This window comes from Haliotis asinina, chromosome 4 (assembly GCF_037392515.1).
Source record: "Haliotis asinina isolate JCU_RB_2024 chromosome 4, JCU_Hal_asi_v2, whole genome shotgun sequence".
NCBI lineage: Eukaryota > Metazoa > Mollusca > Gastropoda > Lepetellida > Haliotidae > Haliotis > Haliotis asinina.
Window position 1 is genome coordinate 53,918,401 of NC_090283.1, and position 139,168 is coordinate 54,057,568.

Sequence of the window (139,168 nt, forward strand, 5' to 3'; positions counted from 1 at the left end):
CTATCTATTTATTTATTTATTTATTTATTTATTTATTTATTTGTACTGGTTTCTGGATTCTTAAGCATTACAGTATGAAACGCTATCCGCCCAGGGTTATATTGCCCTGGTTTTAGTCAGCAGAATAAACTGGCAGCCTTAAGCTTCATTTAACCATCGATTGTAGTACGCTACATTACTGCAATATAACGGAGGTCAGTAACCTGTCGCTATACTGCTTTACCATGGCGGCTAGCGCTAGCTTCGTCATATCACGTCAGGCTGCAGACAGATGATATTAAACGGCCTTCCGTGTAATACCATTTATATTAAACGAGTTAAAGGTCTTGCACGTGATACTTCACTAAAGCGGTTTTAGTATTCTGTTCATTACTCTCCAACAAAATTTGTGAGAAACTGCCAACAGTGTGATGACTCTCAAGCAAAGTCTAGTACTATTGTGACAGAGATATTTGTATTACACTGCAGTATCTTGTACGGAAGAAAGATTATTACACGAGCAAGTGAGTCATGCGGGTTTCGTACAAGCATATGACACACTTGCTCGGGTGTATACATTTTATCCATGTTTCCTTTTGGTGCAGTAAAACAAGGTAACTCATGATCATTGTGGTGCCTCATTCATTGACGTCACGTTACGTTCAGTTTTTTTATGACGTCACAGAAGACTATATACGGACACAATGGTAACTAAGCAATAAGTGTATGGGCACATATGATATTTATGACGCTGGATATGGTTCACCATATAGGTAATATCATCGTTATCTTACCTCGCACATCAATGTCATTGTCGAGCGCTCTTTTTTTCAATGTACGCCGTGTACAAGCAAGGTGCATTGCAATACACCCCGCTGCCAATAGCAACTCATTCGGTATTTCGTGGTAGTTATCTGTTTATGTTGAATAACATTAAATGACGCATGATGCACGGAATTCACCCATGTTTTGCGAATGGAAATCGATGGAAGGGAGATAACTCTAAATCTGTTTTTCAGGTGTTGTGTGCAAAATCTAACGATGGCTACGAAAACATTTGACTCTGTTTCCAATATATAAATTTCGACAAAACGTTCAAATGTAGTCCCTGAGAATATTAAGAAGGGGAATTACATCGCGACGACTTTACTTAGACAATGCCTATGGAAAAAAAACCCAGCAAGATGCAAGATTCGAATCGTTTGATTTACACAGGTTGGGTGAAGTGTACGATCCGATACCCATGCTCCAAACAGTTCAGAATTAACATTGAGGTGTTGGGTAAGACAACGTCGTTGTTCATTGGTCCCTCGGGGGCCATGAGTTGACTATGCCGATCAAGGGACCTCTAATCAGCAACATCACAGTTCAGGGGCGGCCCGGATTAAGATTTCTGAGAAAGGAGGGTGTACACTCTTGACAAAGGGTAGAGGGTGTCACACTTTATTTACACCCATTTTCAAGAGAGTTTCAATGGTCGTTTAATAATCTTTCAGGACAAACTTCAGCCTGATCAGTCTGTGTTTAATACATTTAATCATTCTGCATGTCCGCCTTAGCATAATCTATAGCAGAAAGACATAATTTATCCTGTAATCAGACATCCAGCCGACACATTTGAAAGTCTTTGAAGGCTGTTGACATACAGGTGTGCATTTTGCAATGCCGATTTCCACACTCGGGAAAATCTGCATCCCATTCCCTTTAAAGTGGTGAATAAACTCACAAGAACTGTAGTTTGTACCTGTTTAACCCTAAAGCTTTTGGCCCACCAGCTGTAAATATACGGGTCTTTACCAGACAATCAAGTGATTGTTACAACAGGTGTTGATGTGTGACACAGCATCAGCAAGTCTGTCACCCGATCCTGTTCTGGCCCACATGGTTTCCATGCTAGATGATCCAAATAACGCATATAGAACTGCTTTAAAAAATGGAATATCTGCGGAATGCACCAACGTTATGATAGATTTTTTACAATGCCCTAACAATGCTATGACGTCATAAATTTATGATGTCACATCACTGCACTGTAAGTATTGTGTTCAGAGAGGTACATTTTTTATTGAAAACTAATGAGGCGCGACTTTCGATGAATCTCCCCCTCGTGTCTCCTACTATCAAATATAACAACACTCGTAGATAAAAGTAAAAATCTGTTAGTTTATCAATTAGTATTGATATAACAGATATCATCAAATACTTGGGTGAGATTCTCTTCATGTACATATCAACTTAGCAAGGTATTTGTTTAGTTATCTAGTTTGATCCTTCTTGAAAACCTGCTTTTGTGTCTCTGTGCAAGGTAAACTAACACTTACTGGCTTACGTACCTTAGCCTAAAGATAAGACGTTAAGAAAAGTACACGTTTCCGCCAATTAAGAGAACATGTTAGACACGATCGGAACTACAACTGTACGACTAATGACTCGTGAATATAAGGACGCCATTACGGTTGTCTTCACTGACGTCCGCGCCTTTCCAACGTGGTGTCTTGTTATGAAAGAGACGTATTTCCATTCAAACGCTTTGAGACAGCTAAGTCCGCAAGCACCCAGTGAAGTAGATTTTTCACGTAATCGGAGGTAACACGTCTGGCTGCCACGATAGGCCGTCTGTGGAGAAGGTCAGGCCATTTAGAGGTGAGGATATTTCGCTGCTGTCAGCGAATCACTCTGCTATGTTCAATTCATGACAATCAAATTTCATTTCTTTCAAATGATCCTCTTTAAGCCTCTAGCTGGGTCGATATCCCCATGGAGACTTACAACTTCGTGGACGAAATCCTCTTCTAAAGCTTCTTTCCTCTTACTATCTGTGTATTAATAATGCCGACAAATTGATAAATTTCAGCACGGTCTGTCCTGCAGCTAAATGGAAACACCGATTTGTCACGGAATTGGCAAATTCCCCTGTCGATGGCATTCCGGTAGGCAGGAGCTGCTGGTCTCTCGTTCTGTGCTGGGCTTCATGAAACGTTCGGACTACGGTGGGCAAAGTATTGCAGCACGATTAGACAACGCGAATTGTCCTGGTAAATAGCATGCTTTAATGTAACAAGGACGAGGTGGATCTGATAGTAGGCCGGTTTCGCTGACGGTTTATAATTGGTTGAAAGGGTTTCATCCAAACTGGCTCGTAAAGAACGATTACGGTATTCAACGCGTGTATTTGCGTGAGAATTCTTGTCAAATAGGGAGAGCTTCAAGGATTTGCATGGCACCTGTATAGCTGAGAGAGAGAGAGAGAGAGAGAGAGAGAGAGAGAGAGAGAGAGAGAGATAGAGAGAGAGAGAGAGAGAGAGAGAGAGAGAGAGAGAGAGAGAGAGAGAGAGAGTACCTCTGTCCTTTCCTATCCATGTTGTCCAGATATACCCTCTGTACCATTCTCTCTTTATTTTCCTAGAAAGGAGCCAATGAAGATCCGGGTTGGAGTTGATTTTCAGTAACCCATGCTTGTCGTAAGTGGCAACTAACAGGATTACCTGGCCAGACTCGTTGACTCTCTGAAACATTTCATCGGTACTTAATTGCCTTCATTAATGCTCGTGCTGTTGATCAATGGACTGTCTGGTCCAGCCTCGAGAGACTACGAACAGAAGACTTGAGTGCAATGAAAATACACAAACGTCAAATATTTTGGTAATTTGTAAGTATAGTGCATTATTCGTTTGATCGATCATATTTATGGTGAAGAGTGAAATGTGTGCTGAGATGGCTTTGAGTATCCCTTCCTTGGTAGCGAGCTGTCTAAGGCGCCAGGCTAGTAATCCAGCGAGTTTGGAGGTACCGGGACCGAGCCCACCTGTGACCGGGTGTAAAGAACCTTGGAGTCAACTTTGTGTGCAGACTCTTTCAGTGTTGTCACAACCCCTACTGTACAGTACACAAACCTGTGCACTTAAAAGAACCCAGGAATCCGTTGGTAGATTACCAGACAAATACCTAGTTGCGGGTACAGCAGTGGGCAGTAAACATGGACACAGTACTGTGACTATGTGTCCCAATCCAACCAGCTGTGAATGGGTACGTCGTAAGGATGGGAAAGCCACATTAACTCGGTGCGCCTAGTAGGCTATAAGAGTTGTATGATCCCCAGGGAGTTGAGATTGAAAATACGATTTGCTGTTGCGATGTTCATCCAATGAACGGGTGAAAAATAAAGCACCTAAGAGCAGTTAAACTGGTAAAATGGATATCGGCGCTATACAAATGTCCAGTATAATAATTTGGGTTTCCAAGTTAGATTCAACATGGGATGTAATATACTCCTCAAACAAGTAGGGGAGAGAATGCATCACCACATGGATTTCATTCAAAGCAAAGCTGTTCGTTCAGTTATCCCCCTTGTTAGGTGACTGGAGTATGACATGAAAATTTCAGGTTTACAATTTTCAGTCAGTAGTGTGTGACTTGAATCTGAAAACTCTGACCATGCACAGATGCAAGAGGATTATCGGAAAGAATGGTTTACAATGATTTATCGACCAACCTGAAAAACGTCACGATTCATAATGGCACTCAATGCACGTGCAGGAGGCTCCCACGTTATGCACGTGCTGCCCATGCATTGTGTTTGCGTGTGGTGATAGCGTGAAATGATGCTGCATATACAAGATGAATGTCATTGTAACGTTCCTCAATGGGTTTTCTTTCTACCAGACTTCAAAGTTCAGGTCCCCTTACTTTTTTTGAAGAGTATATATATCTTAAGGAAGCTCACCCGACCACCCCAAAAACAAATCCAAAACTGGTTGTATTCCTTTGAGCAGCTGAACTGGATATCGGTGCTTTAAAAAGATTACTACTCATTTACGTTCATGAATTTGTCGGGGCAGGAAAGCGTTGACCCAGTCAAGGAGCCATAACCAACAAGTAAAGAGTGAGTGAGTTGAGTTTTACGCCGCACTCAGCAATATTACAGCTATATGGCGGCGGTCTGTAAATAATCGAGTCTGGACCAGACAATCCAGTGATCAACAACATGAGCATCGATCTGCGCAATTGGGAACCGATGACATGCGTCAACCAAGTCAGCGAGCCTGACCACCCGATCCCGTTAGTCGCCTCTTACGACAAGCTGTGTCGCCTTTTATGGCAAGCATGGGTTGCTGAAGGCCTGTTCTACCATAAGTCATAGGCTTTCCAACAGTATCACCTGTCCAGTCGCCTATACAGAATAAAGATGTTGTATAAACATAAAAATAGTCCTCATTCTTCATACTGAAAATATATTTTATCAACTGCTGTCGAACGCTGAGCTCACCAGACACTCAGCAAACTCACGACCATTCACGAGTCACCCGAATTCAAGGGTAATGTGTAAAACAAACAAGCGATCATACCCCCAGCAAACATGTGCACATGTAAAGCAGGCGATCGCTTTTATTGTCATGGCAACAAGTGAGTGAGTGAAAAAACATTTACGCCGCTTTTAGCAATACTTCGGGAATATCACGACGGGGGACACCAGTAATGAGCTTCATGTTGCAGGCAAGTAAAGTGTAGTAAAGAATAAAATCACAATAAGGGTTCACCTAAGAAGTACATGAAGCTGACCGCTGTAATGTGGATGATACATCTGCAGACTCTGAGTGTCCTCATCACAAGGAGCAAGGTCCGGGGTAGAATAGGTCTACAGGAACCCATGTTTGCCACATAAGACGACTATGTGCTAAGAGCAACTAACGGGATCGGGTGGTCAGGCTCCTTGACTTCGTTGACACATGTCATCGGTTCCCTGTTGCGCAGACTGATTTTCATGCTGTTGATCACTGGATTGTCTGGTCCAGACTCGATTTTGTACAGACCGCCGCCATATAGCTGGAATATTGCTGAGTGCGGCGTAAAACTAAACTCACCCACTCACTAAATATTACATCATGTGATACGGGTCATTGTCCATAACAATAAGTGTTTTATCTTCTTCTTTTTTTTTTGGTTACTTACAGACCGCCATATAGCTGTAATGTTCCTAAACTGACTCACTCACTCACCAGTTGATAATTCTTGGGACGAGGAAAGTGCTTCAGATTGGTCTCAAGATTGATTGATTGACTGATTGCCCACATGGGGAATCGAACCCGGGTCTTCAGCGTGATGAGCGAACTGTTTAGCCCCGATTGTCCAAGACCGTGAAGACTAAGAAAGACTAATGGCCACCATGGCCGATCAGACGTCCAATCAGTGAGTGAGTGAGTCTACTTTTACGCCGCACTCCGAAATATTCCGAATGGTGTGGGACAGGCTCCGATACAACCGCCAAACAACCTCGGCACATGGAGTAGCCTATATTGGTCAGATTAAACTCGCTATCTCCTACACGTTATCGACGGGCGTGTGCTGGTGACGTGGTGATTGTGTGGGGCTGTTTTTCGTATGACGGCAAGTTGGATATAATTACAGAACCTGTGACGCTCGGGGTAAACGTTATCAACAGGAAGTACTAGGTACCCTGGCCATATTTTGATAAGCAACCCATTGTCTTTCGTCCGATATTTATGGATGACGACGCTGACAGGTGACAGGTAGAAATCGCCTATTTGCGTAGCAACGCCTACCATACAGACGGTGAACAAATCATCAAAACTCAACTCATATACACCAAAACAGAACAAAAATAACCAAAATAGGAAAATAAATAGGAAAATTTGAAAATACTTCCAAAACTGCAACAATTTCCTCTAAAACCGAAACAAACGCTCTGTAACAGAAAACTAATCGTTTGAACTGGAAACAAAACTCGCATTTCAGGCACAACAGCGCCCGAGAACAGTCGCCAAGAGTACAAAATGGCAGTCATAGCATCCCAAAACGGCAACCATAGCTTCCTGAAAAGTCATAAATTTGATTTTTGTTTTGTTTTGGTGTATATGAGTTCAGTTTTGATGATTTGCCTGAAAGGCCTGGTATCAGCGCTGTCGAAAACATCACCATGGCCCGCAAGGATCCTCCATCCTCCTACCTATTTCAATTAACGCGGACACTGCATGATGGCAGGCGGAGGATTTTGATGCAGACGCTTGAGGAGACGAGCAGATGTTATTCGTGCGAAAGATGGCTGTACCATGTACTGAAGTGGTCGCCAGGAGCGGTTTATTCATTTACAACAATCATCATTTAAGAACCACGTGATCATCATTTAGTTTAATCAAAGTCACAATACACTGTGATTAATTGAAATTAATTTGTTAACAAATTTCCAAAAATTGTTCCGATTTTTGTTTTGTTTTAATCGCAGTAGACTATGTAACAGTTACCATTTTGTTCAAAGCATAAACATGTTTGCATGGAGAAGTGGGAGGTGCTATTACGACGGTCTGTAGATTTTTCTTCCAGCTAATGCAGTGACTGACAGCATGAGCATCGAATTGCGCAGCTGAGATAGACTTACGAGGTCAGCGACCACCCGGTCAGGCTAATCAGCTCTTAAAACAATAATAGTCACCACTTAGAAGAATAGTCGCCACTTACGACAGGAATAGTCGACACTTACAAGAATAGTCGCTATATACTACATGAATATTGAGGGAGCGAGTTAGCGGAGCTTAGCGCTCCTTTTCAACAGTATTCCAGTTGTAGTAAACAGTGTGTGCCAGCTTAATGTGAATGGAAGTGATGCAGGTCCCAAACATTTACCACTTTGATAGACCTAACGACAAGGATAGCCGCCATTTACAACAAGAATAGTTATATCAGGACTAGTCTCCACTAACAACAAGAATGCTCACTCCTTTCGACAGGAATACTTACCACCTATGACAGGAATAGTCGCCACTTACAACAAGAATGCTCACTACTTTCGACAGGAATACTTACCAACTATGACAGGAATGGTCCCCACTTACAACAAGAATGCTCACTCCTTTCGACAGGAATACTTACCAACTATGACAGGAATGGTCCCCACTTACAACAAGAATGCTCACTCCTTTCGACAGGAATAGTTAGCAACTATGACAGGAATAGTCGCCACTTACAACAAGAATGCTCACTCCTTTCGACAGGAATAGTTACCAACTATGACAGGAATAGTGCCACTTAGAACAGGAATGCTCACTCCTTTCGACAGGAACAGTTAGCAACTATGACAGGAATAGTGCCACTTAGAACAAGAATGCTCACTACTTTCGACAGGAACAGTTAGCAACTATGACAGGAATAGTCGCCACTGGATTAGCCCACACTTAGTAATGTTGTCATTACTTACAGAGCCCAAACATTTACCACTTTGATGGACCTAACGAGCAAGGATATAGAGTAGACAGACCTTGAAACATACTCCGGGCAAAGGGGGATTTGAACCCACGATCACAGTATTCTTGTCCATGGGACGCAACTCTGCAAATCAAATCCCTGCACATCAGGGTGGTGCCACCATATCGCTGTATTCAGCGATGTCCAAAATGCCTATAAATAATACAGTCTGGACCAGGCAATACAGTGATTCATACTAACGCACTATGAATAACCTTCCATGTCGTCAGGGCAACCTGATACGCCGCCAGCTATGTTAGAGAGTCTGATCACCACATGGTTGTCCCTCTACTGACCAGGAACCAATTCCTAACCGAAAATCGTTCAGGTACCCAGCTTAAGCACCTAGCAACGGAATGTTGAGGACACGATCTAGCTCTGCGTCGGATGAAGAGTAGCAAGTGGTCTGCCGTGGGAACGTTGGCTGTACAATCAACAGGCCGACCAGCATTGCGCGCAAAGGATAACAACCTACAGGTCAGTCTGGTCACGGCAAGTCCTGGATCTAGATATCACCGTTATATGAGGTTGTTCAGGTGGACATTGTGATCCTGGTGCTTCGATACTGGCGGACATGGACTTTCTGATAGTCTCAAAAAATATTGTAACAAGTCACAGTATTTTTCTGGAAACCCCATAATCCAGAAACTCTCAGCACTGTGGCAAGTGTCTGACAAAGGACAAATTATACATGCAGGTTCATGAATGCATGCTAAAAATGAAAAAAATGAATAAATGTTTTTGTTAATTTGTTCATCTTTTTGTTAATCTGACAAATGCATCTCATTGCCTCCATCAAGTATTACACCACTAATATGTGTGCAGGTGAAAGGTTAAGGTGCGGAAAGGCAGGAAGGAAACCGCTTACACGCAGCATATTAGCACGTGGCCTCCTCGTGCTCGAGCTCAGCGGCCAGGTCCTCAACTGAAGATCTACTGCCACACCTCTATTCCTGGGAAGGTTTTGACGATTATATGAGGTTACCAAGCTCATACACTACGTCCAAAATGATTGTATAACGCGTTCTGTTTGGTTTAGATCTGGGTGTCATTCTACAAAACTGGTGCTAAGACTACCTACAGTCACCTTTGCGATGAGATGGTTTTGTTCACCGGCACCCTGGTCTTCAAGCAGACCAAGACGGTCTCCATGGCATTGTCTGTTTGTGCTATCACAGCTCGTGCCGGGTGGGGTCGAGTATTGCTGTTCATGAACACTGACGCGATCCAAGTGGATGTACGTCTGCGGAATCATTGTCTGTGTACTATCAAGCACAAACATGAGAAGGGATATGATCCTGTCTTTCTGGACGAGGCATGGGTGAACGCTTCCCATGCAGCTAGCCCAGTGAAGATAGAAAAGACACAAGGTGAAAGTTACCTGTTGGAGAGGGCGAGAGGCTTATTGTTCTTCACGCTTGATAAGCCAGTCAAGGTTTCTCCCTGGCAGCGATCTGATTGTCAGAGCTAAGGTCAAAGACAACAGGCACTATGAATGGTGATGGTTGAAAGAAGTGAAAACAGTTAGTCTCAGCTGTGCCTGAAAAAACAAAACAAAACAGAAAAAAAAGATAAAACACTTATTGTTATGGACAATGACCCATATCACATGATGTAATATTCAGTGAGTGGGTGACTTTAGTTTTACGCCGCACTCAGCAATATTCCAGCTATATGGCGGCGGTCTGTAAAAAAATCGAGTCTGGACCAGACATTCCACTGACCAACAACATGAGCACCGATCTGCGCAAATGGGAACCGATAACGTGTCAACCAAGTCAGCGAGCCTGACCACCCGATCCAGTTAGTCGTCTCTTGCGACAAGCATAGTCGCCTTTTATGGCAAGCATGGGTTGCTGAAGGCCTATTCTACCCCCGGGACCTTCACTAAACTCACTCACTCACTCACTCACTGATGACGAGATATAAAACATGAGAGACTACGTGATTGGTTGAGGTGACCCCTTTCAGTCAAGACGTTTGTCATCCCCTCGGTGTGAAGCGTGAACACAGAAAATAATTACATAATAGTTCTTAATCAACTTCTTGCTGTAGGCTCATTCATGTCATCGTATCGTATCGTAGATCGATGCTCATACTGTTAATCACTGGGTTGTCTGATCCTGACTCACTTATTTTCGGACCGCCGTTATGTAGCTCGAATATTGTTGACTACAGCCTTATACCACACACAATCAAAACTGGACCTCACATGATTTACGGTTGCCTCGTGGCACGGTCCCAGCTGGTCCTGGCTGTCCTCGAGTCCTGACAGGTATTCGGTAATCATCAACAATGCTTGGTGACTACCAGCTGCAGAGTAATACTTCCGAGTTTCCGACCGCCTCTCTCCGTCATGGCTTAATTAAATTTCGAAATTTGTAATCTATTCCCCATTAATCACATGCCTTCACACGTGAAGATCCGTGATAGAATTGATCTTCAGTAACCCATGCTTGTCATGAGATGCGACCAACGGGATCACGCGGTCATGCTCGCTGACACACATATAATTACAACCGCGTAGACCGATGCTCGTGATGACAATCACTCGATTGTCTGGTCCAGACTCGATTATTTTACTCGGATCGTCACGGGTCCTGAGTAGGTAGCTGGTGATTGGATTATCTGAGTGTCGATTCAGTGAAACCCTTGTCCTTAACCCGGGTGTTGAGGATCTAGGACGACGATCGGCAATCAATTGCGGAAATACGTTCAGCAATCGGCTAAGTGTGTCAGCATCGATTACAAGGCCCAGTGTAGTAGAGTCAGATGCAATGTGTGGGTCACAAAGTCCGGCTATCCTGAGGACATTGACCGCCTTGTTCATTTTCATGTAAATGACACAGAATCCTGTCTAAATCCCTTACAAGTGTAAACGGACCGTTCACTGTTGATAGCTGTAATCTACAGTAACTTGGGGACAGGTCATCTGTTGTGAGATGGGTACGTTATGGCGCATCAAGCCTTGGTGACCACAATTTATGACGTGGAGGATCATTACCCACATACTCAACCACCACACCCTCACCAACATCCACGCAGTCAGCTGTTATCACACTATTATAAACCTACAGTGACGTCACTCTATTGTTCTTGGGGGACACTTTTTTCGTAATATCCCTCAAATCTGATACATTCTTGCTTCCTTGGGCAATTACATGTATCTAAATAATGTTCCTTTGCCCCGGGTATTATCTTAAAACCGTCCCTCTGCTCCCGAACTTTGTTAATACATGTTTTGAAGATTGATACGACTTCGTCTTGCCATCTCTAAATATGATCATAAAACATGGTATTTTTTTGACAATTTCAAACATTTCTAATGTCGACACCCAGATTCGCACCCGCACGCGCACCCCTCCCCTTATACTAGCTTGACGGTTTTATAAAACAGACTACGAGGAATCGCTGTGAAGAATGAGATTTTTCTCGGTATGAACCGTGTGTTTCTCGCAAGACGGGTGGTGAGTGAAGGCAGAACACGTGCAGGGCGCAGGGCGCTCGTGCAAGGCGAGGCGTCGGTTGCGAGTCTCATCCAAGTTGATTTCATCAGTGAATACCAAATATTGAAATTATATCTTCGGTCTGTTTATAAGTTGGATATAACATGACCCGCGGGTATTTCTCAAGGGAAGCGTGCTTACTTAGGGGATAAACATCATGTGTTGGCCAATTTTCGGATGTTATTGAGTATTTGAAGCCCGAGCATATGTTTATCTCCTAAGTAAGCACGCTTCCCTTGAGAAATGCCCGCGGGTCATGTCATATCCCACACTTAAGAAATTAAAGATGTCCTCAGTTGGTTTAAAGATGACTATTTAATGATATCTGTACATTATAGGAGACATCTTCAACCAATTTCTGATATCCAACTTATAATCACTGACATGATATATTTTTGAGATATCATGAACATATACGGTTCTTGATATCTCCAAATATGTTTCAGATATCTATAAATACTTTCACTCATAATGGACATGTCTACACGAAATTAATTCAACATACCTTCAATTCACGTCAGGATATATTGCACTTACGTATACACAATTGTCATCCAAAAACACATTCCAGACATCGCCTAGGAATATCTAAAATTCAGTTAGAGATGTCTTCAGCGTTGGCTGTTGTTGACATCTAAATTCAGATTGATATTTTATCTTTGGTAAATCTTTTAATGATATCTCTAATTCAGTTCAAGATACCAGTACATTAGTTCTAAAACATATGATTGATTCCTTCGGGGATGGGGTTTTGGGTGGAGTGGGGTATCCTTTTCACCTTCACATTCCGTCAGTGATGCCGAATGTGGAAATGTCCACTAAACATTTCGCTTTTTCTGAGCTGATGTACTGTCCCCTGTCATGTTTATCTTCTATGGCCTGTTTACTTGCATGAAGTATGGCACTGATACGCTTGCTTGTCGTCATGGCTCTAGTCGGCAAAATGGCAGCAATGATAACAACGCGGAGTGGGTGATTTTTTGAAGAATTATACTGCCGATCAACCCTCTGATCATCTTGACAGCAATGATGGAATTACCCTGTGTGTATGTCCATATATGATCCGTGAAGATCCGAGCTAGACCTCGTCTTCATCAACTAAGACTAACGGGGTTGGTCAGGCACGCTGACATATGTCAGCGTGCTCCAGTTGCGTAGTTCAGCGTTCATGCTGTTGATCACTGGATTGTCTGTTTCACACGCGATTATTCACAGACCGCCGCAGTATAGCTTGAATATTACTGAGTGCACTTTGAACACAAATCAGTCAAACATATATGTACCACGGTCCGTTTCATTTAGATAGATGTCTTAACTTTTCCAGCCTTACGATGACGCTGTAAATAACAGGTACAACTGAGTGATTCGGGTGAAATAACGTATACAGCCAAGCAAACTAGTGATTGATATCACGAGCATCGATCAACGTAAGACGTGTCTACATACGGGCATAGATTAAGTTACAGGGCCCCGTTTCACAAACCTCTGGTAAGCCTAAGATCTCGTAACTTTTCTCGTAGCATCCGTAGCTCCCGTGTTTCAGTATAGGAGGCACAATGGCTACGAGAAAACTTACGAGATGTTAGGCTTACGAGAGTTTCGTGAAACGGGGCCCAGGACTGTAAATCAGCCTTATCTGAAAGTTGTGGCAAGTTGAAAGTAGTATCGAAAGGAAAGCGGCCTGAGTGCGAGCATTGCGTTACAACAGGACAAACACGTCATATACTTGTAAACATTTCTATTGCGAGATAGTTTAATTCAGATGTTATTCTTCCGACGAGTGAAGGATTAGGAACATTAAAAAGAAAAAGGTATTCAAGACGTGCTATGAGTAACGATTGATGTTCCAACCATAGATGCTATGATGACTATTTTCAATGGAATTTCAAAGTGTGATGTTGAGTGCGGCGTACAACTCACACACTCAAAGTGTGAGGATACAAATATTTATCCTGAAAACGAACACCATTTGACTTTTCAACTGGCCAAAGAGTAAATTACCTGAAAGAACATTTTACATATATTTTGATGGGTAGCTCGGTTGACGCTGGAAACTTCATGAAAAACATAACGTAAAACTAAGCATGCAACAAAATGTTTTAATGAAAGCTTCTACTTTATATTGTTGTTCTTGTGAACGTCTTTGAAGGCAGATAATGGTGTAAGGGAGATAATCGCGAAAGTCCAGACATGTCGGTAAACCTGCATCTGATAGGGCTGATAACGGAAAAATGTTGCTGGCCCCGTTAACATGTCACCAGCCCTGTATTAAAAATAGGAAACAGAGATCTGGTGTTAAAATAATGTAATTAATGAATTAGTTATGTTGAGGTGCAAAGCAAAATTAAAAATCAGAAATTTTATGCAATCCCGTATTTCTTTTTCTCTTTCTTGGTATATTATTCTGCTTTGTTTCTTTATCACTTGATTGATGACATTAGTGACTGAGCAAGTTTAGTATTACGCCACACTCAGCAATATTCCAGCTAAATGACGGCGGTCTGTAAATAATCGAGTCTGGACCAGACAATCCAGTGACCAACAGCATGAGCATTGATCTACAAAGCTGGAAACTGATGACACGTCAACAAAGTCAGAGAGTCTGACCATCCACAGTTGCCTTTTGTGGCAAGCATGGGTTGCTGAAGACCTATTCTACGCCAGATCTTCAAGGTTCTTTTCATGTAAGACATTTGAGAGATTGATTTAGACAGTCAGTGTCATACCTGGCACTCTTTATTTCCTCCCTACCATTTTCTTGCTAAATATGTCAGGTGCTAATCTACTTGTGAAATGTTTTATTAATTTATGCAACTTTAAGCAATAGCCCAACACACAACATCAAGACCAGAGTCACTGCCAGACACCGCCAGACACCGCCAAAAACACTGCCAGACACCATCAAAGACACTGCCAGAGACACTGTCAGACACTGTCAAAGACACTGCCACTGTCAAAGACACTGCCAGAGACATTGTCAGACACCATCAAAGACACTGCCAGACACCATCAAAGACACTGCCAGAGACACTGTCAGACACCATTAAAGACACTGCCAGACACTGTCAAAGACACTGCCAGACACCATCAAAGGCACTGCTAGAGACACTGTCCGACACCATCAAAGACACAGCCAGACACTGTCAAAGACACTGCCAGACACTGTCAAAGACACTGCCAGACACTGTCAAAGACACTGCCAGAGACACTGCACAGTGGGATTCACATATTGTATCCATGCGGGGAATTGAACTGGATCTTGGCATGGAGCACGATTGCTTTAACCACTGGTTGGTCCAACCAAACCTGATTGTGATGGCAGACACAAAACAAACAAGAGTTCATTGTATAACCATACATATTTATGTTTAAAAAATACATGATGGCATACATATCTAGAAGACATGAGACACTGTAGTCAAAACAGCAACAAGTTATTTAGCTAACCCAAAAATGTAATTTTGTGCAGCAATCAACAGTTTATAAGTCTTCACAGCAGTAGTCCAGTTCTGAAAGGGTCATGAAAAATGAGTTGATGAATTTAGACCCAATTTCGGCATAACATACATCAAATAATTCAGACCACCTGCCTGTGAGTAAAGCAGTTTATTGCATTACTCATATACTACTCAATAAAATAGGATCACCTCTGCCATTTGTTTGCAGTTTCAGGACACTGATAACAATTGTCCTTAAAGGGAGGTGACAATACATGAATCTTCAAGAAAAGTAGAGATAATTATGAAAATATGCTGTAGTTATGTGAATTTATGAAAATATGTGGACATATGTCATGTTTGGGATATACAGAGTCTTAATAAAGCCCAGGTTCTAGTTCATTTAATGGTTGAGTCCAATCTAGGATTCGAACCACACTCCACAAGGATCACATTACCCACACAAAAAGCACTTGGATCTTTCTTTACTGGGAAAATATAATCACAAATATAACATGTTCCATTTGACCACTTTATTAAAGACGTATTTTACTCATAAGCTATAGTTATGGGAGCTAAGTCAGTTTACACTTGTCAGAGGGGTACAGAAATTTCATACTCTATAACAAAAGTTGCAAGTCTTCCATTTTTGTGTTAACTGCATGGGTGGCTGAGTGGGTTCGATCAGGGAGACTATATTTAGACTATATGTTGTAGATTATCCCTGGTTAGATCGCTGACTTTGTGTGTTGGTCTTTAGGTGTCTTAATCTGTAAGCATGGCATGAATTCTGGGACTCAACCCCCAAAAGTACAAGGATCGGTAGCAGTTACTTTACAATAAAACTTAAATCCCAAATATAACCTAAATTCACCACTTTCTAAAAGGCATTGTGATTTCATATCTGCACATACCAATAAAATAGATGAATATACATTTGTATTTATATCAGACAGTTAATTCATAACAACTTGTACATTTGTACACAAGATAAACTTAGTAATGTATAACAAGATTATATGTGAAATATATAATCAAAATATATTCAAATTGGTATGTAAAATATTTACGGTTTACATACTATGGCAGATACACTTCTTGTCAGTGTGAATTTTCATGTCTGTACTATACTGTTGCACAACACTCAGCAAACAATCTGTGAGTTTCATGACAACGAGAGGAATAGTTTCATGGCTTAATGATTCACATATATTTCAAGAAAATGTCACAATTGAAACAAATCTGGTGTTCAAGCAGAAAAGCACTGTAAATCAACTTTCGTTTAACTTGGTTTAGGGCAGACCAATTTTATTTCTTGTTTTATGGATCCACCAGTTGAATTTTCTCCAGAATAAGGAACAAGAAACATAAATTAATTCTCCCTGCTGAAAAATTATAATCCTATAATGTGATGTGAGTGAAATACTCTTGAAATGAGGGTCAAACGTACACTCACTCAACTTATTTTTAGTTGATTTAAACAAGCCAAAAGAGTTAACATGGAAACTTAAATGGGGTGATTTTGAATTTTTTCTGTTTAGGTTTTCTTAGGACAGAAATCCGTACACAATAAATAAAATTGGTCTGGCATTACAACAGAATACGAAAATATTTGTATCCAAAATTAACCTTCTTGAAGCTAAAATTAATATAAGGTTCCAAACATTTAGCAGACAAATTGGGGAAACATCATAATGTGGAAAGTTTGATTTATCTTAAAGTCATAAATTAACACAAATTGGGACATTTGCAGGCCAAAGTGGGTGCTTTAAATATTTGCTGCAGAATGGCATCTGAATGTATTCCTCTGAGCAGGTCCGGCTAAACCCTGTGAAACTTCAAAAACAAATGTTTGACAGATCTATCTTCAGTGTTGTACCATCACTGACTTAAAGCAGTATAGTGACTGCTGGTCAATGATGAAAGAATCTGAACCAAAATGTAGCAATGACAGTACATTTAGGTGAATGTTATTCATTCCTTTCAAGACTTAAGGAGAAGAGGGTAAAAACTTAACACTGAGACTCTAGCCCGCCGACAGTGTAAGTTCCTTCAGATAGTCTAAATTTAGTAATTTACAAATTATTTCAGCAACGGTTTCTTACCTATTCCCAGACTAGTAAATGTTTAGTTTTTACCCTGGAGAATGAAAACATGCACCTTCAACCAGCACTAGAAACCGTCCATGACCACTGTACCCCAAAACCTAAAAACAATACAGTGTTGGTTTCAGTAGGAGGATGATCGTGGACATGAGTGACCGTGTATGTCCAATGACAAATATAGCAAGAATGGGACATTAAAAACGGAATGGAGATGTTAAGAATATAAATTTTTAAAATTCCATGGAATAGAAAGCCCCCAAGATATTTTAACAAAATGTCACATTTTAATAAGTTGGATTTGAATTAATATACATTAATATCTTTTATTAAATGATGTCTTCAAATCTTTGGGAGGGAAAGTTTCCTGTGTAATATCATGGAACGTTCTTCTAACATTTCCTCCTAAGATTTTGTGTAAACAGAAAATATATGTATCCAAAATGGTTGTAAAACCACATTTTTCAATTTTTTAATCCAAAATATACATACAACTGAAAAAACATTCAAGTAGACCAGGTTGCCATGACAGATTAACTATTCAACATGAGAAAAAAACGTGGTGTGATGGAGTATGTTGTTAAGCATAAAACATCATAGTAAACTTAATTTGATTCAAATGGATCGTAAAAGATAAACATAAAAGCATCATGAAAATCTGCTTCTGCAGCTGAGCCAAAATATTATAAAATTCATTTCTAGATCAAATGAAATAACAAAAACAATCAGTCAGAATTTGCAAACCATGAATTATGAAATGGTAGCTGAACCAGTGGTGCCATGTTTTCCTCTGAAACAGACATTCTGCGTTTGAAAGAGTTGTTTCTGCATTTTACATTTCAAGTTGGGACATTTTCTCCAAGTAAACATGATGCCAAAAAAAAACCCTGATACAGGTTGGAAATAACCCACTGCCCGATGTCCCAGTCCAGTCATTTCCCTGTCGGGCAAGCAAATTTGTATATCACACTGAGTCCAGAGTCCATCTGACCTTCCAATGTGAATAATGACGTTTATTTTGAAATCAACAAGAAAATTGGTATTGTGGTGTATTTCCACCTTTGTGTTAAAAGACCCAAAATATAGACAAATGAGTAAAGGCTCCACCTCCACAAGGTGTTCTATCTACTGATTTGTCACAACCACCTGTACGACCCTGGGTGTTCTTGAACATTTTTAAAGTGGTATACATTGCCAGAAACAAAGCCTACTACCAACTATGGCTTTGAGCAAGGGGCAGACAACCCTTGAAGACTGAGTATCAAGAAATACAAATGATGGTAAAGATATGAAAAGGGTACATGATACTTGCTATAAATTGCCTGATGATCATTCTGAAAAATAAAACAATTCCCACTGTTCACTACAAAGACATTTCTCACATTAATAAACAGACAAACCGGAATCCACTAGTAAAATATCTTAAGGTGCAAAGGATCAAACTACAGTCATATTTAATTTTACTTACTGCTGAAAATGATGCAAAAATTACTGCTAACATGAAGAATGAACTGACTGTAACAATGAATGTCTTGTAGGACTGGGAAGGGTCCAAAGCTTCTTTGCTGGTACCCCTCCCGTATTACCTTATGCTACCCAGATACCTGTCATGTTAAATGTCGACATCAAATTTGCAAGAAATGACGATGTATTCTTCAGCTCAGGGGCTAAAATGTTGAATTTATCAATACCTTACAATTTAATATATTCAAAATAAGTAAATGAAAATTATGTCTAAATCTTCAAACATATTATAACCTTTTAACCATGAAATAATAACATATTACACTGCTTAACCTATTAGTCACATGATTGGGGTCGGGGTACTGAGACTGGTACCCAGGTCAAACTCATTACCCACGGTATCCGGGTTACCCAGCCTAATGTATAGTGAACCTCAGCTGCTGCCTCCTGAAGTACGTTTCCCCATGCCTTCTGTGTTAGGACATTTCCTTTGGCTATTATAGATGATCTGCTGACTACTGAGATGCAGTGACATTTGTCAACCAAGTCAGTGAGCCCTACCACCCAATCATGTCAGTCACCTCTTACGACAAGCATGGGTTACTGAAGATTAGCACCAAGCCAGATCTCTTGGGGATGAAACGCAGTACTAGTAGAACCAGAGTATTTTGCCTTCGGTAATGCCGCTATGGAATCTAAGTTTTATTCATTCAGAACAGATTTAACAGATCTAATAGATCTAAGGGAGTGAATCTAAGTTTTATTCATTCAGAATAGATTTAACAGATCAAATAGATCTAAGGGAGTGAATCTAAGTTTTATTCATTCAGAACAGATTTAACAGATCTAATAAATCCAGGGGAATAGGTCTAGGAATTCTCTGTGAATGGGTTTTGTCGATTTCATTTCCACAATCAACAGATTCTTCTTCCTGCCTTACAAACTTAATCCCTGACTAAACACTGAGGTATCACTTGCCGAATATGAACATGATTGATAAACAGGATTTGAAAATTTGAAGGGCATTTAGAAGTGGAATGCCTAAGAAAAGCAAGTTTTGTGGGTGTCAACTTCTTTATTGTGAATAACACAACGTTTCAGAATGTATGCTTGCTCCTTCCTCATCTTATCTTCAAAATCAAGAAGTGCAATCCACAGAAATTTACAGACATGTTTTAACATCACAAAGGAAATTCATATTGCAAGTGGCTTTGAGGACACAAATATCACAATTCATCTGCATTAGAATATACCCTGACACCTACCCTGAAGTAGTTGTACAAACATCAAACAAAACTTCTACAATAAAAACATCCAATCTTTAAACCTACATACAACTACAAACATCTGGTATATGAATACTAACACATCCGATTCTGATCCTTGAGCAGGAAGGATGAAGGCACAAATTAAAAATATTTCACAAGCTTGTCTACATGCAGTTAAAACAAATATTATGCTATTTATTTTTATGTAAATACTTTTACTATGCTACTTGGAATGTCAACATATAGTGTAATAATATCTCATCAATATAGTACCTCTCTTAAGCATATGTATAATCTCAACTAAAAACACTTAGAAACAAAATAGTGAGTGATCATGAATGAGCGAGTGAGTGAGTGAATGAGTGAGTGAGTTTCTAGCCATGTTTAGCAATATTCCAGCAATATCTCAGTAGGACCACCAGAAATGGGCTTCACACACTGTACTCATGTGGGGAATCAAACCTGGGCCTTCGGTGTGACAAGTAAACGCTTTAACCACTCTGTTCCTCAACCAGAAAAAAAAATCCAGGAACACAATAGTAAAGTGAGGTGCCTGTCTCTTTGGTATTGGATTACATTGTTCAATGTGTTGACAAAAATGATTTTGAAAGACATGCTGGTCCCTTTGCCATTGTCATGACAATATTCTACTCCTGTTCAGGACATTATGTAAAAACATCCCTTACACCTGATCGTCAAATCAGTTGTACCACAATAAATTTCAATATATATAGTGAAACATCTTCACAATGAACAGTGTATCTAGGCTTCTGATAAGTGTAGTGGTATGCAAGAGAATCAGAGAAAACATGAGTTATCTCCCTTGAATTGTAACCCACGTGGAGTCAACACGGAAATTGTCCTCCACTCAACCCTTCTCTGTATCTTTAAGCAATCCCTATCTAGAAACAACACTACAATAAGTAATAAGTTCAAGGACACTATTACGTGGCATCATGAGAATTTGAATAATGATGTCATCACATTTGTTTGGGGATGAGAAGTCTTTTAAAAGTTCCTGACATCACCAACAATATCATGATTTACAGGGATATATATTACAGGAGAACAGAGACAGGCTCAGTGACTCATGATCATTTGCTATTTATGACTTAGCACATCTATCTGCATCTGAAGGAATCGTTGTCAGCACAGGTATAACACTAGAATGTCCCCAAAGTATGTTTCTGAATAGAGAAATGTACCATAAACAAGGTAAAAATACCAAAAGTACCCAGTACCCTTATCGGTGGACGAGCCCATATTCCGCAAACCCCAAAACCAAACTGTACGTAGTTGGATATTGTGCATTGTGAAATTTTCATTACTGTGTATGCTCATTTCTTATATGATGCAGTCAAATGTATCTAATACAACTATATGACAGCTAATATCAGGAAAACACCATAATATCGAATGGAATCGTTGTCTCTCTATTCTGACTTTGGTCAAGGTATGTTCTGTATACAGAAACACACCTGGGGTAGACATCTTCATTATCCATGCCAACAACGACCCTTCGACAACAATGGTGGAATGAGAGAATGAAAATTATTTTCACAAGCATGTGATACAGTGATATAACTTGGTATCTAGGCTTATATACTGGAACAGTAATATACTCCAAGCGACGTATACTGTTCAACAAAGTTTAGAATGACCTGATTCTTTCAAATAAATATAGTTATTGTCGTGCCATGACAAATCTTTAATATGAAGGAATCAGAGAAGAACTGTAGTGTATGTACAGCTTAAATCAGCATGACATTGTTCATAGATGGGGTAACTATGAAGAAAAACCTGTAGAAGTGATTTCACACCATGTAATTAAAGACAGGATGAAAGGTGAAGCAAATTGGAAAACTATCCCACCTTTACATTTGAAAATAATCTGAATTTCACAAAATAGTTTGAGCAACATTAGTAACACATGATATCTTTGGCATTACCCATTCTCATTAAAGTACAGATTCTTGTACCTTTGCTGGGTTGTATCCCATCTGGTATTCAAACTCACACCTTAAGAGTTGGGCAGCTAATTGCCAGCATGCATAGTCAGCCATCTAACCCACTCAGCCACCCTGGCTTCAACAAAAGTACTAGAATCTGTACAGAGAAAGTGTAATCCCTAATTCAGCATGCGTTACGTTTGACCCGTCACAAACGGCATTGTGTCGTCATAGTCTTTGCAGCAGTAGTATAGTCAGTATAAGCCGTGTACAAACTGACACGAAATCGCAGACAAATTTCAGAACATTGTTTGAAACACAATGCATACAAAAGAAACATATTATCTGCAAAATCATTTCTAAACAATTGTATTTTATCACAATAAGCAACATTCAAAACACCTGCCTTCTTGACGACTCAGGATGGGTTAATTTCATCACAGACTGCCAGATTCTCAAATTCACCTGCCGTCAGGTTAAAATTTAGACATGTATATGAGGATATTCATTATGTTTCAGGATAACAAATCATTATTAATTCACTCGTGAAAATAAATGATGAACTCCAACTGGATGATAAACTATGTCACTTGTCAAACCTAAATTATTGGCGGGCAGGTAAGTTCGGGTCAGGGTTGACAAGTTTTACACCCAACCAATCCTGTGGTCTGGCTGAAATTCTTGGGAGTTGCAATAAGTGAGCCTGATTTCTTCTGTGTGAAAGCCTTCGTAGCAGATGTAAGAGCTGCATGCGTAAGCCATACCAAATTGCTTCTCTTTAGCTTTTTCAAATGTTAAGAAAGTTCTGAAACTTGAGAGGGTGGGGTTTAAGGTTCAGAGGATGAGCGGGGAGGCGAGTGGAGAAGCAGGTCACAAGCACCAAAAATTTAAAAAGATCAAAATAAAATTTGACAAAATCTAACATTCCTTGTCCAAACACCAATATCAGGCAAACTATGAAAGACTTTTTTCAAAATTGGCTCATTTAATCTCATATCCCAAAAGAGAGAAAAAATTGAATGATCCATGCCAAAATTCATACCTTTTCTATGCATACATAATTGATTTCAAACTTTCTGGGTGTCTACAAATGAGTATTTTCCTCACTTTCTGGCTTGTCTTCTTTAACTTTTAACCTGTCTAAAAACATAACATGAAACATGTGAATAAAACATTATAGCAATGCTAACCAATGACAACACAATGGTTAGCAAAGCATTGTGAGGTGGTCACATGATATAAATCTCCAGTAGCCACCAGCACGGGATGATAAAGAGATTTCTTGTCTAAGTTTTATTTTCTTAAAAACTATATAAAAATTCTATAAAAAACATATGACACTTATAACAATATTAAATTTTTGATTTGTCAACAATATAATCACACCTTAACACTAAAAATTTTTTCAAAAGTGATTTTTGATTGGTAGTCTGAAGATGGCAACATAAAAATGGATTTCATCAGTGGACATTTTCGTTGAGGTAGAACAGTATGTATGATACATGTATATACTGACTGACCATAGGCTGACATACATATAATCAGTGTTTATGGTAGGAAAACAAACTCTGTATTCCTAAGACACACTACCTAAAGAATCTTGTGTGTGCAGACACCGCAAGTTTATGCCCGATTCAAAGGTGGCGAGGGTTGTCCAAGGTTCTACCTTAAAATTTTGAAATTCAAACATCATTTCCATGCATTTCAGAGCATGTTGTTATCATTTACAAGTCAAATTAGCTGAGAAAAACTTGATTTACTTTGTCGTGTCTTTGTTACGTGTTCTCAGTACACAATAAGCTTTGCGTGCAAAATGTGCAGATATCATACATGAAATGTAGGTATATTTTTTATTGGTTTAATGTGAACACTGATAACTGAACTCACTTTGTACACTAACATGAGAACCTCTTACTTTACAGCATAGACAGTGTGTTCAATATGTTCAACATATATTGCAAAAACGCCATTTGATATATGGGTATAAAAATATACAGGTAGATTACAATTGTGACACATATTTTATTTGTTTGTTGTTTAAAGCGACATTCAGCATGCTTAAGCTTTGAATGCCTGTCGCCTTATTCTCGAAACTACGTAGCCCTAAGAATTCTTAACTTTGATCGTAGCCAATGTTTTAAGAATGGACTTAAGAACTTCGCAGGGCTATGAACGTTTTGAGAATAACTAGCCTGGTCAGTAAATAATCGAGTCTGGTGTAGAACAGTCCAGGACTTGTTTAATGGGCATTCTAGAAGATGAGTCAAAAATGAAACATACACCTTTGTGGACTACAACTTCTTGTTTATTAAGTTGAGCGACATTTTGATGTAGATTCTTACATCGTTATCACTTTTAGCTTGATCTACATCGAAATGTCGCTCAACATCTGTGTCAATCTACATCGAAATGTTGCTCAACGTAATAAACAGAAAGATGTAATCCATGATGTTGACTGTTTAATTTTAGACAATCCAGTGATCAACAGCATGAGCATTGATCTACGCAACTGGGGTATGATGACATGTGTCAACCAAGTCAGCAAGCTTGACCAGCCAATCCCGATAGCCGCCTTGTAACACACAATTGTAACTGAATAATCTGTCCTCACCATGCAAAGAAATTTCTGCGTATATCAACACACCTAATAAATCTACAGTGATATGTGTTATCAACAACTTTTAATAGGACACGCTGCAGACAATTCTGTCAAAATTACCAAAAAAGTGCTTTTCTTTAAAATTATTTCGACAATTATCATATCACTCTCAATTAATCTTAAACCAATCAGCGGTGGATCCATACAGGGCAATCGAGGTCCCCTCTCCCGTCTGATTTTCCATGAGCAGCATTTCTTCTAACCATTGGACTTTACGATACATGTGCTCCATCCACCCATGTCCTCCCCACCACAAAATCTACAATGGCTGTATTGTATGTTGTTCAGAGTTACCTCCCTTGGCCCCTGAAACTCTATGATTGTGGGTTCAAATCCCTATTTTCCTGATTATGTTTCTCAGTTTGTTGTTACCATACCAATGCTTGGGGGTGTAACCAAAGAGGTCAATTTTCCAAGACCTTAATCACTTCAGATTTAGCCCTAACTGATCTGACCAGTTGTGGTATAGGTGGACAGTGATTATGACATCAACTCTCAATCTCTCCCTACAAGCTGTCGAAACATTTAATTAATTTATTTCTGAAACTGCGGAATAATCCTTTGACACAAATTTCAAAAACATAATAAATCATGAAAAAATGACATTTTCAACATTCTGCATATCTCATATATCCAGTTCATTCAAAGAAATTCCATTCCATTCTAACTTGATTGTGATAACATGAATTTCAAAAGTGTTTCTAAAACATGGGATCATCTTTCGAATGTAAATCTTTCACAAGAATTTCATTTGCAAAACCTTCTGCATAAACTTTTAAATCATCAGATATTTCATTCCACCTAGCTTTGAATATGATGACTAAATGATTTTAAGTAATGTATGGTACTAAACCATGGGATCGTCTTTTGAAGGTAAATCTTTCAAAGGAATTTCATCCATTGCCATCTGTCTCTCAACACCTGGAGCGTGCCTAGTTGGAGTGGATTTGGCACCTATCCCGCCCACACTATCTGCTCGTTGTAACAACGGCTTCTTCTCTGTTGCCTTACCAGCATCTTTTTCATCCTCCTCAAAAACAGCATCGAGGCTTGGGTCATCTCTGGGTGAGGGCAAATAAGGATTCACCACGCCCATACGCTGTGTGTTACCGAGGTCAATGGTCACAGCCCTGTGCTGGCCCTTATCTTCTTTGTCCTTTCGCTCTTCGCATGCCTGACCCTTGACCTCAGACCATGACACTGGTCTGTCAGTTATTGGGGATGATGGTGATGACGGTGCTGATGATTTCAGTCGTTGAAGGCGCCTGTTTTTCTCAGTCTTTCTCTGAATCTGATTGGCTATGCTTGACTTATGCTCTTCAGTCAAGTTCTTGTCGTAATTGCTGTGCAGCATCTGCAAGAGACATGCATTATACAGACTTTAGAAGCTTCCTTAATTCTCTGCATGCCGTTATCATTGTTATACATATATGTTTTTAAATTCTATTTTACAAAACAAGACACTGTAACTTGTTGATATCACATAAACTTGTTGCTTGTTATTTAGATTCATTATTTTGATTTTGTGTGGACCGGACAAACCAGTCATTGATATCACGGACAATTTCACAGCTGTTGGATCAAAGAGCCTGCCAGAAATATATGAATGGGGGTGGGGGTGGGGAGAAGAGAGTTGTTCGTTGTTTAGTGTCACAATTTTTTTCCAACACAATATGATTCAGTCTGGGCCTAGTGTATGAGGTGTTTGCTCATGGCACTGGTGACTTGGGTTCAGTTCCCGACTCAGGTACAATGAGTGAAGGCCATTTCTGGTGTCCCTTGATGTGATATTGATGGAATAATGCTAAAAGTGACATAAAAGCCCACTAAGTCACTCAGAGCAGTGTATGGGGGAAGTCTGAAGACCGTCAGTATTGCCCAAGAGACAATCCTAGTTTTACAGATTGAGACTGAAATGCAGCAGAGATGGTTTGGGTGATCTTGGCACAGTCAGGCTGGTAAAGCTCATCATCAGCTCAGGTCCAACCTCTACACGCAGCCCAGACAGCGAATGGGACTTCTCCCAGTGAAACACTGCCTAGTCGAACCCACCAAGAACTTTCCAGAGAATATGGAGGCTAACCAACACTGCAGCCTTCTGCATTACCCAGATTGTCAAAAGGGCACTCTCCTGATCTGCGCCAAGAGATCAGGAGGTACCCACTCAAGGGCACCGAGAACAATGGGGAGCCCGACGACAGTGTACTTAGGATGCAAGCGAGATATTTCAAAGGCGAGGTCTGCATATTTATCATGCTTTTCCTGAATCTTGCCATTCACATTGTCGTCAAAAGGGACAGAATATTCAATGATGATGATGATGATGATAATGATGATGATGATGATGATGATGGTGAAGAGATCCACCCAAAAGAAGTATGAGGTCGGACACCTCAGTGAGTGAGTGAGTGAGTGAGTTTAGTTTTACGCTGCACTCAACAATATTCCAGCGATATGGTGGCAGTCTGTCAATAATCGAGTCTGGACCAGACAATCCAGTCATCAACAACATGAGCATTGATCTGCGCAATTGGGAACCGATCACATGTGTCAACCAAGTCAGTGAGCCTGACAACTCTTACAACAAACATAGTCTCGGACACCTCAGCCAACACTTACCATCCTGCTGGTGTGGTGAGACAATAACAGATGACGGAGACTCTTTGCATCAAAATCTTTATCTTTGGATTTGTGTCTTCTTCTCACTGATGGCTCTGAAACAAACATGCAGAGATACAGGAATAAAGTTTACACTGGGTTGATGTACTACTGTTTGTAAGAATAAAGTTGAAGCTTTCCATATTGTAACAACTGCCAATGCTGGAACCTATCTAATCCCACACACTGCCGTAACATATGAACCGCCATTTCATAATGATATTATGATCACTAAGTCATTGTCCAATCCTGCACCTGTCTATTCTGCATTCTAGCACGACTTTTTCGGTCCCTAGAAGGCATTTTAATTGTAATTAACAATGTCTAACAGGCATGGGAATGAATCGTCTAATCAAGGACCCATAATCCAATACACTAATTAATCCTATTTACATACTAGATAATCAGGAAGAACTGATTGCATAGTGAATGAAATGCTCTAAGCTGGCACGAGCTGTCCAGTCATGGCCCTATAATCCAATACACTCAGATCAAAGATATTAAAAAGAGATAAAAAAAATATGATACTTTAACGATAATAACTTCTTTATTTATTATGAAGCAGCATTCTGGTATAGCTTCTTATACTGTTGTCAAGCAAGAATAAAAATACAGATAAAGAGACTGACTGGTGTAAATGGCAGCCATATTAGAAAATGGAGGTCACTGTCTAATCCGCCACCCTGTCTAAACCGGTATTCTATTTCGTGCTGGTTTAGATAGTTTTCACTGTATTAGATTACTTAAGAGTGGAGTTCCGATTAACTGAAATAATCGAAGATTGGTCGTAGTGACCAAATGACCAGCAGTTGCTCATGTTTTCTCATAATTGAACACAAACAATTTTGGAACGCTTGTTTGTTCTGACAATATTTTCCACAAGGTTGGTTTTGTCTGTTAAATTTCACTACCAGCTTGTTCCAAGTCAGGGTTGAATTCATCGTAGATTCCAGAAAATTTATGTTCCTAACATACTAGTCACCCTTTAAAGATGCTGCATTTGCAAATGCATTGTGTGCATTTTGCAAAAAAAGAACTACATGCTTTTTAAGTTTTGTGCATTAACAAACACAACCAGGACAATTTCATAAATCAAACTGACCATTATTTACGATGATTGATCAGTTGTAATGAACCAATCATCAATTAAGAGATTAAAATCAATTCCAAACACTATTATCTACACTTAATAATGCACTAAATGGGTAACGCTCTGATAGAGCGACTAAAGCGTGTATAATATTTCCCATGTAGCTTAAAGCCATTTGAAATTCCATTCCATTGTACCATTTGTATTCCTTCACTCTTACGTAAACCTGCTGTGAAAGGAGGTTTGTGAGACAAGACATGTACTCTGGACTGAAAGCCTTTAATACTGTAATAAAAAACTTGAATCTTAAAAATTAATCAAGGGTTTTTATGGAGTCATTGTGGGATAAGGTTCGTTCAACGGTCTTGAGATCTGGAAACAGCCTTGGGTGATGCATTATACCGGACTCAAGTACACAACAGCAACATGGTGTATGCAAGCGAAAGTCGTACATCATACACTCAAGTACTTCATCACAGACTCAAGTACATCACAGACTCAAGTACAGACTCAAGTACATCACAGATTCAAGTACATCACAGACTCAAGTACATCACAGACTCAAGTACATCACAGACTCAAGTACATCACAGACTCAAGTACACAGCAACATCATAATGCATGCAAGTGAAAGTCGTACATCACAGACTCAAGTACACAACAGCGTCGTAAGGTATGCAAGTGAAAGTCACACATCACACACTCAAATATCCCCGTGTTCGGGGTTTTCGACGATGTAAGACAAAACCGTAACTCTTATCTTAAATATCATTTAAAGTTTTGTTTTTGCTTATTTCACACAAAAATAACGTGTTCCCTACAAGAATAGTGTTGATGACATAGTATCAGCCAATTTGTAGCAGCTTGCGTCATCCAGGTATTTTGTACGTGTTTTCGGCGATGAGTCCTACTTTTACAGCCATGGAGTGTTTTGATCACGTGGCTTCCTGTTTAATACATAACCTATCAACAGCAGACGACTGATCTTGCTGGATTTCCCTCGCCATTTTTTGTTAAACAGGCAACTGATTCTGCATCTGAAGTGGTATTAGCGATCTTGGGTAAATATTATCGATGTTTATTTGCTCTTTACATAACTTAACTTCTGGATTTAAATTGTCAATATGTCTCATGACAGGAACTGAGCATCCGCCCTACCGATGAAACTGTTTTTGCACTCCAATCTCGCTCACACTTGCCCGATATAGCGCTAGCAATGCACTTGTCAAATTCACCAGAACATCGAATTCAGCTCGTTTTGGGATACATGACAGCATGGTAGTGTGTACAAGAGAAAGTCGTACATCACAGACTCAAGTACACGACAGAATCGTAGTGTATGCAAGTGAAAGTCGTACATCACAGACTCAAGTACACGACAGAATCGTAGTGTATGCAAGTGAATGTTGTACATCACAGACACAAGTACACAACAAAATCGTAGTGTATACAAGAGAAACTTGTACATCACAGACTCAAGTCTACGACAGCATCGTAGTGTATACAAGTGGAAGTCGTACATCACAGATTCAAGTACACGACAACATCAAAGTGTATACAAGCAGCTGTTGATACACGTCATGCTCATACATCAAGACACTACGTAGCTATGCTGACTACAAGTGAATGTTGTCAGTTTACCTGGCTCTGTAGCTACTGGCATCTTGACAGAATCATCATCTTCTTCCCCAATTCCAGCCTTCTGTCCAGCACCTGGCAGATACATACTGGTGTCGATGTGCGGACTGAAACAGACAGCAAATACACTTAACTTACCTGTCCCACTCCAATCACTCATCCTACCGGTTCTCATCCTATCACACATATCTTACCTGTCCTTATTCTATCACACATATCTTACCTGTCCTCATTCTATCACACATATCTTATCTGTCGTCATTCTATCACAGGCATCTTTACCTGTCGTCATTCTACCACACATATCTTAACTGTCCTCATTCTATCACACATATCTTTACCTGTCCTAATTCTATCACAGGCATCTTACCTGTCCTCATTCTATCACAGGTGTCTTACCTGTCCTCATTCTATCACACATATCTTACCTGTCCTAATTCTATCACAGGTATCTTACCTGTCCTCATCCTATCATACATATCTTACCTGTCCTCATCCTATCACATGTATATTACCTGTCCTCATTCTATCACAGGCATCTTACCTGTCCTAATCCTATTGCTTGTGTCTTACCTGTCATCATCCTATCACAGACATCTTACATGCCCTAATCCTATCACACGTATATTACTTGTCCTCCTATCACACTCATCTTACCTGTCCCCATCCTACAACATGTATGTTACCTGTGCTCCTATCACACTCATTTCACCTGTCCTCATCCTATCACAGGTATATTACCTGTCCTCCTTACTTCAGACGTATCTTACCAGCGCCAATCTTAATTACCAGTACTTAATTTTATTACATCCACAATATATTGAGGTATCACTAAGAAATAGTTTCTTACATATTTGCCTCTCCAGGTACCGACTTGACTCCACACATCCTCAAATACTTGAAATGCTCCCTGAAACAAAAATGTAAACATTTGTTTTTATATTCTCCCAGGAAAAATTCTCACCCAAATAGAAAGTTCCATATAAAAAAGGCCACAGGATAAAAAAATTAATTGACACAGGGTTAAGTCTGAATTTATGCATGTATGTGTATCACCTTGTATCATCTCAGAATGGGTGGTGGTGCATTGATGTATTGGTCAGTGTGTGTTCAAATACCAAAATTTGCCTCATTGTTAAAAAGAGCTAGTAAGCTTCATCTGATTTTGAACTTGCCCTGCCGCATCAAAGAATAGATGGATGTGCTTTTGATATCATGCATCTGAAACTAGCAGAGGACATTATCAAGAATATTGTAAGTTCTATTTCCGTTTCATTTTTATCATGTGTTATGTCCTTACTCTCTTGTTTTTATACAAAATAAATTTGTTTATGTTTTCATTTCTTTTATTATTCATGGACAAGATTCATTCAATTAAAATGAAAAACGACTTAGTTTTTAAGTACATGATGTATATCCTATGTATCAAGGTTTCAAGGCTATTATCAAACTTGCCAAAGGCCAAATACATATAAATGATATTTTCCCTCTTGCTTGGAAATTTTTTATCTGATTGCTTGGTTGCTTTGTTGTTTAACACCACATTCAGCAATATTCCAGCTATACGGTGGAGGTCTGTAAACAATCGAGTCTGGACCAGACAATCCAGTGATCAACTGCATAAGCTTCGATCTATGCCATTGGGATACGATAACATGTGAACAGCCAGTAAACCTGGACATCCGATCCAGTTAGTTGCTATTTACAACAAGCAGGGGTTGCTAAAGATCAAATCTAACCTAGATCTTCACAAGTCCTTTTTTCCTGGAGTCAGGCAAATCTGGAAAACTTACTGACTAGTCTCGTTTTGGTGAATTGTGCCTATCAGTGTCCATCTTTTCAAGTCAAAGAGCACCAGGGTCCGTTCCTAAAAGTGACTGTAGTGCTATGACACTCCTAAGTCTATGGTAAAGCATGGGAGTTAGGATGATCTTAGCGCTATGACACTCCTAAGTCTATGGTAAAGTATGGCAGTTAGGATGATCTTAGCGCTATGACACTCCTAAGTCTAAGGTAAAGTGTGGCAGTTAGGATCATCTTAGTGTTATGACACTCCTAAGTCTAAGGTAAAGTGTGGCAGTTAGGATCATCTTCGCGCTATGACACTCCTAAGTCTAAGGTAAAGTGTGGCAGTTAGGATCATCTTCGCGCTATGACACTCATAAGTCTATGGTAAAGTGTGGCAGTTAGGATCATCATAGTGTATGACACTCATAAGTCTAAGGTAAAGTGTGGCAGTTAGGATCATCTTAGCACTATGATCGATTTGTGGAATGGGGCCAAGATCTTACAGTAACTGTTGTTACCATACAACTGATAGCCAGACCTTGGAAATGAGCCATCATTTGCTTCATTGTACCAAGACACAACTTAAACTGTACATGGCCTTCAAACTGTCGTTTCACTTGCCAGACAGACAAGCAGACAGACAGACAAACAGACAGACTTTTTTCAGTAAACAGGCTCTCGCCCATAATACAATCAGATTGACATCGTGTTAAGTAGGTAAACAACTTCGCAGCTCTGTGTCCTGGAATAGTATGACAGCATCATTACTGCTTTGCAAAAGAATTACGACAGAATGATAAGTAAATGGTTCTCTAGTGAACTTTGTTATATATTTCTATTCAATTCCATTATATTGCCACTTTCGACAGCTGTACTAAAACGACCGCACCTAAACCTTGACATAGCAATTCTTAAGTGCATAGGGATATCAGAACACAGATATCTTTCAACATTTTAACAAAGTTTTGAACTCCTTGCAAAATACACATTTGGGAGATTACAGTAATTGATAAGAACCAAGAATGTTTAAATTACCACCTAGCCTTAGATTTGAATAAATACACAAAATATTCCACAGTTCCAATTTCTAGGCTTAGCCAACCATAGCCAAATCCATATTGAAACAGAATCTGTCTAATTTTGTTACATAGGTATTATATAGCCTAAGCTAAGGGTAGGCCCTACGGGAGTGTCCATTATGAAGAGTTCACCCACTTTAAGACAATCTTGTTGTAGAAAGCCTTCAGCTCTGTGTCGTTCCTCTGGGGCTCTATCTGGAGACATGGCCGGATGTAACGACTATCGAAATTTTCTAATTTTTCCTGAAAAAACATAGAAGCATTTATCACAATTTTCACTCTTGAAACCTCGTATATGTACATGTGCGTATTATCTACAACCAGTGTAGGAAATATGCCCTAAACCCAACCCGACTTCAAAATTTTACCAGCCCAAAGTGGATTTAACCACACCAGACCCCAAAAATTCCCTCGGATTTATGGAACATCTAAAATTTGCAAGAACTGTCAGACTGGTTAGCTGTAAATTTAAACTGTCCGTCAGAAATCTGGTCCATATTGGGTTGTCTGACGGACCTTATTTCATACACTGTTACAACTTATGTTGTATTTTTTTAGGTCTGTCATACTCTGATCGTGATTTCAAATTGCACATGTTGCTGGTAGAAGCAAGTTGCTGGGGTGACACATGTTGCTAGTAACACATATATTGCTGGTTCCACACCATACTGAGGGGAAAAAATAAGGGATCACATAAAAGTACCAGTGTTCCTTTATTTGTTTCCAGGTTTCTTCATAAGCTTTGTATTACACAACTTGTGAAGAAACCTAGAAAAAACATACAGGAACACTTGTGCTTTTATGTGATACCTTATTTTATTCCTTCAGCATATTTACTGGCACCACACATGTAGCTATGTGTGAAGCCCATTTTTGGTGTCCCCCAACATGTTATTGCTGGAATATTGATAAAAGGGGTGTAAAACGAAGCTCAGTCACCCTTTATCCTGTAATCTGAGAATTCAGGAAGGAATGTGACTTTTGATGACAGATATCATAGAGCCAATTTAATCTCACTTGTAACCTATACACATGTCTTTAGATAACATATTTTTTTCAGTGCAGGAATTATAACTCAAAACAGCACAAGCGGAAACACTGAAAACAGAGATGACAATGCAACATAAAAACAGGCTATACAACGCAAGGTAGATCACCATACAAGGTGCCATGGCAGGGCCTAGATTTTCGAAGCTCTCTTAGCGCTAAGATAGTCGCATGTGCCATACAATAACAGTAACTTACTACTATCTTAGCGCTAAGAGGGCTTCAAAAATCTTGGCCCAGGACTACAAGAACAGAAGTTTGGAATTAGTACTACTAATCCGCCCGTCAGTATGAACTCTACCTAATCAACAAATGAGTGAGTGACAGGGGTTCAAAAATTTTTTTAAAAGCCACTTGCCACAGGGCAAGTGACTTCAAGAAAGTAACTTGCCCTGACTAATTTTCCACTTTCCCTGATTTTTATGACATAATTGTGATGATATTGTGAAAGAATAAATCAACATGGTATTTGATGTTATTGTTTACTGTTTGGACGTCTTTTTTCTCTCTTTACAGGTAATAATTGGCACTGTTTTTATAGAGAACAGTCTCTGACTCTCATATTGTTGAAACGTAATTTAAATCAATACCAGTATGATTACTCTAAGGCTTTATGCATCTCTGGACTGGTGGCGGACTTGAAACAGTGTGGATATGGCAAAGATATGCCTGCTTGCTCGTGAAGACCATGCCCCTTGACATGTCTTGTACCTTTACAGCCTGTCGTCCACTCTTTGATTGCTGACCTGGGGTCGAAGTCTTTGAGGGACTTGGGCCCATGTGTCATAATTGTCAGGATATTGTTGAGGTTATCTTGACTGAGAACTGATCTGTGAGAGGATTTGACAAGATTCATAGATGAGAACAGCCTCTCACAAATTGCAGTGCAGGGGCTGATTGTAAACATAAGTTCAACAATTTTCAAGAAAACCTTGAAACACTGGGGTCTACTAAACAGCAGGTTTGAGTAGCAATCATACACTGTTTTTTTACAGTTCTTTAAGTATCCTTTAAGAGTGGTGAACTCTTCTTTGATTCTTGTCTTCTCCTCATCTGTGAATAGTGGATGGTAATGTTCAAGTAAGGCATCTATCTCCTCACACCCATACACTGAAAGACTGCACCTATCAGTGGGCCACTCTGTGTAGTCTAGTACTTTGAAGTATTTCAGTGGAGCTTGACTGAAACATTCAAACCTTTTGTCAATATATCTCACAATTCCATCAATGAGTGAATTGAAGAACATGTCCTGTTTGAAGTTTACATGTTTTGATTGTCCAATCAGTTGAATTACACCATCAAAAGTACCATCTTGGGGTGAGTAGAGATCCATGAAGGCTTTCAGGTTTTACCTGTACCTTTAGTTGGGTAAGTTTCAACATAACACCTTCAATTTCCTGGGACACTGTAGTGACAAGAAGGTCCTCCTTTTGGAACACAAGAGATACTTCAGTGAGTAAAGGGAGCACATCCAACAGAATAAACAAAGTCTTAATGAAAGTCACAGTTTTTATTTTTGCAAGCCAGCCCTTTGCTTTAGAGCTCTGTTCAGTTCGCCCAGTAGCAACAGTTTCAAAGTGTTGTATCACTGAATGAAGACTTGTCCTCAGAGCCCTTACAGCTCTCTCTTTGCTAGCCAACCATCTCACATTTTTCACATCACTCAAATGAACCAAATCTGTTTCAAAGATCTGAGAAATAGTTTTAAGTTCTCTTCTCATTTTGGGGCTATTATGGTAGAATTTAAATATCTGTTTCAATACCTCTTCAAAATTTTTCAATGGCAACAGGCCCTTTACTGCATCCAACACTGACAATTCCAGCTTGTGTGCTACACAATGAACAGGTACAACATAAGGAGCTTCTCGTGTGATCTTTCCTGCAACTCCAGAACGGTTACCCATCATAACAGATGCACCATCAAAGTTTGCAGACACTAGTTTGGGCCCCTCACAGTCATGTGATACAAGCTTTTCATAACTAATATCATTCATTTCAAGAGCAGTTTTTATTCCATCCAACACCCCATCAGCAGTAGCATGATCTAGAGTTACAACTGCAGCATGGAATGAAACTGGAACACCATGGCTTACATAACGAATAAACACAGTTTCCTGTTCAAGAATTGCCGAGTCAGTACTCCCATCACTAAGAATGGATACATAGTTTGCTTCATTAATATCTGATTGGAAGTCTTTTTTCAAACTATGTGAAATTGCTTGAATAAACTTGCTCGCACCATCAATGTTTCTGTAATTACGCCCTATGTCCACACCAACCCTGTCAAGCAAGTCTAAGTGCATTGCAAAATCACTTAGTGGTTTTCCTTTGCTGGCAATGAGAAATGCTGTCACAAACAGTTTCTCAATTTGATCGTAATTCTTCTTGTCCATGTTTTTAAAACACTTCAAAAGTTTCCCGTCTCTCTCTACTTTATCGCAGCTTGCCCCAACCTCCAAATCACCGGTTTCACCGCTATGAATATAATATGACAAACACTCGGCATGAACGGCTGAACTGTCATGGATTTTCAGATATTCTACTCTGAATTTTGAACACCCACTGACAAAAGTGTTCTTTACCCCATGTCTCGTGGATACAGACGGAAATCGCGCACAATATTCACAAGTCATAATGTCTTTTTCTTCGTTGTAAAGTAACCACGGCCATTTTGAACACCAAGACTTCTGAAACTGTCTACACCGTTTCTCGTCGTACTTTTTATCTTTAGATTGTTTGGTGCAAACCTCGGCTTCGGTGTCATCACCCAAGGCTTTCCTTTTCACCCCTGTGTCCGATTGTAAAAAACTGTCCATCAGTTTCTGTGACATGTTCTTTTTTCATAAAACATGAGGAGGCAGTCGTCTGCTATTCAGCCGCGGTCTGACAGTTCACTCAAACGTGCCTGCCGGCTCTCTTGTCAGTGATTGGTCAGTTATTTATAAAAATGCTCGCTTCGGTTTCCAATAGCTTTACTGCGAGGCCCCGATCGGGGAGGGATAAATAGCAAAGAAAGATAACTCTAGTTTATTATCATTGCGAAAGTTCCCTCATTTTGCTCTCGTATCGTCTCACATTTACCTGTTGGAACCGTAAGCATTGCAGTAATTATCAGGTAGCCCACGGGCAAGTAAGATATCATTATTTATACGCCCGAAATGAAATCTGCCTTGTCCCGGGCGTCGGGCGATGGGATTTTTGAACCCCTGGAGTGAGTTAAGTTTTACGCCGCTTTCAGCAATATTCCAGCTATATGGCGGCGCTCTGTAAATAATCCAGTCTGGACCAGACAATCAAGTGACCAACAACATGAGCATCGATCTGCACAATTGGGACCGATAACATGTGTCGACCAAGTCAGCGAGCCTGACCATATGATCCCGTTAGTTGTCTCTTACAACAAGCATAGTCGCCCTTTGTGTCAAGCATGCGTTGCTGAAGGCCTATTCTACCCCGGGACCTTCACGGGTGTATCAGCTAATCTTACAAGAAAACAAACAATGCATTTTCACCTTGAATGAATACTTTCCGTTGAATCCGATGATGTCTTCCACCCCTGCCATCAGGTGATCAATTATCTGGAACATCAGTTGAGGAAACTTGTTAAGGAGGGTCACAATAATTACCCACACCCAACGTCTGTTCTAAAATCAGTATAATATTTGTTTATGATAGCCAATAAAATATCAACCAGCAAAATAATGAGAAGATTCGCTGTGTTGAGGTGTGGTACTAGTCAAAAAGGCATTTAGATGCCGGTATGATGAACTTCTTGTAGTCAAAACGCAAATGTTTACTCATATGTCTGTTGTGGATACTTCAGTGTGTAAAATATATGTGGCGGCCATAACATGTGTGACCCATAAACCTTGTAATCCGAGGTTCAGCAAATGAGGCATTCCCCATCAAAAAGCTGATGAAACATTAGGATGAAAGACTAATGTCAGACCCAGTTTTCACCATTCTGTGACGACAAGGACCTGGGTAAATTATTTAGATCGATTGAAATATATTTTCTTGTACAGTGGAAGCTGTTGAAACAGGCATCTGTCAAATCTGGTATAAAATCTCAGTCCCGTGCGTGGCTTTTACATTTATCACCAGCCCTACAATCCGGTACATTGTCTAAACCGAATTATTTCTTCAGTCCCGATGAGCCACGGTTTAGATAGCTTCCACTGTAAAAGGGATAATGAAACAATTGTGGTTTCATTTCAGTTACAGGTTCCGTGTCACTGATGTGTAATTATCATTTGTCAGAATTCTACCTGTTGTCTGTTAGAATTATGATTCTGAGATGCCAACTCTGAAGTTTTTCCAATAGTATCTTCAACGATCAAAATTAGTAGTTTGAACTTAAAATTAGTAATCAACTAAATACTTAAACTGTGAGCAATTGGAAAATCCACATTTTAAAGTCAACAAAAAGCGTGGAAATCTTCACATTGAGACTTTATTAAACTGATGAAAATTTCAGACTTCTGACCTACAATTTTGCTATAATTATGTTTGCTACTTGCAGTGATCCCACTTTAAATGTGTTATTAAATTGATGAACAGGAGGTAAATGAACAACAGTTGTTACCATACAACTTACTTTGCCATATCATACCTTACCGGTAACTGAAATGGGAAAATGTGTTTAATTGATGAAAATTTATGTTTCTGTCTATATATCCATATGCTAATATTTCGTAGACTTTCTAGTGTAATTGTGTTGGCATAGTTTGTGGATAGAATTCATAGCGACTACGATTAAACTGTCATCTGGCGATTTTGTGGTCTGTGGGAGATCGTGGGAGAGATTTCCTTCATAATATCTCTTCTCCAGAATGACTTTCCACTAATTAAAGTTCGATTTTTATTCAGTAGGATTTTCTGCAAAATATCCCTGAGATCGTCACTTTCTGCAAAATGTTTCTAAGAGAGCATGACTTTCTGCAGAATATCCGAGAGAGCATCTCTTTCTACAGAATATTCCTAACAGAGCATGAGTTTCTGCAGAATATCCCTGCAAGAGCATCTCTTTCTGCAGAATATCCCTGCAAGAGCATGACTTTCTGCAGAATAGCCCTGAGACTGCAGACTTTCTGCAGAATCACCCTGAGATAGTGGGACTAATAGTATTTAGATCCACTTACATGGTTGCTGAGCTCCCGATACATGCTGAGCTGCTTCTCCGGAGCAAGTTTCACCTTGAACACTTCTACCAGAGGCTTCATGCTGATGCCCTGCGCAAGCACATCAGGATCAGCACATTACACACATAATGTGGAAGATGTCAGTAGACAGGGAAAATGGAGCCTGAGATGCAATGTAGAACTGGACATGGACAATTTGAAGGAGAAGAAGAAGTAAGGAGTACAAGACCCAGAAGATGATCTTGGAGAAGGTCAAAGAGAAGATCAAGGTGACTGACTGACTTGGACATATGCCACTTTCAGCAATATTCCTACATATTCATCTGGGGTCACCTGAAATACGCTCCACACATTGCACCTGGAATCAACGTCTGGCCTGTGGTGTGATGAACTTTAAACACTATTCTACCCTATGGCTGGCCCCTTGATCAAGGAGATGACCAAGATGTAGAAGGCCCAGGAGTGGAAGACCAAGAAGCAAAGACCCAGGATAGAAACACCTCAGAGAATGCCTAGCAGGAAAACTCCAAACGTAGAAACCCTAAGGACAAAAAGACCAGGAAGAATGGCTGGGGAGAAGTAGAAGATCCAGAAGGAAGGAAAGACTGGCAAAAAGTAGAAGATCCAGAAGGAAAGAAAGACTGGCGAGAAGTAGAAGGTCCAGAAGGAAGGAAAGACTGACGAGAAGTAGAAGATCCAGAAGGAAGTAAAGGCTGGGGAATAATAGTAGACCCAGAAGGAAGGAAAGACTATCAAGAAGTAGAAAGTCCAGAAGGAAGGAAAGACTGGCGAGAAGTAGAAGGTCCAGAAGGAAGGAAAGACTGGCAAGAAGTAGAAGATCCAGAAGGAAGGAAAGACTGGCAAGAAGTAGAAGTTCCTGAAGAGGAAGACCTAGCAGGAGGAGACACCCAAGCAAAAGGTCTAGAAGACAATTTAAATGAAAATGTAAGGGGAAAGATTTATGGTAAATAAGATGCCTGATGGGTGAAGGTTGTGGAGATGACATAAAGAAAGAAACACTGAAAAAGAGAAGACTATTTTGTGTTTTAGCAGATCTTTGCACTTCTAGCACTGAATGTCTGAGGATTGCAAGCAGGAACAGAAAACAGGAAGTGGAACATAAAAAGACTCAGTAGAGACTTAAGAAGAAAAAGGTTATCAATAGAAGGGTACAATCTTTCATATATTGAAACTTGCATTCAAACCACATGAAAACATGTACAACTAATTACAAACATTATGATTCTGATCAAAATTGGATATTTTGAATTTTCTTAGTCTTGTAAATTCTAAGAAAATGGGAAAACTTTATTCAAACTGAGACAATTTAAGTCCAAGCAAAGCTACCTCAATGTCCTACATCTACAAGATGATGAGATGTTTTACCTGAACAAACACAGTAAACATGATGACAATTAACGTGGTTGTGACGAACATATTCTTCATGTTTGGAGGAAGCGAGTTTTCATCCAGCAGCATCACCAGGGAGAAGCACACAGCCCCTCTGAGTCCTCCATAGGCCTGCAACCATAGTCATTTTCAACAATATTACAGCTTGTTCAGCGTGACCTGAGCTACTCTACATATGCATGACCCAGGATGTCAAGTGGCACAACTGACAGGTCCAGTTGTCTTCATTAAATAGGGGAGCAGAGAATCTTATTCATGTACATTCATGTGAAACATGCACATATCAGAAACATTGAACCACTTTTAAAGAAAGTTAGGGCATTGCTGACAATTTCTCGACACTGAGATGTCAAACGTCAGTCTTGCCTCAGCTTTTTGGACATTTTGACAATCAACCGACAAGGTGCACCCCTTCACAGTAAGAGGCCCAACCAGATGTGATGTGACACAGTCATGCAATGCATTAGTGTTTACTTGATCAGGTCAAGCTGTACAAGCAGTAGTCAATCAAACCAAACAGATGACACATACAGCACTACACAACAGCCCTTACCAACTGAGTTTAGTTTTATGCCATTTTTAGCAATATTTAAGAAATACGACCACAGGGACACCATTAATGGGCTTCACACACTGTACCCATGTGGGGAATCAAACCTGTGTCTTCGGCGTGATGAGCAAATGCTTTAACCACTAGGCTACCCCACCACCCCTTTCCCACTTGAAAATGAGTCACAAAATTTTAAGTGAATTAAGCAGTTAGTTACAGGCATTCTAACACTTATAATGTGAAAATAAGTTAGTTTTAAGAAATTAGCACTTTGGGAGAGAACAAAAAATCATGTAGGTTTAACTAAATGCTAATACTTGATTGTCATGAATATACTCACTATCATGAACTGCTCGTCATATCCAATCTTTCTTACTCGGAACTTGTCCAGTTTATTGATCAAGAAGGACAAGAAGAATGTTACTGAAAAGCAAAATATCCATGTAATCAATACATCAAGGTCCTTCTGCTGACACATAATGGGATGTCCTTCATTCTACACTGTCGGTCTCCTCCAGCAACAACCATGAGTTACTGAAGATCTAGATCTTACATGGAGAGGAGTTCATTTCTGATGGGCTTCTTCAAAGGTAGCATAGGTTTATGAACGCCAATTCTAATCCAGATATTCACAGAGGGAGATAAGCAGGGGTTATTTAAGACTAAAACCAATCAAGATCTTTGAAGGGAGACAAACATAAGTTATGGAAGATCTAACCAAGAACGCCATGGAGAGACTAATATGGGTTACCAGCTCAAAACCGGACCTTCACTGGGGGATAGGTATTGATTACTGAAATTCAATTACAGGCTTCTTTACAGGGAGATGACCATAGGTTTAGGATATTCACACAGGCAGACAAGCATGGGTAGCTGAAGGGACCTAATATAAGGCCTGATGTTCACAGGAGACAAGCATGGGTAGCTCGCTCTTCGCTGGTGAGATAAGCATGGGTAGCTGAAGGAACCTACTAGAACTCCTCAACTTCACAGGCGAGACAAACATGTAGCTGAAGGTACCTCACAGAAGGCCTTATCTTCAGACGAGAGACAAGCATGGTTAGCTTGATCTTCACAGGCGAGACAAACATGGGTAGCTGAAAGTTCCTAATAGAAGGCCTTATCTTTAAAGAAGAGACAAACATGGGTAGCTTGATCTTTACAGGGAAGACAAGCATGGGTAGCTGATGGGACCTAATAGAACTCCTGATCTTCACAGGGGAGGTGAGCATGGGTAGGTGAAGGTGCCTGATCTTCACAGGTGAGACAAGCATGGGTAGCTGAAGGTACCTAATAGAAGTTCTTATCTTCACAGTCGAGACAAGCATGGGTAGCTGAAGGTACCTAATAGAAGGCCTGATCTTCACAGGTGAGACAAGCATGGGTGGCATTAGGTACATAATAAAACTCCTGATCTTCACATGGGAGGTACCTAATACAAGGCCTGATCTTCACAGGCGAGACAAACATGGGTAGCTGAAGGTACCTTATAGAAGGCCTGATCTTCACAGGCGAGACAAACATGGGTAGCTGAAGGTACCTAATAGAAGGCCTGATGTCCACAAGCAAGACAAGCATGGGTAGCCGATGGTATCTAATAAAACTCCTGATCTTCACAGGGGAGACAAACATGAGTAGCTGAGGATACCTAGTAGAACTGATCTTCATAGGGGAAACAAGCATGGGTAGCTGAGGTACCTTATAGAACTCCTGATCTTCATAGGGAAGATAAGCATGGGTTGATAGCCCAGATCTTATGGTTGACAATGAGTGACTTACTGATAAACCTATAGACGAAGCAGAGGAGAATGGTCCACAGCACAAAGCCTGTATGCCAGTAGTGCTCTCTGATCAGGGCCAGGCCCAGGAACAGGAAGATCACAATCTCCATGGTGGTACTGCACAGGAACAGATCAAAAGAGTGCTCATTAGGCAATCTCAACATGTTATGTTTGGGACAGACAGGCAATTTTTTCGGATTGTATATTGTTTGATTATTGCTCTGTTCTTGTTGTTTCATTGGCCTTGGATAAATCCGTAACTGAATAATAAACAATTGAATTTATGGCTAACTTCTTGTCAATGCATAGAGCAGCATTTCAACGTAGATTCTTACACTGATATTAAACAGAAAGGGAGTATGTGACTACAAACAGGTGATTACAACTAAAATTATATATGCGTAGTATGTAGTGACAAGCAGCAGACTAACATTAACGACAACAGGTAATTGTAACTAATTCATTAGAAGTAACAGATAATTGGACGAGGACAAATAGAGATCAAAATGAATATCCCAATAGCCTCAGGGTTCATACAGATATATGCCATAAAATTCAAGGCATTTTGAGGGTTTTCAACAGCCCAATCAATGATTTTCAGGCACACAAGGTAGGTCAAAATGTAGGACTAACCATCAAAGGGAAGTAACTCTCAGCTATATCATTGCATTGGGATGGGCGGAAATAGATCTTACTTCTGGCACAAGTCGCCCCAACATTATATACCAGTACCATTTTGCGAATGAGATGTATAAACGCCCACTTCAAGGTATTATTATTATTATGTATTAGCTTCCTATAAAATCATAACTAAATTTGCGGCAATATAACCTCTGGTATACGTTCACAATTCGTCAAACACGGTACAACTATCCCAATTCTAATTCAACTCTATTTTCATGAAAGAAAGTAATTATTTAGACCAGGTCAAAGTTCCTCAATGTCAAAGGTTAATCATATCAATCCTTCAACTTACACAATCGCCAGACAAAGTAGTCCCTTTTCAAACTTCAACACGTTTGTTATGTGCATACTGACTTATATATGCTGATAACAGGTTCGGAAATTTATAGCACTGACCAATCAGAACTCATGTTATATACCATGTTGAATTAGAATTAATAATAACATTGTCGGAATAAAATTATGACATTCACCTGAGGACCTTGGTGAAGTATTTGACAGTGGTTCTGGACTTGTCGCTGATGTTGTGGAAGGCGTATTGGACCTGGACGAGGCCACAGCCGATGATGCTGATGATGCCGGAGAACTCAAACATCTCCGCCAGGAGGAAGCCGAGATATGCCATACTGTAGATTACTAGCGGCTGCACAACTGCAATACAAACAGTCTGTATGTTGGCTTCGCTGGAGGAACATTCATTCATTCATTCATTCATTCATTGGCAGACTCATTACATTTATTTGAAGGAATACACAAGATTCAAACTTGCCAATCCATTAACTACTGTAAAGAACAAAATAATCATATTGATCTACCAAATTATAATTATATTCAACATGTAAGAAATATTTGGAAATGGTTGGTTTAAGAAATCTGTTTTCAAAATGATTGGTGGTTTAAAATGGAGGCTTTAGGTGGCAGAGTAAGCATTTCAAGGATTTATCCATGATTCTGAAATTGTCATTTCATGCAAAATAACTTTTCTTAAAGGTTCTTAGTTTCCTGAATTGTTTTAAAATCAGAAAATGAAAAAAAGAGACTTAAAATTTCTTCTCAGTTTTGGACCCTACAAAGACCATAAAACAAGTGAAGAAATTATTAAACATTTTAACAATAACTGAGATATCTTTAACTTGCAGTTAGAGAAGTGGTGGAGAAGCCTTGTCCTCGAAGCATTTTTATTTACATGATGTCTCCAGCTTGATTCCCCACATGGGTACAATGGGTGAAGTCCACTTCTGGTGTGTCCCACTGTGATATTGCTAGAATATTGCAGCATAAAAGCAGCCCCAAACTCAATTCACTCACTCACTAATTCCCACTTATAAATTCTTAATGACATGTAGCGAAGACTTGGGGCTGACAAATTACAGTACTATATTAGTGCTGATTTCTTTAGGTCCACACCAGAGAAGAGGAAAAACTATACCACTGATTTTCTTTTGATTTGTTGCAATTTCTTCCAGTCTCAGTCATAGTGAACTGTACTTATAATAAATAACAAAAAGTTCCACCAGTGTTATCACTATTTGAATATCCATGAACAGTCAAACAATACACCAATGCCACTGTGTATTGTGAGTGTGTCTGACCGCCCAGGATGGGTTATTTTCAACACAGACTGCCAGATTCTCAAATTCACCCGTTCGACGGTTGGGTAAAAACTTAGACATCTATCAGAAGATATCCATCTTATTTTGGGATTATGAATCATTATCGATTTACTCACAAATCTGAAGTAGACAGTTAATTCTTTTCTTGCACTGGTGTGAGTTCTTTATAATATTTTATAAGTTTTAATTTAATTATACTTTGAAAATAAGTATTTTTTTGGTGGGCAGGTAAGTTATGGTCAGGGCTGGTCAGGGTTTACATGTAACCAGCCATGTGGTCTTGCTTAAATGTTTTGGCGTTTCATACTGTTCTATGTTTTATCTGTTTCAATACAAAATGACGCTTGGTAAACTCAAATATTACACATCTGTTGAAGATATCACTGTTGAATAAATTTACAAAGTTATTACACATTGAGTAATAACATCACTTGATTACATATATATGACGTCAAACTTATGACATCACAATGCAAATACCTGTCACAATAGTATTAGACCTTGCTTGACTTGCGGAAAGCTGAGAGTCACAACACTCGTTGAATTCTTAGGAAAAGAAGTACTTTTCTTGATATTATTTTGCTAATGTTGGGTGAGTAATAAATAAAACACGAAACTATGTCCCATGTAACCCCACATTTATGAAATTTGTGAATGAGCGAGAGTGAGTTAGATACCAAACCAGTCACGCGTATCATAATTTTTTTATTACATGGGACATAGATTAGTATTCTCTATTTATGTACTTGTTGTTGACACCCCTCACCACATGTTGAGTTGACATGTATGTGTAACATAACAGGTACAATATTGTGAATTAAGAACCATGACACATATTATATTGTGACCTTGTTGTATCGATTTCATAGATATATTACCTTTAACATGTACTGTGAACTTGGTGATGACGGCTGACAAGACCCCAGCTAACACACCCAGCAACAGGCCACCGAAACACACCACAAAGAACTTGACAATACCCAGCACAATCTGAAACAGGCATCACCTCACCATTACTCAGGTACAACATCACAGCCCAATACAGAAGAAACAAATAGTAGGTAGATAAATTTGTTGTTAATGCCACACTAGGCAATATTCCAGCTATGTGGTTGTTATCTGTAAATCATCAAGTCTAGACCAGACAATCCAGTGATCAACAGCATGAACATCTATATATAGAATTGGGATATGATGATGTGTCAACAAAGTCAATGAGCCTGACCACCTGATCTTACGACAAACATGGGTTACTGAAGACCAATGGGTGATCTTTTTGTTGCGAGGGGCGATAACTCTCCTATTAAAATGATATAAGCGACGGTCCAACTTCTCGCATCCGGTCTGGTTCCCGAGTCAATGTGTGCTGCGACAGCTTGCTACATGTCAAGACAGAACCCAGCTTCTGCCTTGCCGTGTTCACCTTAACTTAAAAAATTATTGTTTACAACGAAAAGCCATTAACTGACGCATGTTTTGCTTTGATTTTTAGGTTAGAAAGGCATTCTTTGTTTCATTTCTAAATGCAGTACGAACTGACGCGATAGAAGATAACAGGGAAAACGCCATGAAAAGTCGGTATATTGTCACAACATTTCCTACGACAGAACACGAGACAGAGCAAAGTAATGAAAATTCTTTTTTATATGTTATCAACCCTTCTGTTGTTCCCAACGGTAATTTGACTGTTGCCACAATAAAATCTTACAAATAGTTCCTACACAACCACCGATTAAATGTAAAAAAATCAGTGCTACACCTCGGGCGAACTAGCATCCCCTAGAAGTTCTTTATCAAGAATTTATGATTATGACACATCCCTGACAACTGAAGAAATTCTGTATAGAATGAAACAGTTACTTAGAGACATGTATATTGCGTTTTGAGCAGCAGTTTCTCACACATCTGAATCCATTTGTTCTTAAATTCTGACACTACTGTATATTTTTATGTTTACATATACAAGTGTCATGCACCTGTTATCCAAGTCGGTTGCATCAGAAACAACAGTCATCATAGCTTGAAATGAAATATTTCCACCTTGAAAAATATGTTCACTAGTCAGTATTGTGAGTTATCTATGTGAATTTATTGGCTCATTTCTTACAAAAGTTTAACACTATTTAAAGCTCTTAATATAAATAGTCATTTACAGAGATTTCTCTCAACGAACATCATACAATTCTGACCGCCCAAGCGGATGTGCATGACAGAAATATATTTCATATGTTTTTTGTTTTGGTAACATTAAGTTGACAAAATATTTCCCATGACAGACAATTTACTATCTAACTTTAACTTTCTAACTTTCTGATTTTCAATCAACAGTTCTTAAAGAAAATTTTAGGTTATGTCTGTTGGTTAGGGATTAACACAGAAAATGTGTTTATTATCAAATGTATGTCTTAGATAATATAAAATCGAATTTAACCCCACAATTATTATATGAAGATATGTTTATGCATTTATATATATTATTACAAATTTAACAGTACAATGTACAATGACTGAATAAAGTCATGAATGTGTAATGTAATATAAAAGTACAAAGAATCAGATGGAATTACAACATTGTACAGTGTAGATACAATGATAAGTGGGAAAAGATATTGACTTTATTGATATATTTGTGTTAAAATTTGAAAAATCAATTTAATGCAACAAAACATAAGAGCAAGTTCTAAAAATAAAATATGATCGTTTTCATGATTATTATAATAATCTGATCATTGTGAAGACAAGATGTATGTAGACACTGCAGGAAAATGTAAACATTTGATGCTGACAACACTTAAAGAGTACCATTTATTATATTAGAGATATGTATTGTTTAGTTGTGTAATGAAAATAGAATTTGGAAAGTGCCTTCGAATATGTACTTAACCTAAAGGTAGTTTTGCTTCTTCTGTGTCTGAAATAGTATATTTAATAAATTGATATTTTAATATTATTTACTTTATTAAAACTTAAGAAAAACAAAATATGTTAATTTATGCCCTTAATTGATGATAATTAAAATGCAGTCATTGTAGAAATCTGCAATATCTTTCTGCATTATTTGCCTCCATAGTGAATTTATATTTCATAGATCACGAACCGTTACAGAGATAAAAAAAAGTAGATTTTAGTTATGCCCATGTTTATGGCATTTGAAAGTTGGCTACATGTAGGCGATGATTGACATAATTCGTGTGCTACTGTTATTTTAGAATTACTTGACCATTGTTTCTCACTTTCCTCTGTACCTGCAAAATATCTGTGTTGTCCAAAATCTTAATCCCATCATGAACCACCCGATGAAATTTACATGAAAAGACTTTCAGTGTTTCACATTTTGCACACCGCATCAGCTCCCTGCCGTTGTAAATTCCATGAATGCAGCCATATCAATTTCGAAACAAGTTTATCAAGGGGAAGCAGACTGTTATTGGAGATTTCTTTCAACAGAAGTGAGTGATTGGTACGTGTAATACTATAAATAATCTGTTCAGACATTCCATTGATTGATTGTTATGTTAATATTCAAGTTGTTATGTCTACAAACTGTAATAAAGTCATTTGATACATGTATACGTTCGTAGGTTCTTGTCTCAGTATGTCAAAGGGAAGTAACTCTCCTGAGGTGGTGTTTGCTTCAGTAGTCCGTACGTTTCACTATCCGAACGTTTTTGATGAAAAACAGAAGTGTTCGGATTAACGCGGCTTGACTGTACATTGAAATTACACTGCAGTTTTAAATGTGTGATATCATCTAGTGGCAGACTTAAAAAAACGACTGCAAAACGTCAACAAAACAACAAAACATGACCTGAAAATGATCAGCTGACTTCACCGCCAAGCTTAAAACTGCCATTGCGCAATTCATACTCGCAAAGTAAGCAGTCATGCCTATCCCAGGTGTATCGCAGAATCATGGAATAAATATTTTAGGACATAACACTTGATATATCATTGTAAAAGGGAAAAGATATTCTGTCCATGCACCAGCGTGAATGTTACCGATGAAGGTGAAGGCTATACTGGTTAACTGTCTCTAAGTTTAATGGTAACACGTACGGCTCACATCGCGCATACGGCATGCGCTGTCAGTTTAAGTTTGGACCCTCCAGATCAGCGCACCTAGCAGATTAGTCAGGGGAAGACAAGTTCAAACAGATCACCTATTCTTACACATGTCTTCACAGGTCCCACAAATAGTAGCTCCAGGATTTTACAATGCTGAAACACTGAATGTGTTCCCACAAACCTAAAATGTTTACCCAGAATGGATGAAGGTTGCAAAATACAACATTTTCCAACTACAAAATTGTTTCTTTGCTGTCGATACTGCAATGCTACACTCTGCAGTGTTGCATCCTGTCACAGTAACCTTTACATAATCAAGTTTGAACCAGACAAACATGTGATTGAGATCTGGTTCTTGCTGTTTTAATGTTGTCTTGGAATATTGTCCACAACCACAAGATCAGTTAGGAAATGTTCCTATCCTGCTTAATCTCACATTTTTCACAGACCTTTATCTGGAATTTGCATTTGTATGGCTCTATAATTGCTTCAAATCACTGCAAACAAACCAAAATTGACAAACCCGATAATTATTTACAGACTTGAGATGAAAATGTTGAGTGAGTGAGTGAGTGAGTTTAGCTTTATACAGCACTCAGCAATAATCTCATTATATGGTGGTAGTCTGTAAATAATCGAGTCTGGACCAGACAGTGGGTTGCTGAAGTCCTATTCTACCCCAGATCTTCATGGGAGTGAGTGAGTGAGTGAGTGAGTGAGTGGGTAAGTGAGTGAGTGAGTGAGTGAATGAGTGAGTGAGTGAGCTGTCAGCGGACTGTATTACAACAAGATTATCACAAACTAATTATAACTAGTTTACGTATGATCTCGATGATGATCTTGAAAAAGATACAATATTTATGATCAGGGTATGATTTTATATTTTTCACTATCTGCACAAGGTGCTGCAAAGTGAATTAATCAGGTTTCACCATCAAAATATCAGCAGGAACATTTTATCCCCAATTCCATTTCCGATACTAACTTTTCCTTATCAGCACGGGCAGTGGGGTAGTCTAGTTTTTTAAAGCGTTCGCTCATCACGCTGAAGATCCGGGTTTGATTCCACACATGGGCACAATGTGTGAAGCCCATTTTCTGGTGTCCCCCGCCGTGATATCGCTGGAATATTGCGTAAAACTAAACTCACTCACTGACTTACTCACCCTTATCAGCAGACGGAAGGGGCCAGTCATGGCTGTCTTCACTATCGCCAGAAGATTTTACAATACTGTTTGTCTAGAGAAATGTTTTGATAGATGGTTGCTTTTTAACTGACACTTGCATTGATAAACATAACTATTTTTCCCCCGCTTAAATGCAATCAGCAAAATCATTTTGTCAACCATGACAGGTGATTTGGTGACCTTTCACGACAAGTCACAAGACTGTGTACACAGTGTGTGGTCTAAGAGATTGAGGACAGACTCAGTTTCATTGTTTATTTCTTATTATGGATAAACATAACAGAAGATTTTTTTATAGCAATAAAGTTTTTACCAATAAAACTACTGACATGCACTTGTGGAAAATCTCATTTCCTTCCCAAATGAACTGTGACATTTTGACCAAACTAACATGTTTATGGTCCCTTTTTCACCAAACAACCCATCAAATAGTTTTAAAGTTATTTGTTGAATATATATGAAGTGGTAAGTTTTAGGAGAAAATTACAATTTTTCTTGTCAAAATTACAATCTCCGTATCAAACTTTGCCAACCTTTCCTATCAACACAGAAGCCATTACCCAAACTGGAAATAAACCATTAAATGATTATTAAGTTGTTGGGTCAACACATTTGGTCTGGGTTGATCAAGTGCCATAAATTGTCATAATTCTTGAGCAACTATATCAAATGAAAAAATACTATCAAAATATAGCTATTCAATGCACCAATATTATACACATGAAAGGTGGTCCCCAATTTGAAAACATTTTACAACAAAAATCTTTCAGGTTAGCTGTGGAACAGGTGAATCGATGGTATAATTTGGTGTAACTATATGGCCTTGAGATTCTAAGGTCAAACAAATAATGATAGCATGAGATTCAGAATTGAAGTAATTTATAGTTTAAATTATAATTTCTAAAAATATATAAACAGACTGGCATCCTTGCTGTCTGCTTCTCTAGACTCCTTAAGGGATAGGAATACTAACCATCCATGGACTCAGCATTCGGTACAGCCATGGAGAAAGGCTACACGAGACTAGACCACATATTTAACCTGCAGACTTCACAAAATAATTAGTGTGGTGGTGTGTGGTCCTGTGCACAAATCGGTTTAACTTAAGCAACACTCTTGGATGCATGACTGTTTGCAAGCTTGATTCCTGAGAGTTTCTAGGACTTCAGATTAGCCCCACCACAAAGTACATGTGATACATTTGGTATCACCCTAGACAAGTGAGTTTCTTGAAAACTGACTCTGTTCACCCAGCAGAAAATGGGTACCAGGTTAGATAAGTCATGTGACTATAACCCTCTAGTGGCTAACAGGCAGCTTGGGTTTTCCGGGGTAATAATATGCCTGTCTTGACTGTCAGCATTATGAGAAATCACCTCATGAATGGAGTTTGGCACAATATAAATGCACACATTATTATCAGAGGTGTAATCAAATATTTGATACATTGAATCATCGATTTGTATCCTATCGCAACTTTATGGCAACATATGGTCAGCACTAAAGTTTAGTGTTGTGATAAATTGTATCGCAGGTTGTATGGCAATACCAGCACTAATGACAACACTCACCTGGTCAGCACCAATGGTTGGTAGATTATTGTAGGTCTGAAACACCTGGTACAGGACAACCGTCACACCATCTGCAGGTAAGCACGACACAATGCCAGTTAGAAAGTGGTCACATGTAACACATGTAAAATTTGGGATTCTACTTTCTTCGTGAAGTACAGATCCTTGATCCCACAACCAGAATGTAATTTAGACTGTGCCCTTGCGCCATATTCACATGATACTTAAAAATGACACACTGTCCCGTTAACCTTGTGGGTCTGATTGGCATACTAGAAAAATAATTTTACTCATATCAATCATGTGAATACAAACTCTTTAATATTTACAACATATTTTCACAATTCCGGACGTTATATCTGCATTCATATTCCCCGCACATCCTCAATATCTCCAGGGTATACGTTCTGATAAGTCTCCACTATACCCTGGATACATCTATGGCTTAGCCCTATAAACTTATTACCTCCCTTGGCTGGTTTTTTATCCAATCAGGTGACTATACGCTGGGAAATTGAGCGAACCAATCACAACTCACTTTCGGTTTTTCAATTATCTAACCGATTAAACTTGGTAACACAAACCATGTAGAGGTTTTCTGAAAAAGGTAGAGGGAGTTCTTGCATATATTTTTTAAAATTGTCGGACCTATAAATTTATCTGTATGATTTCCTCCAAATCTGAGGTGCACTGTCAGTAAACTTTAGTAGTTTGCAACCACTACCTTTGTTGACACTGGCAAGCTCAGCTATAACGGAGGTCTTGATGATTGGCTACTGTGAGAATGCGGATCCAGCAAAGGGAGGTAATAAAATATTCCGATGGAGATGTAGATGCATCCAGGGTTTAGTGGAGACACACCAGAACATATACCCTGGAGATATGGGGGATGATTCCCCGCAGTGCTGTACACGATTTCCCCACATCTAATGTGGTGCCTAAATCAATGCATGGAGCTCATAATATGGAGCTTATTCAAGTCAAGCTTTCTCGCTTTGCATTAAGAGTACGTCCCCTACCAGTGTATTTCCCAGGTCTGTATCAAAAGGCAGTAAGTTCGTTTGAAAAGAAAGAGTGCAGTTATCGCAAAAAAATGTAGCTGAAAAGTGTTTTGCTGCTACGTTTTTCAGAACAAAAAATGACAGCGAAAATGCCAAAACCGTTTCAAAGTCAAGTGATGACAGTTTTAGTTTAATATCTGAGATGAAACTATCAAATGCCAATGATACGCCAACTGATGTTAAAACTGAGAACAACACATCCACCTGTTTGTTCCAAGTGAAATGGCAAGGTTTGTAGCCGTGGATTCCTTTATAATGAGTATAAAAACAAAATCACTTGTGCACTTTGTCTGAAAATGTTTTCACTGATGGAACTGATACTTTCTGTATTACCACGCTCAAGAGACGTGCTGATAGTGCTGACCATTAACTTACTGTCCAAGTTGAATGGTTGAAGGGACAATTGAAATTGGCAGTGAAACATATGCTTCATGGTAAAGAAAAGGCAGCAATTCAGTTTAAATTAACACTCCAATTGATACAACTGAACAGCTATTTGCATGACAAATTTATTAATATTGTAGAGTGAATACATTGTCTCCCTTGTCTTTTCTGATGACCAACCTACAGTGGGAAATGTCCCACTATTTAAATTAACCATGGGCCAAGGGCCCACTTCTTCTGAAAAGTAAATTAGACACTGCACAACATCAGCGTCAGCTGCCTTATGTTGTAACCACCATGACTTCTGCGGTGGCTGAGCAGGTTAGGTGGATGAATTTGTGTGCCCGCGATTTGGTGCTGGACTCTGAGGGTGTGGGTTCCAAAACCAGATGGCACTCAACCCATCCAAAGTACAAGAATCTGTAGAAAGTGTATAACATATGTTCCGACAGGTCGATTTGATAAAGAAATATTTCTTCTTAAATTGGTGTTTCAGGCAAAGACTTTAGAATTGGTCTTCAGCAACACAGGCTTGTCGTAAAATGCGACTAACTAGATCAGGTGGTTGGGCTCACTGACCTGGTTGACACATGTCATTATGTAGCCTCATGTAAGAATGTCGAGTTTTGATTGGTACACGCGACTACCATGTACATCCATCGCGATCCGCGAGCGGGAGTGTAAAAGTCGTGTAATCCCGCTACGAAAGTCATATCAGCCTCACCTCGGTGATGACACGAAGTGAAAAAAGCGTGCATTGACAAGCCTTTAGTAACGTGCGGTGCCTTGAGGTCAAACGATCAACTGGTGTCAACATGGCAGCAATGAAACGTTTTGCCACAACATCAGAAGAAGAAATCGAAGCAAAATGTTCTAACACAAATCCATTCGATGCATGTTGTTTTGTTTTGATTTAGTGAAAACATTCAGCTAGATAAATGCGTTGTCACATCATAAGGTTGTATTCCACTCACCTCCAGCTCGGGGAATACAACCTTACTCGGGACTGATAAAACGCCGTATTTCCCTCGACAGAATGTGATACCTTTTCTTGTATCCTACATCAGTGCTAATGCTATTTATTGCTGGATTGTAATATAGATGTAAAGACATGGAAAATATAGGTACCTGTTTGAAAATCAGTAAATGTAGATTGTCTAGTATTTTCTGGTTGGCTGTACATAACAGAATATGTTATATGTTTCTCCCCCAATGTCTGAGATTACAAAACAAATGATTCAGACTGTGATTTAACTGCAAAGAGGGAAATAATATAAATCTAATAAATAGAAGTAACACATTGTTATACATACTGTACTGCATTAAAACTACTATGTATCATTTCATACCACAATATACATCTCTAGTACAGAAACAGCTTAAGAAAGACTCTGTCAAAATAATCTATTTGGCAAATTTACTCAAATATGCTCCCGAGTTGTGACTTAACTGTTTAAGTTTTGGCCTTTATTTAATTTGCACAATATTTTCTTAGTATCATTACAATATAGTATTTCATGTTTGACTATGGCCTATATAATACTGGATGAACTGTGACATGTTTTCTACATAAAGGGCTGCAGTCCATATTGAGTCTCAGTATATCAAAACATGATTGACACTGTTTTAACTGTTCAGGAGTTTTTGTATATATTCAAATTCCTGCTAAGTATAGGATGATTCAGAGAAAATGAGACTTTAACTTGTCTGTAGCTAGACACATTACATTTATAAGTGAATGAGTGACATTTTAGTAATACTGCAGCAATACTACAGCAAGGGACACCAGAAATGTGGGAAAAGAACCCAAGTCTTAGGCATGATGAGCAAAAGCCTTAAGTGAACCCCACTGATCAAATGTCTAGATCGTGCCTATGATAGTATTAATTTGAAGATCAACAGATCCAGAGGTTGCTGACAGAAGTGTGTTGTAACTGATGTTGATGGCCGATGTTATCCTCAGTAACAGGTTACACTCGGTGCAGGTAACAACAAATCTTCCAGTATCTTTTAGCTGTCATCATGTGTTTTTATGTGGAACCAAGTGACTGTAGGTAATAGCTTAATGCAAAACAAAATTAGTGATCATCAAGGGGTCTGGCTCTGTTGAATGTATCTGTTACTGACTACTTGTTATGAAAATTGCTCAAGAAATATTTACGTTACGTTTCAGAACCAGTGATATTTTGTTATGGTGCAACCAAAACTTTGATGGCGCAGTGAAACTTTTTAAGCCAGTTTGCACTCGGTGCAGGTACTAAAAAACTACAATGAAATCGCATCCTTGGTGAGTGAGTGAGTGAGTGAGTGAGTGAGTGAGTGAGTGAGTGAGTGAGTGAGTGAATGAGTGAGTGAGTGAGTGAGTGAGTGAGTGAGTGAGTGAGTGAGTGAGTGAGTTTAGTTTTACGCCGCACTCAGCAATATTCCAGCTATATGGCGGAGGTCTGTAAATAATCAAGTCTGGACCAGACAATCCAGTGATCAACATGAGCATCGATGTGTGCATTAGGGAACCATTGACGTGTCAACCAAGTCAGCCAGCCTGACCACCCGATCTCGTTAGTCGCCTCTTACGACAAGCATAGTCGCCTTTTATGGCAAGCATGGGTTGCTGAAGGCCTATTCTACCACGGAACCTTCACAGTCTTCACCTGATCCCAGGTCATAACTACCAAAGGCTTTAATCACTGGCTACCCTGCAACATCCTTAATGTTATAAAAGGACAATCAGACTCCAGCAGCTCCTTGACCCAAGTGGATTTCCCTGAAACATGAGCAGGTGACTGTGAGAGACTTATATCCTGAATGGTATCTCCTTACCATTCAGCAGTGACTCGCCAAACACCAGGAAGTAGAGACAGTCGTTGACGCCCACCTCCTGGAACACTGCCAGAACCTGCAACCACCATAACATGTCGGTCAATTGTCTGCCATAAAACAATAAAACATGAATTTTAGTTTTACAGAGCTTTTAGCAACATTCCAGAAATGTCACAGCAGAGGGACACAAGAATAGGTTTTTTACCCATGTGGGGAATTGAACCCGGGTCTTCAATATGATCAGAGAATGCTTTATCATCCATTAATCATCTCATGTATCCACTTTAAAAAGCTAAATGCACATTTTCATCCATATGAATTTGTTGGCATACAGTTATAGAGTTTATATACAGTCAAGCTGTTTTCAAGTATAATTAGATTTCACTATCTAAAGTCAATTCTGCCAATTATGCAACCTGACTAGGGGTCAGTATGGCATTCTCACAAATGACATGTGACAACCTCTCGGCCTGTGAATCTGGCACAATATGACGAAAACGTATATCGTTTTCCGTCTGATTTGAGTTACTATAAATAAATGGTAATTTTCCAAACCTGAACCAGTCATGTGTGTCTCTGCTTGTTGGAACTGTCTAAAGCTATCAATACATCTTAGCTAACACACATGAATGGTTGGGAAAGTAAGACGCGAGACAGGAGGGTGGGGAGAAGTAAGACAGAGAGCGTATAGAAATCGAGGTCTTACTTCTCTCCACCCAGTAGTCGAGGGCTTACTTTTTGAGGAGTGCTTTATTATACATTTAAACCGTCAATGATGGATAATTACGAGATCACGTAATGAAGCTACATAACAGTTACTGTAGCACTGTAAAATTAATGTAATGACAGTAGGCCTAACTATAAATAGATGGACGGTAGACCATCTGCTTAGTATCCTGATAGAAGCAGATCCATTTCAGCTAAGAAAAACATTTGCACATTCATGTTGATCTTTGACATTTTTTAAATTGATTTTGATTGCTCACATACCATCTGAACTTAAATGTTGATATTAATATAGAGTTAGGAAAAAGAAAAACCTGGGAAGAGAGCTTACTTATTAAAGTAAAACTGGGAAATAAGTCTTACTTACAAAAACTAAAAACCTTGGAGCAAATAAAAACTTAAAACAGTTATTCCGGAAAAAAGGCCATGTTAAATACATAGTGACAAGCACCCTGTATGTTAATATGTGTTCACTCAAAATCTGTCACAATACGAGGATGTAACATAAATATGCATCCAATTTAGACCTGGAAATTCCTTCGGAGAGTCAGCAAAAGAGTCCTGAAACATTTTTGACATGGAATACTTAAAACAAGACAAACATGAGACGTTGGGTCCTGATTGGCTGATTGCCTATCACCTAAAGACGTTGGGTCCTGACTGACTGATTGCCTATCACCTACAGACGTTGGGTCCTGATTGGCTGATTGCCCATCACCTACAGAGGCTGTCAACTTACAGCAACTGGGTCCACTGCCACAATGAGGGCTGTAAAGATGAAGATCTGCACCAGAGTAAACTCAAATGGAAAAGTTCCCATCCCTCCGCTGATGGCTAGACCATAGAGAGTCAAACCTGAAAACCAAGCAAACAATTAATAATACACATTTCAATATCATATCAACATTCATTCACTGTACTGCATTCTCCACACCTTATACTACAGAGAAATACATCAAACTTTGAAAAACAGGGTAATATGCAGTAATATGCAGTGTTTATTGTAAGTTGTTCACTGGTCCCTCACGGGCGAGGGGAACATAAACAAACCTCGAGGGTACATGAGTACATGGCCCCCGAGGGATCAGTGAATAACGAATTTATCTTACCGTAACCTGAATTTTACTTTGGAACTGTTTGAAGCACTTCTGTTGAATGCAAGGCAAATCGCCATTTTGCAGATGACACAAAGTAAACAGACTTAGAGTTATCTCCCTTCCATCGATTTTCATTCGCAAAACATCAGCAATTTCTGTGCATCATGCGTGATTCAATGTTATTCGAGATAAAAAAAGTACTACCATGAAGCACCAGAAGAGTAGGAATTCCCAGCGGTGTACATTGAAAATAATACATCACCTGGAAGCAGGGTACATTGAAAATAATAGAATAGTGCTTAACCAATCAGAAAGTGACTTTTCATGTGTGACGTAAGGTAATGTAAGTTGTTCACTGGTCATGAGGGAGACATGGGTTGACATATCCTCGATGTTTGTTTATGTTCCCTGAGCCCAGAGGGTAAATCAATCCATGGGCCCTGAGAAATTGTTTGGCAGCCATTGCTAGATTTTGCAGACAAGACAAAGAGATTTAGAGTTATCTCCCTTCCACTGATTTGCATTTGCAAAACATCAGTAATTTCCATACATTATATGTGCTATTCGAGATAATGAATTGCTACCACGAAGTATCAAGTAAGTTTGGCATTGGCAGCAGGGTACATAGAAATGTTACTTGCTTGTAAATATTGAAAATAACGGAAGAGTGCTCAGGCAGTCAGAAAGCGATATTTATGTGTGATGTTTTACACTTCTCTCAAGGGTAATACAGTATGCCTCTTTGTCACCGAAGCCAGCAGGTCACGGATAGCACTGATACAAAAAGGCATACATGAGACCGTAATACCTGACAGAGAAGTTCACAATATAATTAATGTATCACCATGTTAAAAATGTTCAAAACAGCACTTAATTTTGAAGATCAATAAGCTTGCTACAGACTATAAGACATGAAAACAATCAGCGAAACATATTCTGACAAGCTTAAAACTGCAATAAAAATTGTCAGTTATGTTTAGGCTGAATGTGCAAAGGATTCAACGTTTATATATAGCTAAAGCAAAGAAAGTTGGTAAAAAAAACATGTACGCAGTGAACTCAAAGACAGCTAATTAAATGGTTTTCGAATTCAATGCACAACATGAAACATAACATGACTTCATACTACTGTTAGCGATACAGCTTCTTGACAGAGAGTTTCCTGGTAACTGTGGAAGTGGGAAATATTTTTCCAGTCACCCTCGTGGAAACTTGTTAAAGTGTCATTGACCAATGAAATTTAAGTATTTTACATGAAGTAAGATATATGTATCTATACAAGTGCAGACTAAATTCAGTTATAGATTGTGCCTGTTTAATCTACATTCTCACTATGGATCATGGTCTAACAGAACATGTAAGAATATTTCTTTCCAGCCTTAACTTAAGCCTTGTTCTTATGAAGGGTAAAACAGGGACAAGAAGCCAAATAATACAAGCAACACTCACAAATTCTCCCCAACCATTACTCCAAACTTTAATCAACATCTATTATGACGATTAATAATGATTAAAATCAACAACTGCCATATCTATATCCAACTTTGCACCTATAAGAAAGGAAGCCATTATCCAAATGTAAAAACAATCCATGAAACGATTGTAAAGAAAAGCAATTCATCTTTATGAGTTCAATAGATGTAACTTGTGATAATTCCTGATAAGGCCAGACCAATTTTATTTCTTAGTTTTTGGATCCATCGGTCCTATTTTTCCAAAAATGAAAAGAAAAAAATTAAAATTTATTTTCACTTCTCAAAAAATAGACATAATATAATACTTTTTTCATCAATCAGTGTAAAAAGACTAGATTGTTTTATGCCCCCACATACACTTCATAACACACACACTTGCCAAAGTAAAATATACTCTTAAAAAAAAGTAGGGAATAATGAACTTTCATTTTGGATAGGAAGTGTAAATGTTGACAAACATTTCAAGTACGGACATCTTATGAACGCACCACCAATTCCCTCTACTACCACCCCTAAACACAACGCATAATATGCACATGCACAACGCAGTAGTCCCATACACATGCATGGGGTCCCAATCTCGATTTTGACAATTTTCATGAAGATCGAGAAATCACTTAGAATATCAATTTTGACACTCATCTTGCATCACACATTTGTTAGTGTTTGTTTCTAGGCGTTTGTTTTAAAAAGAAAATTGTAAACATGCAAATTACATGCCATACACAAATCATCTTTCAAAAGCAACTACATTCCAAATAGCTATGGTTGTAGGGAAGTGCAGATGGTGATGCACTCTCAAAACATTAAATATTATCATGTCAACATTGATTGACTCTGATAAATATCCTAAATATTTTTTATCGCAAATAAAGAAATGAAGTTCCCCTACTTTTTTTGAAGAGTGTACTTTTAATACTTAAGAGGAATATTACTTGGACTGGTGATCTTTTTCCATTTTTTTTTCTCTCCTGCCTTTAGGTTTTCTGAAGACAAAAATCTGTAAAGCAATAAATAAATTTGGTCTGGCCTAAATTGAAAATATCAAAACAACACTTTGCTCTGTACCACTCTTATACATACAGAGGGTCACCTCTAATGTTTTCTTTTTCATTTCAACTTAATAAATAGCTTCAGTTTATATCACAGAGTGATTTAATTAAGTCTTGCACTGCCTCATTTCTGTGTATCAAACCAGCTTCATGGCCAATAAATATATTGGTGACAGCATAAGATTATCAAATGATGTTATGTACCATTGTGAAAAGACTGACAGGATGCGTCATCTTTAAATTTGAAAACAGTTGATTCAAATACTGTCAAATCCCAATAAGTTGAATACTGGAGTCTCATATAATATTAAGCATAACTTGTAGTACCTGTTCGTCCCAACATTTTTTTCTACCATCATAGATATTCCTATGTCTTGAATACATTGATAAGTCAAATTTAGTACTTGGACCCCTCTGATTCGACTCATTGGGATTTGACTGTATTATAAAGAAAGAAGCGTTAGAAAACTTGAAAATGCAACCTCACCAGTACTTTATAAAGTTATTAAATAACTGTAATTCTTCCTTTTACATCAGTTGTATGTTCACAGTTTTCACATTTACTGGTGACTTGGGACTAAATATTGGCTTCTGAGCAGGTCCAAAAAAAAAAAGAGTAAAATGATATGATATTCTGCAGAAAATTCTCATTCCAGTAATGGAACTTGCAGTTTTTCAAAAATATATTTGAAATAGCTCTGTTTATGCATTTGTCCAGAACTACATCGTAGTATTTGTTTAAAGACTGTACTTGAAATAGTTTTGTTTCTCCGTCTGTCCTGAACAATGTGGTAGTAGAGTGGGTGTGTGCGGTCATTCATCCACGGGATGGGCCACTTCGGAGTACACAGGTGGACAATGGACCTCATCAATAGGTAATCTAGTGTAACATGTTGTTGCCATAAACTGTCACACATGTCAGCAGCAAGGGTTTACATAATACAAGAGACACCATTGATCACCCTAATAATTGGTTAATCAATATTTTATTGTGAGTCTTATGTGAAAACTTTGAGAGTGACGCTGGTCTTAAACCAGGTCGTAAACCTTGGATGTCATACCGATGACGCGTATCTGGGAAAGAAATCACCTTTCTTAGAATGTGGCAATAGAGTCATTCCCAACAGGCAGTTAGCCCCTAGAGGTTGGCAGATGAAGGATTCCAGCATAAGGACTCAAAAAATGTCCACAAGGACTCAAGTAGGACCGGATAAGAGTTCTAATAAGATCTAGTAGGGTACAATAAGGGCTGTAAAAGGGTTTTTCTTAAAAGGATTCTAATAGGGCACTTGAAGGACTCCCATAGTGCTCCTGATGGACTCTAGTGGGATTCCAGAAAAACTCCAGTATGGCTATCTAAGGGCTGAAGAAGTGTCCATGAGGACTGTAGTAGAGTTATACAGGAACTCTAGTAGGTTCCCTTAAGGGCTTTAGTAGGGTTCATATGGGCTCTTGTAGGTTCCCGTAAGTGCTGTAGTAGGGTTCATATGAGCTCTAATAGGTTCCCATAAGGGCTGTAGTAGGGTTCATATGGGCTCTAATAGGTTCCCATAGGGGCTGTAGTAGGGTTCATATGAGCACTAATAGGTTCCCATAAGAGAGTGAGTTTTAGTTTTACGCCGCACTCAGCAATATTACAGCTATATGGCGGCGGTCTGTAAATAATCGAGTCTGGACCAGACAATCCAGTGATCAACAACATGAGCATCGATCTGCGTACTTGGGAACCGATGACATGTGTCAACCAAGTCAGCTAGCCTGACCACCCGATCCCGTTAGTCGCCTCTTACGACAAGCTGAGTCGCCTTTAATAGCAAGCATGGGTTGCTGAAGGGTTCCCATAAGGGCTCTAGCAGGGTTCATAAGGACTGCAGTAGAGATATCTTGGAGGTCTAGTTGGAGTTTAGGACTAAGTGGGGATAAAGAAGGGCTCATGCAAGTAACAAACAAGAATACTTAATTATGAAAACAATAACAGGATTATGCATTTTATATTATATAGTGAGTTATACTTACAAAATATGCTCTTTGACATGAAATGACCCAATTATGTAATGAATAATATACTGGACAATAATAGTTAGGGTTATACATGTATGTAAATCATTAATTGTGATAGATGTATTTATCGACATACTGATAAGATATCAATCATAAAAATACCACTATCCCTAACTTATTTGTCCTGTATATATTTGCTCTTTATCCTGCCTGGCTTGGATATGTTCAATTTCATACAGAGTGAAAGTTGTCTTAACCAGCACCCATTGGGACCGAAATAAACTGCTGGTAGAGACTGGGTGCCGGATTAGATGGTGACAATAATTTCTATGGCTGCCAGCTACACTTGTCAACCTCTTTATCTTCGCTGGATTCTTCATACCCATGCTTGCTTAGAGCATTTAATTCACCATGCAATCACTACTTCCTGATTTTCTAGCATGCCAAGATTAGTCAGCAAATTAGATTATGGGTCCTTGTTTGGACTGCCCATACCTTGGACGGTTTAGAGAGTCTTAATTACTATTAAAATTGCTTGTTGAGATCTGAAAATCATGGCAAAATTAGGAATAGGAATAGGCCGAATTAGGCAATGTTTTAATAACTGTAATACTGTTGTAAAATGGTGGGACCAAAATTTTCTGCCGGTATTGATAGTGTACCGGATTAGACAGGTGCCAGTGTTGGCAGATTTTATTGCATGCTGTTTTCATTAATAAAAATGTACATCAAGTTTATGATATGGACTGACATTCAATAGAACTAGATCTATCTGAGGCCAGGAAGTGAAATCCTACTTGGCAGTTACTAAGAAACACTTTGAGGAAACAAGTTGTGTCAACATTTAAACAAACCGATAACATTTGTTAAATAAACACTCATATCTCCTAATCAGGTTTTCAAAACTACATTTACAATGCAATGACACTGACAAAAATGTGTGTCTTGGTGTGAAATCACAATTAATCTCAGCCTTTGATAGGATATGGTTTACCACTGATAAGTGTTAACAAGCCATTCTTTTGTAATATTAAGTCAATACGTGTTGGGGTGGCAAGGTAGCCTAATGGTTAAAGCATTCACTTGTCACACTTGACGTAAAAGCAGCAAAAAGGTAAGCTCACTCCCTCACTCAGTATGTCTTTGATGCCAGAACATGGAGACAAATAGTGTTCCCCCTAGGCACATGTAGGAGGGCACAGCTTCTTGCCCTTTTTTGCCTCAATCGCAGTCATTTACTATGACGAGTGTGTATTTTCCAGATTTGAAATGCTTTTTTCAAATTCTAATCTTAAAATAGAAACTGAGAAGAGTAAAAACAAACTTTAGAATTGAAATTATAAGACAATTTGACTTTTTATACATTTTGTTGTTTTTCAATATAATCCTCACCAGCATGCCCTTTGAGGTTTTGAGGTGCCCTTTTCCATGAATTTACCCTGCCCTTTCTGAACCCTAGTGGGAAAACTAACAAAGTATGGAATCATGAATGAAAACTTCAAGCTCTAGCTTAATGTAAAAAAAAATCGTAATCTGATCACTTTTGTCAAGTCAGTGAAAAGTTTATGTTAACAATAAATTAACTCATTTCTTAGGCAATCTTGGCACTACGACTAGAACAGCATGATTCACTCGCTAAGATCACTTAATGGGGGCTGTGTTTGCAGCCATTCGACATTTGTAAGCCTACGATAAACTATAGAGTTACGATGGGTCATAAGATCATGAATCCTTAGAGGATTGGGACCCTGGACTTCGTTCATCAAAGCGATCGTAGTGCTAAGGTTATTGAGTAAATGATTTGAGTTTTACGCCACACTCCCCAATATTCCAGCTATATGGCAACAGTCTGTAAATAATCAAGTCTGGACCAGACAAGCCAGTGATCAACAGCATGAGCATCAATGTGCACAAATGGGAACCGATGACATGTGTCAACCAAGTCAGCGAGCCTGACCACCCGATCTCATTAGTTGCCTCTTATGACAAGCATAGTTGCCTTTTATGGCAAGCATGGGTTGTTGAAAGCCTATTCTACCCCGGACCTTCACGGGTCGCTAAAATTATAGTAACTAACATACTTTAACCTAGACTTATGACCGTTGTTGAGCTACAATCGCTTTGAGCAACGGTGTCCTTGGCCTTGTTTTACAAAACTCTCATAGCGCTTGACTATCATTAGACTATGCCACAATATAGGAGGAACGAATAACAATTAGATCTTATGCTAAGAGTGTCTGTGTTTAATTCTGTGTTTCTCATCTCCTGCCGCATGTAGAAATCCCACTCGTCCACACAATAAACATTATATTTTTTTTTTCAAACTACGAGACAAAAAATAAAAAATGAGCTTAAAATGTATTAAATTTCAATGAAAAACGAAAACGAAAAACGAACGAATCTTCGGCCTGAAGCACCTCTTGTGTCGTTACTCCTCGTCATGACTTCAGATTGCCATTCACTATTACTTACAATCCAACAATGTTAGGAGATCGTGATTTTCAGGCTCATACATGGCGGTCAACGAAACAATATCATATATCACTGGCAGGGAGCTTGGTTACAGTGAGAGTTGAGTATTGTGATTTTTGCAACAGAAACTTTATGAATTGTGGCAGAGTCATTGTGATTACAAGTAGCATCAGCAAGGTGACGGTAAGGTACAAAATACGTCCCGTTGACATCCAAGGTCAGTTATAACAGGAATTAATTCTATATTTACCTCAACGTTATGTTCCTTCAGGATCAAATATAGCTATATTACTCAGAAAAACCTTGATAATCATGCAAGTCATAAACTGAAATTTTCATAATTTCGTTTACAATGCATTGATGTATTTGAAAAAATAAGAATAAATTATTGTAGCAGGCACAGTCACCATTGTGATTGGGTTTATCGCCCACTATGAAGAAGCATATGCTGTTTAACCAGAGAAAAGCAAACACATCTTTAAAACACTGAGATGCTCTATAGAGACAGAAAAGTTCTGATTATGAAATTAATTTGATTGAAAATTCATTCTTGGTCACAGATAATCCACAATCCCAAAAACGGAATTGACGGACACAATGCCTCAAAACTTGCTCATGCATTGGATTTGGACGTTTCTATTCACGTATCTGTGGTGTCTAGAGATCATATAAATGTTTGTAGCCATAATTTGAGGTGAAGGTAAAATTTTCATATTTCCTCTCAATTGTCCCATGTCAGGATAATCTTGACTAGAACATCATAAGTGGTCAAGGGTAATGTGGTGATATTTGTCCCATGCTTTTAATTCCACCACAAAGTATAAATATTGCAGGCAGACCTGTCATACCTTCCTTTTTTGCATAATTTTCTCCATGCTTAGATTTACTCCAATATTCCGGAAACACATACAGTGAACACGAATGTAATGAATCCACGTACGAATTAAAACAGCCATGAGTCGCCACTTGAACAGGGATGTGACATTACAGTCTGTTCCTCGAGCCTGTAGGGTGCATTCACATATTGTGGTACATAGGACGAAGCTTTACATTTTGAAGTTTAATTATGACAGGCAGCACTTTAATACTTATTATCTATGACAATGAGTAGATCACAACCATCATCAAAATCATCATGAAAAGTTTCAAAACACTATTTGAAAAATAATGCATCAAGTTTTTATTTTTGCTGAGTATAGTCCATTTGGGCAACTCCACTACTTCACTATGATTATTTTTTTTTCAAGGGTTGATAATCTTGATGTTTTACTCATCTTTATCATCAAAATTACTTCCATTACAAATTATGAAATTATGATACTGATGTCTATGATATTGCTGTATATATAGATTATAAGGCTGCAAGATGACATCATGTGTAGATTCGAAAGATTATAGTCGTTCATACAACAAACTAAAGGTATAATTCATTTCATCTTATTATCACACATATCATTGCAAAGACTGTGTGACAAATCACAGACTCTGTGAGAAATCATAAAGATTCTGTCCCTCAACATAATCAAACTCCCTACCAGTGAACACATACATTGATAAGAAATTTAGAGGCAAACTATATTGTCTTTGTCAGTGCATTTGGTGAGTATACATTCATATTTGAACACTGGATAGTATTTATGATTATTATTTTATTATCATTAATATTTTTTTGCCTTTATTTATTCCCCCCCATTCTGGGAAGAGTCAGGCATCAAGAAACAGAATTTAAACTACAGACACCCTTATGGGAGCTTTGCAAACTGGCCTATACTTTCAAAGCTCTCATAGCACCAAGATAATGCCATACATTAACATTAATATATGACTATCTTAGCGCAAAGACAATGCCATACATTAACATTAATATATGACTATCTTAGCGCCAAGACAATGCCATACATTAACATTAATATATGACTATCTTAGCGCCAAGACAATGCCATACATTAACATTAATATATGACTATCTTAGCGCTAAGACAATGCCATACATTAACATTAATATATGACTATCTTAGCGCAAAGACAATGCCATACATTAACATTAATATATGACTATCTTAGCGCCAAGACAATGCCATACATTAACATTAATATATGACTATCTCAGCGCCAAGACAATGCCATACATTAACATTAATATATGACTATCTTAGCGCTAAGAGAGCTAGGAAAATCTAGGCCCAGGGCCCAGGGTCCCTAAATAAGAAAGATTGCTGAAAGAGTCTGTTAAAAACTTCAGGTGATCGAGTATCTGCTGAAATTGTTAAGATGCATTTTTCTCTATGCTTTATTGTCACACAGTATTAAGTCAGGGCGTATTGTAATCTGTCCTCAGAAGGAACAATAGTTGTAATGACCACAAGGACTTCTTCAATAACACACACAAGGTGCTTATATTATCATTATTTCACACACTAATTCAATATATCCCATTAGTGTAACACGTTGAGGACATAAACTGCCCCATATGTCCGTTTCTACGTCTTACACTCTGTGTTGGGGACTCACTGAATGAAACCGTCAATCATTAATCAATATACATTGACTCATTGTTACTTTACTGTCTTGCTGAATAGCCCACTTTCTGACGTAAATATGTGGGACAGAAGTGAGAAATGAAAACAGCACTCCCATGAACAAGAACGTGGGACATACATTTAATCTGAGGAATATAATGTTTCCTGTTTTTCTTACCAGAAAAATTTCAAAATATTATTTGCATACTTCCTTATCAAGATTTATGTTTAATCTTGCATTAGGTATCCCAAAAGGAAGGTCACTGGATTTATTAAGCAAAAAAAATGAGTGAGTGAGTGAGTGAGTGAGTGAGTGAGTGAGTGAGTGAGTTTACATTAACACCACACTCCACCACAATATTCCAGCTATGTGGTCTGTTAATAATCGAGACCAGACAATCCAGTGATCAGCAGCACAAGCATTATTCTACGCATTTGGGAACTGATAACAGGTCCATTAAGTCTGACAAATCTAACTAGTTGACTCTTAAGACAAGCCCCAAAGGAAAGGATAACTGACTTTATCATGCATAAAAATGTATGTATAATTGACTTCAGTCAAGTATAATTGACTTCAGCATGAATCCAAAACAGAGGACAGGATAACTGACTTTATCATGAATCCAAAACAAAGGAAAAGATAACTGACTTTATCATGCATAAAAACAAAGGAAAGGATAATTGACTCTATCATGCATCCAGCACTAAGGAAAGGATAATCCTCATCAATATGAAAACAATCCATATCTTGATATTGCTGCATCGACCACACTGTAGCTGTCAAACATAGCTCACTACATCATGCTTCAGTGTTTTCTCATCATTTTACCAGTTTCCTTGTAAACCAGACAAAAAATATTTTGTTTACACTAGACTTTTCTCTTCATCATAAATCCATGCTATGTCATAATACATACCATACACAGATTGCATTGTGATTTGATGTGTTATGCCTGGTTGTACTAAATACTTTTTGAACATTCACTCAGTCTATACTAAACACACTGGGAAAACCCTCTTAGTAAACAAACTAAATCCCTCTATAGTCTGCTGACTATGTTCTAATTTGGTTCCTGGTGTTGAATGTAGCATACAGCTATATTCCAGCTACATGGCAATGGTCTGTAAATAATTCAATTGAGTGTAGACCAGATGATCCAGTGATCAACAGCATGAGCATTGTTCCTCGCAATATGGATACAATGACAGGTGTGAACCTAGCCAGCCAGTTTGACCACCTAATTGTGTTCGTCGCCTCTAACGACAAGTATTATGCATCAGGTTTGCTGAAGACCAATGTTAGCTCAGATCTTTATGGGTTTCATACTGTATAGCTAACATACTGTCAGTATGCTGGCTAAAGCGCCAAGCTAGTGATCCAGCGAGGTACAGTAACGTGCAGTGAAAATGGACCAAGAACTGTGACTGTGTGTCCCAGTTAATGCAGCTGTGAATTGGGTACCTCATTAGGATGAGAGAGACACAATAAACTGTGTATGCCTAGAGGCAGCAGGAGTTGTATACTCCCCAGGGAGTTGCGATTGACAGTATGATATGATGTTGAGATTGACATCCTGTGATTGAGGGAAACAAATACCGGCACCCTGAGCAAGCAATAGTTGCAGGGATATGTGCACTATATGAATGTAATGTAATGTAATGTAATGTAATGTAATGTAATGTAATGTAATGTAATGTAATGTAATGTAATAATATAATATAATATAATATAATATAATATAATATAATATAATATAATATAATATAATATAACTGTTGACAGAAGGATCAATAACTTGATCTGGGCAGCAAATGTTCCACAGCTGATATATCCCGCATAGCATAGGTCATACATTTAACCATATATACTATAACCAGTAGCCTGGGTAACAAGAGAGTGAGATGACATTCACTCATTCTTTGGCACTTTCCAGCCATACCATGCAGGGGAATACAATGCATCCATCTACAAAGTAGGAAATCGAACCAAGGCCTTTAGGGCAACAAACAAACACTTTAACCACTCAACCACCACACAGACCCTTAGAACTTATTTACAAAAGACACATATTCTATTTCCAGAACGTTTGAACAATCTGGTCACAAATGTACACAGACACACCATAAACAGGACAGTTATGCACTGAAAGAGTTAAGGTTGGTGGTATTTGACTATGCATGATTTCTAGTCAAAGGATTACAACGTCAGACAACAAAGTCAACCCACACAAGTCTGCATTCACAGTCAGTGCACATGACCTAGTCTATCTCACAGTCCTTGAACAATATTACTTCCCCTACAGCCTGCAAGCCCTCTTTGCAGTGCAATAGCTTTTCATGAGGCAAGTCTAGATTCAGGCCTCCTTGGGTCTCCTTTTCAATTTAAATAGGTTTATTTGTTACAATCAAAACTATATATATTCAGAGACTAAACATAAGTCTAGCCATGACCCAAGACTGGAGAGTGGTTGTACCAGCTGAAAGTCAGTGGGAAGTCAAGTCACTGCAGTATTTTCATCCCTACAGATGACTTCATTTCCCCATGAATCCGTAATGCCTGAAACCTGCTTCAGGTTCTGTATGCATCAATTCCTCTAGGTCAATTGATTGCAAAGTCACATCCTCTCTTTATCTGTATCTGTTTAGCTGAATTCTAAACTGAATCTTTCTCTCAGTTTGAAACATGAATGTTGGCCACAGTTAGCGACAAAGCAAAAACGGAAATAAAAGTTAACAAATGAATGATTTATAGAAACACATGTTTACACTGGCTGAACGTATGACAACAACCAATTAGGGATATTACTGGACGAATTGAAACAGGTTCACTTTCAAGGCTTTTGCTTGATTGCGGCAAACAGGCAACACCTGCATTTTTGTGATATTTTTCAGATATTTTGTGTCCACATGGCGCAGCACAAATTTCTGTCAGAAGCAAGTCATATACTCTTAAAAAAAAGTAGGGGATAATGAACTTTCAATTTGGATAGGAAGTGTAAACGTTAACAAATGTTTCAAGGACAGACATCTTATGAATGCACCACCATTTCTCTCTATTACCCCCCCTTAACACAACGTACGATATGCACATGCACAACACAGTAGCCCTATATACGTGCATGGGGTCCCATTCTTGATTTTGACGTTTTTGAAGAAGGTAGGGAAATCACTTAGAATATCAGTTTTGACACTCATCTTGCATCACACACTTGTTAGTGTTGGTTTCTTGGCATTTGTTTTCAATGAAAATCGTATGCATGGAAATTACATGCCATACACCAATCATCTTTCAAAAGAGACTACATTCCAAATAACTATGGTTGTAGGGAAGTGCAAATGGTGATGCAATCTCAAAACATTCAATAATATCATATCAACATTGACTGACCCCGATAAATCTCAACCATATTTTTAATTGTATATAAAACAAAATGAAGATTCCCTACTTTTTTTGAGGAGTATATTTCAGTGCAGAAACATCCTAAGGTTTATACCTGGTTAATGTGTATCAAGGTCAAAGGTGGTGCATGCTTCATTTTCACCCAAATTTCAATGGTCGTTTAACAAAATTTCAAGACAAAAATGGGTGAAGGGAGTGTGGGGGGTTGTGCACCACTGCACTCCACTCTGGATCCACCTATGTGAATCGTTTCTACATGCAAACACTTTATGATACTCACCTAAAGCAAAGCATGCAGTTATAGTTCCCTGAAATGGAAAAGAAGACAATAATGCCACAGTTGCTCGTGCTAGACACACAGAACTAGATTCAAATTATGTTTGTGCATTTTGTTTATGCATGTTTATTTGTGTGTTTGTCACTCAGCTACATTCCAGGTTTTTAAACACCTGAGGAATATACATCTGTACTAGACAATGACTGATGTCATGAGCGACTATACATAGGGTTTGATATCATGCAACCTAGACGAAGAACAGGACAGATCAACACTAAGAGGCACTGTATGACAAGCACAACTTGTTTCTGACCTATGTATATCATCCAGGGGACACTAGACTTTAGGTTATTGGAACCAATTCTGATAAAGAATTTCCACTAGAAAAGTATAGGTTTGGGGAATCTGAAATATTCTCAGGGAGACAAGCCTAGGTTGCTGGAAACAGTTTTGATCTGAAATATCCTCTTGGAGATAAGCATGAGCTGTTGGAACCAATTTTGATCTGAAACATCCTCAAGGAGACAAGCATGGGTTGTTGGAACCAATTTAGTAGTATATACAATGACAGTTCTGGACCACTTTCAAGAAATGTCTCTACAAAGCCTTATTTAGTAAATAAGGCTTTGGTTGGGCCATTAGCTCTTGCTACTATTACCCCTACTACTTAACGTGTGTTGGAGGTAACACTGTGCCGTACGGTACGATCAATAATTCTTCTCTTACAAACCCCCTACCCGGCCCATCCCTCAAGTAGTACAAGTTAGGTTCGTCGGCTTTCATATCCACTTTATCTATGTTGTAAGTTTTGACTGACCATATAGGATCGGTGGCCCGCTTACGGCTATCACCCTTGTGTTCCCCCGGCTGGTATAGATACCTCACTAGGGCCCTATCTGGTATCTGTTTCTCCTTACCACGCAATGGAGCGGCCGACTCTGCAACTATTGATTTTAGTTTGATAGCGTCTGCCGGTTTCTTACCGGTGAGACGGGTGACTTCATGGTTGATTGCCGACACCACCTTGGGTAACCTCGTGACCCATTCAGTCGATCGTTTTCCAGGGGTGGCCATCTCCCTAGCATACTGATGGCCGAACAAGCGCTCAGCCAAAGTCCTATTAAATCTCTCAACTATGGCTTGGCTGCGATGGGCTCCGGCCGTGCCACGCCTGACCTTTGTATCGTGTTTGGCTAGCAGTTGTGACACGGCACCCATGAACTCCCGTCCGGGGTCAACTTGCAGCTCTGTTGGCCACGTCAGCGGACTGCGTTTGTATATGCGTTCGAATCCTCTGGCTACCTGGGCCGAATCTTTCGTGGTCAAGGGTTCGGCTTCCTTGTAACGACTGGCTACGTCCACTACGGTTAAGGCATACTTGTACCTCTTGTCGTGGGGTAGGAACAGTAGGTCTGCCTGGTGAACGCTATTAGGTATGTTAATACCGAACCTCCTTCTAGGCACGTAGCGTGGTGCCGGCAAATAGATCTGCCACAGGGCTTGTTTTTCAAGCCACGCTTTGGCTTCCTCCGGGGGTACTCGCGCTATTTTAGCTAGCTTATCTACTGCGCTAGCTCCTTTCCAGTACCCACGCGGGCTGTAGTAAATAGCCTCAAATTTTTTCATGTCCATACGCGTATGTGTTTATCCCATCAATAGCTATCCAATGTTTCGTGTCCATAGGCGACAGGGACGTCTTGTTTATAGTCAGTCCGTATATCTTATGTCCATCACTTCTAAGTGTGTTCATTTTATGTCTAAAGGTACGGGTCTTGAACAGGGCTTCCTTGAATCTGGCGTGTTTGATGTGTTGTTTCACCACATACTTCTTAACCCCCTTAGCCTTCCGGATCTCACTATTGTCGGCTTTCAGTATGGAGTACATCTTAGGTCTCAAACCTATGTACTCGGCTATGGGCGTGCCAGCACACTCGTCCTTCATCTTACCTAGGACCTTTTTATTTACCGTACTGTGTATGGCATGGGTCTTAGGGTAGTCGCTGGTGTCGTATAAATCGAGGTGTTTTTTCATGTCCTCGTACACGTCCTCGGTTCGAATCTCCATCAGCAGGGAATCCGTGTCAGTGTACAGCACTTCACACCTGTCACCGTACTGTTTCTTGAGCTCGTTGTAGTAAAAGTTGTACATCAGGTGTTTGGATAAATCGAGGATGCTCATCCCCACGTAAACAGGCCGGTTGAATTTTATGTGGCTTTTCTTCATGTGTAGGGCAACCAGGTTGTCTGTGAATATCTTACTACGGTTGAATGCCGGACTGGCTATCAATCTCCTGAGCTTGTCTTCCTCACTCGACCGAACCAGCTTCACGGTCACGCGTTTCCTCAGGTTCTCCATAGTCTTACCAAACACCGAGTTGTTCATGAGCTTGTAGAGATTTTTCTCAAAATCACTGGTGGCTTTTTTTCGTAGGTCTGTGTTCATTCTGATGTAGGGCTCCATCCATGGGCTCTGGTCGAACATGAGCACCCTGTGTATTTTGGTCAGCCTCATACCCAACGACAGGTACAGCTGTAGGTTGCGATAGTGAACGATGTACTTGGTCTTATTCATTAAGTTAGGCACGAGTTTTTCAACGTCTGTCACACGCCCACCTGACAAGTTATGTTGGTACTCAGACATCCAGTCTGGGTTAACCCTCATACGTTCGGGGGCCAGGGGGTAGCTGTTGTGTGATGTGTGTAATTCCTTGGTATACTCTAAGTCAACCTCGAGGATATACCCTTTATTCGAATCTGGTGCAACCCCCATAACATCAACGTGGGGTACCCATTCGAATCCCCCTGTAGGTAGATACTGGCTCATGGCCCAGCCGTGCAGGTTGTTTGCGTCGAGTTAGAGAATGTGATTGGTTGGCTTGTTAGGATCGCAACCTTTCACATATTGATTATTTGCTTTCGCGTATCGTTTGGATGCCATGGAAATCCCACCTCGCAAGCCTTTCTCAATGAATAGGTGCATGTCGTAATCTGTGAGCAATTCCAAATTAACTCCGGTCTTTTTAAGCAAGGCGTCCCACGACAGACCTGGGCTGGTGTAATACCATGCGGGGTCGAGTTTATACTGCTTTAAACACGTCCGCCTAAACGTTTCAAACACGTCGGCTAACAGCAGTACATCTGTCCTCAAGTACAGGTCGTGATAATCACCCAGGTTCTTACAACCCAGTTTATTCCATACGTTAGTCGCGTGCGAGTAATCATCTCGTGAGACGGACGCCTCATTCAGCTTGCTATAAAAGCAGTCAATAGGGGGTAGTCTGGTCTCGGTGAACTTGGCCCAACTATCCATGTACTCATAGGGGTACACACCCTTCCTCATAAGCAGGGGTCTAGTCTCGGCGTCTGTGTATCGATCGGTGATAGGGAAGGTATTGTTGGCCTTGACCAGACTGTCGAGTGACGACAGGAGGAACTGAAACGAGTCAATGAACCTAAGTCCGTTTAAGCTGAAGGAGATGTATCTCTCCATGTTGTTGGGGATGCACGTTATATTACCATCGATTTTCGCGATGGCCTGCATGATCAAGTGTGAGTCGTACCCTCTCAAGTTGTGAAATACAACGGGGATGTTTATTGTCTTAGGGTTGATTTTAAGCTTGAGGTTGCACGCGTTGTGAGCGGCGCCTCTATACTTACCAGTTATGTGGCAGTGATCTCTCACCGAATCACCGTTAAGTGGTGAGTCACACACGTGACAGTTAGTGCTACTAGCGTGGGCTAGCCTGTCGACTCGGGTCAGACGCATGGGAGCGATTTTATACAATGCATTCCTAATAATTTTTTCTTCCTCCTGCAAACACTTTAGAAACCTTTCAGCCGCGTCAGGCCCCCTATGCACTACCGGAGCTTTCGTTTCCCCGTCACAACGGACGATAATGTATCCAAACGAACAGGCGTTATGCTCTTGTATCTTGTGGGTGAAGCTACCACTGGTGGAATCCCCACCCACAACTAAGGCTTCGAAGTCGGCGTATATAATATAAGGCACAGACATTTGGTTCTTGTGGTTACTGAATTTTAGGATATTATCACCTTCCTTAGGCATGTCGACTCGTATGGCCGTCTGCCCCACACCTTGGCAATCCTCCCGGTGGGATTCTAATAAATCAGCTCGACTGAAACCGTGTAGGCATCGTACACAAAAGTGTTTTTCCCCATCGTGTTTCGACTGGTCGTGCAACAACCGGCTGAGATGTTTTATCCACGTGTAGTGATACTTGTCACCTCGTTGGATCATGAATATATTGATAACTTGGCGATCCTTCACCGGGCTGACCCTGTGTACTATTGTTTTGTTACCTTCGTGCCCAAAGACATTTATAGCCAGATTATTCTGTTTTTCTACTTTAGTGATCTGGGATATGGGGGTGGGTTCATCTATACCATCCCAGTTGAGCCCATCGTCTTGGGGATAGCTAGAAAGCCTATCTGAATGAGTGCCAGCTGGAAATAAGGCTGACCTGATAGCTAACCTCAGGCAATCGTTTCCTCTATTCTTAACGTTTACTATGGCATGTTTGTTCCTATAGTAGGGAGGCAAGGCTAGGTATGACCCGCCTCTGAACGGCACGTAGTTAGCTATGTCTAGATAGACATTATCGATTTTATCTACAGCCCACCCGGACCCCAAGTGTGTGTAGCGTTCTAGGTATTCTCGTATCTGCTGAAAACTGGTATCGATTGATGCGTCAATGGTCTCTGTATGTGTGACGACCTCTTGTTGACCTCGGAAGTAAGGCTGAACATATTCAGTGGAACTCCCAACCTGCTTATCGAGCGACATTTTCACTGTGATCTGAAACTTGATACTTCCTAGGTTATTTAGTTCCTGGTTGACCTTATCAGCTATCAGAGGCTTGATATCTGTAATGTCTATGTTTCTATCAACGTGCATGCGCCAACCTCTCAAATAGTTGCCTACAGCGCACTCAGTGCGCACGAACTGTAGGTCAATAGCTCTATTCTGTCGTAATAATTCTACAAGCTGTGGTTTTCTCATACGGGAATACCCGCCTAAACCCAAATCGTGTGCCTCGGCTTTCAGTTGTTTTACAGTGGGACGTGCTACGGGGGCATGTGATAACAATGCGGTTAACCCGGCTCTCCCCAGGTTTGAATAACCCGTGTATCCAAGCTGTTTTGCTTGAGTTTTTAATTGTTTTACTGAAGGAGGTGCTTCTAAACCTAGTAATCTCAACAATGCTGACTTCCGCATTCGAGAATACCCGATCACACCTCTCTGTTTTGCGACCCGCTTGAGCTCGCGTACAGTAGTCATTGTGTTTACACCTAAGAGAACCAATGTCTAATTGGTTCACAGTAAAGGGAGGTAACCCTTTCACGCATTGGAGTCTATCTTGAGCAGTCGCCTACGTTCTTTTATGTAGCCTTTTTTATTCTCGTAGATGAGTTGATGTCTGACTACGTTCGCTCCGTGAGCTTTACATAGACAGTAATGTCCTTTAACCCCGATACCACACACAGAACACGTGTAGTTAGGACTTCCCATATGGAAACAACAGAACCCCTGATTCCTGCATTTCCTACCACAGGCCTCGGTCTTCCCCATAAGTATGTATTCGCATCGGTATGGAGCGGGTCTCATGTTTACTTATATAGGTATTTTAATTCAATTGCTTCGCAACCAACGCAGTAGCTGCTATACCCAACACTATGAAGCCCAGTTCACGATTCATTTGTCCCTTGGATGGTGTGTAGTACTGAGCGAGTGTGGGTTTATTGAGCGGTTCCAATTGTTTACCAGTTAGTAGGTAGTATTCTTTCATTGCTTCATCGACATCGTTGAATGTTTGAACGGCATGGTTTTCACGCTGGAGTTGTTCGTTAATAAAATCGATCCTCTGGAGACGTTTTTTAGCGTACTTGGCCTGTGCTCTTTGTAATTTCTCAGTAGCGAGATCGTGCCGCTTCCTTTCTTCCTGTATTTCAGCCGCGTGATCATCTCGTAGTTTCGAGAAGAGGAAATTACTCCCGGAAAATGCCAGGGCATTCACTAACGCCCCACCGACCATCATAGCTATCGTGGCCATCCCTATATTTATTTCATTATATTATCAGGTATGATCCCTTGTTTTACTAGGATGTCTTTTGTGGCCATCGCCATACCAAGGTTCATTATGAGCATACCCATATCCTGCAGGTTGAAATCTAGCTTGATAGTTGGTTGTTTAAGCACCATTTTAGTCAACCGAGCGTACCCTACGGCTAGACTGGCGACCACTGTGGCGTGGTATGCGTCGTTGACGAACGTTTTCCCCTCAGACATTATGTATATGATATAAAAATATTAAAATTATAACATGATATGCGGGTCGACAGTGGGGGTTACCTCACTGTTGGGTGGTGGCTCACTGTGGGAGGGTACCCCCACGTATAACCACGAGATAGCCAAGGCAACAGTTACACCTACAGCCAACAACAGTCGGGGGTTGGCCACTTTATGTTGGTTACACCACCGTTTTTTACTGGCAGCTACTCTCTTAGGATTCTTCTGCCTGGTTACTGTTGGGGGTACCCCCACTGAAGGGGTCTCCTCCATCACTGTTGGGGGTGGGGTCTCCTCCATCACTGTTGGGGGTACCTCCACTGGGGTTTCCTGTGCAGCATCCATCTATACTATTATTATTATTTTTTCTCTCAAATTGACAATGTTTTGCCGTGATAATCGCCGCCGTCACTGGAGCCAACAACATACCATATTTGTGGTACAGTCCGCAGCTGATAGAACTCACGGCGTGTTCGATAAAAGGGTCTTTCTCGAGGTCCTCCCACAGGTAAAGTCGGCGCTCTGGTGGAATGGGAAGGAAGTGTGATACAATACCGGTGTATATCTGGGTCATAGCCGATCCTATTGTCTTTGTCATTTCTGCTCCGAGCCGGGACTCGTATCTAGCGTACAGCTTATCGATTTCTTCGGCTGACATTTTGTGAATTTTATCCGGAGTGTAGTCTCCAAAGTAATGTTTGGCTTTGCCGCCAACAGCCAACGCCACCAGTTTCTCTCGCTTGGGGGAATCCCCCACACCCCCAGTGGGGGTACCCCCCAACTGTTCGAGCAATTCCTCACACTCCATCTTATAATATAACAAGTAAGATTTAGTTTTAACTATATAATACCCGATGCAGACAAAACACAGAGAAATGAAGGTTAAGTTGCACACGACAAATACTTCAAATATCATAGCTATATGCTTAGCTTTGCTTAGCTTTGCTTAGCTTTGCTTAGCTTTCCTTAGCTTTGCTTAGCTTTGCTTAGCTTTAGTATACTCTATATGCTACTGGTTGGTCGGTCTTTAGCACGAGCTTAGCGTGTTTAGTTTCAGCGAGCTGTTTCTTCACCCGTTCCCGTTCTAATTTACTCATCACATCGTTCTCTCTCAAACACTCCTCAAACGAATCCCTGTCCTTGCAGTGAAATAAGGCTACCCATCGCGTCTGCTCCCTGAGGTCTTTCAACACTGAGTTGAACATCTGCGTTAGCACCCAGACGCTGTGATTTGCATGCCGGCCGGAGAAGGCCAGGTACGATAGCATGTCTCTCTTTTTTGTTATCTCGCGATTAGCGCTGCAGTCGTCCAGTATGAACAGCGTCGGTTCCCCTTTAAATTTCTCGTGAAGAGCTTTCAACCAGTCCTGCAGGCGTGTTCCAGGGTCGATTTTGTGTACGTCCGGGTCCGTCATCACCCAAGGTCGCGCGTACGTTTTATTCATGCTCAGAGTAGGGCACATGATAAAGATGTTATCGAACACATCCTTGTAGTAACCCTCCAACATATCCAACACGAAAACGGTCTTCCCACAGCCAGTCTGCCCGCACACTATGGCACAGTGTGGGTCAGTGGGTAGTTGTGGCAGTTTATTGTTGGGGGGTGTGGGGGGGTACCCCCCATCAGTAGATGGCTTGCACGAATCTCCCATTGTCTATATTAAGTTGCGCGTCCATAATAACGTACAGATATAATTTCAACTTACCAGCGGGTTGAGCCTTCTTAGTAATCTGGATGGTTATCCCTTCGCTGCCGTTATCTATACGGCGCCCGCTACCGTGCAGTTTATCATCATCCGTGGATCGCATGTCCAACCATAGGGCGTACTTGGTGGTCAGGTATTCACCGATCTGCTCGGAGCCGAGGTCCAGGCCCTTTGTTATATAATCCCCAACTGGTAGCTTTTTTATCTCATCCCACTGCTGGTGTGGCCTCATACCATGACTGAACAGCTGGTTGGGCACGCCCTCGATGGTCACTTCCACCTTTTCAATCTCGGGGTTGAAAAACTTCTCGCTGTCCCTCCGGAATGGATCGTAATACTCCACGGGGACGACCAGGATACCTTTCATCGATCGCGCCGGCACGTTCAGGTTGATATTCCACACAGTGTCGCTCTTATCTCGCACGACTGATCTATGCCTCAGTACGCGATCGTACAGGATAGCCATCTTCCCAGAGTACTGGCTTCGAACCTGCCTGGCCAGCTCCGGGCTAGTGACCATGTCGAACTCCAGAGAGATGTTGTCTATGGCATAACTGGCCTCATCACCGTTCGGCGTACGCACTACTTTGCTATAATCGTTAAACGTGAGCTCGTATTCGAGCCTATCACCCAGCGCGGCCTGGTAAAACGGCGCGTGTCCCGTGAGCAACTCGAAGTCGAGCGGCACGCAGAATCGATTTCCGTATGCTCGAGCGATGGCCTTTTCACCGTCCGATAGCTTGTCTTGCTGGTCTTGCGTGAAGACATACCCTATGCGCGCCCGGGTTGATTTGCTGATACCCTGGTACACATCATTGACTCGTTCTCCCTCGCTTTTCCAGAGATCCCTGTAGCAGTGAAACACGTCGCTGTCGTCGATGCTCAGCACCTCGTTACCGCTGATCTTGACGGTCGTTTTCTTGATGATAGCTCGACCCACGTTACGCACTAGCTCGCGTTTGTCGTTGTCGGAGGTCAACGTGATATTGAACGCCAGTCGAACAGTGCCTGGTACAATGAGGTCATTCTCACCAAGGTTTGGAAATCTAACCAGCAGAGTTTGATTCTGGTCTATCTTGCTGGGATTGTTGGTGATGGTCACCGACTGTCGCACGGCTCTGGCGCCTAATGGCTCTCTCAATCTTCTGAAAGGATCTAATTTTCTACCGTACATTGTTATATAAATGAAATATATTTTTAATACTAATGGATGAAGACATAGATATGACGGAGATGTCGGGCGATAGTGCCCAGGCATTCGATGATGACCAGGAGACCTCATTCAGTACGGGCCTACAGCCGGCTGTCGACGCAGTTGAGACCTCATTATCGAAGCAAAGGGCCGAACTCATTAAGGGCGCCGTCGACGATTATTACAACGCAATTGAAACTAGAGACAACATCAAGCAGCCGGGAAGGGAACATTCCAAGTTTACCCTCATCAATAAAACGCTGCGTTTGAAGGCTCACCCGGATGCCGATCTCGTGAATAAAAGCACGGGAAAACCGCTTGCCTTATCAACATTGGCCAGAAAATATGGGATTGACTTTATCCGCGATAAACTAGGCTTAGAATATTACGGTGGCGCGCGACCTAAGATTCCTCCGGAGTTAGTTCAAAGTCTGGAAGGCATCAGGGACGCCCCATCGGATCAAAACATGACTTATGATATTAAAAAGGTGTTGGCCGACTACGAGAACGAGCCCTTCCCGGGGCTCAAAAGTACCTTTCGGGAACTGCGGGGGTTGGACCTGTTAATGCAAACCATTCGTGGTCATCTCTGGAAAAGCACGGCAAAAATGAGTGAGATAGACGACCACATCGCCTATGAAAGGAAAAAACTCAGTGAAACTGAGGACGAGGCTCTGAAAGCCCCCATCGAGAAACGAATACGTGATTTGGAAGAGGAAAAGAAGGTCTGGCTGGAGACAGCATCCTCCTTCAAAGAAAAGCTTCGATCCCAGGTCAGCCGTATATGGGAAACCATCAATCAAGTCCTCCACCGAGACACCACGTTAGCAGACAGGATTCGGATATTGTTCCGGGAGCAAGGGATCACCATCGCCAGCATTCTGACTGCATTGGGTTTCATTATATCAACCCTGTTGGTGTCACTGGTGGGAGGAACCCCCACACCTGGCGGCGGGGGAACTCCCACAGGCGGTGGGGTTAAAGACTGGATAAAAAAACTCGGGGAAGGCCTAGCTAAACTGGCTGGTAAAGCCGCCGAAGCCCTTCCCGGCATCCTGGGTAGCATCGTCTCGTGGTTGTTGAGCGCTCTGGCTAAAACTGCCATGTGGCTCAGTCAAAACATGTGGGCAGCCATCGTCGCCGTGGCGGGTCTGGTGTACGTAGCGGCTAAGAAATCTTTAACCAAATAAGTCCCAAAGTTACCCCACCAACCACTAGGGCTGTTTTATTATCAATATGCTGCTGATAGGAGGCCTGAATATGGGGGGCCACCTCCTGTGGTGTTGGTTGAACTTTAGGCTCCGGGGGTGGCGCCACTATACCCGTTTCACGTGGTGGGATGTGTGGGATATAGGGGGTGTTAATATCGGGGTTGATACCCAACTTTTGATCCGCCGTGGCTATGACTATTTTGTTGTTATAACCCACCACTTTTTTTACTCTCAGTTGCATATCACTCGGAGCCATGTACAGCCCCACGCCGAACACGTAATTGACTTTCGATCTGGCGTATTCTAACACGTTTTGGTAACGGTCGATGGCCCGCGGGAGATCAACTGGAGAATTTATAGCATCCTCAACGTTGGAAACGAACTGTTTCTGAGCGTTGTAAGCAGTTCCCTTACCTAGGATGTTGGAACGCGTCATCGACTGCGCACCCAACAGCGCCCACACGTACGTTCGAATCGAGTCGTTCAAGCGTATTGTACCAGCACGAGTGAATTCTTTCGATGTTTTTGAGATCATTTTAGTCCAGGCTGTGGCTGCATCAGGATTGGTTTGCTTTATACAGCTGACATGGATCTTCTCATTCGTTGTGGGGCCTGTAAATGTATGACGGTTTGGGTTGTATGAACCATCTTTAGAACCGGCATAATATGTTCCGGACCTGTAGAAGTACACGAGAACTATACCGAGACCATGGTTCACACCAGGAAGGCGAAAGTCTTTATTCGTTGGAATCTCAAACTCCCCACAAACACGTTCATAAGCGCGTTTATCATAGGGGTTATTCGTCATACTCCACGCTTTATCTTGGGGAAGAGGAGCACTTATTTCCTTCAATATTCGTCTCGTTTGATAATAAATATGAAACAAAATAACCGCCTTACTCAGTTCGTCTATACCGTAGTCTGGTGTCACACCCGACCCTGTCGTCGCACACCACACAGCAAAGTTGAGTTGGTTCTGCCAAAACTGCATTGGGTTTTGATTCCAGTTTACCACCGCCTGCGCGTTATTAACGGACGCAATATAGTTTTCAAAGATATTAATAAAGGTTGTTTTAAACCCCGTACTACCTTCCACCACGATTTTCAAGTGTGCTAAATCCATATTATAATATATAATTTATATATTATAATATGTACATAACACTTCCAGGAATAACGAGCGGTGAGGCCGTTCAGCTGACGCACGCGATCGATAACACGTCAGGTCAACTCGAAGTCGCACTCTGCGATATCACCTACCTACCGCAATGGACTAACATCAACGCCAGCAACAATAAGCTGTTCGTCAGTGGAACTCGCAGTCAGATAACTGACGGCTACTACAGCGTGTGCTCTCTAAACGACGAGGTCTTCAAACCCTTGGGAGCCGAACTCAAGATGAACGACTCAAACGGTACAGTGGTGTTAATCAACAACGGAAGAAACCCCTTGAGGCTCGGCCGACCATTAGCGAGGATACTCGGTATGTCTCCTGACGAGATAAAACCAACAACAACCGTCACAGGCACGAAGTTACCCGACCTAGTACCGTACCGAGAGCTGTACATTCATCTCGGTCAGGTGAGCACAACGTACAACATTCAAGGAGGTCACCCTTCCACTATACTGAGAGCAGTGCCGGTGAAAACTGAGAAATACAACGACGGTAGAACCAAGTCGTTTTCACCACGGCAGTATAAGAGATTAACCCAGGGCAACATATCTGAGCTGATAATATCGGTGTTAGATATAAATCATAATCCTGTAAATATAGGATACCTCAGCTTAACGCTTCATGTAAAATGACCAGCGCACAAGGGCCCGGAGTTAAAAAATGCGTCAATATCGGGATCTCCGACCTTGGAGACACGCGCGGTTTCGACGCTCCCGGAGTAGATGGTAAATCGTACGCCTTGCAACTGAAAAACAACATTTACAAACGCGTTGAAATCCCCTCCGGTGGAACCCTAAGTGATATAGTAGATACCACAAGAGCAACAGTCAACACTAAGTACGCCCTTGTCAACACCGGTAATAATAATTGGATAATATACCCATCGTTCGGGGGTAAACTGTTCGACTTAGACGATGTTGAAAGCACTACCGTCGCCCGAAACAAACCATATCTTCACCGAAGATGACAAGTGGGTGTTGTTACCCGATAACGACTGGTTTCTCAATATTAGACTCGTCTCTCCCTACGTGTTCACGGATAACAAAGACAACCACCTAAACAAAGTCGTGAACAATGGAACCCTGCTCGTGGCTTACGTCCCAACTCAGAGACGTAGCGTAGTCGTCAGCCCACTCAACACTATGGCAGCCCACATGCTATCGAGTAAACCGGCCATACAAAACGTGACATTGCAGTTGGTGTCTGAATTCGAAGGCGTGGTCAGTATACTAGAGAGTCTACCGGCAAACTCAACACTGGTCATCAAAGTCTACCTAGGGGAACCATCGGGGAATGATGTCGAGATCGTGAAGGGAATCAAACTCGGGTGGGTGAAACGACACCAGTATCAAGTTTGCAACGTTTACGTGCGGGTGAATGTCGGCTCCAACACCAGTCTGCAGGGGGTCAACGTGATCGTGGAAAACAAGATATCACTAACCAAGATCTTCCTGCCTGACAACATACACTTCATGGGTATGAAGTTCACCCCTGAATTATTATCAGAAAACCAGTTGGAAATTATATCGTAATAGTATAATAATGACCAGTCATCGTCCCAACACTACACTTAACGACCTAGGAGATGTGGAGGGATTCGATCAGCCTGGTGAGGAAGATGAATTATATATCCTGCACTTCAAAGACAACGTGTACAGACGGGTGTCGTTATCAGATTTAACGCTGGAAACCGTAGATGGGTTCCGCTTGAGGCAGTTATGTGATGTGAAACGCCAACTAGAACAAGACCGTGACACGCGGAAAGCACTATGTAAAAAGTACAATAGAGCTTTCAATATCGTGGACGGGGCTGACACTACCCTTATGGCAACCAGCATGGGACTAGGGGCGGCAGGCGTTGGGTTGTTGGCTACCATCGTGGCTGCACCTATAGTGCTAGGTATTGAAATAACGGCAGGGGTGGCAGGGTTAGCAGGATTGGCGCTTAAGTTAGTATCACGCAGACTTCATCGTAAGGCATTGAAACACGACGAGATCAGGGTTCTGGCCGAAGCAAAGCTGAACACAGTGAGTGAGCGTATTTCCACGGCACTCTCTGACAGTAAGATCTCAGAAGAGGAGTTTCGTTCAATCCTCTCTGAACTCAAAAAATATAACGGAGTGAAACAAGATATTCGATCCAAGTCTCGTAAGTCTGCTATCAGCGAGGACGAGAAAAAAAAGTACATAGAACAGGGGATACAAAAAGCCCAGCAAGCCTTTATTATGAACACCAAAGAGATCGTAGGCGGTTCACGTTAAACTGTTTCATCGATATAAACATGACATAGGCCCCAACTTTTTATAGTGTGAGGTATCTATACCAGCCGGGGGAACACGAGGGTGATAGCCGTAAGCGGGCCACCGATCCTATATGGTCAGTCAAAACTTACAACATAGATAAAGTGGATATGAAAGCCGACGAACCTAACTTGTACTACTTGAGGGATGGGCCGGGTAGGGGGTTTGTAAGAGAAGAATTATTGATCGTACCGTACGGCACAGTGTTACCTCCAACACACGTTAAGTAGTAGGGGTAATAGTAGCAAGAGCTAATGGCCCAACCAAAGCCTTATTTACTAAATAAGGCTTTGTAGAGACATTTCTTGAAAGTGGTCCAGAACTGTCATTGTATATACTACTAATTTTAATGTGGAATCTAATCGGAGAGACAGGAATACAGGCAGTGGGACAAATTCTGACCTAGAATCTCAGACAGAAAAGGAAAACAAGTTTCAACTTGGAGTCTCACTGGGGATATGATAACTTGGGTGGATGAGCAACAATTCCAATCTAAAATCTTCAGAGAGAGACAAGCATAGGTTTCTGGAGACAGGAATTTCCCCAACAGATTTGATGTTACACATGTGATGTAGAGAAGTGTGTAGTACATATGGTTCTGCTAAAATGGTACAGGGTATGTCACAAGCGAAGCATTTAACAAATCATATGTAATATGATCACATGTTCCTGTGAGTGAGTGATTGAGTGAGTTTAGTTTTACGCGACACTCAGCAATATTCCAGCTATATGGTCGCGGTCTGTAACTTATCGAGTCCGGAATAGGACAATCCAGGGATCAACAACATGAGCATCGATCTGCGCAATTTGGGAACCGATGACATGTGTCAACCAAGTCAGCGTGTCTGACCACCCGATCCCATTAGTCACCCCTTATGACAAGCATAGTTGCCTTTTATGGCAAGCATGGGTAGTTGAAGGCCTATTCTACCCCAGAACCTTTATGGGTCACATGATCCTGTGAACTCACAATGACAGCAAACAGGAGGACAGATCCAATGTTGTCAGCAAACGTCCTGTCATGAAGACTGAAGGATGCCTCCAAGATGATTCTAAAAATACAGAATACATCAGTATTGTAGTTTGTTACCTTCAAATAATAACAAAAAAATAATAACCCAAACATTCTATGATTTTAATCTGTAAAACATCATGACAATATCAATGAATTTGCAAAGCACTAGTTTCCACAGACAATGCTCAATACCGTAGATCACCCAAGCTGCCTGTAACTTGTAAGGTGCTAGAAGGTTAATAGTCCTATGACTTATCCCACCGGGGACCCATTTACTGAACAGAAGCAAATAGTACCTTCTTCATGAATAGGTTCGTAAGAACTTTGATTTCATTGAAAACATTTCTCACGCACTTTTACACTATAAGAACTTAGCTTAACAGATGATACATGAATAAACATTCTCGTGCCACATAGCCAGGTTTTCACCAAACTGACTGAATGCTGCAAGCAATACAACAGAGATCTGGTCTTCCAAGGTCACCATGGTAACACTGCCTGGTGTGGTTCTAGATATAACCACAACAGCCCACATTTAGGAGTCTGTACAATGAGTCGGGTAGCCCAGTGGTTGAAGCATTCTCTAGGATGGGTTCAACCTGGGTTCAACCTCCCATTACCTCCAACCCCCTACATGGGTACTATTATTTGAAGTCCATGTCAAATTGCTGTAATATTGCTAAGAGTGGTGAAAGTATATAATGGATAAGTATAGGTTAAAGCTTTCGCTTGTCACGCTGAGGAACCAGGTTCAGTTCACATGGGTATTATGTGCGATGTCCATTTCTGGTGTCAAGCACCATGATATTGCTAGAATATTGCTAAAAGCGATGTAAAACCATCCTTACTGCATAATCTGCAAAGATCATAGCAATCTTTCCTATGCTCATAGGATAAGTGAGGGAAACCAGTTATTCTATACAAGTGCTATCTGGGGACCACACTGACATAGATCAGGAGACCAGGTGAGATGGGTTTATACAAGTGCTATCTGGGGACCACACTGACATAGATCAGGAGACCAGGTGAGATGGGTTTATACTCACGGAGGAAGAAGGTACTGGAAGAACGTGTGTGGAGAGAAGAATGATGGCAGGTACTGCACTGCATCACTTAACCTGAAATCAGAAAAACACAGACATGGAGAGGTATTGCCAATGTAATGAGATTTTCTGATAATCTTTGCTGCATGAACAAACAGAATAATTACCTTAACATTAATTAGAAAAAAAAAACAGAAATGGTGATAACATTAAAATTGTATTGATTTCAAACAGTATCAATAATCGTTCACAAGTCTTCAAATGACTGATAGTGGATTTGGTATCCGATTCCCAACACTACACACAGGTGCGCAAATATGATCACTCATTTAGAACTTTTTTTATGCTCCTGAATATGTGGCTTAGAATTGGTCTTGAGCAACCCCTATTTGTCATAAGAGGCGAGTAAAGGGATCAGGTGGTAAGGCTTGCCGTCTTGGTTGATGTATGTCATTGTATCCTTGTTGCATAGATATATGCTCATGCTGTTCATCACTGGATTGTCTGGTTCATTCATGATTATTTACAGACTGCCACCATATGGCTAGAATATTGTTGAGTGGGGTGTTAAACATTGCCAACTATGCAACCAACAAACTTTTCAAGAAAAACCAAACTTTATTTTGACAAAATCAAGATGTGAACCACATCAGCAAGTGAAATTGATGTCATTTCACTCAACAGCACAAGTTGCATGTTTTCATTTCCTCAAAAGAGTTTGAATGTAACGTTGAAACTCGGCCCTATGCCGTCTGAAAACCATTCAGACCTACAGCTTTTGTTTTGGACAGATCCTTAAGGCTCACAGCTTTTTTCATCCCTTGAATAACTTAAGCAGATTGTCAGGGTTAAGAGCAGCTTTTTTCATTTTTGTGTTTCTCATTGCCCAACCAATTCTTTCAATTTTATTGGTAACCACTCCTCAACCACCAACTTTTTGTTTCATTCCAATACTGCTGGCTCAAGCCTAAAATGTACCATATTGTCATATGAAACATTTATCTATCTAAAATGTTTCAATCCATTGCTGCCATAAGTCAAAAGAACACGAGAAATTATAATAAGAATAAGAATTGCAATAAGTGAGAAACAAGAATATTATTCTGATAATTCTTTATTATTCAAACGCCCCCTCTCCCTCCACCCAACCAACCCATGTTTATATTAGAATCTAGTGGCTTTATGAGACAAATAAAAAAAAATGATGCCCTATAAACAAACACAGATCCCCACACAAATAGAAGGCCTTCCATGAGAAATTCACTTTCCCTTTATTTACATACAATCTGAAACAAACAAATCACTCTTCTTCATTCACATGTCAGTCTGACATTCATAACTTCTTATCTTATCCCATTGAGACTCAATGCCAGTCAGGACAGAGATAATTAAATTACATTCATTAAAACAATGTGCACATTTTATGATAGTTAGACAGATTTCATCAATCTGTCATTATACAGATCCTGAAGCAATTATCCAAGAAAGTTCACACAAGTCTAGAAAATGTGGCAAGTTTAAAGATACAAATAACGTTTTCCTGTAAAATATGTTCATTTCAGAAACAAGTTGTTAGTCTAAGATTTCGTTAACATTCCAACAATGTTCAACACAAGCAAAAAATTTCAGGCACGTTTTCAGAAGCAGAATTAAGCACTTTACATCAGACATTGTTAATGACTCACACTTTTTAAACAAATCTATGTGAACCCTTGTCACTGTGCCATTGGGCTGTTGGGTTGTCGAGTGGTTAAAGTTAGTTAGCCAAACTGAAGTCCCGGGTTCAATTCCCCACATGGGTACAATGTGTGAAGTCTATTTATGGTGTTCCCCACCATAATATTGTCAGAATATTGTTAGAAACATTGTAAAACTAAACTCACTCACACACCCTTAATAGTTTGGATCAGTAACAAGCTTCATGAAGAAATGCTGACTCAGACTGATCTAAATTTAAATCTATATTTTTTATTTTAAATTTTACATGTAAGCTGGCAGTGGAAGTCTGGAGTAGCATGTTTATTAAGCACTACAGCCTGGTTGGTGTTTTAGGACCACGTAGTGTTATGTAAGCATCTTAACAAGACATGGCAGCTTGGTAAACTACTTCATGAGATTGCTGACAAGGAGTGACAGTGTGTAATTACCGAAACACAGCTTGTGAGGTAGTATTTATCTAAACATGCACTACCTGTTTGCTGAAATGTTGAAGTGGAAAAAATAAAGGTCTCCTTACTTTTTTATCCATTGCTGGTCTGCACACAAATAGCCGAGTCATGATCCTTCTCTGTGTGCGTGTGTGTGTTTGTGTATGTAGGAGTTTTCACAGTTTTTTTTTGCTCGTTTAAACAACTTTGCATATTTACAGTACACATGGACTAAAGTCTCATGAAGACATTGACAATTTCTCTAAAATATATATTTTAAAAAACAAGCTGAAAATGATGGAGTATGAGTTACAAATATTGCCTGAAATGATGTTTCTTCCTGTCAAAAAAAGTACTTAACAATGCATACCAACTACAGGCTTTCAAAATACTCAAGGACAGACATGTGAGAGGATAGTGTATAAACTGTTTTCAGGAATAGATTTTTTAGATTTGTCATTTCAAGTTATTTTTATCTCTACTAGTTGTTAGTTCATTATCACTGAAGGGAGAACAGGATTTTTCCATATTCCTGTCTAAAACTAGCTAGCTTCTCAATACAACACCTGTTCTTCATAGATGATTAATGGCTGGTTAAAGCTGGTAGTCTAGTGGCTAAAGCTGGTAGTCTAGTGGTTAGAGCTGGTAGTCTAGTGGTTAGAACTGGTAGTCTAGTGCCTAAGGCTGTTAGAGCTGGTAGTCTAGTGGTTCAAGCTGGTAGTCAAGTGGTTAAAGCTGGTAGTCTAGTGGCTAGAGCTGGTAGTCTAGTGGCTAGAGCTGGTAGTCTAGTGGTTAGAGCTGGTAGTCTAGTGGTTAAAGCTGGTAGTCTAGTGGTTAAAACTGGTAGTCTAGTGGTTAGAGCTGGTAGTCTAGTGGTTAGAGCTGGTAGTCTAGTGCCTAAGGCTGTTAGAGCTGGTAGTCTAGTGGTTCAAGCTGGTAGTCAAGTGGTTAAAGCTGGTAGTCTAGTGGCTAGAGCTGGTAGTCTAGTGGCTAGAGCTGGTAGTCTAGTGGTTAGAGCTGGTAGTCTAGTGGTTAAAGCTGGTAGTCTAGTGGTTAAAACTGGTAGTCTAGTGGTTAGAGCTGGTAGTCTAGTGGCTAGAGTTGGTAGTCTAGTGGTTAAAACTGGTAGTCTAGTGGTTAAAACTAGTAGTCTTGTGGTTAGAGCTGGTAGTCTAGTGGTTGAAACTGGTAGTCTAGTGGTTAGAGCTGGTAGTCTAGTGGTTAAAGCTGGTAGTCTAGTGGTTAGAGCTGGTAGTCTAGTAGTTAAAGATGGTAGTCTAGTGGTTAGAGCTGGTAGTCTAGTGGTTAGAGCTGGTAGTCTAGTGGTTAAAGCTGTAGTCTAGTGGTTAAAGCTGGTAGTCTAGTGGTTAGAGTTGGTAGTCTAGTGGTTAAAACTAGTAGTCTAGTGGTTAAAGCATTTGCTCATCATGCTAAAGATTTAAAATGATAATAAGTACCACATATTACTGTAGATAAGTAAAACTTTGAAGACCAAAAAAGCAGCTGTTTGAAGGGGGTCGTGTTATATTTGGGTAACCCTTTTCTCAAACTTTTTTCTGGTGACCAGAAATTTGAAATAAACATCACTAGACATAATTATTTACCTTTTCAGCCCTAATGTGTTCTTGATAGGCATTGTGTATGCAGGGATTAAGATTACTGTATGTATTTGTAGGGCATACAGACCCAGTTATAGCAATCAGCTGTGCATACATTTTCTTACGCGATCTACCAGAGAAACATACCAAATAATATTACAGATGAATTCTGACAGCGTGGTCAGTAACACATAATACCTAAAACAATAATTTTACCAAGAGAAATATATTCTAGTATTGTGCATAATTTAAATCACAAGCTTTGCTCTAAATGTAAAATTTATACAAACATAACATTTTCATGCTGATTCTAAGGGTCAAGATAGGTGTCAGCTTATCAATGAGATTAGCTTATCTACAGTAATATACAGAATTTATTCCTGATGTCATATGCCGTATTCTGCCAGCTTTCTTTTTAGTGAGTGAGTGAGTTTAGTTTTACGCTGCACTCAGCAAAATTCCAGCTACATGGCGGCAGGCATTCTTTTTAACTTAACAATAACTAAAATATTCAGTTATGTTAAGAGACAAGTAATATAAGTATTGGGTTCTGTATATTGTATGTAACATAAGTTATTTATAATGAAACAGTCATATGTGTATTGAATATTTAGACAAATGCGTTAGAACTTAGGTGCTGTTGTATCTATTGCATAGAATCTCATTACTGGGATATTGGCTCAATGACTGAGTACCATATGGAATAATGGTCACTTCCAAACATGTGCAGCTTGTCATTTTTCTTTTTAATGACATACTCCTGCACCAGACAGGCAACAGGTGCCCCTGTGGAATATACTATTAAGAATAAGTAAAGGTCCCCAGTTCTTTTACATTGCTTGTTATTTCTCAGGATATGACAGAACTCTGAATGCATTGGGTGTTCCTTCAGTTTTTTTGAGTAGCATATGATCCTTGAAAGCTGGTTTGAAACACTGGCCAATCTTCTCTGCTGAGACCAAATGGCAGAAAAGTGCCTGTCTTTTTAGGATCTCTCTTAGCTGCAGTGAAAGTGATATCCAGTAATCCAGGGTGTAGTGGGCGAGCTGGCTAAAGTGCCAGGCTAGTGATCCAGTGAGGGTGAAGTGTTGCAACACTTTAATTTGTCGTGGGTAAAGCAAAGTGCAGTAAACTTGGACAAAGTACTGTGACTCATAATGTGTCCCAGTCCACCCAGCTGTGAATGGGTACCTTGATAGGATGCGACCGCTACAAATAACTCGGTGCGCCTAGAAGCAGCAAGAGATGTATACTCCCCAGGGAGTTGAGACTAATAATATGATGAGCAGTTGATACTGACATCCAATGACTGAGTGAAATGTACGTCAGCTGCTTGGAGCAAGCACTAGTTGCCTGGATATGTGCCTTACATAAATATCCTCCAAAAATATTAATAAGAAATAGTAATTACAATTTGTTTGATTTCATTTGAGACCGATGAATTGCTCACTAATACAAAATCTAACTATTGCAACGAAACCAAATTTCGCACAATCACATGAAATCGACAGACCAACTCTAATGATTTGTCTAAACATTTTGGACTTCCGAATAATTAAGTTGTTTAATAAATGATCATTATTTTGTTGTCATGTTTTGTTATTTTGGACAAGAGGCGACCACTCGACGTCAGAACAGTCAAGCAATCAACAAACAAGAGTAGTGAAATGTCAATTTCACACGTGCAACTCACACACATTGCTGTTTTATCCACAAGTGGCCCCTCTTTCAAAAAAGTGAAAAGTTACAACAAACTAATGACCTCCTTGTCATATGGAACTAGCCGTAGAATGTATCATGTTGCTGAAAACAAACAAGGTTCACCCCACTGTTTAAACAGTGTCCAAATTTCATAGACCAACAGCATGAGTATTGACCAAATGGTCTAATGGATGGTGACAAGCTCTGGTGTTCAACATTATTACAGGGCTCTGATAGGTACTCCATTACCCGGCAATGGGTTGGGTACGGTAGGACTCGAGTCCAAATTTCAGCACTTGAGTGCCTGAAAAACAGAGATATCTCTAAACTAAACATGACCGCAAATGCAGTCCTGGATGAGAAAAGGTCGAACCCATTTTGATCTTGGCACTTCAAAACACCAAACAATGTGTTGCCTTTGTGACATTATGCCGACTCACGCAGGGAGCTCAATAATCTCAATGCGAACACATCTTAACATGAAACACAAGTCTGTCAGTGTGGATGATTCTTCCCCAAATCCGGGCAAAAAGCAAACCACGCTGACATGGAGATATGTTGGGGATTACAAAACTTGACTCAAAAACATATGAGACACTAACATGCATTGAACTCAGAGTTTCAGTTGTTTTCATCAATACTTAATTAAGCTTTCCATTTGAAAACATTCACACATTTACACGTGAAAAAGATACAAGAACCTGTATCGAAACGTGCTGTAGAATCAAAGAAGTTGTCATTCATATATACTTGTTTTATCTGACTTCCAACGTCTAAATATGCCACTCAAACAAGTTCTTTTTCGACAATTTAACAAACTTGATACCGAATGTTACAAGAATTGAATTATGGCGCTAGTTTGATTATTTCATGTTCAATACAATGTTTTCTCTTATAACTGGCATCACTTTACTGAACTGCTAGTTTTCAAATCACATGCATCAATCAACACGTACTGCTTTGTTAATGTCGTTAACTGCTGATGTGGAAATTTCACCATGTTACAAAGTGCAGTTTTTTTCAAAGAAATTCACATATGATAATGGTTAAAAAAAATTGCTTTAATAAATGTAGATTTTGACAACCTCTTGTCTGTTTCTGCATTATGGGTTGAACCTAAGTGCTACCCCGGTCTTAAAGCTTTTCAAACGCTCAGTTTTGTTGTATTAGTATTGTACTAGTGTTGCAAGATGTGGCGTTATACATCACCTGAACTGGGTTCTGTTTTCGGCTGTTTGAGCAAGTACTCAGCTGAGTAATTTAGCCCTGCACAGAACAGACTGATGCTAGTCAATGATATCAGGTTTGTGTTTTCGTAAAAACCATGCCCCGAATTTTATGGAAAGATTTCGTGTGAGTTTTCAATTTAATACAGACGTTTTAACTTTCAGTGTGACATTTTTGTGTGAAATACTATGATTTTCGGGGACTCGAGTCTGGGTCAGATTTTATCCCTTGAGTACTCGAAACATATTTTTGCTACCTGTCAGAGCCCCAGTTCAACATGGTCAAGATATGCAGAATGTCATGGTCAAGATATGCAGAATGTCATGGTCAAGATATGCAGAATGGGTGATAAAGACAAGTGTATCACATTACCTGATTTTGATGCTATCTCAACAATTGGTCTACTGCTGAAATTTGGCATTAGAATCTTTCCCTGTATTTAGGTAGTAATGGGTAAATGAAAAAACTGCAAATACATGATGTAATATTATTCAACTTACATGAGAATAGCACCCATCACCGTTCCAATGAGGATGAGCAGGCTGCAACAAAGAAGTAAAATATAAATATAAAAAGCCAATGATGAATTTCCCTCCAAATATATTGGAACACCCAAATAGGGTGTCTACATAATGGTAACTGACTGGGTCTCTGTCAAGTATAAATTCTGTGGGAATGATTATTTGATGTTTGGAGGGCAAGGTGCTCTGATATGGGCATTTGATTTCCCCAGTATGTGCCAGTTTAAAAGAAACCCTATCCCTCTACTTGCACCTTCCACCCAATACAGCATAAAATAGGGGGTCTGCATTAGAGCTAGCTAAAATGATCAGAAATATGAGAAAATATTATAAATAAAAATATAATATAATAATGATTAAAAACAGTATTTATTTCCTTGCACAATATGCAAATTTAGGACTTTATTCAAGGTCTCCTTCTAAATTATGTAACAATCCTGTTTTTGTAACAATCCATAATCCATAATATATTCATTTCTGTCAGACACTTTTAGTCACTTTTGATCAAAGTTATGTCGACAATATATTTTCGTAATTGATCAATATTTAGTTAACGATTATCAATCTGTATGATTTATATTGACAGCCAGCTCTGACTAAGCATTTCTACATAAATGTGCTAAATGTTTTATTAAAAACCCATCTTACCAAGATTCTGGCAGCTTTGATGATAGGAAGTCTGCATAATGGAACCCTGAAATAAACAAACATCGATTATTTGCACATTTTCTAAACTTCAACTTATCTATATTCAAATAAGACTGAGAAAACATTAAACAGACCACCAGACTGAAAATCGAAATTGTAGATTGGTTGAAATATGCACTAGGCAGGTTTTTGATAGCCATTCTCACTATTTTAATTCAATATTTGAATACCTATTTAGAATAATGCGAAACATGATTGGTTGAAGCTGGGCTAATTAGCCAATGAGAATTGTTAGGCTAGTAGACATGGCTAAACTGACGATGGACTTCACACTAAAATCGCCGACTCTGATAATTAAATGAAATCTGATGCTTTTCATTGTATGACAGATCAAATCCATACTGATCAAATCGAGGGCCCAGTATCGAAAATCAAATGAGTCAAGGCTTGGGCGAATCGTTGCAGCCTTAGAGTTAAAGCACTACCCTGATTAATGTCTCAGATTGATTTCCATGATCATTCTCAGTTTCAAAGGGAGTATAAATCATCCATGTACTGATGAAGTGCAAGAGAGGTTTACAGTCACCTTACATTTCATACCACCGGGTACCCATTTATGGAAGGCGCTTTAAGAAAACAGTTTCTTGCCTTCAGCTCTCCTTCAAACGCTGGACCACATAATTATGTCACATCATGTAAAGATATTAACATCAATTAACAGCTTTACTTGGCGACGTACAGAACCCACTGTGCTAGTCAGTCTTTAATACAATTCAAGTGCTTTTCAGAAAGGTTCACAGAAAGCTTGCAAAGATTGCTAAACAAACCCAACCAAATTTGAAATTCAATGTACCACTAAAGCTCAATGTACAGAATAATTAAAAGATGGTATTGCATGGAATGCAGTCTCCAAACACAAAATCAAAATTGACTTCCATAATCTTTAAAAAATAATTTGAACAAAATAACATTTTTTTCATTATTTGCCTACAAGGGGCACTTTAGTTTCAAATCCTAGATAAATACCAATGATGATGACGTGCAGGACGTGGAGGAAGAGAAGATGATGATGAGGAGGAGGAGAGGTGGCAGAGGAAGATGAGAGGACGATGATGAGGAGGAAGAGGAGGTAGAGGAGAAGGATGATGAAGTGGAGGTGATAGAGAAGGATGATGAGGAGGAGGAGCAGGTGGAGGAGGAGACGAGGTGTAGGAGGAGGTGTAGGAGAAGAATGCTGCTGCTGATGATGATGATGATGACGATGCTGCTGCTGATGATAATGATGATGAGGACTAGGAGGTGAAGGAAGAGAGGATGGGAGTGAGGAGTGGATGAGGAGGTAGAGGGGAAGAAGAAGGATGATGATAAGGAGGAGGAAGAGAAGGTGGAGGTAGATAAGGAGGAAGAGGTGGAGGAGGAGGTAGAAGAGAAGATTGATGCTGCTGCTGCTATTGATGATGATGATGATGATGATGATGATGATGATGATGATGATGATTGTGATGATGATGGGGACAACTTACCCACTTTGCTGAGTCCTGCCAACAGAATGACGATGGTGAACAAGAGTGGAGCTCGGACATTGTGAAAGTGCAGACCTGCCACTTCAATCCCATGATGCTTCTCGTGGCCATCAGTATGACCACTGCTGCTTCCGTTGGGGTGGGTCTCAGTGTGATTGGTCAGCGAATTATTTATATGTTTAGTCGGCTCTCTGTCACATGTGACAAGAATGAAAACCAAGGCCAAGATGGCAATTTTCAGGGACCTACTGCAGGACATGATTGGCCCTTCTTGTGATCTTCATGAGACAATGAAAAGGTAATGTATTTTCAATTGCATACGTCTTTGGTGCTCAGATGTCGTCCTCCTGAAACCAAGTAGTCATTTTTTACTAACAGGAAATCACACATTAAACCTACACAAAACTTGGCATATGGACCAAAATACAGGATTTTTTTCGCTGGGCTTAAATTTAGATTTAATTTTGGGGTGTGTTGGGGTGACCCCCCTAAGCAAATGCAGAGTCTTTGATGTTCTAAATACTCTCTGTAGGGACAAGTCATTGTCTTAAATGTCAGTCAGTCCTCTCATAATAGTTTGTTTGTGTTTTGTATTAGTTACACTGTGAACTTTATCATTCACATGCACATTTATCCATTCGAGTAAACATTTTTAACATTTTCAACATTTTCAACATTTTCAATGTTGAACTTCTTTAACAGTTCCCTGAGTAAAGAGTTTTACAAAAACCTGATAATTTTTAATTTTATAAAATTATTGTGCATTTTTTAATTTCAGCACTGGGTTTAAATATGGTTAAGATATTTTATGACTAGAACAGTGATTTTCCATAAGCCCGCCAGTGAATGGGTAGGTATATTAAGCACATCTTGTGCTGGTAACAAGGGTGGACATAATTTAAAAATTGATAGTGTACTCCGGTACAGTGACACATGAAAAATCACTTGCCCTGAATTTTTTTCCTCTATACTGACCAATCTTCCTATTGATTTCTAAAAAAACCCAACATAATTAACATTGGAAAGCAGAGTGGACACCGATTCAGTGTGATACATACAAATTTTCTTGCCTGACAGAACAAAACTCTGAACTGGGACATCGGGCAATGGGTTATTGTAAATCAAGTATACATGACTCACTACAGGTGTATCAAGTATACATGACTCACTACAGGTGTATCAAGCATACATGACTCACTACAGGTGTATCAAGCATGCATGACACACTACAGGTGTATCAAGCATACATGACTCACTACCAGTGTATCAAGCTTGCATGACTCACTACAGGTGTATCAAGCATGCATGGCACACTACAGGTGTATCAAGCATGCATGACTCACTACCAGTGTATCAAGCATGCATGACTCACTACAGGTGTATCAAGCATACATGACACAATAAGGTGTATCAAGCATACATGACTCACTACAGGTGTATCAAGCATACATGACACACTACAGGTGTATCAAGCATACATGACACACTACAGGTGTATCAAGCAGATATGACATACTACAGGTGTATCAAGCATGCATGGCTCACTACAGGTGTATCAAGCATACATGACACAATACAGGTGTATCAAGCATACATGACTCACTACAGGTGTATCAAGCAAAACATGACTCACTACTGATGTATCAAGCATACATGACACACTACAAGTGTATCAAGCACACCTGCCAATGGATGATCATACCAAGCAGACACTTCAAGCACTTTTTCAAGCTGTTAATGACCACATCAGTGACATGGTCACTGAGCACCACGATCTGAACCCAAACATCACTCAAATATACATACTTAGAGACTGAAAGGAGAAATGATCAGCAACAATGCTACTACAATGCTATAATGAATTTACTGTGACACAATAAACGCACTTGAGTATAGGGTATAGAAAGTAGAGGACTTTATACAAAGTGTTTAGTTCCACCAAAACTATCATCTGATTTCAATACTTGAATCACCACACCCTTCCCATTAGGAATGAAACTGTTATCAAACTCCCAGAATCATTTTTGTATCCTGTTCCTTTCTTGGAATGTTTCCCTGCATCCTTGTCAGCAAACATTTCACTTGTCATGTCCGGCGTGGTCATACCCACTTGACATTTTTCAAGATCTACATTTGATCCACGGTCTTCAGGAACCTATTCTTGCTGTAATGGGTGACTAATGTGTTTGAATGGTCAGACTCGCTGACCCAAGGATTCACAGGATGCAAATTCTAGCATCCTGTACTGATGAGAACTTGACAATGGATGCAGCACAATTTATTAGCGCCATAGGGATGCAGAAAAAGTCCAAACATTTTTTTTTAAAAATCCCTGAGATTGCTACAAGATGGGATATGGTATCTTTTGCAGTTTAATTACAGAACAATTAATGTGATGATCATAATACACAACAGAATAGTATTGATAACAATATTTGGGTGTCTAGGACCACCATTTTGGAGTCCAGGTCCTCTGAAATCTGAGAGCATGAGTCCCAAGGCTCATGATGTCAATCACTGGACTGTCTGGTCCATACTTGTCCACTTTCATGGCCAATGAAGATCCAGTTTAGAATATTGATCTTCAGTAACCCATGTTTGCCATAAGAGGCGACAAACGGGATTGGGTGGTCAGGCTTGCTGACTTGGTTGACATATGTCATCAGTTTCCAGCTGAACAGATCGATGCTCATGCTGTTGATCACTGGATTGTCTGGTCCAGATTTGATTATTTACAGACCGCCACCATATGACTGGACGGCAGCATAAATCTGAACTCAGTCACTCACAATGTGTTTTCATGTCACTGCACTATTGCTGAGTGAAGTGAAAATACAAATGCAATAACCCTGTCATACCTTTTACCATGAAAGTAGTCACACTGCGGGGAAAAATACTGAGCTAGGACACAAATAAACAACAAACACCACACAGGCATTAAACACTTGAAGACACTTCACATTTAAAGGAGTGGTTTCCTGAAAATATGTGTGTGTGTAGAATTCAATTTTCTGTATCTAGTCCAGCAACTTCATCCTATCGTATCAAGTCTCCGTAACTTCAGGAAATGAAACATCCTTTGCTGCTGAATAGAATAAAGTTCTTATCTATAGACTGTAGACTAAACATATCGCTCCCCTACATACAGCAGTGTGTGTACTGCCACAGATTAAACTCCCAAATTAATGCAGCACTGTCTGCAAACACAGATATAGGCTGTCTGTCTGACAGTCCCAGGACCACATTATTTTCCATACTGTCAAGCCCTCCCTGCTTTAATGAAGCAAGTCTATATTTCTTCAGGTTCTGAATCGTCCATCTCTTTGGAGCTCCTTTTCAGTATAAATGGTTTTATTTATTACAATCACAATTATATATATTCAGCGACTATGTGATACGCTATGCCCAATAACACTGTCTCCTCTGCAGACAGGCAGCCTGTCTCACAGTCTCTCAACAACATTTTGTCCCTCTACTGGGTATATACAAACAGTCTTTCCTTTCCCTCCCCCAAACTTGGCAATGGGACTAACAGGGAGTTTCCCCAAGTACTGTATTTGATGGTCTCTGGGATGCCTACTCTTATTTTCTGAGGTCCTGCACTACAAATGGAAATCCCAGATACTTAAATATTAATATTAATACTATGTTGTAATATTGTTGCTGTCACATTACTGTTAATGTTATTTTGTATCATCACATTGTTACAATAATTAAACTGCAAATGACACCATCACCCAACTAGCAGCAAACTACTGATAACCTACTGTTACTTGATTGAAATTTTACAAAAGGTATTTGGACTTCTTCTGCGTGTCTCCATGGATCCGCCATTAAATTTCGTTGCATCCATTGTCAATTTTATGAAAACAGGGTTCAGGAAAGCGCATCCCATAAATCCCTGGTCTACTGTGAGTGAGTGAGTGAGTGAGTGAGTGAGTGAGTGAGTGAGTGAGTGAGTGATATGGCACACCCAGCAATATTCCAGCTAACTGGCAGCGGTTTGTAAATAATCCAGTCCAGAACTGGCAATCCAGTGATCAACAGCAGGAGCATCGATCTGTACAATTGAGAACCGATGACATGTGCCAACTAAGTCAACGAGCCTGACCACCCGATCCCGGGTGATGTTGCCAGAATATTGCTAAAAGCGTAATAAGACCATACTGATTTACTCACTCATTAATCAACAAATCATAAGCTGAGGGGCTTCAAGCAATTTACATCCTTTGATGATATACAGGGTATGATTTTGTTGTTTATAGTTCCTGCATAGTGTGCAACCTGGCTCATAGGTTTGAATGCACTATCAAAATTTTGCTTATATCAGAAAATATTGTCACTGGTTCTAAAAAACACAAATATTTCTTTAACCATTTTCATAAGAAGGGGACAGCATTGGTTAATGAAACGATAACTTTCTCGGCACTTATGCATTTCTCGAACACCTGGCTGTCCCCTTCTCTGCACTCCTCCCACATAAGAAACAGTGAAATGTGCAAATATTTTAATAATAGTTTCTTAAACAACCTGTTTATTCTTAGGACAAAAATTCTGCAAAAACCTCACAGAGTTGGTATGATGTTTTTGGATTATGATCAGCGTTACATTGAGTATATTATGTTTAAGACTTTTCTACTAAATTCTAGTTAGACTGCAATTCATTGGTTCGCTTTTGACCCAAACAGACTTCCGAACACATGATGACTGCTATAAGATGCAGAAGATTTGTTGTACCGAGTGTAACATGTTACTTAAGATAACCTGCACCAGTCATTCTTAACTACACAAGCGCAGGTTGGAACAGAAAAGTCACACTCCAACAAAGGATATCAATAACATCTAGTCAACAGTCAGTCGATGTTTGAGAACAACGTTGTGGAACTCTGACTGTGCCACATGGAATATGGGCGCTAAGAATGCCCTATTGACAGCCTTGCTTGTAATGTATTGTAATATGATTTGAAACCCTGACAAACACATCTGGTCAATGCCTGTCTGTTCAGTTGGGCAATGTTGAGTTTTGCATGTACTTGTGCATGACATTCTGCAGCTAACTCATTTAATGATTTATCTTCATGTCACCGCAGACAATAACAGCTCAGAAAGAGAGTAGGGTTTGTACATCATTATTGCCCATCAATCTAATGTTTAATGTTGTAACAACATTAACAACAGCAGTTATGCTAGACAGTTTCACATGTGATATGTCTTGTGAGCTGTATGTGTGATGCACATGTTTGTGGTGGTGATGTTGTTAGTGTGTTGTATGATGTGTGTGTGATGTATGTGTGTGCATGTGTGTGTGTTATGCAGAAGTGTGTGTGATGCATGGATAGTGTAGTGTGGTGTGACGCATGGACAGTGTAGTGTGGTGTGATGCATGGATAGTGGGGTGTGATGCATGGATAGTGTGGTTTGATGCATGGATAGTGTGGTATGGTGTGATGCATGGGCAGTGTAGTGTGGTGTGATGCATGGACAGTGTAGTGAGGTGTGACGCATGGGCAGTGTAGTGTGGTGTGATGCATGGACAGTGTAGTGAGGTGTGATGCATGGATAGTTTAGTGTGGTGTGACACATGGGCAGTGTAGTGTGGTGTGATGCATGGGCAGTGTAGTGTGGTGCGATGCATGGACAGTGTGGTGTGGTGTGATGCATGGACAGTGTAGTGTGGTGTGATGCATGGATAGTTTAGTGTGGTGTGACGCATGGGCAGTGTAGTGTGGTGTGATGCATGGACAGTGTAGTGTGGTGTGATGCATGGATAGTGTGGTTTGATGCATGGATAGTGTGGTATGGTGTGATGCATGGGCAGTGTAGTGTGGTGTGATGCATGGACAGTGTAGTGTGGTGTGATGCATGGACAGTGTAGTGTGGTGTGATGCATGGATAGTGTGGTGTGATGCATGGATAGTGTGGTGTGATGCATGGATAGTGTGGTATGGTGTGATGCATGGACAGTGTAGTGTGGTGTGATGCATGGATAGTGTAGTGTAGTGTGACGCATGGACAGTGCAGTGTGGTGTGATGCATGGATAGTGTGGTGTGATGCATGGATAGTGTGGTTTGATGCATGGATAGTGTGGTATGGTGTGATGCATGGACAGTGTAGTGTGGTGTGACGCATGGATAGTATAGTGTGGTGTGACGCATGGGCAGTGTAGTGTGGTTTGATGCATGGATAGTTTAGTGTGGTGTGATGCATGGACAGTGTAGTGTGGTGTGATGCATGGATAGTGTGGTTTGATGCATGGATAGTGTGGTATGGTGTGATGCATGGGCAGTGTAGTGTGGTGTGATGCATGGATAGTGTAGTATGGTGTGATGCATGGACAGTGTAGTGTGGTGTGATGCATGGGCAGTGTAGTGTGGTGTGATGCATGGACAGTGTGGTGTGACGCATGGACAGTGTAGTGTGGTGTGATGCATGGATAGTGGGGTGTGATGCATGGATAGTGTGGTTTGATGCATGGATAGTGTAGTATGGTGTGATGCATGGGCAGTGTAGTGTGGTGTGATGCATGGGCAGTGTAGTGTGGTGTGATGCATGGACAGTGTAGTGTGGTGTGATGCATGGATAGTTTAGTGTGGTGTGATGCATGGATAGTGTGGTGTGATGCATGGATAGTGTGGTATGGTGTGATGCATGGGCAGTGTAGTGTGGTGTGATGCATGGATAGTGGGGTGTGATGCATGGATAGTGTGGTTTGATGCATGGATAGGGTAGTATGGTGTGATGCATGGGCAGTGTAGTGTGGTGTGATGCATGGATAGTGGGGTGTGATGCATGGATAGTGTGGTGTGATGCATGGATAGTGTGGTATGGTGTGACGCATGGACAGTGTAGTGTGGTGTGATGCATGGATAGTGGGGTGTGATGCATGGATAGTGTAGTATGGTGTGATGCATGGGCAGTGTAGTGTGGTGTGATGCATGGGCAGTGTAGTGTGGTGTGATGCATGGACAGTGTAGTGTGGTGTGATGCATGGATAGTTTAGTGTGGTGTGATGCATGGATAGTGTGGTGTGATGCATGGATAGTGTGGTAACAGTAGTAGTAGTAGTAACAGGTTACACTCAGTGCAGGTAACAATAAATTGTCCAGCATCTTATAGCTGTCATCATGCATTTTAATTCCGAAGTACAAATCCATGCCAAAAGTTCTTGTCACGTGATGTCATATCCACAGACTTACATGTTATTTCAGTGTCACTCGAATAATTTTCATGAAGTGGTTTCAGGATGGATCTTCTTCAAATTTGACTGACAAATTTGAAATCATCTCTGCTCTACGCATACAATTTCACTTCAGTTCTCTCACCACTACTTAACTATGACATCACCCTTATCAACTTACGAATGGTTCCACGAAGCACAATCCCAGAGGCTGCCATGTCAAAGGAGTTGGCAGCATGTACGTATGGTAATTGAACGGTTGCCATTTATTAAATAAGCAACAGAAAATTAAACAGAAATTATGTGATCGTAGGTCATAATGATGATTCCTCGCAAATGTGCAAATTTGACTTGGATTTTATGAAAATCAAATGCAAGAAAAAATCATTTATTCTACGCTAAATTTGCATGTAATTCTATGGCAATGATATCAAGTGGCAAAGACTTTTGGCATACTTGGTGTGTAAGTCAATGTAACCAATATGTATCTAAACCTTAGTTAAGCCAAACCTTATAAGCTGAAGGAACAATGAAAACACACTGACATCGTATCAATCTTCCTTGCAGAAAGTCAAACATATTCAACACTCGAGGAAAAGGAAGCATAAAGTAGACAAATGAAATAAAAAACAAAACAAACAATAGCAATTGTATTTCTATCGGTCACAGGAACTCTATGTCCATTTTCAAGTGGTTTGATATTCTAGGCGACATGTAAACATCACTCCATTTGAGCAGACGTCCCAAGAAGAACATCTAGGACCCCATTCTCTCATAACAGGGCCTAAATTAATATTACACTAATACAATGGAACAGCCAAGGAATTATAACTAATTTTGAAAAACATCAAGCTTTTAGCCAATAATAATCATGATATTTAGTCTCAAAAAAGAGATGATCAAATGTTTGGTTCATACACGAGTGCTATCTGGACGTTAAAACACTTGCTTATCAAATCGAGTCCTGTTTTCGATTCCCAACATGGGTACAACGCAAAAAAACAATTTCTGGTAAACTGAAGCTGTGATATTGCTGGAGTATTGCTGAAAGTGGCGTAAAACTGTACTCACTCACTCACCGATTTGCAAGACTACCAAATTTAAACTATTGGTGGCACATTCATACTAGAAACACTATACGACCTTGTTACACTCAGTCCTAACTTCCAAGCTGTTGCAACCATTAAGATCTGGTTTACATTTGGCCTTGAGCAGCCCATGCTTGATGTAAGAGGCAACTATCCGGATCAGGTCAGAGTCCTTGACAAGCCTAGGTGCTGTTCATCACAGCGTTGTCTGGTCCACACCCGATTGCATACAGAAAGCCGCATATAGAGCTGGAATATTGCTGAGTGCACCATTAAACAAACAACTAACCAACCAAACAAGTTGTTAAACGATTTATATCACTGTATGTTATGCAGGGTTCACACAGGATTTCAAGACCAAAATGTTGTTGAAGGCTTGATCAAGCAAAATTAAGGCCAGTAAGACAAGCCATTATGTAAGCAAACCAAATGAAAATAATAACAAACACAACTTCTGAGCATTGTTACAGTCTTTTCGACTAATAAGGGTCCTACTGAATTGATAAATATGTCAGTTTACAAAGATAGTTAATAAATACTACGAGGCAAGATGTTCATGAATAATCAATATCCTCCTTGAGGAATTAACTCTTTGCTCTCTGCTAACGTTAGTTAGGTTCCTAAAATCATATGAATCATTTTGATGCAAACACTGCCTCGCCAGTTTACTGGTCAACAGAATCTGGTGACTGAAGTGATGCACTCGTCGGAAAACTGGCCAACGGTGTTGAATACATTAGCAGACACAATCTTCACTTCAAGCTTTAACTTGAAATTAAGTCTTTTTCCAGTTCTTTAAAGGCAAAAATAGTTTTTCCAGGCTTTTTAAGGCCAAATGCCCACATTAGAGGCTTTTTCAAGATTGTACCAACCCTGTAATGAAACGGTCGCTGCTCCATCACCTGCCTCTCAAATCAGGGATCTAGATACTCTCGACCCCCGAAGGTCCAGGGTAGAATAGGCTTTCAGCAAATCATACTTGCCCTACAAAAACAACTATGATTGTCGTAAGATGTGACTAACAGGATCGGGTGGTCAGGTTCGCTCACTTGGTTGACACGTCATCGGTTCCCAAATTACGCAGATTGATGCTCATGCTGTTGACCACTGGAATGTATGGTCCAGACTTGTTTATTTACAGACTGCTGCCATGTAGCTGGAATATTGCTGAATGCTGCATAAAACTAAACTCACTCACTCACTCACTCACTCACTCTAGATATTCTCACTGACATGGTTCTTAAACGATTTATGGTTACAGGAAACTTGATGGTCAAAATCCATTAAGAGTTTATCTGATCATAGTGCAAAGTACCAGAAAAACAATTGTTGCTCTTAATGAGGGGAGTAACACCTGCCTCCATTCAGCAACAGGTAAATATTTTGAAGTGTGTTCATCAAGTTCCATCTATCAATTATAGTGACAGTAGGGTAGCCCAGTGGTTAAAACGTCCACATCAGACCCGGTGTAACAGGCAAAACTTTCACCCTAGCCAAAATATTCCCCAGGGAAAATCTGGGTTAGGACAAAGTTTCTTCATGGAAACTATGGCCTCAGCCAGACTTTCCCAACTAGGCTCAATCTTCCCTGTGGAAACCTTGGCCTCAGCCAAACTTTCCCCACTAGGCTCAATCTTCCCTGTGGAAACCTTGGCCTCAGCCAAACTTTCCCCACTTGGCTCAATCTTCCCTGTGGAAACCTTGGCCTCAACCAAACTTTCCCCACTAGGTTCAATCTTCCCTGTGGAAACTTGGGCCTCAGCCAAACTTTCCCCACTAGGTTCGATCTTCCCTGTGGAAACCTTGGCCTCAGCCAGATTTTCCCCACTAGGCTCAATCTTCCCTGTGGAAACTTTGGCCTCAGCCAAACATTCCCCACTAGGATTGATCTTCCCTGTGGAAACCTTGGCCTCAACCAAACTTTCCCCACTGGCTCAATCTTCCCTGTGGAAACTTTGGCCTCAACCAAACATTCCCCACTAGGGTCGATCTTCCCTGTGGAAACCTTGGCCTCAAACAAACTTTCCCCACTAGGCTCGATCTTCCCTGTGGAAACCTTGGCCTCAACCAGACTTTCCCCACTAGGCTCGATCTTCCCTGTGGAAACCTTGGTCTCAACCAAACATTCCCCACTAGGCTCGATCTTCCCTGTGGAAACCTTGGTCTCAACCAAACATTCCCCACTAGGCTCAATCTTCCCTGTGGAAACCTTGGTCTCAACCAAACATTCCCCACTAGGCTTGATCGTCCTTGAGGAAACTTTGGCCTCAACCAAACTTTCCCCACTAGGCTTGATCGTCCTTGTGGAAACTTTAGCCTCAGCCAAACTTTCCCCACTAGGTTCGATCTTCCCTGTGGAAACCTTGGCCTCAGCCAGATTTTCCCCACTAGGCTCAATCTTCCCTGTGGAAACTTTGGCCTCAGCCAAACATTCCCCACTAGGCTTGATCTTCCCTGTGGAAACCTTGACCTCAGCCAGACTTTCCCCACTAGGCTTGATCTTCCCTGTAGAAACCTTAGCCTCAGCCAGACTTGCCCCACTAGGCTCAATCTTCCCTGTGGAAACTTTGGCCTCAACCAAACATTCCCCACTAGGGTCGATCTTCCCTGTGGAAACCTTGGCCTCAACCAAACTTTCCCCACTGGCTCAATCTTCCCTGTGGAAACTTTGGCCTCAACCAAACATTCCCCACTAGGCTCGATCTTCCCTGTGGAAACCTTGGTCTCAACCAAACATTCCCCACTAGGCTCAATCTTCCCTGTGGAAACCTTGGTCTCAACCAAACTTTCCCCACTAGGCTTGATCATCCTTTAGGAAACTTTGGCCTCAACCAAACTTTCCCCACTAGGCTTGATCGTCCTTGTGGAAACTTTAGCCTCAGCCAAACTTTCCCCACTAGGCTCGATCTTCCCTGTGGAAACTTGGGCTTCAACAAAACTTTCCCCACTATGCTCGATCTTCCCTGTGGAAACTTTGGCCTCAACCAAACTTTCCCCACTAGGTGCAATTGAGGCCACAGGGAAGATTGAGCCTAGTGGGGAAAGTTTGGTTGAGGCCAAAGTTTCCAAAGGGAAGATCGAGCCTAGAATCAACTCTAAAGGCTATATCTTTCCCTTTCTTGTTCTTATACCAAAGCTGGGAGATTCTGGCTAGCTATGCTATTTCTCATTCTATTTCTTGGTTTCCCAAACCTTGTTTTCATGTTTATGATGATCTTGTAAACGTCAGAAAAACAAGACCTAGCTATTCATGTGAACACATTGACAAGATGTTCATTTTGATGTCAAGTTTTGTCAACAACGTAGAGGTCATCTTCATCGTAATATGTAACAACCTAAAAAGTGGTCTTGCTAGGCCATCATCTCCCCCTTTTCATAGAAAACATAACAAAATAACGGGGAAAAGGGGAGGAAACTTTAGGTTAGCCCAAACTTTGGCCATGTAAAGAATACCCTAGGACAAATATTCCCTGAGGAAAGTTTGGTCTTGGCCAGATTCTCCCCTGGGAAAGAAATGGCCTGCTACACCAGATTCTTTACCCCTCATTGGTTCACTGTGTGAAGTACATTTCTGCTGTCCCCTGCACTAATACTGCCAGAACATTGCTAAAAGAATCGCAAAATCATACTCACTTCACCAAGCATAACTGAATTTTCGAGGTCAGTTCAAGGTGATTTGTGCAACAGTGGTCCCTATCCTATTGTTTTTAAAACCTTCTCTTCATTTGGAAATAGTGCAATGTCCCATGACAATATTCCAGATCTGACTGTCTGTCTTTCAGTATGCGGTACAGTAATAAACTGAAAGCTGATCAGGTGATGAATCATAAACAAATCATGATTTCCTGATGTACCTGACGCCATCTCGAAGACCTCTACAATTCCAGTGACCCTTGGTTTGGCTGAAGGGCAAATACAACTGGCACGGCCATATATCACTGAACACTGTCCTATCCCATCTAATCAAATATTCAAAAATGAATTTTCACCTAAATATCAGCGTTGTTATAGCAGAAAACCAAACTCGGCTCCAACATTTGGAACTTGAATACAATCCAATTTTGCAGATGCACATTTTAATGTTTCTGCTTAATGGCCACATACAGATTAACACAAGCCTCCAAAGCAGCCTGTACAAACTCGCGGACATTTTCCATTTACAAAACTGAAGAAGTCAGGATTTAATCAATTATTTTCTGTTGGAAAATTTCATGGAATTTCATGAACTGAAGGACCAAAATCACCCGTTTGTATACATGTAACAGTTGTTACACGTATGGGTCACAAGATGTTGAGGGTGTCAGCTGCATTTTTGTGCTGTGTCCTCACAACTGATGGAAGATCAATATTGATTTATCCTAGGCTATAATATTACAATGTTTTACCTTGGCCCTCCAAACTAGGGATTGGAATGAATCAAATTCGGCTGAGTTGGGCTTATGTCACCTCAGCATTATATCAGCCATATACAGACAAGGACAAGTGTACATTCATAAACATTTGAAGTACCAAGTCCAAATGACAGTATTATTTACAAACAGAATCATTGAAAAACAAGCATTTTATCATTCATAATCACATAATAACTATTGAGGGTGAAATAACTATTAAGACCGTCTATTGCAACATACTATTGCGATAGCAACAGATTATTGCGATACTATTGTGGTTGCGACAGTCTACTGCAACATACTATTGCGATAGCGACAGACTATTGCAACCAATATACTATTGTGGTTGCGACAGTCTACTGCAACATACTATTATGATAGCAACAGTCTATTGCAACCAATATACTATTGCGGTTGCAACAGTCTACTGCAACATACTATTGCGATAGCGACAGTCTATTGCAACATACTATTGCTATAGTGACAGTCTATTGCAGCCAATATACTATTGTGGTAGCAACAGTCTATTGCAACATACTATTGCGATAGGGACAGTCTATTACAACCGACATACTACTGCGATAGTGACAGTCTATTGCAACATACTATTGCGATAGCGACAGTCTATTGCAACATACTATTGCGATAGCAACAGTCTATTGCAACATACTACTGCGATAGCGACAGTCTATTGCAACATACTATTGCGATAGCGACAGTCTATTGCAACCAACATACTATTGCGATAGCGACAGTCTATTGCAACATACTATTGCGATAGCGACAGTCAATTGCAACCAACATACTACTGCGATAGCGACAGTCTTTTGCAACATACTATTGCGATAGCGACAGTCCATTGCAACATACTATTGCGATAGCGACAGTCTAATGCAATAGTCTGTTCATGCAGGTAAACAGGTCCAACTCTATTCGTTTTCAACAGATAGTCGTGAGCAAACTGACAGTGCCCAATATGATACTGTCGTAAAATTACCACATCACATTTGGATGTAATGACCCCAGTTACTTATACAGAGAAAATATGAGTGCTTTGAAAGTAGGTGCAAGTAATGAAATAGTGTAGATGTACTGTAATATGTAATAATTGCTTTTGTATCTGGATTAACCATGAAGATCCAGGTAAGAACTGATCTTCAGCACTCCATGCTTGTCCAAAGAAGTGAGTATCAAGGTCGGGTGGTCAGGAGAGGTGAACATCAAGATTGGGTGGTCAGGCTTGCCGACTTGGTTGATGCATATCCCAATTACATAGATTGATGCTCATGATGTCAATCACTGGACTGTCTCTTCTGAACTCAATTATGTACTGACTGCCATCATAAAAGTGCACCTTAAGCAAGCAAATTGTCCGGAACCTTAGATATCTCACAATGAGTTGAGATTTTAAGTCACAAAGGCAGCTAATTTCAGCCATGTGACATCATCAAGTTATTGATTCATAATAATTAAAGGTAAATCATAAAAAAAAATGTCCAAGAAGGACAGTAAAACAACTAGTTTATTACAGATTTAAATTTAAAACTATAATCTGTTATTATTTGATATTTATATAGCACACATATCCATTCAACTAGTGCTTGCTCAAGGTGCTGGTATTTGTTCACTCTATCATTGAATGTCCATCTAACCATCACATTGTATTATCAATATCAAATCCCTGGGGATCATACAACTCTTGCTGCCACTAGGACCACCAAGTTTATTGTGGCTCTCTCATCCTAATGAGGTATCCAGTTCACAGCTGGGCAGACTGGGACACATAGTCACAGTACTTTGTCCAAATTTAAAGCATGTTGCAGTACCCGCAACTATGCGTATTGATGCATTCATGTGGCCACCATCATCACATACCGAATCCCTGGGTCCTTTTAAGTACACAGGGTTGTGTACTGCACACTAGGGGTTGTGACAACACAGACAGAGTCTGCACACAAAGTTGACTCCAAGGGTTTTACACCAGGTCACAGGTGGGCTCAATCCCAACACCTCATCCTCGATGGATCACTAGCCTGGCGCTTTAGCCAGCTCACCCACTAATCAAATCTAAAGCATTTTGACTACAGATGACAAGACGATATAAACAGGCTACGTATATACTGCCAATAACCGAAGGTGGATCACAATCCTAGAGAGTGAGTATTGTTTTATACTGTGTTTAGCAATATTCCAGAACTATCACGGCACGGGACACCAGAAATGGACATCACACACTGAACCCATGTGCGGAAACGAACCCGGGTCATCAGCGTGATAACAAACGCGTTAACCACTAAGCTACCATGCTGCTTTAAACCACACTTATAAGAAACCATTGACACTTAAGTACTGGCTTCCTGCATGGACTGGCACCATCATTTCAGCTTTTAGCAGTTTAGACAGATCTAAGCATACATTAAAATGACACATATTCTAGTAAAAAGTTGATAAATTAACGTTTACTTTGAATGTTTCGGGACTTATGTAAAATTGGTGAATACTTTTGTCCTTTGCATGTTTTCATACATTATTTAGGCCACTAGTCACATTCTTTCAAGAATAAGAAAAAAACAAAAGTCATTTTCTCCACTCAAAAACTAAAATCCCAATGTTTTTACTGGCTACAAACGTAAACTTACAAGGACATACTTTTTTAGATTGTGCCCCATGCAGGGGTTCAAAAATCCCATTGCCCGATGCCCAAGACAAGTCAGTTTTCATTTTGGGCCAACAAATATTGGCATCTTACTTGTCCGTGGGCTACTAGATAATTTCCACTTAAGGTTTCAAACTGCAAATAAACTTTGATTTCATTTCATGTCTGCCCGAAACGTAGTTATTAAATTTTGCAATGATAATAAAGTTGGGTTATCTTTCTTGGCTATTTATGACTTTGCGATAAATAGTCCAGTAAACATTAACAGCAAATATCATGTTGATTTATTCTTTCATAATGTCATCATCATGATTTTGTCAGAAAAATCAGGGCAAGTGAAGAATTAGTCAAGTTACTTTCTTCAAGTCACATGCCCTATGGTAAATGGCGTTTAAAAACATTTTTGAACCCCTGCCCATATGCACTTCATAAACTGCCAAAAGTAAAATACTTTTAGTATTTAGAAGGAATATTGGTTTGACTTGTAATTTGTTTTCCCAACTGCATTCAGGTTTTCTGAGGACAAAAATCTATATATCAGAAACAAAATTGGTCTGGTGTTATATTTGTGCATGCAAGCATATTTCTACATTAATTGAAAACCCTGCTATTGACTTTCAAACACATTAAAAAGTATGTCAAATTTTCATATTTTTGAACACATAATGTGCATATTCAAAATGTTCAAATCAAATAGTCATTACTCATCAGTCAAACATGATATCATGTTGGCACTGGTGGCAGCTGCAAGGCCATACCTCGACAAAAACTGCCCTGAATACGTCAACATCATTTATCGTACCTCACAAAAAAATGCCCTTTTCTGACTGACTAAGCGCTCTTTCTGTTATTTTCAGTGTACCCTGCTGTCAATAGTAATTCATTCGGTACTTCGTGGTAGTACTTCTTTGTCTCAAATAACACAGAATCATGCATGATGCATGGAAATTACCAATTTTTGCAAATGCAAATCGACAGAAGGGAGAGAACTCTAAACTGCAAAATCTAGTGGTGGCTATTAAAAGATTTGCCTCTCATTCCAATAAATATATTTTAACAAAAAATTGAAATGTAGTTCCTGTGAATACCAAGAAGGGGAATTAGACCCCAGTGACTTTATTAAGACAATACCTGCAGGAAAAACAGTTAGACACAAGGTTTGAACCGTTTGATTCACAAAGGTTGACTGAATATCCATTACCAATGCTTCAAACAGTTCAAAGATAATATTGAGTTGTTCGGTAAGATAAATACCTTGTTCAGTGGTCCCTCAGGACCCGTGGGTTGATGTATAAACAAACATAGAGGGTACATTAACCCATGTCCTGTCCCGAGAGTAGTGAACAACATATAATGTTCAATAAGACATTAAATTATTAGCCACAGTTAGACCAAGATATAACATAGCCTCTGTACCATGGACCAAGTAATTGAAGGTTATGTGACTTGTCCATCATGCTACAGCAATGTCAGAATAGACTCGGTTATTACAAAAAAAAGCCCGTGAAGATCCGTGTTAGAATTGATCTTCAGCAACCCATGCTTTTCGTAAGAAGGGATTGATAGTATGAGTGATAGGAACCGGTGATCAGGCTGGCTGACTTGGTTGACACATGTTATCATACGCCATCTGCACTGATTTCCGTCCGATCCAGTCATCCGTGAAAAATGGATGCAGTTTCTTTGCAATCCACCGATATAATAACACGTCAAGTGTATAAGTAGCACACCTGCCTGTCTGTGTAATGACATAATGTGAAAGAAACAGAACCCAGGTGCATGATCCATAAATCAATGTATTCTGTTTATGGTTTACAGCCTGCTGGGTGTTAAATTCAAATTGAATGTGGTCAATGATTGAAGTTGTGTACTGCATATTGTAATTAACAGACAGGTAGGCAGACATGTAGGTGTCAAAAATACATACATTGAGTTTGTCAGTGACAGAGACAGCTTGTCACAATCAACATAGTTTCTAATGTTTATGTAGACATGCATTAAATCATTTCAATTTTCAAGCTGAGCAATTTTAGAAATGAAATTAGTATTTCTAATGCTACACTTTCTTGGTTTGCAAATGGGAGGGTATGAGACCAGTCTACAAGGTCTATATTCGTTACTGCAAAGACAGGATGCTTTTAATCACAAGAAACATCTCTTGTTTACCGTAGCAATAATCCTTGCATGCATCATATGTTGTGTCTGTCCAAGTTGCCTTCCTGGATTAAGTCACGTGAACCTAATCACTGCACATGAATTATGGGTGCAGCGCAGATCAGATGGCGTCGAAACCACTTCTTCCCCCAATGGTGGAGGAAAATTAGTGAATCGTTTGAACTGCGATTTTGTAGGCATTTTTTTATCATGTTATTTCTCAACTTTATAAACTGAATTTGCATTTTTGATAATTTCTTTCTGTAAGTCCATATTGAAAGGTATAAGAATCTGCAAAATTGTGTTTTGCATTGCATGTGACCTTTAATGACAGAATATTTCTAAATCTGACGTGATACCTGACTGAGTGTGTTTTTGTTTTATTTTTAACATCGTTTCAAATGTGGTTTTTAAGCCAGCCCCATTACCTGACCCCTAAAATGAGTATCAAAATGGTATGTTTTGAGCAAAAGCCAATCCCCCTGCATCAGACAGACTGGCAGTTACGGTTGCTTGTATATCGCTTACGTGGCATTACAAAACAACAGGAAACAATCCCGTTTGTGAAGTCACAGGAAACAGCTGATCAGATTGGCTGAATTTTAAAAAAAATATTATTGTGTGTAAATAGGTAGGTACAGAACTTAATAATGTTTAAGGGCAAAATAATATGAAATAATGAACACTGTATACATTGACTTGTATTGTATTGATCATTCATACCAAAGTGGCTGTAATCGTCGTAAACTTCATGACAGGTGTATCGCTAACCTGTAAGATCACCCGGACAGGGCACTGACGACCAGAAAAATACTTTCATGAAATTGTGTCTCATAGATAAGAGGACCCCATTCTACAGAAAACATTTCTTGGTCCTCAAAATTTGCCTTATACACGGTAATATACGGTATATTATTCTTTTTCATTTTCTTGCATAATTAATCATTATTGGTTTAGGTTTGCATTAATCAATTCAAAACATATATATATAAGTGAAAACTCTGACACCTGCATATCAGCTGTGAAGATAAACTTGACATTTAACTTTGAAAAAAAAAAAAAAAACGGAAAGAGTTACAAAAAAGGAAATGTAATGTAGTACAATCTGAAATATTTGTATGGCATACAAAGTCCATTTTCAAAGTCCACTTTCAATAGTTATATAAACGAAAACCCCGTTGGCATGCAGATGAAAGACCCCATCTCGGTTTCCTTGGCTAGCAGTGAGTCAGCCTTGTCAAGTGAGCAATGATGCACACTCAGCTCATGCTAAAACACACAGGGACTTACCTTGAGTCCTGTATTTGATGATCCCTGTGACTCATCCTCTTACCTTTCAGGGGTGGGGGATTACAAAATAGGGGTACCAGACACGTAAATAGTAACATTAATACTATGTTGTAAAATTGCTGCAATTCAGTCACCGTTATTGTTATTGGTCTCATCACAGTAAATAAAATGCAAATGATATCATAACCTCGCTAGCAGCAGACTCAGTGATAACTTATTGTTACTTGATCAACATTTTAAAAAAAATAGATGTTTTGATGTTACTGACCGATATTGCATTTCTGTAAGATGGGAGTTTACGTTACTTGTCCTGGGACTACCGAGCTCTCTGATTGGTCAATATTACAATCAAAACACAAAGTTCATGTTAATGAGGAGAGATTTCTCAGTGCCAGCCAGTTGTAAAACATATGGATTGTGTCTTTTTCTTATCAATTCATATGCAACCTTTTAAGTATAAATTTTCATGAATATTCAATCGACAAACATCATGTAAATCGCAGAAGACACCGGACATGGGCTTCACACAGTGTACCTAGGTGGAGAACCGAACCTGAGTCTTCAAACTGATAAATGAACACTTTAACCACTAGGCTACCTTACTGTCAATGGACATGGCCCAGTCTTACTCTACAAATAACATATGATGCTATTACAGGCAATCCACTGTGTTTACAACTGGTTTCTGTCAGAAATTATCACACATGCTATTTACTATCAAAATTAGGTTGCAGTGCATGAGATAGAAAAACATGCACTTTTGCTGTTGGAATGCAAATGTCGGACATGTTTCAGTGTCAGTTCCATCTCTGTGAGTCTCAGCCAATCCGAGGATGAAATATATGAAGCACAACCATGTCATCATCACGCTGTATATATACACAAGCTATCACTGAAGCCATCAATTATCAACACACCATATCAATATCCATTCACGAATACTTTCATTACAGACATCACACTGTGAAGGTCATCTGCATATCTGACAATTACACAACTCAGAGCAATTGTCTGTCTGGGAAACTATCTCGCGATAATTCTTTCCTTCCTTCTCAATGCATTTACACCTATGCAGAATATGTTAGTAATTTTATGTACTACTATATTTAATATTTTTTACATATTTCTGTTATTTTTGTGTTTAGTTATTTTGTGTCTTGTTTTTATTTCATTTGGTGTCTATTTTTTGCAACTTATGCATTGAAAATGCATCAAAAGAAAGTGATTATCTAGTACTTTCAACTTAATTATTGAAGATGCAATGATATTAAGTGCACTTAACAACTAATCAATGATGCATTTTGAAAATTTAGATTTGTGAAGGACAGAAAATATATGTACATGCATTACTCATGAAAGGTTAAATACTTTTTGATTAGCACCCCATCAGCATATTTTTGTCTCTTTCATATAAGGTTCTATGAGCCTTGTGTGAACATCAATTAAACTTTAGAAGCTACTTAGTGAGTGAGTGAGTGAGTTTAGTTTAACATTGCTCTCAGCAATATTCCAGCAATATGGCAGCAGTCTGTAAATAAGTCAACAGCATGAGCATCAATCTGCGCAACTGGGAACCAGTGACGTGTCAACCAAGTCAGCATACCACCTGATCCTGTTAATCGCCTCTAGTGACAAGCAGAGTCGACTTTTATGGCAAGCATGGGTTGCTGAAGGTCTATTCTACCCCGTGACCATAATGGGTCAAATCTAGTTAGTAAAACATACATCCAGAATCGTTCTAACTTGGCCCCTTTAGCTTAGAATGTTATGTACACCTTTCAGAAACAAATACTGCCGAAACGAATTCTTTCATCCCAAATTTGTTCATACTTCACAACAGAATTAACATAATGTCTCAGTCGTATCTGAACACATATACTCAAACGCATAAGAAACATTTTTTTTTATCCAAACTGGAAACAAACTTGGTACCCAACACTGCATTTTTGGCAAAAGGCCTGATGGTGTTATCAATAATTATATTTTTGCATTTTGAAAGTCTTGAGAAAAAGCACATCAATAGAACTAGAAGAAATCACCAAAAGACACCGTACCAATGGACGTGTGGTATCATGCATGCACTTCTGGTGAAATTGAACATGCACAAATTGTCACCAAAATTGGTAGGTATAAGAGTGCACAAAAGTGGGATCTATCAGCCCTTGTTCAAGAATGCCACATTTAATTCAAACTGATAGAAACCAGGCTAGTGTATGTCTGTCCAAAATGTTGCCCGACATTTCCATCAAAACATAAGCTTGATTTACCACCATGTTACTTTTGCATGTGAGTGTATTTGTACAATGGGATTCATCAGCATTTCTTTTGCTGTTAAGTATATTTCACCATTTCTCACCTTGCTACAACTAGGTTCTACAGCACCAACTTTGACATACGACCACATAGGGATACTTGCTTAAACTTATGCTTAGTCTCTGAAATAATTATTTTTTTAAAGTTTGTGTAAATTGAAATGGTTTCCATCGAGGTGGGTGATTCAGAAAAAATCTGGACCTCTTCACTGAGGGCTTCTGTATTACACAATGGGCTTGCTGACATGAACAACGTGGTCCATGGAGACAGACTATGTAATGTTTTAGTATTAACTTTCCAGGAGTATTACATAGCTTTGTGCAAGTCATGATTACTCACAACAAATTTGGAGGCCATTTTCTAAATTTGGGAGCTTTGATACAATAATACAGTCGGATATGTTTTATAATTACTATTTCATTTAATTATAACACTTCATATTTATATTTATGAAAAGGGGATGAGTATTTAAGAAATAGTGAACAATAGATATTCAAGGTGATGTATCAGATTTTCATAGTGAAAATATTGTTTCACATTTTTTCTTATTGTTTCCTGCAAGTAACAGGGATATTTATCTTAACCTGACATTTCCTTTCAATCCAAAACCTGAAATTCGTTGGTTAAAACAGGCTGTTCTTGATGTATCAAGATTACCTATACAAGCTACGACGAGACAATTATAGTATAAACGTGTGCTGAAATACCACTAATTTGTTTCTTAAAAATTCTTCTTAGGCCAGACCAATTTTATTTCTTGTTTTACGGATCTGCCTGCCATACTTTTTCAAGAATGAGACAAAAAATAAAAATGTATTTCCCCCGTTCAAAAAATAAAATCCTAATGTTTTTATTGGCTAAAAATGTAAACTCACAAGAAAATACTTTTAGGGGTTTTTTTCACCCATTTTCATTTCATAAATTGCCAAAAGTAAAATATTTTGAGTATATAGAAGGAATATTACATTGATTGGAAACTTTACTTTTATTTTTTTTCCCGCCTGCCTTTAGGTTTTCATAGGACAAACATCCTTAAAACAAGAAATAGAATTGGTCTGGCCTTACTATCCTTTTTCATACAGACCCTGAAGCAAATGTATCCAAGAAAGAAAATGTGGCAAGTCTGTATCAGCACAGCTTCTGAAAACGAAGAAGTCTCAGGGCTCCTGTTTGTCTTCCCTTTTTCTCTCTACTATGAACTTTTTCTGTGAAATATGTTCATTTCAGAGACTAATTGTTAGTCTATCCTTTTACATTCCTTCATACAATTTAACATATCATACATGTTATTTAGTTCATTAACATGTGAAGAAAGTCGTGTGAAGTTCAGAGTTAGAATGCCTTTTTAGCAGGTAATCGTTGTTGAAAAACAAGTGACGAGACCTGAGGTGGGTGACCCCTGATGATTAGGTTGGTATGATACACAATACCCCAGTTGTGTAGATTAATCATGGAGGCTATCACGGGCTTGTCTGCTCCAGAGATGATTATTTACAAACTGGAATATATCTCATGGCGAGTGGTTATAAGTATAAGATCACTGCTATGATCTTGATGAGTACAGACTTAAAATTGAAATCTCTTTCCACCCAATGCAGATGATAACTATATATATATATATATTCTCTAAATACAGATTTTAAAAAGTTTCAAATGGATGTGTTATGAACATGAAGTGACCCAATGTCATCCTCTCAAATATAAAAAGACTGAGGCATGCCATTTCGTATGTAGTGTAAGATTTTGTCACTGCTGTAATCTGTCTAAAAAGCATGTCCAACAAGTAAATCTAAAATTTTGTTTTTAGTGTCATAAACATTACAATTAACACAATAGTGGCTAAACGTAAAACTGATATATGCCATGGTTAAACGTAAAACTGATATATGCCTGGTTAAACGTAAAACTGATATATGCCTGGCTAAACGTAAAAATGATATATGCCAGGTTAAATGTAACACTGATATATGCTAGGCTAAACGTAAAACTGATATATGCCAGGCTATACGTAAAACTAGTATATGCTAGGCTAAACGTAAAAATGATATATGCCAGGCTAAACGTAAAAATGATATATGCCAGGCTAAACGTAAAACTGAGATATGCTAGGCTAAACATAAAACTGACAAATGCCTGGCAAAAACGTAAAACTGATATATGCCAGGCTGAACGTAAAACTGATATATGCCACTTCACTGAGTTATAAGAGAAAGTCATGTGTCAGATTTACATGTCTATACACCAGGTATATACATGTACTTCTAAAATTGTTTTCTTTACAAAAATCAGTTAATACTGATTTTTAAAATATTATCATGCAAATAATAATTGAACAGATGGGACTCAGATTTTAAATAACTCTTTACCTTTTACATATCCTTAATCAGAATGGAATGATACCCAGTAGTGTAACTAGTAAACATTCAGAGTGTTTCTGAACATGACAGTAACACCTCTTAATACTATTACTGAACAATTATTATTAAATTTGCAAAGTTTGCAGTGTATGACCTTATAAGTCTCTCTCTCTTTCATCAAGTTTCTAAGCCACATAGTATTTGTCAGTCAGAAAGGATTATGACAACAAATATGCATTAAAGTATATATGCGAAAATGTCTTCTGAGATAGTCACATCATGGCAATGATATTGCTACTTAATTAGTAAAACTAATATTAGTATCTAATATACTTAATAATCTCTCCTATACAAAAACGGTCAACAACTGATGTACTCATTTTATCAGTAAATACACCTGTTGTTCATGTGGAATTTCATTATCTAAATATTTTTCATTTTTCTTCATTATTAACACAAATAACAGCGTCTTGCAGTACAAGTTGTTTAGAGCCCCGTCTAAGACTGCTCGCCACACACGCTACGAGAGCTGCGATGAGATACTCTTGCAACAGGTCGCCGAGCAATGAATTTTCATGAATAAACACATTCTCTCACACCGACATCCAACTGTTCATCTAATTTCAAACAGAAATATAGATTTTGTCGACAAATGCATCACTAGTAATGCCTGTTGTCCTTACCTTTTCGACAAACTAATCCTTACTATCCGAATGCTTCCACTGTACTACTCCCTGGGCTAAGAGCAGTGTGTTTTTCTTCCGTGTTGAAACGGAAACTGGCGCTTTATAACGAATAAGGGGGAAATAACTCCAAAAGCCAGCATATTTTAAAGTTCCCATAAAAGGCTCCTTCTGCCCAAACGTGTAACATAAAATCCCTGTGAAACAATTTTACCCAACTGATCAAACATCAAGTGACAAAGATTTCTCTAATTCATACTTTTTGACAGTTTTTTCGATTACTATCAAAATCTCACATTGGCAAAATATGTATAGTCTGGAGACTAGAGGGCAAGATCTTTCAATCATCACACAATTAACGTCTTTCACAGAATAAAGAAATTGTATATCCATAAAATTATCTTTTGTCATCACACAATTAAGATTAAAACTAAATATGTCACAATCTGACATAAATGCCTCAGATGAACATAGATCTTCACGACCTTTGAAGTCAAATTAGGCAGTGCTCCATCGCCATCACTTATAGTTGAAAGTCAAGTTTTGAATTTTTCTGATCGTAAATCAGATGAAACTACTATTATTTTTTCACCTCTCTGTCTTAACTATATCTTTTGTCTTATTTATTGTATACTTTACCAAAATAAACCACGAGACATTTCGGAAACCGGATACCAGAATAAATATTGCGCGTTAAGATATTTGATGGAAGCGTTTTTCTACTGTTTTAAAACTATCAAGTCTTTGAATAACGGTATTGTTTTGGAAGGAGGTGGACCAAAACATGCACGTTGTCCAAAATGCTTCTGACTCGCGAACTGCAAAGTCTACAAACAGAATACTAAAAACCTGAGCCAGTGATCCTACTTTAGCTCATTTATGTTAATCTTTTGTCTAAATTATCAACATTTCCCGCTTATGGCGCCAATGGTATCCTTATAATTACTCTAGTATCCTTTACACAGGTACACAACCGCTTTTCAAGCAGATGGGTAATAAAGGTACCAAATCAAAAGCTGTGATTATATTGAAATTGTGCTTATTGTAATTAGACATGTACGGCTTCTGAGATACGTTTGGAAGTTGTTGTTTTGAACAACGAGGAGAGTTCTATGAATATCCAAGAGTTGCTTCTCTATTATTACCACGAGCCACGTTTCGGTGTTAGTTGTCTGATAACGGCGTTGATAGCTACACCGAAACGTGGCTAATAGTAATAATGGTAAGACAATTTTTCGCATCCATAGAAATCTCCTCGATGTTCAAACAAAACCTGCCTGAAGGGTTTTTCCTGCCGCGTGAAACTGCACATGCCTGGTAATAGACAGCAGCAAAATGTAGTTTTGCGTCAACTCAATAATATATTTCCAGTTGGCTAAACAGTCATACTGGGTACTTAGACGCTAATTTGCTAAAGAGAGGCGCTACAGAGAGCAAACAGAAAACCCGATCACAGAGCAGAATGATTTTATGAAACTGACACTACTCGTGCAAGTTAAGCACTATGTTGTTAGTGTGAATTTTTAGTCATTCGTAAAAGTATGTTTTTAAAAAAATGATTTTCTTTTATTGTCTTACAGATTCATTTTCACTTTTTTTTCAGTAGCATATTACTTTTAATATGGACAAAGGCAGATAAATGAATAATTCAGCCATTTCAGATGTTATCGATATTAAAGCTTGTGATGTTTCAGTCTTAAAGGCCACATGTGCAGACTTACATTTAAAAAAAAACACCAAAATGAACGAGGAATTGTGTTTCTTCTTTGAGTGGCATTTAGAAGCTGGTATGATGAAGAGGAACGCTTTTTCATTGATAGGCAACTTCTTAACTGCAACGTTTTGGTATTTATGATAACACCGTTATCAATTAAGCCTGTGATGTACAATCGAGTTGTTTGCAATGATTTCTCCCACGGGGTCAAAGGTAAGAGGTCACGACAAAGAATCCTGTTTCGCCAACAAGAAAAGGAGGTATATATTTCTCGGGAGCGCTGGTTTCACGGATGAAAGGGTAAGATTGTACAACCCGCCATACGCCCATGTTGTAATATGACCTTCAACATACACGACGCATGACTGCCTTTTCCCTTTTGAATACTATGTCAGTCAAGCATGGGTTTTCAAAAAAGTGATGCTTTGATGAATCAAGGAGATGCGGCTGATGGTTTTTATTTGTTAGAGGAATTCAGTATGTTTTGGTCGTCAAATAACCTTGATGATATAAATTTGTTTATAAACCATCACCACTAATGGCGTTCCAGAATGCGATTACAGGTAAACAAAGAACACAAGCGTTACGACATGTCAATAATTTATGCGACAGACGAGGTTACCCAGAACATTTGGTTACTAGGCGAATGTGCATGTAGATCTATACATTATAGGCATTGCTGTACCTATGGCGGCATTTGGGGAAATCATCCCACAGACTTGTTTAATGTGTATTGCGGTTTTATTGTACACATCAGGATTCAGTGTGCACGATCTGTCTGCCGGCCTGCACGTCTTTCAACACTACTCGATAATGCGACATGCAGTTTTAACCTGATCAATAGATTGAGGGTCTTAACCGTCCCGCCTATTCATTGGTTATCCTGGCTCCCTGAGATATCACACGTGTCGCTTATGAAGCTGATGATATGCGTGTTGTTAAGATACGGAAAATGTCCGGCGTAGAGATATTTTGATTCCTTTGGATCTTGTGTATGATTCGTTCTTTAAGAATTGAAAACGGCAGGGGCATGCGTGTAGAGCCTCAGTGCCCTGTCCTGATCCCACACCCATTCGTTATAACGCGGATGGCTTTCGCCTTTACCATTCAGTTTTGCGTGGGGTTCATACCGTCCTGCCCCTATCTCGTGGTATGTTGAGGGTTACTTTTTGGCTGGTCAGCCGTCGTACTTTGTATCCTCTTTTGTGTGGAGAGTGTAGATTTAAATTCGATTCCACTGACATTTCATCTACGTAAAACAATTGGAGCATTTTCACTATCTAGCTCAGTTCGACTTCATCATCATCATCATCATCATCCTCATCATCATCATCATCATGATCTTCATCATCATCATCATCATGATCTTCATCATCATCATCATCATCATCATCACCCATGCTTGTCACAAAAGACTTCCGACGAGATCGGGTGGTCAGGTTCCCAGGCTCAGTTCATGGTTGTATCTCAATTGCGTAGATCGATGCTCATGATGTAAATCACTGGACTGTCTGGCCCAGAATCGATTATTTACAGACCGCCGTATATACAGACATTCATTATCACCATCCTCGTCGTTGTTTTTGAATTCATATAAACAACCACGGAGCCCGATTGTGAGCACTCAGCAATTTTACTAATGATTAAAATAACTAGTATTTTCGTGATGTTTAATGGTATCGGTGTACGTAATTATGTATATCTGGAACATTACCCTAAAAAATTATGTATTTTGTATTTTGAACAATAGAGTGATGCAGCTACTGCAACAACATATACTACTACAGTAACAACTACCGCTGCTACCGCTACGACTGGGGCGATAGGGTAGCCTAGTGGTTAAAGCGTTCAGCTCGTCACGTCGAAGACCCACATGGGTACAATGTGTGAAGCCCAGTTCTCCTGCCCCCCGCAGTGATATTGCTGGAGTATTGCTAAAAGCGGCGTAAATCCACACACACTCACTTCTTTGCAGACATTATTGTACCGGGAGATATATCCGTTATTGACACTATAGGCGTGTAAGCATATTTGTACTTAGTCACCACTAGGACTGACAAAGTACTTCATGGAACAATAGCAGCCCCCAAATGTGAGAACGTCCCTCAACATAACACACTGTAGCTGAATCTATAATTGACAGAAATACTCCACGTGGCTTCCCGAGTTTAACATCCGCCGTGATATTGCCGGACAGTTGCTAAAAGTGGCGTTGAGACTCACGCACTACCACTACAGCTACTATGGTAGGGTATTGCAGAGAATTTTCACATTGCCAAGCGAAAATATATATTGCGATATGTATTTCAATGTAATGCATTATTTGTTTTAGAAAAAAAATACTACTACTACTACTACTACTACTACTACTACTACTACTACTACTACTACTACTACTACTACTACTGACCCGTGAAGGTCCCGGGGTAGGATAGGCCTTCAGCACCCCATGCTTGCCATAAAAGGCGACTGTGCTTGTCGTAAGAGGCGACTAACAGGATCGGGTGGTCAGGCTCGCTGACTTGGTTGACATATGTCACCGGTTCCCATTTGCGCAGATCGATGCTCATGTTGTTGATCACTGGATTGTCTGGTCCAGACTCGATTATTTACAGACCACCGCCATACAGCTGGAATATTGCTGAGTGCGGCGTAAAACTAAACTCACTCACTCACCCACCCACCCACCCACCTACCTACTCACTACTACTACTACTACTACTACTACTACTACTACTACTACTACTATGCAGTACTGCTTAATTTTATCCATTTTCACTGCTACAGTTACAACCAAATCACAATGGAAACTTTCCCAGCAAACAATGCCAACACATAATCATCAGCCCCTAGTTTGAGTGTACCCGTTTTTCAGCCATGGTGCGTTGGGGTGGCTCTACCTGGTTCCTGGTGGGCGTGGCAGGGCTGCTGGCGGGTCTGAGCTACATCCTCTATACCCCCGTCCCAGATGGCGTCTCCCAGCCGTGGAAGCTTCAGATATTCATGGCGTCAGTCAAACTGGCAGGAGTCGTGGTAAGTGTGACGTAAATTTGACTGGTAGGAAAATATTATTCTGTAAAAGCAAACTTTATAATTGGGTTACATTTTCCAAACGCTATTAGTACACACTGTTTTCTAGAATAATTGAATAGATCGTAGAGATGGTTAGATCGTTGGTTCTAGTTTTATGTGCCTTACTCTGAGATGTTAGACTAACAGCTGGTCTCTGAAATGAACATATTTTACTGAAAAAACGTTTATAGTGAAAAAAAGTATGACTGAGACTTTCTTCATGGAAATCTAGACTTGCCACATTTTCTAGACTTGCGTGGCCTTTCCTACGCATATGTACTTCAGGGTCTGTACGACATACTACTGAGATGTCTGCATGGGTTCGAATCCTGGATGGGACTCAACTGTCAAAACTACCATTACGCTTTACTAAAAAACGTAATCCAAATTTTCACACATTGTTACATTTAATCACTTATTAGGAATTAGATATCGAAAGGCATCCTGCAGTGAAGCTGCAAAAATGATTGGTCAGTTACAAAAAACAATTCTGAAGACGTCACATCAAAGGCAATACCGATATATACTGACAGCAAAGGAAACGCAACTCAGTTCTGTTGCTTTTTAAACTTACGTTTCGTTTGTTAATCACTATACATAGAATTGAATTCCTTCTCAATCGTTGACAGTCAACTGGTTTGTAAAAGCCACATGCAGCTGTGACTGTCTTTCAACGATTGTCGCAAAGGTTCCTCTAAATGTTGCTTACAGAATTCCGATCACGTGCCAGTTTTACCCATTTGTCTACAAAAAATGATACCGTGACTATGCTTGTCGTAAGAGGCGACTAACGGGATTGGGTGGTCAGGCTCGCTGACTTGGGTGACACATGTCATCGGTTCTCATTTGCGCAGATCGATGCTCATACTGATGATCACTGGAATGTCTGGTCCAGACTCGATTATTTACAGACCGCGACCATATAGCTGGAACATTGCTGAGTGCGGCATAAGACTCACTCACTCTACAAAAGCATCATAAAAATTGTATGTCATAAATGGTGTACGGATTAAAAAAGTTCAACACTAATTTTCTCTTCAGAGCGAGATCGGGCACCTGCTGGGATGCGGAAGCAGAAACAACATGACCCGGATGATCTTTGAGAAGCTGGTCGGAACGGGGGTGGTTTCCAAGTCGGACCCTGAGCTTTATGTGAGTAGACGCGTCCTGAAGTTTTCCGGATGAAATTACAAGGAATATATTTATAATGTAAATGCTGTTTGGTTTTACAAGGGACAACAGATTGAATCTGTCTCTTTTTAAAGATACCTGAGTATTGCTTTCACACCCAAGCTATGTTTATCATCCCAGGCTAACAAAGCAATATTATCATTATTCAGTTCTCAGAGAAAAAATGGTAACATAGACGCCTGTGATTTATTTAGGATTTGTGACTCAATGATTGCACCTATACTCTGCTATATAGCAGAAATTTGGGGCACTGAATGTTGTAAATTTATTGAGGCTGTACATTTGTAGTTTTGTAAACTAGAGTAAACAAATCTACGTTTAATGGGATGGTGTTAGGCGAGTGTTTATCTCCTGCGTGTTATTACATACTGGTGTCGTATCATACACCCACCTGAAAATAGGTTGCCTCGTCATGTTGAGATCTTTAGATGAAACTGGTCACATCACATGGGTTTCTAAGGTGAAACAAATATTACTCTTGTATGGCTTTGGTTATGCCTGGTTTTATCAAGAACTCGGAAATGTTGTTATGTTCATTTCTCTCTTTAAACAAAGATTAAAGGATAATCTAAAACACTCATGGTGGTACTCATCAATACAGGATTCTCCGAAATGTTTTTATTATATTATCACTATAAGACTTTGTTAAATGTTGAAAATATTTGTGTTCTGACAATCCAGTGTATCTAAGGGTGACCCAGTCAAGATTTAGATGTAGTAACTTTAAGATAGCAGTAGACACAACTGGTACATATGGATATATTGAACCAAGAGATAGACTCTGTATGTACAGTTCATCAAAAGTGTTGGACTATATTGAAAATGAATGGCATGTCATGTTTATGTATAGTCGTTATAAGATTTAAAAGCCAAATAAATTGCTAAATATATACAGTGTTCCCAGAAATTATTGAGAAAATCTTTGGTTTTTTTCTAATGATGCTAAGATTGGAAAAAGGGCTTTCACTATGCACTAAGCATACTAAATAAGGGAGACAACTCTTGAAGGCTTAGAAGGCAGCTCATTACGTCAAGAGTTATCTCCCTTGTCTGAGCAAACGGCTTCCTGTGTTGACATGGCAGAATTTACAGCAAGAGAGAAAAGAAAGCTCATTCTAGATGATTTTGAAAGGGGTGAGGCTGATGCTAAAGTGTTAGCTTGTAGACATGGTATTCCTCTGTCTACAGTATACAGAACTTTGAAGAATATTCAAACAGGAACCGGGATAGAGCACAAAGCAGGGGCAGGTCGGCCTAGGAAATTCAGTTTTGTGGATCGCCGAAGACTTGGGCAGATTGTGAGTGGGGGCAAATTGAAAAGTGTTGAGAACATCAGAAATGAAATGATTAGCAGAGGAAGTCCTCAGGTATGCAATGAAGCAGTTAAGCAGGAATTACAGAGACTTAATTGGGTGAAAAAACGTGGAATTCCCTCGCCGTTGATGAAAGATGCACAAAAGGAAAAACGTTTAAACTGGTGTCGGGCTCATGAAAATCAAGATTGGGATAATGTTTTCTTTTCGGATGAAAGTTCTGTTTGGCTTTTCCCTAATTGTGTGAAAATTTGGACCAAAGATACTGTCAAACCTATCTACCAGCGACCAAAACATAGCCCGAAGTTTCACATGTGGGGTGGCATATCGGCTCGCGGAGTGACGCCATTGTGTGTTTTCACGGGAAACTTGACAAAAGAAAGATACGTTGACATTCTAAATGGTCACCTTATTCCGACAGCACAAACATTGTATGAAGATGATTGGATTTTCCAGCATGGTAATGACCCAAAACACACTGCACGCTACACAAAACAGTGGTTGTCGGGCGAAAATGTTCAAGTTTTAGACTGGCCCAGTTACAGCCCAGACCTAAACCCAATTGAGAATGTGTGGGGAGTCATGAAGGACAGAATAAACCAAAAGGGACTGAGAAATATTGAAGATATGAAGGCCGAGGTGGTCCAATATTGGGATACCCTGTCACACGATTACCTACAAACTTTGATGGGTAGTGTGCCTAGGCGTATTCAGGCATGCATTGCTGAGCGAGGAGGTCTAACAAAGTACTAAAACAAGACTGAGACTGTAAAAGGATGATGTTTTAACATGTTTATGTAAGTAAACGCCAGAAGTTAATAAACGTAATGAGTTACATGACGCAACATGATTCTCAATAATTTCTGGGAATACTATACAAGAACCCTATACTGTACACACTATGGTAAATCTGCTCCAAAATGAACATTATGATATTATGTATAACATCGGTTTTTTGTACCACGTCAACAATATTATTATAAAATGTAGGAACAAATAAGCGCAATATATGCATCCTAAAACATGCGCACGTGAAAGGTGTAAACAAAGAATATAAAAAGAAAAAGGTCGTATGCTTTCTTCCGAAAAATCTGGTATCATTTGTGTTATCCATTTTATATCCATCGATAATAATATCAATGAATCACAACGATCACATTTTAATTATGACTATGAAATTATTTGCACCACCTACTTTGGTTCTAAGTCTGTCGGGGGCGGTGGGGTAGCCTAGTGGTTAAAGCGTTCGCTCGTCACGCCGAAGACCCGGGTTCGATTCCCCACATGGGTACAATGTGTGAGGCCCATTTTCTGGTGTCCCCCGCCGTGATATTGCTGGAATATTGCTAAAAGCGACATAAAACCAAACTCACTCACTCACTCTAAGTCTGTACTTAAAAGCAACTTCCAGTGACCTAAATACGAGTAGTTGAACATCTGTATAGTTTACAGTGTATCGACTATCGTGAGGACCTGCTAAGCTGTAAACCTTTTACCTTCCTTACTAGGTGACCGATGAACTATTTGACGGGGTATCCGTGCGAATATACTACCCCCGGGCAGCCAAGAAGCCCCTCCCATGCCTCGTCTACTACCACGGCGGGGGCTTCGTCTGGATGAGCGTCAACTCGTACGACGGCGTGGCAGCAGTGTATGCTAAGGGTGCCAAGGTGGCGGTTGTGTCGGTGGAGTAAGTTGTTCGGGTCTAATATTTGTTTGGTTTTTAACCTTCACTCAGCAGACCTGCGCAGGTCCGGAGTAGAATAGGCCTTCAGAAACCCACGCTTGCCATAAAACGCGATTATGCGTGTTGCAAGAGGCGACTAGCGGGATCGGATGGTCAGGCTCGCTGATTTTGTTGATATGTCATGGATTAATTTGTGCAGATCGATGTTCATGCTATTGATCACTGGATTGTCTAATCCAGACTCGATTACTTGCAGACCTTGGTCATACAGATGGAACCTTGCTGATATTAAGCAATAAACTAAAAAACCATGAACTAAATGCCAAATCCAGACTCGATTATTTACAGATCGCCGCCATAGAGCTGGAATATTCCGGAGTGCGGAGTAAAACTAAACTCACTCACTCACTCACTCACTCACTCACTCACTCACTGAGCAATATCTCAGCTGTATGAATAATCGAGGTCGAACTAGGGACAGCAGCAAAAACTGTCGCTTCAAATACGCTTAAGATCATAACAGTTCATGGGATGCGGTGGACAAGCTGGCTAAGGCACCAGGCTAGTGATCCAGCGAGGTTGAGGTGTCGGGATCGATCCCACCTGTAACCGGGTGTGAAAACCTTGGAGTCATCTTCGTATGCAGACTCTTTCAGTGCTGTCATAACTCCAAGTGTATAGTACACAACCCTGTGCACTCAAAAGAACCTAGGAATCCGTTGGTATATGACCAGATGGTGACCATACGAATACATGCAAACGTCTAGTTGCGGGTACAGCAACGTGCAGTAAACAAGGACAAAGTTCTGTGATTATGTGTCCCAGTCCACCCAATTGAGAATTGGGTACCTCGTTAGGATGAGATAGCCACAATAATCTCGGTGCTGCTACTGTCAGCAAGAGATGTTTACTCCCCAGGGATTTGAGATTGATAATACGATGTGACGCTGAGACGGACATCCAATGATCGAGGGAAAACAAATACCAGCGCGATATGGGCTATATAAAAATAAATATTCTATAAGAAAATAAATAATAAAATAAGTTTTTTGTGTTTATTGCTTAATCTCAGCAACGTTCCGGCGGTTTGTAAATAATCGAGTCTGGATCAGACTATCCAGTGATCAACAGCATGAGCATCGAATTAATTAATGACATGTGTCAGCAAGCCTGACAACCCGATCCTGTCGCCAGAACGTAATCTTGTGCGATAAACCTTTGGTTTTCTGGTTGTTCATGCATGGCCTTCGTACCTACTATCGTATATAAAGTAGAGTTGGGAAAGCGTTCGCCAATCTCACCAAAGTCCTGTGTTCTATTCCCCACATGGGTACGATGTGTGAAGCCGATATCTGGTCTCCTCTAATTGTGATTTCGGGAATATTGCTAAATGCGGCCTAAACTTACACACTCACTCACTCAATCTCACAATACAAAGTAAACTAACATTCATGACCTAAACATCGGTCTAAACACACTTAGTAGTTAACTCACTCACTCATTCACTCACTCACTCACTCACCCACCCGCACAACTAGGGCTACATCACATGAAACATCGATTTCAACATATTTTTTGTGGTGAACCTTTACGTAACTCAATATCATATGGTACATGTCGACCTGTTTGCAACACACTACCTTTATGTGACTTAGTTGCATGTATTCAAATCATCTGTTGACTCCAGATACCGCCTGGCCCCTGAATACCCATACCCAATACCGTTTGAAGACTGTAGGAAGGCCACCATGTTCCTTCTGAAGAATGCTGATGACTTTGATATTGACCCCACGAGGATCGCAATTGGAGGTACAGGCATATGTTTTATGCTGTTACATTTGTTAACGATTGGTTATGGGCCTCTTTCCTGTGGCCGCTTTTGTATAATGAAGCTTTTGACAAAACGGTATGAAACTGAATAGACTCAAGTCTTTAATACACAGCTGAAAGAGCCAGAGAGAGAAAAGCTCGTTTATGTCTTTTATTTTACATGTTTACAACACGTATGCCCCTCTTTGGATGTCCCCAGTGATAATCAGCTGTTTTTAAAGTAAATATATAGAACAATATAATTGTGCCTTGTGACTTGTCCATGTCTGTTCACCATGCACTGCAGTTAACAATTTTGTAATGTGAAATTGTCACCACAACCGTTTATCCCCGGCGACTGCAGTAAAATTACAGTTATAAAGAACTGACGTTTCATTGGTCCCTGACACTTGTTGGTGTTACACGAAATGAATGTAACAAAATATGGTTCTGTTCAACATTAATCAGTGGTATATAACAGTGTATGGTGTGGATTTATTACTTACACCTCAACGGTCCTGGACTACATCTTGCCATCTTGTCCTATATCAAGTGAATGGCAGAATGTGATCACAAGCAACACACGCGAACATAATATATAATATATACATGTATATTACTTACAAGAGGTCAGTGCGATGGAATTAAAGAATGAGAGTCTTGATCTCTGTACATCTCATTCTTTAATCTCTCTGGTCTCCTGTACGAACTATATATGTTGCTTGTGGTCATATTCTATCATTCATCTGATGAAGGGGCATGGAGTAACACAGAAAAGTCGAGTTGTAATTCAAAAGGAAGTTGTAAATCCATACCCTATGTCGTTTGTTACCTCCCAACTTCTAAATGCCTATGAAGCATCTGATTATTCAGTGGTACTGCTGAGCTTGGTTTGACTGGAGTTTACACTATACTGTACACTTGACATGTGGACCTTAGACCTGAATGAACAATAATCGGCGTGTATTCTTCCGTTTCACAAGGGGATAGTTCTGGTGGTAATATCGCTGCTGCTTTGGCCGTCAAGTTCAGGGACGACCAGGTGCTTCCTCGAATCAGGAGACAGATTCTCATATATCCCATCTTGCAGTTCTGCGACGCTCGACTTCCGGTTCACGTTGAGCAACGAGAATTTAGCCCTTACTACGCCCAACAAATGGCGTTTATATTTGGCATGTATGTCAACTTGACCATCGATCAGTTGTCGCTAATGGCAACCGGGAATTTTTCAACTAGATCTTTAAGAGAAAGGTGCAAGAGATGTGTAGATTACAAATTATTACCACACCACATGGTACCACGTGATTACAAAAGACATGACCTCATAGCACCAGCAGACAATCCATATGCTCAAGATATTGAAAAGCTGGTGTCGGACCCCAAAATAGCTCCCCTCATGACGGAGGATTTATCAGAACTTCCACCGGCATTCATCCTAACAGTGAAGGTGGATGGTTTGCGGGATGAAGGGATAATTTATGCAAAGAGACTAGAGCAGGCAGGTGTGCGAGTTAAATGGATGCATTTACCTGACACCTTTCATGGAGTGCTCAATTTCTATCGAGGAATATTTGGTTTTGATGCTGCTCAGCGAGGCCAACGGTACATCATAGAATATTTGTCTAAAAATATTTGATGCATTTAATCGAGATTTAATGCCAGTGGACCAACTAGTTTCAACTTTTACTTCGATATGATGCCTGAAGGCGTGGCAGTCTGAGAACACCTTAGGTGATAACGTCAGGTGAACATTGTAATCAGCCATACAGCTTAGAGAACTGTAAATTACTATAGGGATGACAACTTCTTTATTGTATCTTAAGGACGTTCTCATCTATAAGTATCTTACCACTCTTCCTACTCACAATCTTCTGTAGATCGATGCAAATGATGTTGATCACTAGATTGTCTGATCGTGACACGATTATTTATATATATGATGTAGATGTTGATGTTGATGTTGAATGGATGGGCTGAGTGATTCCTTGTGTGTATATATACAGTCATTGTCTTCCCACAGTGGTTACTTGTCATATCTTCCTACGTAAGCTCTGTTCTAATATGACCCTTTCATGGTGCGAGTGTTCAAGACTCGTGACTGGAGGCAATCAGATTTAGAAGTGCAATCAGCGACCTTGTTTCAAAAGTGATCGTTCGCAAGATCTCGGTAATTTCCGGATGAATCGTGAAAACTAGAACCTCTTCCCGAGCGCGATACTCAAATGTTTCTTCTAGACAGAACTCAGTCATGCCATATTTGTTTCTCCACATTGCTTGCATTTGTCAAGTTGAATCTAGGCCGATGTAACACGTCTTCTGATTGGACATAAAAAAGGGCAATAAATCTGATGCCATATTTTGCCGCTAGGGGATTTTATGAGAACCGCGAAATATGGCCGTATTAGAACAGAGGTTCGTAGGAAGATATCACAAGTAACCTCTGTGGGAGGAGAATGATATACAGTGTGATGATGACACGATCCTTCTCCATGTGTTTGTCTCAGTATCAGTATGGCTAAAACTCTCTGAGATTAGATTGACATTGTCAAAAAGTACTGTCGGGTGTTTTTACAATTTGTGTATTTTATATGCGAAAGTGTGAAATATGTGTTATACTAACGACATTCTCAATGTTAGGGAGATAGCAAACGTTAAAAAAGGGACTTTACTTAGGAACGCTTCTTGGACTCGTGTGCCATAGAACCTCACTCACTCACTGTAGACTAGATTCTAAAATGCCGCCTTGCTAGATAGTGCTGAACGTGGTGTTAAAAACCACCCTCTGACGTATGCAATAACCCAGAGGTCAAAGGTAACCAATCGTAACGACATTCCCAGCTGCCAAGGGTTCCAGGTGTACCATAAATGCAGTGTATATCACCCTTACCAGGTTTGGGGCATATGGTTAGCTTTGTTGCTCATGGACCAACCTGAAGTAATATTTACTCACTCACTGGGGCGGTGTGGTAGCCGAGTGGTTAAAGTGTTCAACTTGTCACGGATAAGGGTTCTATTTCGTTAGCCCATCACGCGGAAGACTTTGCAACGATTCTCCGCATTGATACAATGTATCAGGCCAATTTCTGGTGTCCCCGTAGGAATACTGCTTACCACGAGGGGAATCGAACCCGGTTTTTCGGCGTGACAAACGAACGATTCGACCACAAGGCTACCCACCCACCCACGTTTACAAGCTGTTATAGAGGCCAGGAAAACTTCGTCCTACCCATCAATGAATATTGTACATTATGACTTGGTGTAACTACTTATTAAACTACTTGTGACACACATATCATTATTTATACGTAGATACTTATGCACCATGTTGTTTGTTGTTATACTTTACATGTATGTTACATATACACTCTTTAATATTTCCTAATTTTGTACGCATATTTAAATTATTGCACATTTTACCGTGTTGTAGTGACTGGTGAACGTGACAGACTGCAATAATTCCAGTCCAGTTCGTTTTATACATACATACTGATGCGGTCTGTGTAAGAATGAATGATAAACAATATCATCTATGCACACTTGTTTGTCTTTTATATTGCGTGCTGCTGGATTATATTCGTGGGAGCCTCAGCAGGCCTTTGTTGTCGTGATCAGAGGGCTAAGATATATACTGAACAACAAAAGAAACGCAACTGCCTTTTTTTCGCGTATTAAAGAGATTTCATTTTTGGGAAAATTGCGTTTATTTGCTGTTCAGTATACGATTACCCCAGTGCTGATACTTTTCATGAGAGACACAGAACGTAAATACGAGAATCCAAGTGTCTCATGAAGGATGTTTTGTGAAGGATGAAAAAAGTGTCCTGGTTTTTTTTGTCATACACGAAAGGAACATTCACTATTGCGCTATTTACTCTCGAGGCGTAATAACATTACAGTATGGATGCATTTTGTTGATATACAGGCAGTACTACTCCCCAACCTCCCCTCTCTCTCTCACTCTCACTCTGTGCTGTGATACAAGCTGTAACAGATCATTTAACAACTAATAACTCGAGAAAGCAGCATTCTCAGGGGAAGGGGAATTACATTTCAAGGTGAACTTGGGAAGGTGTTTTGTGTGAATCTCAAAACTGTCTCATGACTAATGCGACGTATTAATTTAATCAGCAATCAGTATGTAGGTATGTAGGTACGTACGTACTTACTGAAGGTCTTCCCTGCTTGCAGGCGTCAATCACCATGATAATCCAAAAGAGACAAACAATGTCAATATAACATATGTTATATTGAGGATTTCACATTCTTAGTAAAGTACAACTTCTAGTACTTTTTTAGTTAAGTCCCATCCGGGATTCGAACCCGCACCCTTAGATTCAGGCAACTAATCGCCAGCACACAAAGTCAGCCGCCTAGCACGGTCAGCTATCGCGGCTCCTACCCTGAGTGCCCGGTGTAGCCTAGACGTTAAAGTGTTGTTCGTTAGTCGAACACACGGGTTCAATTCCCCACATGATTACAATGTGTGACGCCCGCTTCTGGTGCCCCCCGCTGCTATTGCTGGAATATTGCTAAAAGCGGCGTAAAACCAAACCCATTCACTCACTCCATGTGCCCTTTGTTTATCCAGGAAGGACAATGCCCGATGCATCGGCGCTTGTCCGAGGAAATTGACACACCCGTTGTGCCATTTTACAGACATTCGTATTCAGTTCCCAGCGAGAAAAAGCAGCATTTCTATAATTCCCCGGGCCCCAAATAAGGGAGTACGGATAAAAAATATGCACGATACGGTAGGGGAAAAAATCAGAAAACGTGTACGGTAGCATATACGCACAACAATCGCGTACGGTCTTGGAATCATTTACGGACGTATTTATCTGAAAAAGTTTTTCTTTATTGTCTATTGACATGTTTACACATGAGTAGCAATGTTGTGGTGCATATATGAAACGAAACACGAGATTTCTTACACGCCGTTAAATTCTATTCAGTAACTTTTCCCAGTACTCTTACATTGAAAAAATAATGCGTACGGAGTCCTCATGTTGAAAAATTATCAGGAGCCATTATTTCCCCATGTCAGCTCAATGTGGTAGTTGACCTCATCATTATTAAAGAATATTTATATTAACGCACTCATCCATGTGACTAGAACACAATTTGTGGTCTTTCTATTCCGATAGGTAGGAAGGCCTGAGAACATACCCAAGGCGATGGAATTCGTCCCTCAAACACTGGATGTCAGTCTACACGGCACTGCGGATCATCAATCTCCCGCTCCCCAAGTCTTGCAGTCACTAGGCGCACCTCGCTCTTGCGGCTTTCTCAACCTAAAGAGGTACCCATTCATAGCTGGATGAACACATACTCACAGTATTCTGCCTAAGTTTAGTGCATGTTGCTGTACCCACGACAATGCGTTTGCACGTATTCATGTGGCCAGCATCTGGTCAAATACGTTGCAACGGATTCGTGGGTTTCTTTTAAGTGCACGGGGTTGTGTACTGTACACTAGGGGGTGCGAGAACACTGAACGAGATTGAACACAAAGCTGGCTTTTACAACCAGTCACGGGTGGGCTTGATCTCGTCACATCAAGCTCGCTGGACTACTAGCCCATCGCCTTAGCCAGTTAGCCCCACATGCTTATCATGTCCTATGACCTTGAGAAAAATGCCGGTCTGAAACGTTTACCGCTGTGGCGAAAACTAGGGGGACATATTACAAGTGCTATTAAGACTAGGGAAATAGACAGAGCATAGCTTCCCCGAACAACCAAGGGACACAACTCTTCATCACTGCATCACTTGCGCCGCTTTTTTCCGACAGGCCTCCAAAGTACGACTTTAAATATGTCGTGTCAGTTTAATTTCATTTAAATAATGATAGAAAACAAACGCAGTCGTGTTCGAAAAATCATTTAAACATGTTAGTCTTTTGGAAAAATACATAATTCAACTAACTGAATTGTGAGTCGTTAAAATGAAGTTATATGAAATCAGTTTTAAAGGTAAAGTATGAACATTCTGAAAAGGATGTGGAATATGGACAAAAGAAACTGGCCATGGTCGTCACGGCTACGTAAACAAATAACAGAAAACAAGCGCAGATTATACAAAACGAGCGTTTGTACATGTCAGTCATTTCTGAAAATAAAGACACACAGATTATTTCAATAAATCATCAAAGACCTAAAGTACAGTCTTTTCAGAGCGTTTGATATATTAGCCAGGCGATACGGTAGTGCAGTTTATTACTCGCCCGTTGAAGATACTGCAGTGTAATATTTTTATGGCAATATTGCACTAGTGTAATACCGCTTGACGTATTACGTCAAAACGGTTCAAAGTTGTGACGTCACAATGCTAATGCCGATGTCGCAATTTTACTAGACCTTGCTTGACTCGTGGAAAGTTGAAAGTCCTCACATTGTAGGGAATTTCCGAGCAGTTTCTGTCAGTTTATGTTGGTGAGTAATAAACAGAATACTAAACTCGCTTCCGTGAAATATCATTTTTATTAAACTCGTTAAAGAGTTATTTATGATTAACTCGTTTAATAAAAATGGTATTACACGGAAGTGAGTTTAGTATCCTATGTGTATTAATATTTTTCCTTGATCTTTGGACTTTTACCGGATAATGCCATAAATCATAAATAACATTATTAGTTGTACAGGACAACGAATAAACAATATGGCGGATATGATATGTAACGAATATGAATTATTATTCACGAATACAATACTGTAGTTAGGTGACTGATGTACAATACGGAACTACAATGCTGACTGTTAATTTGTCATAGTAACCAGTGATCTGACATGACACTCAAATTTGGTATGTAACAGAGTAATAGTTATAGTCTGGTTCATAATTATTGAGAATTTTTCTTCTTACTTTGAGCTATCCTAACACCTCAACTGATTCACTGATACTTGAAACTAAGTAATGGTATAAGGGAGGTAACTCATCTTGGCCTACTGAGTATAGTACAATTAGAGTTACCTCCCCTGAATTTGTAGCCGACGTCATTTCCCTCAGCACTGTCAACATTGTCTGCTGAAGATAAAAGAAGGTTGATTTTTGAGTTGTGTAATCAAGGAATTGATGATGTAAATACATTGGCAGAGAGAACAGGAACTCCTCTTTCTACTGTGTATAGGATTAGGAAGAATTTTAGAGAGGGAAAGGATTTTGGGCACCAGAAAGGAGCAGGGAGACCCAGAAAATTGGACTTCTCAGATCGCGTCCGGCTGGGAATTTTAGCGTCTAAAAAGCAAGGGGCAAGCATCTCCAACATCAGGTATGAAATGATAGAAAGGGGATCAACAGTTCTATCAAAATCTACAGTTAGAAGAAATTTGATTGATCTTGGATGGGAGAAAAAGACTGGAATTCCTTCTCCTCTCATGAAACAAGAACATAAAGACAGGCGTGTTGAGTGGTGTTTGGCACATGAAAACTTTGACTGGGAAAATGTGATTTTTACTGATGAAAGCTCAATATGGGTATATCCCAATAATGTGAAAATATGGACAAAGTCTGCGGCAGCACCGTTGTATCGACGACCTAAATACAGCCCAAAGTTTCATGTATGGGGAGGGATATCCTTATTAGGAACGACCCCGCTGTGTGTGTTTGAGGGAAATCTGACAAGTCAACGCTACACTAACATATTAGATAATTTTCTCCTTCCAAGTGCACATGTGTTTTATGGAAATGACTGGATTTTGCAGCAAGATAATGATCCTAAACACACCACAAAACATGCCAAGCAGTGGTTTCAGGA

General features: G+C 39.9%; 2 protein-coding genes across 8 annotated transcripts; one reads left to right on the forward strand and one right to left on the reverse strand.

Moving 5' to 3' along the window:
- Positions 1 to 15,081: 15,081 nt before the first annotated feature.
- On the reverse strand, positions 15,082 to 120,727 carry LOC137281670 (sodium/hydrogen exchanger 1-like). 6 transcript variants are annotated; one of them, XR_010956753.1, is made up of 25 exons: positions 120,631 to 120,708; positions 96,521 to 96,867; positions 94,998 to 95,043; positions 94,329 to 94,370; positions 87,159 to 87,230; positions 86,068 to 86,149; positions 71,210 to 71,237; positions 57,653 to 57,768; positions 56,188 to 56,263; positions 51,923 to 51,993; positions 45,978 to 46,089; positions 43,960 to 44,137; positions 42,801 to 42,919; positions 41,362 to 41,444; positions 40,448 to 40,582; positions 39,062 to 39,151; positions 37,433 to 37,498; positions 33,010 to 33,116; positions 30,857 to 30,916; positions 30,010 to 30,113; positions 27,240 to 27,334; positions 25,632 to 25,974; positions 23,004 to 23,101; positions 18,593 to 18,614; positions 15,082 to 15,250 (listed from the first exon to the last, which is right to left on the reverse strand). XR_010956753.1 is itself a non-coding variant. In XM_067813063.1 (24 exons), the coding sequence occupies exons 2-23, from the start codon at positions 96,777 to 96,779 to the stop codon at positions 23,046 to 23,048; spliced, it is 2,340 nt and encodes a 779-aa protein (XP_067669164.1). In that variant the 5' UTR covers positions 96,780 to 96,867; positions 120,631 to 120,727; the 3' UTR covers positions 15,082 to 15,250; positions 23,004 to 23,045. The 6 variants fall into 6 exon arrangements, 5 of the variants coding, with proteins under 5 accessions (XP_067669164.1, XP_067669163.1, XP_067669162.1 ...); XM_067813063.1 differs by lacking the exon at positions 18,593 to 18,614 and having other exon boundaries at positions 120,631 to 120,727; XM_067813062.1 differs by having other exon boundaries at positions 15,082 to 18,614.
- Positions 120,728 to 122,564: 1,837 nt separating this feature from the next.
- On the forward strand, positions 122,565 to 134,948 carry LOC137281674 (neutral cholesterol ester hydrolase 1-like). 2 transcript variants are annotated; one of them, XM_067813070.1, is made up of 6 exons: positions 122,565 to 122,644; positions 125,220 to 125,377; positions 126,458 to 126,568; positions 129,429 to 129,610; positions 131,295 to 131,416; positions 132,400 to 134,948. In XM_067813070.1, exons 2-6 carry the CDS (start codon positions 125,222 to 125,224, stop codon positions 133,050 to 133,052), a joined length of 1,224 nt encoding a protein of 407 aa, XP_067669171.1. In that variant the 5' UTR covers positions 122,565 to 122,644; positions 125,220 to 125,221; the 3' UTR covers positions 133,053 to 134,948. The 2 variants fall into 2 exon arrangements, with proteins under 2 accessions (XP_067669171.1, XP_067669172.1); XM_067813071.1 differs by lacking the exon at positions 122,565 to 122,644 and having other exon boundaries at positions 125,179 to 125,377.
- The last annotated feature ends 4,220 nt before the right edge of the window (positions 134,949 to 139,168 follow it).

Coding starts and splice junctions, on each gene's coding strand:
- LOC137281670 (XM_067813059.1), bottom strand. CDS start 96,779: ATGTCCTGCAGTAGGTCCCTGAAAATTGCCATCTTGGCCTTGGTTTTC. Junction 94,371..94,997: donor TCAAAGCTGCCAGAATCTTG/GTAAGATGGGTT, acceptor TCTTTGTTGCAG/CCTGCTCATCCTCATTGGAA. Junction 27,335..30,009: donor GCCAGTAGCTACAGAGCCAG/GTAAACTGACAA, acceptor TGTTTGTTTCAG/AGCCATCAGTGAGAAGAAGA.
- LOC137281674 (XM_067813070.1), top strand. CDS start 125,222: ATGGTGCGTTGGGGTGGCTCTACCTGGTTCCTGGTGGGCGTGGCAGGG. Junction 125,378..126,457: donor TCAAACTGGCAGGAGTCGTG/GTAAGTGTGACG, acceptor TTTTCTCTTCAG/AGCGAGATCGGGCACCTGCT. Junction 131,417..132,399: donor CACGAGGATCGCAATTGGAG/GTACAGGCATAT, acceptor CCGTTTCACAAG/GGGATAGTTCTGGTGGTAAT.